This window comes from Peromyscus eremicus, chromosome 12 (genome assembly GCF_949786415.1).
Source record: "Peromyscus eremicus chromosome 12, PerEre_H2_v1, whole genome shotgun sequence".
Lineage (NCBI taxonomy): Eukaryota > Metazoa > Chordata > Mammalia > Rodentia > Cricetidae > Peromyscus > Peromyscus eremicus.
This window is the reverse complement of record NC_081428.1, coordinates 72,143,487-72,281,845: the sequence shown is the minus strand read 5'-3', so window position 1 is coordinate 72,281,845 and position 138,359 is coordinate 72,143,487. Positions and strand designations below refer to the sequence as shown.

The following is a 138,359-nucleotide window of genomic DNA, read 5'->3' as shown; positions in this document are numbered from 1 at the left end:
GGCACTCAAGCAAGCAACAGCCGTGGCAGGCTGTGGCCTGAGCCCGCTCTACTACCGTGGCAGGCACTGCTTTGGTGGCAGGCCTGATGTGGTGGAGACAACCAAGGCACAGTCAGCAAGAATTCCATTTCATAGACCTAAGAATTAGAATTTCCAGTGTCTGTCCCAGGGATATCCCTGGTATCCCTGGTATCCCTGGAGCTGGGGCCTCTTCCAAGGCTGTAGTAGCTGTTAGGATTTCTGAAAAAGTAAGTGACAGCTGTCTCCAGGTCTCCAGACCATGCTTTCTCCTAATGTGCCCACAGAGGCTGTGAAGGCCCTCATCTAGGGTGATGCCCTGTGTAGCTACATGGAGACAGAGGGTATAGCTGCTCTAACCTATAGAGGCTGGGCTGGGCCTGGGTTTCTCATGCTGGTCTCCTGCACAGAGAGCCATCAAGAACCTGACCCACAGACCCATCTTACGTGTGTGCTGCCTCCTAGGGAGGTACCCAAACTCAAGTGGCCATGTCATGCTTAGCACCTTAGTACTAAGCACTGACCCTACCCAAACCTGAGAGTGAACCCAGCCTGACCTGACCCCCAGCTACCCTGACCTCCGAGGCATCTTCCATCTGTTCCTTTGTAATAGGGGTGGTCTCCTGTGGACATACATATGCTCACAAAGACAGTGTCACGCTGTGCACAAATACCATACACAGGTGCACATGAACATAGAATGTACATGTCTGCAGAGTGACACACACATTCCTGTACTTAGGCCTCACATCTGTGCACACTGCCCCTCTGCTCACTGCTTGGCCTCCTCAGTGCTGGAACAGTTTCTTGGTTGTCCCAGATTTCAGCTGTTGCATTGGCTGTGTCCTGGAACTATGCCACTAAATCATTGCACCTGTATACATTTCTGGGTTCTTTGAGTCTCCTTTCCAGAGTTGGTGCATCTAGATTGGGTCTAATCTCAGAACTAGAAAGTATGGGGAAATGCCTTCTGGGCCCCAGAGGCTCTGAGGCATGGGGTGCATGCTCACATAGCACCCAGGTGTGTGTGCACATGCCCAGCACAGGTTTCTGCCTACTAATGTGGGTATGTAGAACCCTTAGGTCCTTTGGGGTGGTAGGTGTGTGTGCTGGACAAAGGTCTGCAGGACTATGTGTCACAGATCACCCCAGGTGAGTGGGCCGGCCTTGGGGTGCCGTGGGCCGAAGTGAAGGTATCTCCCTCAGTGCCATTTTAGGGGAGAGGGTTTGCTGTCCCTTACCCTAGCTTTATGGGTGGTTCTATTGCTGCTGCTGTCCCTTCCAGCTCCACTCACCACCCCCGTGTGGCGTGCCCAGGGTCAGGGAGTGTCGTGGTGGTGGAAGTTACAAGACCTGGTTCTCACTTGTTCACCCCACTCCTGGTGGTGTGTTCTGGGCCACTGAGGCATCTGAAAGGCCCTGTGACGCTGCTGTTCATGGCTCACTGTTCTCCTTTTCCCACAGACCTTGGGACCGTGTGAGCAAAGCCTCCCTTGCAACCCATGTGCATCATCTTCTTTAAGTTTGATCCTCGTCCCGTTTCCAAAAATGCATACAGGTAATGAATGCCCTTGTTCTGCCTCTGCCGTGCTGCTGGGCCTGGGGTACATGGCTGCTCCTCGCCACTGGGGTGCCATGTATGCAAGAGACAAGGGCAGGCTGCTGGGTGTGTGGGCCAGCCTCTGAATAACTACGTCCTGGTCTCTGGAGGCAGGCCTGGTCTGGCTGTCCTGGACAGTGGCTGCTTAGCGTGGGGTGCTGGGAGGGCAGAGTGACGAGGTGCAGTTCTGTGGGTTGTGATTAGGGTCACCGCTGCAGAATTCGGGTGGTGGTGACAAGAGTTGGTTTGGGTGAGCGATCTGGATAGCAGCAGATTGAGGGAAGCATCTGTGGGTTTTTGGCTCTCACTCTCAAGAGTGAGGAACCTGGAGTACCAGCCAAGGACTTGGGAAACAGTGGGCAGGGAAGGGTGAACTGGGGGCCAGCCCGCCCTACTCTTCCCTACGTGTGAACTCAGGACAGTAGTAGCCCCTTCATTCCCCAGGACATGTCAGTGTTTATTCGTCCATGTAGAGAATATGGCAGAGAACTAACCCACAGCTAGAAATGGACTTCAGAACTCCCCTCTCATGAATTTGCCTGGAGCATTTTCAGACTTTTAAGATGCGTTATAGCAATGACCTGAGTGGTTTCAGCGAGGTTCTCATGCTGAGTCACTATTCACTATGCAGAATGGCAGAGACACCACTGTGCCTGTCACAGTGACTGAGTTTCCTCATTTCAGGAACAGCGATAGGAATGCTGGGACTTAGCATTTCTCTTCCTGCAGAGGACAGACAGCATAGTTGGATCAGGCTGAAGGAGGCAATTCTAGTGGCCCCTGGCAGAAGATCTAAGGGAGTCAGGGTCCAGTCTGCAGGTGGAATCCCGCAAGGGAAGTGATAGGAAGAACACCGAGGGGCTGGCTGGTGAGAAGTGAGCAGGAATATACAACAACAAACAGGAGAAACAGCCCTACTCCAGTGCCCAGAGCAGAGCCCTGGGTGTCCACAGTGGGGGTGCTGGGAGGTGGCCTGCTGCTCTGCTAGAGGACACCACCCACTTGCAGTTCACAACTGTCTGTAACGTGAATTCCAAGGAACACAGTGCCCTCTTCTGGCCTGCACAGAGACACCAGGTACTCCAGTGATGCACAGATATATGTAGGCAGAACACCATAGACACACAATCTTTAAAATTAAAAAGCTGGGTGGCAGTGGCACACGCCTTTAATCCCAGCACTCGGGAGGCAGAGGCAGACGGATCTCTGTGTGTTTGAAGCCAGCCTGGTCTACAGAGTGAGTTCCAGGACAGCCAAGGCTACTCAGAGAAACCCTGTCTTGAAAAAATAAAAAAGAAAGTAAGCAGTAAAGTATGGATCTGAGCCTTCGCGTACTAAGTTGAGAAGTGGTTCAGCCCACTCCTCTGCTCTCCTCAGCCCTTATATTCATGTGAGCTCCCTTGCACCAGCAAAAGCAAAATTGTGTTTCCATCTGGGGTGACCCAGCCCAACAAACAGTTCCTTAGTCTTGAGTGACGTGTGAATCCCAGGGTTGGCCAGAGCCCACTTGATAGTTTGTTCATTGAAGACCACCTGCAGGTAAAATTAAAATGGGAAGAAAGAAGGATAAGAAATCGGCAAGTTTACATCACGTACAGGTAGGTAGTAAAGACCCGTGAGAGCCGAGTGTGCAGCACACACCTGGAATCCCAGTCACACAGTGGGGCTCGGGCAGGACAACTCAGACCGGCAGCAAGAGGTAGCACCACCACTATCCCCTTTCCTGGGGTCACCATGTATTCACTGGCTTCCTCTCCACCATGCTCAGATGTTAACAGATCCATATGGGCAGAAATCTCTGTCCAGCTTTAGGGGGCTGGAGTTTAGCTGTTCCTCTCCCTGCAGGGAATACTCAGAGCGTGTGCCTGCGGCAAGCTCCACCCACCTCATCCTTCCAGCAATCCTGGCCTCTGAGGGCAATCTCTGGGACTTACCAATCACCACCTGGGGCCTCACTGAAAATCACCTTCACATCCAATTAGTCTGAGACCCTGGGGACCAACCTTTATTCATTCAGTTGGAAACCAGATGTGGTTCACATCTTTTAATCACAGCACTTGGGGATGCAAGCAGGAAGTCCAAGGCCAACCTGGACAACATGAAATTCTGAAAGAAAGAAAAGATTGATCACAAAGCCAGACTTGGTCCCCAGGGCTTACTATGACTGCCACAGATGGCTTTTGAAGTGGAGAAGTCTCCTTAGGTTTGAATGAGAATGTAGTGGTTGGAATGAGAATGGTTCCCATAGGCTAATGTGTTTGAATAATTGGTCCCCAGTTGGTGGAACACTTTGGGAAGGATTAGGAGGTGTGGCTTTGTTGGAGGAGGTGTGTCACTGGGGGGATGAGATTTGAGGTCTCAAAATACTTGGGGCCATTCCCAGCATTCCCAGTGACTCACTCTCTGTCTCCAGCTTGTGGATTAAGATATGAGCTGGGGGGGATCGGAGGATGGAGAGGTAGTTCAGTGGTTAAGAGCACTGGCTGTTCTTTCAAAGGACCTGGGTTCAATTCTCAGCACCCACATGGCAGCTCACAACTGTCTGTAATTCCAAAATCTGACACCCTCACTGAGAGGACACCTGGGCAGTGCTTTAGATTTCTGCCATGATCACGAAAGACACAATCCCCAAAGAGCAGTATAGACATCCCTGAGGTCTAAAAGAAGTGAACATACATGCAGACATACATGCAGGCAAAACACCAATGCACATAAAATAATTTTTAAAATTTAAAAAAAAAGAAGGTGTGAGCTCTCGCTGTCCCTGCCACCGTGCCTTTGCTTGGCCATCATGGACTCTGACCCTCTGAAACTGTAAGCCCCAAATTAAACACTTTCTTTTATAAGCTGCCTTGGTCATGGTGTTTTTAGCACAGCAACAGAAAAGTCGACAGCTGTCGACAACCACAGGATGTTATAGTTCCTGTGTTTAAAATTCTAACCCCAGCCAGGTGTAGCAGTTCAGGCCTTTAATCCCAGCACTCCAGAGAGAGGTGGATCTCGGAATTCCAGGACAGCTATTTATCACAGCTATAGACTGAGACTCTGTCTCAAATACCAAAAAGTAAAAAATAGAAATCCTAACGGGCAGTACATCAGAATACAACTCTCTTTAGAGATAGACCTTCAAAGAAATGATTGAGGTCAAATGAAGCCACGTGAGAGGGCCTGAATCAGCACGCTGGGTGTCCTGAGAAGAGATTAGAATACAGACCTACAGAAGAATGCCGGTGTGAACAGAGATGGAAGACAGGCCCCTGGTGGAAACCGTCCCTGCCGATGCTGTGATCCTGGACTCCCAGCCTGCAGAGCTACAAGATGCCAGCCTGTGGTGATCGACTATGGCAGAGGGGAAGCCGGTGCTCCGAGATCAGTCAGCATGACGGCTTTCCCGGGGGACATCGTCCTGTATGTGGATGCTCACCTCTCCAAGGAAGACGCTTCGCTGCCAGCTTACAGCACACTGGTCTGTGTTTCTTATGGAGGTGAAGAGGCCTAGCAGATCTCACTAAATCAGCCCTGAGCAAGTGAATGAACACGAACCGTATTTTCCCAGCTTGGTGGATGAAGTTTGCTTCTGGTAGCTCCAGGGATGTCCAGTGACGGTGACAGGCTGCAGCTGTCACCTCCGTTACAGCCATAGCTTCTGACTTGTTCACTGAGAGGATGCCTGGGCAGTGCTTTAGATTTCTGCCATGATCCCAAAAGACAAAAGTCCCCATAGAGCAGTATAAACGTCCCTAAAAGTCTGAAATCTCCCAGGTCAGAATCATAAAATACAGTACTGGAGCCAGGCAGTGGTGGCGCACACCTTTAATCCCAGCACTTGGGAGGCAGAGCCAGGCAGATATCTGTGAGTTTGGGGCCAGCCTGGTCTACAAAGCGAGATCCAGGACAGGTACCAAAACTATACAGAGAAACCCTGTCTTGAAAAACAAAAAAACAAAAACAAAATACTGGAAAAGATTCTTGAAATTCTTGGGGTTTGATGTATAGATAGCTCAGTGGTAGAGAGTTGTCTAAATAAAATGCAATCAAGCAATTATTGGAGCTAAGGGTTGAACTCGGGCCCTGACTTCAACCTAGCAAAATGCCTCCTGAAGGACTAGGTCAAAAGTGAAGCAAATAAATGCCTATTACTCTGGCTGGTAATTGTGTGTATCTCAAGACCTATAACTGATCACATGAAATACTCTTACAGACAACCTAACAGCTTTGACAAGATTGACCAATAACCACAGTAAGTCAGTGTACCCTGTCCACTCACCCAAAGAGCCATGAGCTGGAGAAACTTGCATTTTTTTTTTTATAAATGGAAATGCAGTAAAAGCATGCCCTTCCATTAACTGGGGAAATGTCAGTGTTTCACTCCCATGCACAAAGCTGAAAATGATGCATTCTAATTAAAAACGTTCTTCTTGAGCATGTGGTGTGCATGCATGTATGTGGGTGCATGTCTGTGTTGAGGTACGCATGTGCACATGTGTGCATGTGTTTGTGCACATGCATGTGGAGGCCAGAGTTTCATGTTACAAGTCTTCAGACACTCTACCTTATGCATCAAGACAAAGCCTCTCAGTTGAATCCAGAGCTTGCCCATGTGGGTAGCCTAGCTAGTCAGCTTGCTCCACGGCTGGAGTTAAAGACACCCAACATTCACATGGGTGCTAGAAACTTGAGCTCAGAGCACAGATGAACCTTCGTGGGTACTGCAGTCCCTCCAAGTGTTAGCTGAGGAAGTTGTCTCTTCTCTCACCTAGGACTTGATGTGGTTGCTCATCTCTCTAGCACATCCCTGAATTACAAAGTCCCCACAAACTATCGGCAGTTCGACCTGCGATAAAAATAACCCAGCAGTCAGTGTTCTTCAGTAATTAGGCAAACACATTTCTTGCTTAAAAATAGGCAGTTGAGGTACTGGAGAGATGGCTCAGCAGTTAAGGTTTGATTCCCAGCACCCACATGGCAATTCACAGCCACCTGTAACTCCAGTTTCAGGGAATCCAGTTCCTTTTCTGGCCTCCATGGACTGCCTGTGGGTAACGCATAGACATACATGCAGGCAAAACACTCATACACAAGAATAATAAAAGGAAAAAGGTTCAAGGAAAAAGACTTTTCTTTTGGTTTTTTGAGATAGGGTTTCTCTGTGTAGACCATGCTGGCCCTGAACTCGAGAGCAACCTGCTTCTGCCTTCTGAGTGCTGGATTAAAGGAGTGTGCCACTACAACCTGGATATATAATTTTGAAAATCTTTTGTTGTTGTTACTTTATTTCTTTTTATTTTATGTGCATTTGTCTTTTGCCTGCATGTATGTCTATGTGAGGGTGTTGGAACCCCTGGAACTGGAGTTACAGACAGTTTTGAGCTGCCATGTGGGTGCTGGGAATTGAACCAGGGTCCTCTGGAGGAGCGGCCAGTGCTCTTAACCACTGAGACATCTCTCTAGTCCCAAGAAAAAATATTTTTAAAAAATAAGTAGTTGGACATCTTCCGACAGAAGGTTCTGCTTAGTCAGCTTTTTCTTTTCCTTTTTATTTATTTGTTTCACATTGCCTTTATTCGAATTATGTAAGAATCAGTTCCTGGGGCCAGCAGTCCCTGCCTGGCTCTGGGCACAGAGCTTACTAAGAGCACAGACCACCAGTAGGAGCTATTAGGTAGAAGTTTCTGTCCCATCTGCCAACTTTATTAGCATGGCACTTTCGGGTCCTGCTTGCTCCCTCTGTGTCTGGCTGGCAGCTCCAGATTCCGCCCCTTTTCATCCCAACATTTTCCTAGTCTGGCTCTCCTGCCTAACCTTATCCTGTTCAGCTATTGGCCACTCAGCTTTATTAAACCAATCACAGTGGCATATATTCACACAGTGTAAAGGAATATTCCACAGGATTTCCCTCCTTTTGTCTAAATAAAAAAGGAAGGTTTTAACTTTAACATAGTAAAATTATATACAACTAAAACAGTTATCAAGTAAGTATTACAGTTACAATATCTAGTCCATTTGTATTTGGCAAAATTAGAGAAAACACTCCATTTTCTATCCTATCTTGGTGAGTCTAAAGTTTTATATCTAATTTACCTTTTATCATAATTAAGGAAAACTATAATTATAACTATCTAGTCTTCAACTCCATCAGAGACCCCAGAAGGGTGAAATGTTACCTAATGACAGGGACATCAGGCCGCCTCGGTTCCTCTGTTCCTTTGCAGCGTTAGGGCATCCAACTCTGGCCTACAGGTCTAGCATATCTGACAGACTTTCCTGTGAAGCAGGGAATTTTGAAGGACTATCCTACCCTGTCTTGGCAAAGTTCTGCAGTCTCCTTTCTTATATCCTGCTGGTCCAGTTTGGACAGTGACTGTCAGCAATTGAGGCAAGGGCAGTTTTTTTGCCCACAATGCTAGCTTTTGCCATAAAGAAAGCAAACTCCATATGGAGTTTCTTCGATGTCCATCATGTTCTCTGGAGTACATTGGTGCTGCCAGAAGCAGACATGTCTTACTGTCCAGAAAAGTCTAAGTTATCAAAACATTTTAAATGTCATATTCTGTAGGTCTTTGAAGTGTTTAAAGATTGCCTATCTATCTAAAATATATCTCTGTATATCTAGAAAACCTAACTAACATGACTATAAGTCTAATAGTTATGGGTGACTGTTAGCCTTTTATTATCCTAAATAGCTTTTAAGGACTAAAACTTCACATTGTATAGGTACAAGCTGTATAGGTAACACCTTAAGCAAAAATAGAAACAGATGTATAAGGACAATAACCTCAAATTTATAACAATATACAAAAAAATCTCAAACAGCTGCGTGGTGGTGGCACATGCCTTTAATCCTAGCACTCGGGAGGCAGAGCCAGGCAGATCTCTGTGAGTTCAAGGCCAGCCTGGTCTACAGAGTAAGATCCAGTACAGGCACCAAAACTACACAGGGAAATCCTGTCTCGAAAAACAAAACAAAACAAAAAATAAATAAATAAATAAATAAAATATCTTAAACAGAAATAGAAACACATATGCAGTGTAACAAGAATGCCCTCAACATACAAAAATCCATACCAATGTAAATTATTTAAGAGTAGTAGTTGCTGTTTTAGTTTGAAACTTTTTTATCTTATCATTTTTATATCATATCCTCCTTTTTTTCCTTTAGAAAGAGATCTTTGAATTTAACTCTTTTGTTTAGCTTTTTTTTTTTTTTACTATCACTAATAACAACTTGTAACCAACCCCCCTTAAATGATAATAAACATCCATAACCCATTTTTTGAGAATGTGGGCATAGTTCTCTAGACTACTTCCTGTTGGTTGGGGGTACTGGTAATCTTTGAGGGAATTTGGGAAAATTTAGGATAATTGTTAAGTCTTGGCTGTAGTATTCTGTGAGGCTGGATCACTCAGTCAGCAATCTGGAAGCTGCTCTGGATACTAGATCACCTGGACCATCCGTGTCTGGTCCCCCTGCTCTGAAAATACATAAGCTTCTAAAGGTAACATATGTATCTACAATAACACAAGTATAGACTGTACATCGTATATAAATCAGCCAAGGATGATTTTTTGTTATGTGTTTGAGCAGGTAAAATATACATTATGTATCTTGTAGTTCTTCTAGGTTTCTTTATGTCTGTAGTCAGGATTTCAGGGGGGGGGGTCTTCCTTGATCAAACCTGATTTGTTTGTTTGTTTTTTCTCTGTGTAGCTTTGGAGCCTGTCCTGGAACTCGCTCTGTAGCCCAGGCTGACCTCAGACTCACAGAGATCTGCCTGCCTCTGCCTCCCAAGTGCTGGGATTAAAGGTGTGTGCTACCACTGCCTGGCAAGACTTTATTATTTTAAAACTATGTTTCCTTTTTATGATGTCTATACCTTCTCTTTTCTCTCCAAGCCTATGTATATTTTTAAACAAACTATAACCCACTTAGAGACTTTTTTTTTTTCTCTAAATCTGGCCTTCACTGAGCATCTATAACCTTTTCTGTCTGCATGAGCAAAATTTAAACTGCTGTGTAACTTAGATCATGGCGTGCTGGTGGCTGGTTCCTCCCCCTCAGTTCCCAGAGGTATGTTTACCGCCAGCTCTGGGAGCCATGTTTACTGCCCCAACTCTGGGGAGTTTGGGGTCCACATGGCCACTGAGTATCGTACCACCCATTGCTCATAAACCCCATTTAAATGTTTGGTAGCAGGGCCTCTGAAAAGAGCCTCCCTTGGTTTTTGCTGCTAGCACTGAGCCAAGAAGCTTCTCTTAAAGGAACCACACCTCTGATCACCGCCAGCAAACAGAGTCCATTGGAGAAAGGGCAGTTACCAAGAAGCTGTGTTTGATTCCGTTTTTGTGTGTTTAGAATTCTTTCCCAAGCTCACTCAGGTTTTATGTGGATGTAGTTGTGCCATGTTGGAACACCATTTGTAGACTGAAGTTTCTGTCCCATCCATCAGCTCCCGAATAACTGACAGGGAAACTTAATATTACTTATAAATGCTCTGCCAATAGCTCAGGCTTGTTACTAACTGGCATTTACACTTTAAGTTAACCCATAGGCCTTATGGTGGTACCTTTATTAGCATGACACATGTGGTGGTACCTTTATTAGCATGGCACATTCATGTCCCGCTCCCTCTGCGTCTGGCTGGCAACTCCAGACTCCACCCCTTTTCATCCCTGCATTCTCCTAGTCTGGCTCTCCTGCCTAACCTTAACCTGTTCAGCTATTGGCTAGTCAGCTTCTTTATTAAACCAATCACAGTGACGTATATTCACACAGTGTAAAGGAATATTCCACAGCAGGGGCTTCCTGGCTCCACTGTCCCCAATTCATTGTCAGGGGCAGGACCAGGTGGAAGCTGACCCTCCCTCTGGAAGAATGGGGGCTCCCGGCCAGTTCCTGTGTCATCACTGAAGCTCATGCCTCAGGAGCTATGATTTTTTTTCCTCTTAGCCACTGTGTGGCCTTGGGAATGCTGGCATTGCTGCCAAGGTGGGAGACAGCTCTTCCCCAGAAGGGGCAGAACAGAGATGGGAGACACGGGCTCATTGGAACTTGCCTGTTGAAGGTGCAGAGAATTGTTCTGTGGGTGTCTGCGTCGTATTTAGGGTTCTATTGCTGTGAAGAGACACCATGGCAAAAAGAAAGCACTCAACCGGGCTGGCTTACATTTCAGTTTAGTCCATCATCATCCTGGTGGGAAGCATGGCGGCATGCAGGCAGAGATGGTGTACTACTGGAGAATTCTACATCCCAATCTGTAGGCAGCAGGAAGAGAGAGCCACTGGGCATGACTTTAGCATCTGAAACTTCAAAGCCCACCCCCAGTGACACACTTCCTCCAACAAGGCCACACCTCCTAATAGTGCCCCTTCTGTGAGCCTGTGGGGCCATTTTCCTTCAAACCACCACAGTCTGTCTCAAGGACAGTGACTACCTCTCCCTACCCTAGGTGACTGTGCCGTAAGTGAGAATTAGGGGCAGCGGACTAGGGCAGTCTGGAAGTGGTGAGGCTTCCACAGGAGACCCAGAGGGCTCAAGGGCCATTTCCACTCTCCTTCCAAAAACAAGATGTAGCTGCTGATGTCCAGTGTGTCCTCAAGCTCCTCTTGATGGAAGCACACGTTTCCAGGTCTGCTTGAGTGTCTGCGGTGGGCGGGGCAGATAGGTGGAAGGAAGAAAATGACCTGTCCTCTGACTTGGCCTCTGTGTGTGCCTGGTAATCCCTGAGGAATCCTTATGGGCCTGACCCTTTTTGAGTATGGCATGGAATGAGACTATCCCACAAGACCTGGTAGATCTGTCTCCTCAAGCTGAGCCATGAAAACCTGTCAGTGGCTATCAGGCAGAGGCCAGAGGTACAGCTGCAAGCCTCCACGCTGCCTCTATAGCAGCCTGAGAGATGTCCACTCAGGTACTGTAGTAAAGTGTGGTTGTGATTTTTTTTTTAAATGGAGGTCTCATTGTATAACCCTGGCTGGCCTAGAGCTCATAGAGATCTGCCTCTGCCTGTCTAGTGCTGGGACTAAAGTTGTGTACCATCATGGCCAGCTTGACTTCACAGGAAAAAATCTCAGGGTGAGTCAACATGAAGCAGAGTTAGAGTTTATTGAGAAGAGATTTTTAACATAGATTTGGACACAGAGGTTAGTAGAGACACTTGAGTATCAAGACACTACCAGGGCAAAGGTATGGGCTTCCCCAGACAAGCCTCAGTGTCTGCAGTATATGATTCCGTTGCCTTCTGAAGGTCCATCTCAAAGGTGTAGGATACTGTGCCTTCTGAAGGTAGGTCTCAAAGGTGTGTGTGTGATTCTGTACCTCCTGAAGGCACGTCTCAAAGGTATGTATGATTCTGTACCTCCTGAAGGGACATCTCAAAGGGTTGTAAGGACTTCAAGGATAGAGTGGCCCCTAAGGGGCGCTGGATGAGAGTAGCTGATAAGATAAAGGTCACATGGGTAACAGAAGATGCTTTTACTGTGAACAGATTTCAGTCTTGTTTGAGATTCTCAGCAAACTTCAGACTTATATCTGGGAAAGGTAACAAGGCCATGCTCAAGGACATAAATGATCAGGGCTTACACATGGCTCATTGCTATTTTAACACTTATTTGGAAAAAAAAATCTATGTATTAAAAGAGTATTGTCTCATTTTAATGTCTCTTTTTTAAAACATTTATTTTTATTTAAATTATTTATATTTTTATGGATATTTGCACGTAAGTACAGGTGCCCACAGATAACAGAGATGTGGGATCCCCTGGAGCTGGAGTTACAAGCGATTGTGAGCTTCCTGATGTGGGTTCTGAGAATCAAACTCCAGTCCTCTGGAAGAGCAGTCTGTTCTTAACCACTAAACCAGCTCATGTGCCTGCCCTGTGTAGGCAGTCCTAACGGCAGATGTTAATTGTACTAGAGTTCTCCACTCTGAGTGAGCTACTTCAACCCTTTCCGTTCTCATGTCTCCTTAGTTTCCTTCCTGTCCTGCCTCACGCTTACACCTCTTCCTCATGCCTGTCTCCTGAGCAGGGGCTCTGCCACAGTTTCCCAGGGGCTGCCTAGAGCGCCTGTGGATATATGGCAAGGAATGAGCTGTTCTTATTCATGTTGCTGCTGCTGAAAACTTACTGTTAGACCAGAGAGGCTGGAGGTGCAGCTCCATGGGGAGCACGTGCATTTCAATCCCCAGGACATGGCTTCCCTTGATTTCCTCTCCCAGGCTCATCTTGGCAGCCAACAGAGATGAATTCTACCACAGACCATCCAAGCTGGCAGACTTCTGGGGGAACAACAATGAGATCCTCAGTGGTAAGTGTTTCTTCACACCTGGTGGGCAGCTATCTGCTGTGCTCCCCGAGTTTGACGAGGCGGCACCCACGACTAAGGCTAGTAATGATGCTGCTTCCACATGCAGATGCTGAATGCCTAAGTAGGCATGAGTGACTTTGGGGATTCAGCCAGCCCTAGAATCAGGCATCCTTTAGAACCGACTGCCCAGTATGTCCCATGTGTCTTCACATGCTGTGGGGTCCTGGAAGAAATGGTCAGCCTGTGAGAGGGACCCCATTGCTTGGTCTTTGAGCATTGCCATTGTGTGTGTGTATCTATGTGTGTTTTCATATGTGTTCATGTTCCTACCTGCACCCCTTGCCCCACAGCAAAGGCTTGTACTGGGTATTTTTGGTATTCGTAGAAATCAGTAAGCTTTTTCTAAATGCAGGCCAATTGTCAGGAAATAGTTTGATCTTTGCTTTAAGGCCTGTTAGGTGGGGGAGGAGCCAGCCCCATTTGAGCTAAGTATTTTTGACTCCTGAACCCAGAACCCCAGGAGTTAGTGGGTTTTCCAGTCTGACTTCTGGGAGCAGACAGCACTGGCTGCCCTCGGTGAGCACTGTTCAGTTCCTTCTGTTTGGTTCTTCCGTCCTGTCACACACAGTCAGTTAATCTCTGGGGACAGCTCTGGCCTCTGCTCGTTTGTTCTATGAACTCTGGCCACCTTAGTCTCCCTGGACCTTTAGCTCTGTCCTCAAGATCTTTGTCTGTCTGTGTGTATGTGTACATGTGTACACTCTCACAGTCCGCCATGTGGATTATGGGGGTCAGACATCAGGCTTGGCCTTTACCACTGATCCTTCCTGCCAGCCCGTCTGGCTTTTTGTTTGTTCTTTTATGGTGCTGGGGATCGTCCCTGGAGTCCTGTACATGCTAGACAGGCAAATGTTCTACCACTGAGCCATATCCCTGGCCTGTTTTTTGTTTTGTTTTGCTTTTGATGGGAGGGGACAGGGTCTTGCTGTGTGTTTCTGACTGGCCTGAAGCTTGCTGCCTCTGCCTTCTCACAGCAGGGATTACAGGTGTGCACTACCACACCTGCTCAAATCCTTCTTAAAGCCCATGTTTTCATAGGTTTTATTTTTTGGTGGTTTTATGTGGGACAGTAAATCTGTTCTCTGTTGCTCGGCCACACAGTGAAAGCTCATTTGTTTTCCAGTGGTTGATTTGTAGGTTTCTTTATGCATTCTGGATATGAGCCTTTCATTGGGTAAATGGGCTGCCAACTGACTTCCTTAATATCTTTTGGTAAGCAGAACACTTCGTTTTTATTGAATGTATTTTTTATGGCTTGTTCTTCTTTGTCTTGTTCAGGAAACCTGCTCCTCCCCCAAGCCATAGCATTTTTTTTAAAGATAGATAGATAGATAGATAGATAGATAGATAGATAGATAGATTGATTATGTATACAATATTCCTCCTGCATGTTGCCTGCAGGCCAGAAGAGGGCACCAGATCTCATTATGGATGGTTGTGAGCCACCATGTGGTTGCTAGGAATTGAACTCAGGACCTCTGGAATAGCAGCCATTGCTCTTAACCTCTGAGCCACCTCACCAGCCCCACCATAGCATTTTTAAGTTGGCAGTCTGACTCTTGTCTCAAATTAGTTTTTATTGTGTGTATGTATGAGTTCATGTCTATGTGTGTGCACGTGTGTGCATGGGGCCAGAGGACAACTTCAGGAACACAGGCCACCTCCTTTCAAACAAAGTCTCATTGGCGTGAAGCTCACTCATTAGTCTAGACTGGCCCATCACAGTCTCCCATGATAAACCTTTCTCTGCTTATACCACCTCATCCTGGATCTCATAGGGTTCTGGAAATCAAACAGGTCATCGTACCTGCAAGGCAAGCACGTTAATAACTGTCCCCAGCTCTGAAATCAATCTTTGTGCCTGATATGAGGTAAGGACTGAGATTTCTCCTCCTCATGATTACAGTATTGTTTATTGAAATCAGTTGTGCGTACATGTTGGGTCTGCGCTGGCCTCTGTGGCACACTGATGTGTGTGTCTGGGAGCCAGGACCAGTCTCTGTTACTGTTATTTTGAGCTGAGCACAGTAGTCACACTTTTGAGCCCAACAGTTCAGGGCTCTAAGTGTTTTCAATACTGTTTTAAATGCTATATTTAAATTTTCATTTTCTAAGCCAGGCATGGTGATGTTGCCAGCCCTCTAATTCCAAAACTTTGGGATCTGAGGCAGGAGTGTCACCCTGAGCTCCCAGTCAAGGCCTTCTAGGCTGTATTGTGAGACTTCGACTTAACAAAAACAAAGTAGGGCCAGGGAGGCGGCTCGGTTGGTAGAGTTGCTGAGCGAGCGTGGCCTGGACCAAGCACAGGTGGTAGGTGCTGTAATCTCAGCACGAAGGTTGAGGCAGGAATCAGATGTTCAAGGCTAGCCTCAGCTACATAGTGAATTCAAAGCCAGCCTGAGCTACATTACACCTTGACTCGGAACATAATAAATAAGTGAACAAGTAAATGTTCTTTCTCTAGTTCTCTTTTTTTTTTTTTTTTTTTTTTTTTTTTTTTTTTTTTTTTTTTTTTTGTCTTTTTTTTTTTTTTTCCGGAGCTGAGGACTGAACCCAGGGCCTTGCGCTTGCTAGGCAAGCGCTTTACCACCGAGCTAAACCCCCAGCCAACCCCCCCTTCTCTAGTTATCTAGCCCACTTATGTGCTGGTTCTAGTGGGTTGCCTTGGGTTTGTTTGGGCTTTTCTATGTGTGTGAGTCTGCTCCCCACCACAGAGTTTTGTTTTCTTTCCTGCATTTACATTTTATATTTCTTTTTCTGTTATAATTGATTTTTGTTCAAACAAATGACATTTTAGGGTTAGGGAGATGCCTCGTCAGGTAAAAGTACTCACAGGAGGATCTGAGTTCAAATCCTAGCACCCACCAGCATGGCCTGTGTGCCTACAACCTAGGGCTGTAGAGGGCAGAAACAGGACCTCTGAGGCTTGCTGGTCCCCAGCCTAGTTCCAGACTTAGTGAGAGATGCTGTTATAAGGGTTAAGGTGGAGAGTGGTAGAGCAAACATCTGTTGTCTTCCTGTAGCCCCCACTTGGGCACAGGTACATGTACCAGGACACACAGGTGTGCAAATAACACATTTAGATTCCACATACACACTCTTATAAACATACTTTCTCATAGGACAGCTTAATAACTCATTTTACTTGACTTTGAGTGCAGTGACCTAATAGTCTGGCCAGAACACTTCTGTTGTCTGGGGTCTCTCTCTCACATACTCACACCTGGGCCATACGTCCCAGCTCCTCTCCTATGGCTCACAGGGCCTGTACAACCTAGTGTGGGACCTGGTGGCAGCAGCATCAACCCTATGAGGAGCTGTATGTCCCGGCAGAGCTATGGAGCATGCCTCCTGAGGACTGGGCAGAGAGGACCAAGGGGACTCGTCACGGGAAGTTGGCTGGTGGTAATGCTGTCATCTGCTCTAGGGCTCGACATGGAGGAAGGCAAGGCAGGAGGAACATGGCTTGGCATCAGCACACGTGGGAAGCTGGGGGCGCTCACCAACTACCTGCAGCCCCGGCAAGAGCCGGACGCCCGTGGTAGAGGTATGGGATCTGTGGGGTTGGGTGGGGCCTGGGAAGGCAAGCCTGGCAGGGCAGTGGAGGTGGGCAGATCTCACTGGTGCTGGGAGGAAGGCAGGCACCCTGCCAGGGCTTCTGCTTGTGAGCCCGACGCCCTTCATGTGCCCTTCACACGGCAGTGACAGGAAGAAGGGCTACAGAAGAGAAATGGCAAGCGTTGCCAATGTGATTATGCCAGGAAGTGTCCGCCAGGCTTATGACTCCCTGCCCTGCGTCATTGTCCCCAGGCTGTTGAGTTTCACCTTTCTTTTATTTTTTAGAGATTATTTATTTGTGTATTTTATATATATGAGTGCTCTGTCTGCATGTATGCCCGCGTGCCAGAAGAGGACATTGGATCCCATTATAGACGGTTATAAGATGCCATGTGGGTGCTGGGATTGAACTCAGGCTCTTAACCGCGGAGCCTTCTCTCCAGTTATGAGTTTCTTCTTTCTTTCTTTCTTTCTTTCTTTCTTACTTTCTTTCTTTCTTTCTTTCTTTCTTTTTTTGTTTTTTGAGACAGGGTTTCTTCGTGTTATTTTGGTGCTTGTCCTGGATCTCGCTCTGTAGACCAGGCTGGCCTTGAACTCAGAGAGATCTGCCTGCCTCTGCCTCCTGAGTGCTGGGATTAAAGGCGTGCGCCACCACCACCTGGCTGACCCCTCTTCTTATGTCCTCCCTGAGGCCCACTTCAGTCTTCCCCAGGACGGGACTCATACCTACTGCCTTAACTATTGATGTGTGTGCCCTGCGTACAGGTGAACTCGTGACTCACTTTCTGACCAGTGACATGGACAGCCTGTCCTACCTGAAGAAAGTCTCTACGGAGGGCCACCTGTACAACGGCTTTAACCTCATAGCAGCTGACCTGAGGTGGGTCTGCCTTGGAAGCCAGGTCTTCAGCACTTCTGTGTCCAGCTCCCTGCCCCAGTCAACTTGGTGGCCTTTCCCAGGACATCACTTGAGGGGTGCTTGGCAAGCCCTGCCTGTCAGGGCTTCTTGAGACAGTGTGAGGTTGCTGGCTCCCTGCAGTGACAGAATTGCAGTTGGGCGCGGGCAGTGGCCTCTTGCTTGGGGTGGCTCTGGCTGGGCAGCCATCCCCTCCTGTGGGGATGCTTCATAACAGCTGGCATCAGTCTTGACTGGGTACTGGAGCTCGCAGGTGCTTCTCATATTGGAGATGTGGCTGTCGGAACACATTTGATAGGCTTGGCCTTTCAGTGAGTTAAATATCCTTACCTCCTTTTATCCCTGATGTCAGTGAATGCGATTAGCTGGGGGTTTCCTCCTGAGGGAAGTTGCTGTCATCCTATACCCAGATGTCTGTCCTGAGCTCCCACAGGGGTAGGTCCATCGGTGAGCCCTAGGCCTAGCATGTCTTGAACATCCATTGTGTATGGTGTGTCCTGTGTCGTTCCAGGACTACATGGATAGGTTGACTCGATGTGGAAGCTGAGTGAGGTGCAATGGTCAGGAAGAAGGACTGGAGTGGGAGCTGGAAGAGCATGCTGCCATCCTCCTTTCTCACTTTGGGGGCTCCTGGGGACCATAAACCTATGCTTGCTCTCCTCTCCATGGAGCTATGTGTGCATTTTCAGTAATAGTTCATGTGTGTCTGATCCAGCCCCAAGAGACCAGAGCCATGGCTCTGATGCGGGCAGGAATGGTTGCTCAGTAGCTGTGTCAAACGGGTGGAAACAAGGCTGCTCTTCTCTGGGCCGATACACAGTGGCTTCTGCTCTTCTCTGGGCCGATACACAGTCGCTTATGCTATTCTCTGGGCCAATACATAGTGGCTTCAGCTGCTCTTCTCTGGGCCGATACACAGTACCTTCCACTGTTCCCTAGCCAGATACACAGTATCTTCCACTGTTCCCTAGCCAGATACACAGTGGCTTCTGCAGTTGGGCCTCTGGAGATCTGAGCAGCCTTCCTTGCTATAGACCCTTCAAGGTCAGAGTTCAGCTAAAGAGCATTCCCACAAGTCAGGCTGCTGATGACCGCTGAGGCTGCAGGGTAGCAGTTGGGTACTGATGAACCAAGGTCTAAGCTGGGCGTGGTGCTGCACACCTTTACTCCAGCACTTGGGACCCAGAGACAGGCAGGTCTGGGGGGCGTTGTTCAAGGCTAGTTGTTCTACATAAAGAGTTGAAGACCAGCTAGGACTCTAGTGAGGCCTTGTCTCAAAACAAGCAACCAAGACCTGAGGCTGGAGAGGTGGCTCAGGGGGTAAGAGTGCATACAGTGTTTGCAGAGGACTGGAGTTCAGTTCCCAGCATCTGTGTCAAATGGCTCCTGCAACTCTAGCTCCAGGGGCCCTCTGTCTCTGGCCTCCACAGGTACCCATACACATACGATCAAAAATAACAGTGAATCTTTTTTTTCTATTATCAGATTGATACAGTATAAATTCTTATCCTAATAGTGAAGTGTTTCATTGAGGCTTGCCCAGTAATTGAGTAAAACCAAAACTTATTATAAGCCACAGTCATCCTAGGGTCCCCCCTGCTATATAGCCTCCCTGGTTCTGTGGGTTGCAGTCTGATTGTCCTTTGCTTTATATCTAGTATCCACTTATGAGTGAGCACATACCGTGTTTGTCCTTCTGAGTCTGGGTTACCTCACTCAGGATGATATTTTCTAGTTCCATCCATTTGCCTGCAAATTTCATGATATCATTGTTTTTCTCTGCTGAGTAGTACTCCATTGTGTATATGTACCACATTTTCTTAATCCATTCTTCAGTTGATGGGCATCTAGGTTGTTTCCAGGTTCTGGCTATTATGAATAATGCTGCTATGAACATAGTTGAGCACGTATCTTTGTGGTGTGATCCAGCATTCCTTGGGTATATGCCCAAGAGTGGTATGGCTGGGTCTTGAGGTAGATCGATTCCCAATTTTCTGAGAAACCGCCATACTGATTTCCACACTGGTTGTACAAGTTTGCATTCCCACCAACAGTGGAGGAGTGTTCCCCTTGCTCCACATCCTCTCCAACATAGACTGTCATTAGTGTTTTTGATCTTAGCCATTCTGACAGGTGTAAGGTGGTCTCTAGGAGTCGTTTTGATTTGCATTTCTCTGATGATTAAGGATGTTGAGCATTTCTTTAAATGTCTTTCAGCCATTTGTGATTCTTCTTTTGAGACTTCTCTGTCTAGCTCTTTAGCCCATTTTTTAATTGGATTGTTCAGTATTTTGATGTCTAGTTTCTTGAGTTCTTTATATACTTTGGAGATCAGCCCTCTGTCAGATGTGGGGTTGGTAAAGGTCTTTTCCCATTCTGTAGGCTGTCTTTTTGTCTTATTGACCATGTCTTTTGTCCTACAAAAGCTTCTCAGTTTCAAGAGGTCCCATTTATTGCTGTGCTCAGTGTTTCTGCTGCTGGTGTTATATTTAAGAAGTGATCTCCTGTGCCAATGCATTCAAGAGTACTTCCTACTTTCTCTTCTATTAAGTTTAGTGTAACTGGATTTATGTTGAAGTCTTTGATCTACTTGGACTTGAGTTTTGTGCATGGTGACGGATATGGATCTATCTGTAATCTTTTACATATTGACATCCAATTATGCCAGCACCATTTGTTGAGGATACTTTGTTTTTTCCATTGTATAGTTTGGGCTTCTTTGTCAAATATCAGGTGTTCATATGTGCATGGATTAATGTCAGGGTCTTCAATTCAATTCCATTGGTCTGTGTATCGGTTTTTATACCAGTACCAAGCTATTAACAGTGAATCTTAGAGAGAGAGAGAGAGAGAGAGAGAGAGAGAGAGAGAGAGAGAGAGAGAGAGAGAGAGAGAGAGAGAGAGAGAGAAAATGAAACCAAGGCCTAGATTAGAGAGAGATTTGACTTGGTCATAGACACCTGGACACCCCACACACTTGGACACCCTGACAGGGGTGTTCATTTCCATGGGTCCTTACGCAAAAAAAAATCAGAGAGAAAAAATTTCCCACAAACAAAATGATCAAAATTTATTAGCTAAACATCTTTAAAAGTTGCAAGGACTAGAGTGAGGAGGAATGTGAAAGGGATGAGAACCTGGACTGGGGGCTGCTGGGTATGGGGGCAAGTCATGCCTGGTGTCCATGTGGAACAAGAGGAATCAGCTCAGTAACCAAAGCCACCCTGTCTGTGTTTGTCCATTTGGAAGGTATTTCAGTCACTTCTGAGTTACAGCTGAGTGGAGGAACTAGGGCATCTTCAGCAGTTACAGCCTTGTGAATAGTTGTGAAATGCTAAAGTCGGAGAAAACAGTCTTTGCCACTTTGTTCAGAAGCACTTAGAGATTACCCGTGTGGTGGCAGCTGTGACCCACTGGAAGTGGTGGGGGTGGGATGCAGTTATCACACCATGTCCATGTCCGTGCCAGGAAACATTCAGAGAAGCAGGAGGAACTTGTACATTCTGTTTCCTCCTTGCTAGTTGCAGTGGTGAACCAGGAGTGTACCTATGAGAATAGACAGGGCCTGGTGTCTCTGGCTCAGTTTTCCAGGCCCTAAGCTGGGCGAAAGTGGGCCATTGTCCTTGTGCTGGTCACTAGCCTGGGCTAGAGGCAGGGCCATGAGACCACTGGGAAATGCTGGGAATGGGTGCTTGTGGCTCCCATTAACTTTCTCTGGCTTTTGGTTTCCATTCACAGCACAACAAAAGGAGATGTCGTTTGCTACTATGGAAACCGGGGGGAGCCTGAGCCTGTTGTCCTGACACCAGGTGAGCCTGCTTTGGTGTCCAGACAGGGTGGGGGCTGCTCCTGTGTGGGAACACCATGTGCTTCTCAGAGTCCAGGCTGTTGTTACTCTCCTGGTACTTGGCTTTTTGTGTGTCTTATCTAGTCTGTACAGGACTGGGGCCTGCACCTGCCCACATCTGCATATATGCTCCCATGGGCTTTTCCTGCACTGGGAGATGCTGACCTGCTCTGGACCTCTGCCCTAGCCCCCACAGCTCAGCTAGCAGCTCACAGGGGTCACCACCCAGGGTCTTCCCCAGGCCCCTTTGATGATACACGTACATATCACACACTTCAGCTCCTCTCATATGCATACCTCCTACACCTAGTGCCCATACTTGTCCCACGTCCCCTGGGTGCCCTTCTCTCACCACACCTATGCCCAGGCTGTAGCTTCTGCAACTGGGCCTGCTGTCCCTTTCTTCCTTGAGTGTTGTGATTTCTGGGAAGCCTCGTCTACCAGTTGCCTGCCTCCACTCTCAGCTGACTCTCTCTCTCCTCCCTTTCCTCTCCCCCTCGCGTGTACACACACACACACACACACACACACACACACACACACACACACACGGCCCTATATGCCACTCTGAAAGAAGGGAAGTCTGTATCTTGTCCCAGGTCTGGTGCCAAGACTGAGCAGGACCCGTGGGAAACAGCACAGATGGGTGCAGCCCAGCCCAGGGCGAACTCAGCTGGGGCCAGCTGTTTTCTCCCTCATTCACAGCCTGTGAGCAACCCTTGCTGGTAACGTCTTGGGTCTGTGGGCCTTGGACACTGACTCTGGTCCCTACAACTAGCCACTGGAGAGAGTCAGTGTCCTCAGCAGCACCCATATCCCACCTCTGTGTGACACTTTTCACTCATAATACAGCTTCTGCGCCCCCAAATCATGGAGTCTTTCTTAGGCAGCTGGCCTGGGTTTCCAAATGAGGTTGTAGGACACATGTCACCCCTTCCCACTGAGGACCATTGGTAGGCCCAAAATGTTGTGTTCCGGGTGGAGCCCAAGGGAAGTGGGGAGCAGCCCCCAGGATAGCTGAGTAGCCCTGTCCTGCCTGTGCTATTAGCTCCATGGATAATGGTGGGGTTTGTAGTCCTGGCCTGCTTCATAACAGAACTCATACACCCATTAGTTCACACTAAGGCTGGCTTCAGCTTTTCGTGACTTTCTGGGGCTGTTTGAGCCCCAGGTGGGCCAGAAAGCTCCAGAGCTCCCCCGATTTGCTGGGGTATGTCCAGGCCAGGATGCCGTGGGCTGGTGAGATCCTAGAGCTGAACCTAGAGTGTGGCTTCTAGTCACTCCACTAGTCTCCTGCACGTTCCTCACCCAGGGCTCTCGGCCAGCTGTGGACACTCCAGCTGTGCCGCCCTAGCTGTCCTTGGTGGCGTGGTCCTCCCCTTCCCGTACAAGCCCAGGACAGGTCCAGTTGCACTCCCAAGAACCAGTTGATGCCTTGAAGTCCTGAGTTTAGGCAGAGTCAAGTGAGTTCATCTCCTGCCAGGTCTTGCATTCTGTTTGCCTCAGAGCCCCTTCATTTCAGCTTCTTGGGGTCTGCAGATCCACTGAACTCTGCCTCATACCAGCCCAGCAGCCCAAAGGCCTCTGGGAGAGCAGCTGGGGGCAAGGGCATGAGTCCTACTGTTCTCAGAGCTGAAAACTCCCGACTGCAGCTTACTTTCTGCTGGGTCTTTATGGAAATTCTTTCCATCTACATCATGATTTATCCCTGAGTGCCCTACTCCATCTGTGTCCCCTTCTCCTAGTGTTGAGAACTGGATCCGGGCCCTCCCACCTACTGAACACACTCTTAGTAAAACCTCAGCCCTCCACTTTTAAGCAGGAGAATTGCCCTGAGTTCAAATCCAGTTATGACTACATAATGAGTGCCAAGCCAGCCTGTGCTGCAGAGTGGGGCCCTGTCCCCAAAAGCCAAACCTTCATCAAGATGAGTCTCACATGCTGTCATTTAAAGTCTATCACACAGCCAGCTGTGGTGGCAAAAGCCTATAATCCCAGCACTAGAGAGGTAAAGGCAAAAAGATAGTAATTTCAAGGCCAGCTGATATGCAGAGTAAGTTCAAAGCCAGCCAGGACTCCATGACAGGTGGAAGGAAGGTGTTTCATGGAAGCTATGAGTAGTGCACATCTGTAATCCAGTACCTGGGAAGCTGAGGCAGAAGGATCATAGTTTGAGGTCAGTCTGGACTCCATTTACAATCAGATGTGAAGCCGGGTGGTGGTGGCACACATCTTTAATCCCAGCACTTGGGAGGCAGAGGCAGGCAGATCTGAGTTCAAGAATAACTTGATCTATACAGTGAGTTTCGGGCCAGCAAGGGTTACATAGTAAGATTCTATCTTAATAAACCAAGTAAATTAATAAAGTAAACAAATGATGAGCTGGGCATGGTATGTACACCTTTAATACCAGCACTTAGGAGGCAGAGGCTGGCAGATCTCTATGAGTTCAAAGCCAGCCTGGTAAACATAGGAAGCTCCAGGTAATTCCAAAATTTTTTTATCGTCCACCAAAAAACCCCAGACCCATCTGCAACCACTCCTACTTACCTCCTATCTCTTGGGGGTTAAGCATTCTGAACATTTCACCATGTGGTGGAGGAAGCTGGCTTCTAATCTGACTCACTTATCCTGATGTTTTCAATACCTTTACCCCTGAGCCTCTCACTGGCCCATCACATCTCTCTCCACTTAGAGCCTTTTGAGGGACTTCCACGTGGTTTGCCAAAGCGTTTGCACATTTTACATTTCTGCCAGCGGTTTATGAAAGTTCCTGTTTTCCTGAACGCTCACCAAGACTTGTTGTTCTCTTTCTTTAGGGGGAGAGAGTTCTAGGGATGGAACCCAGGCCCTTAAGCATGCTGAGCACATTCTGTGCCACTGAGCTATATCCCCAGCCCTCTGTCTCCCCCTCCCCAGCTTGAGGTGCTGGTGAATCAAGCCCAAGGCCACTGGCATACCTGCAAAGCTCTCTGTCTCTGACATTATTACCTGCCACCTCTTTTCTTTCTTTTAGGCAGGGGCGAGGGGTTAGGGGTGTGGTGGGGACTCATGATCCCAGGCTAGCCAGACTACAGCTCAGTATATATCCAAGGATGGCATTAAACTCCTGGTCTTCCCACTGCCACCGACTGAACCTTGGGATACATGTGTGGTCTATCCAGCCAGGCGGTGGTGGCGCACGCCTTTAATCCCAGCACTCGGGAGGCAGAGCCAGGCGGATCTCTGTGAGTTCGAGGCCAGCCTGGTCTACAGAGTGAGTCCCAGGAAAGGCGCAAAGCTACACAGAGAAACCCTGTCTCAAAAAACAAAAAAAAAAAACAAAAAAAAAAAAAACAGGAAACATGTGTGGTCTATCCATTTAAAATTTTTGTTCTTTCTACATAATCTACAAATCTCATCATATATCTAACTCACAAAAACCCTTTCCCATTTTCTGTTTTATTGAACTTCTTTGGCACTTTTTTTTTGAAATGCATAACTTTAAATTTACATGAAGTGTCATTTATCTTGCTATTGCTTATGCTTTTATTGTCTTACCTAATAAATCATTGCTTAATCTAAGATCATGAAGCTTTTTCTTTTTTAAATGTATTTACTTTGTGTGTGTGTGTGTATATGTGTGTGTGCCCACATGTTCACTTTGGGACACAGTCTTACTCTAACCAAGGCTGGCCTGAACCTTGCTATGTAGGCTGGCCTCAAACTTGCCACAATCCTGCCTCAGCCTCCTGAGTTCTAGAATTATAGATACATGCCACCACGCTTGATCCTAAAGCTGCTCTGTTTTTTTGTTTGTTTGTTTGTTTGTTTGTTTGTTTGTTTTTTTGGTTTGGTTTTTGGAGACGTGAGTCTCATGTAAACAAATTTGCCTCAAACATGTATTTGGTATGTGTGTGTGTGTGTGTGTGTGTGTGTGTGTGTGTGTGTGTGTGTGTATGTGTACCTGCCTGCATGGCCATTCCTCGGCTCACACGTGGAGGTCGGAGGACAAGTCAGCAGCTGTAGTTCTCTGCTTCCATCACATAGATCCCAAGCTTGAACTCAGGTCCTCAGGCTTGATGGCAGGTGCCTTTACCCATGGAGCCATCTTGCTGGTCTTGAGTTATTTTTGCATAGGATGTGAGGTCAGGTCCAACTCCAATCTTTGTGACTACCCAGTCACCCAGCACCATTATAGAATGGTCTTCAAGCTACTTCAGAAAGAGGAATCAGTGACACTAGAGCTGACAGCTTGGCCTTGGAGGCTCCAACAGAGCCAGAGTGATCTTCCAGGGCCTCAGCGGGACCCAGTCAGATTCAGCTTCCACTGGTGGCTTGTCAGGATGCTTGACTGTAAGCCATCTCCCCCAGACACCTGGGGCCTCCACATGGCGGGGCTGACCTTCTTCCTGCAGGAACCTATGGGCTAAGCAATGCCCTGCTGGAGACGCCCTGGAGGAAGCTGTGCTTCGGCAAACAACTCTTCATGGAAGTGGTGGAGCAGAGCGAGGCCCTCCCTAAGGACGCCCTTGTCTCCCATCTCCTAGATGTACTCAACAATGAGGAGGCGTAAGTGAGCAAGTCCCCCTGGGGCAGCCACACGGGTCTAGGGCAGGAAGGAAGGCAGAATTTGCTACCTAGAAGGCCTGTGAAGATGAGCAGGGTGGCTTCCCAGCTGCAGGAGAGCCTGCCTGAACTGTTATCCTCTGCTTCCTTAAGACTCAAACCTATTCCTCTTGGGATGCAGTCTGGGTTTCCAGTGGGGCCCTGGATAATGAGAGACGGTGAAGCTAGGGGCCCATGCTCTGGAGGACTTGGTGTTCTCTGAGGTCTGATCTCCCTCTACACAAAGAGGGCTAGTGTGATATTCTAGAAGGTTCTAGCTACTCAGCAAACCTTAGGGAGAAGAGCCAGAGAAGCCAGAAGCTAGTCAGCAGGCCTAGAGCTTGACACTGTTTGCTACGTCCTGCCTCCAGTCACCTTGGAGCTAAGCATTAGGTGTACACACATCTGTCCCTGGAAGGAACGGACCCCCACACACTCTCTTCTGTGCCCATGGACCTCTTCATGGAGCACCCTTAGACTCTGGGCACTTGGGCTTCTGCCATCCCAGCCAAAAGTCCTGGCATTTGTTCCTTCACAGACTCATGCATCTTCCCATTCTCCTGTAAGCTTGGCCACTTTCTGCCCAGAACCATAGCATCAGTCTCCAGCCTCAGCATCAGCTGCTCTTTTGTGGGGCAGTGCTGGGTTTCGCTCAGCCATGTGTCCACACGGTCCTCAATCATTTGAGGCGGCCAGTTGTGGCTCTGGCTGTTCTTAGCGGTAACTATAGCCATGGTGCACACTGTGCTGGCTGGCGAGTCTCAGGGCTTAAGGAGGCTCTTGTCTATGGACTGATGCCCACAGGGTACTGCTGAGAGACAGTGGAGTGCATGTGCCATCTCGATGCCTCGGCTTAGTGATGGAGTCATAAGTGATACAGTGGGATGCTGACAAAGTGGAAGCAGCCAAGTAGGAAAGTTATAAACAAGCCTTTTAAGGCCAAGGCCTCCCCGGGAACCTCAGGCTGCCAGCGTGGCAAACAGGGCTCAACACAGGGTCTAACACAGGCCGTAAGGGGACTAACAGCCTCTCTGGCCCTCTGTCCTTCTAGACAGCTGCCAGACCCAGCCATTGAGGACCAGGGCCAGGAGTATGTACAGCCAATACTGAGCAAGTATGCAGCTGTGTGTGTGCGCTGCGCCACCTACGGCACCAGGTGATCAGGGTTGGACTGCTGGGCATATCCCCTTCCCATTGGGTGGCCCCCCAACACAGCTGGCCGGGGACAGGCACCTCCCGGTTGAGTGCGTTTCAGAATCTGTCTTCTCCAGATTTCACTGCAGGTTGAGCAGGTCCTATAGTTTATGTGCCCATGGGGTCAGGTGGGTCAGAGCTCTGGCCTCCTGAAGCTGTCATTGGGTCCTAGGTGGGACTCCTGCCTACCGCACCTGTTCAAAGGAGCCAGAGAGGCATTTGGAATGTTCCTGCTGGCAGATGCTGGCGGACAGCTGCCCTGGCACTGATTCTCCAAAGCCTGTGCTCGACATGCTGGAGTGGCAGCTCTGGGCTGGTCTTTCCTATGTGTACCCACCCTACGTGAAGGGCAGGAGCTCACACATGAGAAGCCACCATAGGGTGGGACTAAAAGAAAGTGAGCTGGATGACTTAGCCTGGGCCAGTGGAGGAGGAAGGACACAAGAAGGATTTTTCTAGATAAACAGGTCATGTGCTCCAAGTAGTTGAGAGCCTAACCTCTTGGAGAGCCAAATATGGCCTGGTGTCTGGGAACCTGGTGTACTGGCAGTGGGGTGGTGGGGAGTCAGCTCTACAACCCTGTGAGGGATGTAGTGAATTGGTTCTTGCTATGAAAAAAGGTCAGGCCAAGCTGGGGTGTTTTAGAGCAGAGGTAACAGGACTCACCCATTATGAGGCTGGCCAGGGAGCCCAGATGCCCCTCATGAGCCCCTCATGTCCTCAAAGTTGAGGCTGTTATTTAACTGACTTGAAGGCAAAGCTGAGCAGCTAGCTCAGGCCCTAGGTGTGATGGGCCTACCCTTGGTGCCTCAGGTCTGGTCCTAGCTGTGGCTCTGAAAGGTGGAGCTGGGACTAAAGGATGCTTTCTTTCAGAACCAACACCATCATCCTTGTGGATGCAGATGGCCATGTGACCTTCACAGAACGAAGCATGCTGGACAAAGACACCTCTCGCTGGGAGACTAACACCCATGAGTTCACACTACAGAGTTAGCCCCCACTGCTAGGATGCTGTGCCTCAAGGGCCAGCATAGACAGGAACCTTCCATGGCCACGCTGCATGAATCAGCCAGCATCCCTAGGACCAGGACCATCTGATCTGTGTGTTACCCATATTTGACCTCATACTCAGCTCAGGGTTTGTCTTTGTGCCAGTGGGGAATGACAGAGTTGAACACTAGGTCTGAGTCAGGCCTAGGTGTGTCATAACATGTGACTGCACCTCATGCTCAATCCCACTGCCACCACCATGTACACACACATGTGTGTCTGACTGAGTAGCAGAGGTGTACCTCTCGCTTGACATGTTTGGCCATGGTCTCTTCCCTGAACAAACAGCAGAAGCAGCTTTTATAGCAACTGGCCTTGCCTTTCCTGAATGCAGAGCACAACTGTGCTCCAGTTCCTGGTAGATAGACATGCTCCTGCAGGAGCACTGGTCGTTAGAAACTGAATCAGGCACAAGAAAAACCCACATCGACAGAAAATGGAGACAGTTGGAGATCCTGTAGTTCTGAATGTGTTAGGGGATCCCATGTGTGCTCTGTGGTTCTGCATGCATGAAGATCCTGTGTGCATTGGTCACTTCCATTGTGTGGACCCTGGGATCCCTTAGACCCCTGCTTGCCCAGCAGGCATTGTGGGTTCTACAGGACCATCTCAGCAAGTGGCTCAGTCGGCCCCTGCATCTCCCATCTCCCTCTTCACTAGCTGGACTTCATAGGAACGTGAACGTGAGCTGTTGATAATAAAATTTTGAGGTTGTGATGGGTATGGGTGTTTCAGAGTTCTTCCTTCGTGTGGTGGCGACAGTCAGAACTGGAACTGTCATGGTGGGTGAGATCTTTCTTCTTTGTACATAACCCCTGGAGCACTGATGGATGCCAGTCTGCCTTTTGGCAGAGGCCAGGGTGTGAGAGAGAACCTGTTTGTGACTACAGGGTGAACTGCCATCACCAAAGATTCATCGGGAGTCCCTAGGATCCTTTTTGGTTCATAAGCATGATGATTAGGTATCCATGCCTTTGGGAGATGTGTGACTCCCACAAACCTGGGTATGAAATTGGAACATTACCCATCTGACAGTGAGGGGGGAAAGGAGTCCCTGGAAGAAGAGGTAGCCTGTGGGTCTTGGGGCCAGAGTATGATGGCAATGGATGAGTTAGAGGTCCAGGGGATGTTCTTAGCCCTGGGCCTTGGGAGCCAGGCTCCTCCACCCTGCCAGCAAGAAGCCACAGCTCAGGCTCCCTTGTACATCTGCAGCCACCTTTGTCTTAGCATTTCAGAATAATGAGCTAAGCGTGGATCTGATCTGGGTGTCCCAGACTGCATGGGATGCGCTGCTGGTCCATCTAGTGAAGAGTCAGCCTGGCTTCACTTTTCCATCCTCTAGCACCCTCCTCTGGGGTCCACGAGAAATAATGCTTGGTTGACACCAAGGCTGAAATGAGTGTCAAAGCACATCACCCAGGCCTGGGAAGAAGCAGGTGCTGAGGATCACATTGGCGGGGTCTCCACAGGGTGCTGTAGATCCTGCCACCTGTGTTCTATCCAGTTTCCACTCATGGAGAACCCCTCAGATGTCCACCCTTGTCCTGCCATAGAGCCCTCTGCCCCAAGTCTGGCTGAAGCTTCTCAGTGGCCTCCTATGGAAGGAACAGCCAGCCCCAAAGTGTAGCTTCTCTTACAGCCTAAGTTATGCCCTCCCATAAGGAAATCCTCGTCCAGTCCCTCAGAGCTTGTACAACCATGCAGACATCAGCCTCCAAAGCCCTGAAAGGTGTCTGCTGTCCTGGTGAGTATCTGGCTCACTGACAGCGCTTGCCTAGCAGCTGTCCTCAGCACCGCCTCCCCAGAAAGAAACAAGCCAAGTGTAGTGATGTATGCCTATGATCCCAGCACTCCAGAGACCAAGGCTGGGAAACTAGAAAGTTTGAGGCCAGCCTGGGATACCTAGTGAGACCCTGACACATAAAACTAAAGCCCTAGTCAGACCAAACCGCAAATATTCTGAAGAAGGTGCTCATTACCACCGTGTTTGCTGTGGCAGCATGGGAAGAAGAGCTTTACCTGTGAGGACCTGGCTTAGCACCAGCTGTATGGTCCCTTAGTACCACACAGGTGAGGGAGCAGACATGAGACCAGGACAGACAAGGCGCTGCCTCCAGGGGCGCTGCAAGCCCTCCACCCTTCCATGCAGGTCTTATATGCCTGGCACCCCTCCTGCCTTCACCTCAGTGGCCCCAGGTCCCTCCCACAGACATAGTTCATGAACTAGGACCATTATATCTACTGCCCCTAAGCCTGAAGAGCTCTTCCCTCAAGTATCCAAACCATAGTCTTTTTTTGTGCTAGTACATGTACACATGCACATAGGAAAGTCAGAGGCAACTTAGGGCATCATTCCTCAGATACTATCTACCCTCCTTTCCTCTCTCCCTCCCTCCCTCTGTCTCTCTCTGTCTCTCTCTGTCTCTCTCTGTCTCTCTCTCTCTCTGTCTCTCTCTGTCTCTCTGTCTCTCTCTGTCTCTCTCTGTCTCTCTCTCTCTCTCTCTCTCTCTCTCTCTCTCTCTCTCTCTCTCTCTCTCTCTCTCCCTCCCTCCCTCACTGGCCTGTAACTTGCCAAGTAAGCTAGGCTTGTTGGCCAGTGAACTCCAGGAATTGGCCCCTCTGCTTGTGGAATCACAAACACATGCCACTCCACCCAGCCCTTTTCACAAGGGTTCTGAGAACTAAGCTCAGGTCCTGCAAATTAAGTGAAACCCCCTTTGACTGACCATGCCTTGGGAAGACACCTGTTTAAAGTTGAAATCTTGGACCAATGAGATTCTTGGAGGGGAAAAGTCCTTGCTGACAACTATAGTTCAGTCCCTGGAACTCACAGTAGGAAGAATCCACTCCTGAGTTCTCTGTCACATGCATTCGGTGGCACACATGTCTTGCACTCAAACACATCACATACACACATTAAAGTTGGCCTGGTGTGGTAGCACAGGCTTTTAATAATAGCACCCCTGGAGCAATGGAAGGATCTTTCTACTAGCACTTGGAGGAGACCCGATTTGGTGTTGGTGTGGGCCCGGGGATCTGTTTATGTCTTTCCTCAGGACAATGAGATTCCTCTTTGGATTCCTGAGCACTGAACGCGCCCTGTGGCTGCTACTGAAGCCCAACATGACAGAGACCTAATGGGCCTTCATGAAAAACTCTACCCTTCTGATGCCAATGGGGATTGAGAGCCCAATATGGCCAGCTTTGGCAAGCATTAACGTAAGCCTAGGAACTGTAGCCATGAGATTGGATTCTCCAGAAGAGCTGCCAGCCTAAGTCGTGCTGGGATCAAGAAAAATGGGCCTTGGCGGTTTGTGTTCCTGGAGTTGTATCCATGCCAGTGGATGCCCACACGCTCCAGAAGAGAATTTGACATTGCTGCTGTCATTGTTGCTGTTATAGCAGTGGCAGCCACTGCTGCTACTGTTTCTGGGATTACCATTTCATAATTGGTTACTACAGCTAGCACAGTGGAGACCCTGGCAGCAAAAGTAGCTACCACAGTTAGTTAATTTTTCATTCTATTGGGCATGATAAATTTAACTCAGTAGTTATACACATTTAGATTGGCTTTGAAAATTATAAATTTATAAACTCAAGTTCCATTTGCTTTTGGGATACCATCTTACAAGGACTCCAATTTGCAGTAAGGCTCGTTAAGGAAGGGAATGGCTCAGTTGCCTTTAGCCTACTGGCTATGGGTGGGTTAGGACTTCTGTTGGTCTTTTCTGTGTCGAACACACAGATTGCAAGCCCAGTGCCACTTTGAGATCTTTGGCAGCAGTTAACTCTGCAGCTTACACACAATTGAGCCTGTATGATAGTGGGGGGTGGCGCTCACCAACCTAAGACAGAGCGCCTGTGTGGCCTGGGCAGGCATCTCCATGACAGGGAAGGTGACCTGCTGACGTCCCATGCAACCTAAGTCAGAAGCTCATTTTTTAGTAAAAGGGGGACCTGTAGGGTTCTGGCCCCCCGTTTTGGGTAACTGTTGCCTTGCTTGCTGACCTTGATCTTGATATCCTCCCTATGCTAATTCCCTGCCAGGTTCCACCCTCCTGAATGCTTAAGGGAAATTCCTTGTCTGTATATCCTGCATATTGGGCGTTAACAGCTTAGATGCAAGATTGTAAAACATAGGTAGCGAACTTCTGCCCTCCAGGGTTCTCCCATTGTGCTGTAAGCCTGTATTTAAGACCTCTTCCCTCCTTCAATAAACAGCATTCGGCATTTAAAAAAAAAAAAGAATACACAAATATAAAATAATAATAATAATAATAGCACTCACTCAGAAGGCAGAAACAGTAGAACCTCTGTGAGTTCAAGGTCAGCCTGGTCTACATAGCAAGTTCCAGGACAGCCAGGGCTACAAGGAGAAACTCTGTCTCTAAGGAAAAAAGAAAGTTTGAGCCTTTTAAACATGAAGACTTGGCTCAGGAAAAGGTCTGAGTGAGCAACAGCCATAACAAAGATATGATTAACAAAAGGACATTAGCAGCTTTACTAAAACCAAGATTGCCTTTTTATTAGCTAGGATGTCCTAGACAATTTTTAAAATGTATAAATTTAAATGCATTGAAGAAATAAAAAAAGTGAGAGTTTGTAGAAACCTTGTCAGAGGAGGGTTTTTTTGTTTTGTTTTGTTTTTTGTTTGTTTGTTTCTTTCTTTGAAACAGGGTCTCACTCTGTAGACCAGGCTGGACAGGGTCTCACTATGTAGACTAGGCTGGCCTTGAACTCACAGAGCTTGGCCTGTTCAGCTTCCCCAGTATTGTTATTAAAAGTGCGGGTGACCATGCCTGGCTTGTCGGGAGTTTCAAACTCAGTTACTTAGGGTACTCATTTATCAGTGAGGTCAAAGGTGAGCATGACTCACTCTTAAAGCCATGTGGATGTGTTGTCAGAAGCGTCTGACACAAGTCAGAGGTAAGAGACGCATAGATAAAATTTTAATCTCAAGTTTTGTAACATAGGAGGTACTTAGAAATACAGCGTAGGGTCCTTTTCCTCCAGAGTGAAGTGAGTCTTTGATGAGTTGTCTTTTTTCCAATCAATGAAATATATTGCTTTTAGTTTTTGTTCATTTTGTTCTTTGTTTCTTGAGCACTCACTGTGGGAAGGTTCTGTAACCAACTCTGAATTTTTAGTCACCATGTTCAAAAGTCTCTTGTGGGCGTTGGAGAGATGGATCTGGAGTCAAGAATACTTGTTGCTCTTGCAGAGGACCTGGGTTTAGTTCCCAGCACCCAATGCACAGAAAATAAGTCTTTTAAAAATTAAGAGGTTATGCCGGGCAGTGGTGGTGCACGCCTTTAATCCCAGCACTCAGGAGGCAGAGGCAGGTGGATCTCTGTGAGTTCAAGGCCAGCATGGTCTACAGAGCGAGATCCAGGAAAGGTGCAAAGCTACACAGAGAAACCCTGCCTCGAAAAACCAAAAAAAAAAAAAAAAAAAATTAAGAGGTTGTAGTGGGAATTCTCTCCACCAATGCCCTTGGGCTATCTGTCCTGATAGAGGCAGTGACCTCTTAATATAACACCAGTAGCACAGACACTGAAAGCAATAATTAATAAATGAGACCTCTTGAAACTGAAAAGCTTTTGTAGGACAAAAGACATGGTCAATAAGACAAAAAGACAGCCTACAGAATGGGAAAAGACCTTTACCAACCCCACATCTGACAGAAGGCTGATCTCCAAAGTATATAAAGAACTCAAGAAACTAGACATCAAAATACTGAACAATCCAATTAAAAAATGGGCTAAAGAGCTAGACAGAGAAGTCTCAAAAGAAGAATCACAAATGGCTGAAAGACATTTAAAGAAATGCTCAACATCCTTAATCATCAGAGAAATGCAAATCAAAACGACTCTGAGAGACTACCTTACACCTGTCAGAATGGCTAAGATCAAAAACACTAATGACAGTCAATGTTGGAGAGGATGTGGAGCAAGGGGAACACTCCTCCACTGTTGGTGGGAATGCAAACTTGTACAACCAGTGTGGAAATCAGTATGGCGGTTTCTCAGAAAATTGGGAATCGATCTACCTCAAGACCCAGCCATACCACTCTTGGGCATATACCCAAGGAATGCTGGATCACACCACAAAGATACGTGCTCAACTATGTTCACAGCAGCATTATTCATAATAGCCAGAACCTGGAAACAACCTAGATGCCCATCAACTGAAGAATGGATTAAGAAAATGTGGTACATATACACAATGGAGTACTACTCAGCAGAGAAAAACAATGATATCATGAAATTTGCAGGCAAATGGATGGAACTAGAAAATATCATTCTGAGTGAGGTAACCCAGACTCAGAAGGACAAACATGGTATGTGCTCACTCATAAGTGGATACTAGATATAAAGCAAAGAACAATCAGACTGCAACCCACAGATCCAGGGAGGCTACTTAGCAGGGAGGACCCTAGGATGACTATGGCTTATAATAAGTTTTGGTTTTACCCAATCACTGGGCAAGCTTTAGTGAAACATTTCACTATTAGGATAAGAATTTGTACTGAAGCCGGGCGGTGGTGGCGCACGCCTTTAATCCCAGCACTCGGGAGGCAGAGGCAGGTGGATCTTTGTGAGTTCGAGGCCAGCCTGGTCTACAGAGCGAGATCCAGGAAAAGGCGCAAAGCTACACAGAGAAACCCTGTCTCAAAAAAAAAATAAAAAATAAAAAAATAAAGAATGTGTACTATGTCAAGCTGATGAAAGAAAACGCTGGCCGTACTTTCAAGAGGGGAGGCTAAAATCTTTTTTGTTGTTTTTTTTTGGGGGGGGGGTTGGTTTTTTTTTTTTTTTTGGTTTTTCGAGACAAGGTTTCTCTGTGTAGCTTTGCGCCTTTCCTGGGACTCACTTGGTAGCCCAGGCTGGCCTCGAACTCACAGAGATCTGCCTGGCTCTGCCTCCCGAGTGCTGGGATTAAAGGCGTGCGCCACCACCGCCCGGCTCTAAAATCTTTTTAGAATATGGATTAGCTGATGTCTACCGTAAATCAAACAGTGAAGGGGAAGATGAATAGGAATCTCACTTACACAACTTAAGTAATACATAGCTCTCTGAACATATGAAGATGAGTTTCTTCTGTATCTAAGAATCTAATCAATATTTATATGTATAATTCAGCTATTACTTGGCTTAAAAGGGCTTATTGGGAAATGTTATCATTTATACTATTTTTTTTAAGATTTATTTATTTATTATGTATACAGTATTCTGCCTACACACCAGAAGAGGGCACCAGATCTCATTACAGATGGCTGTGAGCCACCATGTGGTTGCTGGGAATTGAACTCAGGACCTCGGGAAGAGCTGCCAGTGCTCTTAACCTCTGAGCCATCTCTCCAGCCCATTTATACTATTTTCTACAGAGAAAATATTTTCCAGTTTGAAATAACCCTGAACTTTTAAATTATAACCTGTTTTTATGTTAAAAAAATAAAAATAGCCGGGTGGTGATGGCACACGCCTTTAGTCCCAGCACTGGGGAGGCAGAGGCAGGCGGATCTTTGTGAGTTTGAGGCCAGCCTGGTCTACAGAGCGAGTTACAGGAAAGGCGCAAAGCTACACAGAGAAACTCTGTCTTAAAAAAATAAATAAATAAATAAAATAAAAATTAAGAGGTTGTTGTGGGAATTTGCTCCGCCCATGCCCTTGGGCTATCTGTCCTGATAGAGGCAGTGACCTCTTAAAAGGGATCGGGGAGAGGGCCAAAAGCTCTCTCTTGGATGTGGAAGGTTTCCTGGCCCATGGTTCAGAGACCTGGTCTGGAGCTTTCCCCATCTTTCCCTGGGAGACAAAGAGGCAACTGTGTTGCTTCATTTTGTATCAGTGAGTCTGTTTTCCCCATAGAACCCCTTAATAAATTGATACATATATAGAGATCATTGAGGCTCTCCATACAAGAGGTAGGCCAGGTGTAGTAGTGTACGCCTTTAATCCCAGCACTCAGAAAGCAGAGACAGGTGGATCTGTCAGTTTGAGGTCAGCCTGGTTCCAGGACTGCCAAAGTTATGTAGAGAGACCCTGTCTCAAAAAAATAAAATTAATTAAGAGGTAAGTGGTAATTTTAGAACTAATGGGAGTGTCTGGTTAAGGACAGTTTTATATGTATGGGTGTTTGGCCTAAATGCCTGTGCACCACATGGGTGCTTGGTGCCCAGGGAGTTCAGAAGAGGGAATTGGATCCTTTGGAACTGGAGTTACAGACACTTGTGACCTGCCATGTGGATGCGAGAGAGTAACCAGTTCTCTTAACTGCTGAGCCAGCCTTCCAGCCTTCCAGCCTTCAGTTTTGACAATTAGTACCGTTTGTTTAACTGTTGGTATAGAGAATAGGCACAATGAAAACTTAGTACAATAGACCAAACTTTATAAGTAGATTTAAATAGTCACTGAAATAAGTTTTATGGTGACTATGTAATTTAGTAGAAATGCCACAAATAGGAATAATTCTTTTTAATGGAATTTTTCCCAGTACTACTAAGTCGGTGGCTGCCTAATATGTGATGTCTTCAGTCCAGTGAGAAAACATTTAGATGGAATCTAACCAACTAGTTGCTTTTAAAAAGATTTATTTTATTTTCTTACTGTGTGACTGCTTGTATTGTGTGATGCCTGAGTTACTTGCTGGGTCCCTGGAATTAGTCACGGGTGTTTGTGAGCTGCCAGATATGAGTATAGCTAGAGGTGGAAACCAGTTTTCTGGAAAAGCAGTGTGCCCTCTTAGCCACAGAGCCATCTCTCCAGTCACTTTACAAACCATTTTTCACCATTTTAACATCCCTGTTGTCTTCACCTCTTAGATTTTCTATTTTGGAAAAATCCTTTACTTTAGGATAGAATCTTGTTTTACCATAGGAAAGTCTTTCTTCAGCATCATGCGACAACGCAACATATAAATATAAATGCATCCTACTATAATAATATAACTATTATTATAGTAGAATCCAAATATATTTATGACAATGCAATAATTTCAGATAACCTGTGTATATGATGTTAAACTACAAGGTTGTTGTCTGTTGCCTGTCATAGGCAGAGTTGACATCTGCTTGGATTTTTTTTTTAAGACAGACATGGTGGCACATACCTTTAATCCCAGCACTCAGGAAGCAGAGGCAGGTGGATCTCTGTGAGTTTGAGGCCGGCCTGGTCTACAGAGCAAGATCCAGTACAGGCACCAAAACTACACAGAGAAACCCTGTCTAAAAAAAGATGGAAGTCCCCAGCCTATAACAGTCTCAAACTTGTTTCATAGTCCAAAGTCTCTTCTGAGACACATGGCAATCTCTGAACTGTATCCCCTGTAAAAATCAAAATCAAAAAGCAGATCACATACTTCCAACATATGATGGCACAGGACATACACTACCATTTCAAAATGCAGGAAAGGGAGCATAGTGAGGAGATACTGAACCAAAGCAAGCCTGAAAACCAACTGGGCAAACTCCAAACCCTGCATCTTTCAAACCACCACAAGCAGTAAAAAAAATAAAAATAAAAAATTTAAAAAATTAACCCTTAACAGCCCTTAACATTTGGAAGTCTAATTTTGCTTTTTAAGTTCCTGTTCTCTCCCCTCTCCCTTCTCCCATCTCTCTCTCTCTCTCTGGTTTTTTGAGACAAGCTTTCTTTGTGTAGTCTTGGCTGCCCTGGAACTCGCTTTGTAGACCAGGCTGGCCTGTCTCTGGAATGCTGAGATTAAAGGTGTGTGCCACGCCCAGATGCTTTTAGTTCTCTTAAGCACAGAGATTTTAAACTTTTAAACATAAAGTTAGCCATCACATTTCCCTGTTGAGTTAAATCTTAAGTCAAATCCTTGACTCTGTGGTGGGTACCTGTTCATATTGGGACTTACTTACCATCATCAGTCCTAAGTGGGAATTTATGTACCTGCTTAAGGCATTAATGATGCAGGGGCCAACCATAATCAGCTGGAGCAGGAGAGCTAAGGGCCCTGTGATGGCTGACAGTAGTGTTACTAGCCTGGAAGAACCTGAGAAAGAAAATGGGAGCTGCTGTGGGATGTTCTGTATGTTAAATGTGTTGCTCTGATTGGTTAATAAATAAAACACTGATTGGCCAGTAGCCAGGCAGGAAGTATAGGTGGGACAAGGAGAGAGGAGAATTCTGGGAAGTGGAAGGCTGAGTCAGAGAGACGCTGCCAGCCATTGCCATGACAAGCAAGATGTAAAGTACCGGTAAGCCACGAGTCATGTGGCAACTTATAGATTAATAGAAATGGGTTAATTTAAGATATAAGAACTAGATAGCAAGACACCTGCCACGGCCATACAGTTTATAAGTAATATAAGTCTCTGTGTGTTTGCTTGGTTGGGTTTGAGCAGCTGCGGGACTGGCGGGTGAGAGAGATTTGTCCTGACCGTGTGGGCCAGGCAAGACTGGAGAAAACTCCAGCTACAGGGAGCCACTTATTTCCTCCTGGTAACGCTATTCCCTCTCTGTGAGATGCTTTCAAAGTCTGGCCAAATTATCCCTGATAATTCCTGAGTAGTTGCATAGAAGCAGCAAGTTTCCTCAAGGCCATACAGTAACCTCCTTGTTCTGCAAAAAGCAGATCAAGTGCCCTACAATGTTGTAAGACTACGTCAGCTAATGAGTCAACCTGTTCTCCTAATTTTGCAATAGACTCTTCTAATGCAAATAAATCCAGAGTTATTTGACACCCTAAGTTTTTGTAGTTGACATACGACCATTGCCGTGGCCGTTGCCCTAAGAGCAGCTCCAGCTGTTCCCAGTCCTAAATTTGCTAGGGGGGTGATGAGGAGAGGAACTGCACATTTCTCTGCCCCAGAGGGCTAGAAAGGTTTGCGAATACAAGTGTCTCTCTCCCTGCTGGACTGTCATAAACAAACATCTAGGGACATAGGGATGCTAAGATCCAAAATTTGGGGGCTGGATGCATATGCCAAGGAGCTAAGCAGGGATGCAGTCCATCATCACATACAGACTGAACAGTTTCAGCCAAGAGGAAAGTGAGGGAATGTCCACCTGACAAAGTGGTGATCAAGAGCTGTGAGACATTTATGGCAGGTTTTGCATTTGCTCTTACAGGGAATCTAGACATATATCCCATGAAAGAGCAGAAGGGAACATAGTCACACAAAGTAACATTATTAGTCTGTAACCCACGCCAGTCTTATCTTTAGTGGATCTTCTCAGGCCTCGGTGACGGTCCATTTTTCTGCAGACAGGTTATCACCCCCAGTGATATACTTGACCTGGAGTGATATATCCAGATACCAACACCATCTACTTTGACAGAAGTAGGAATGGTCAGGATGACAAGGTGTGGTCCCTTCCATTGTGTTCCCAGTTCCCTTTAGACCTAATATTCCAGCCTTTTGTTGAGGACAAGGGGCAATTTACTGTCTTCTGTAACTGCTTCTCAGGTGAAATTAGGACATTGTTGTCAGGGCCCAGGAAGGCTGGAATGCTAGTCAAAGGCCAGGGTTTCTCTGTGTAGCACTGGCTGTCCTGGATCTCTCTCTGTAGACCAGGCTGGCCTCAAACTCACAGAGATCTGCCTGGCTCTGCCTCCCGAGTGCTGGGATTAAAAGTGTGCACCACCATCTCCTGGCATTCAAAGTTTTATTATTTTCTTAAAACTTACATAAACCTCAAATCTTTTTCTTCTTTTCTCTTCTTTTCTTTCTTTCTTTCTTTTTTTTTTTTTTTTTTTTTTTTTTTTTTTTGAGACTAGGTTTCTCTGTGTATCCTTGACTGTCCTGCATCTCGCAGGCTGGCCTCAAACTCACAGAGATCTGCCTGCCTCTGCCTCCTGAGTGCTGGAATTAAAGGTGTGCATCACCAACCAGCAATCAAACACCACTGCTGCAACCTGCCTCCTTAGCTCCCTCAAGGAACGTTCCTGAGATCTTCTGCCATGAATGACTTCTAGGTCCCCCTGCCCCACTTTGCCCCTTGTCAGCTTGAAGTAGCCTCAAGAATTCAGCACTTGGACTGGAGAGATGGCTCAGAGGTTAAGAGCACTGGCTGTTCTTCCAGAGGTCCTAAGTTCAATTCCCAGCAACCACATGGTGGCTCACAACCATCAATAATGAGATCTGGTGCCCTCTTCTGGCCTGCAGGCATATTGTATACATAATAAATAAATCTTAAAAAAAAAAAATAAAAATTCAGCACTTTTATTCTCCCCACTTGCTCCCATAACTCACCTCTTTTTATAATAATCAAAACGGAGGAATGTTAATATTCTGACCGGCCCCTTGGCGCCACCCTGCATCCTGATGTAAAGCCTCTTTTTATTTTTTTTAAAGATTTATTTATTTATTATGTATACAGCATGTATGACTGCAGGCCAGAAGAGCGCACCAGATCTCATTACAGGTGGTTGTGAGCCACCATGTGGTTGCTGGGAATTGAACTCAGGACCTCTGGAAGAGCAGCCAGTGCTCTTAACCTCTGAGCCGTCTCTCCAGCCCGTAAAGCCTCTTTTTAAAGAAAAACTCCGCCCCTTCCTCTCTCTCTCTCTCTTTCACTTTTCCTTCCATGAGGTGTGCACCCCTTGAATCCCCCCCTTTCCTATCTTTCTCTTCATCTCTCTATTATAATAAACTCTCCACATGGATATAGCATCTGGGTTGTGAATTACTGGCTGCCGCCATGCCCGCATGGTGTCCATCTGCCCAACCCAGCAAGCCAGCATGGTTCCCTGCATGATTGGGATACCCTGGCCCGGCCATCCAGGGGTGTTAGGATTCTGCCACTCCAGCTATACGACCACACATGCACAGTTCAGTAGCTAAGTAAGGGATCTGGGATCTTACATCTTACGTCATCAGTGCACTGTGTGATATTGCAAATGCGTACAGCACAGTCCCGCAATCAGCGCATGTGTGGTGTAGCTCTGTAAGCCCACCTGCGCATGTGCAGGGGCATCCTTAAAAAGCTGGACACAGACTCCACCCTCCTCTTCTGCTTACCCCCACCCCCACCCCCGCCCCACTCCACCACCCCCAGCCCCACTCTCTCTCCTGCACGTTTCTCTGCCCCAGGCCTGGCCACACTCTCTTCTGTCCCTCACCCCCTAGCTTTCTCCTAATAAAACTCTGATACTGGGTTTTGTCATGCCTCTGACATTTCCTCACATGGTAACTAGCGCCACTTTTTATTTAAGACTAACATTGGTGCTGTGACGAAACAGGTTCTCCCAGTGCTGTGAGTCTGGGGCTCTGCATCCACGACCCTGTACTGAGGTTTACTGGACCTGCAACTGCCCACTCAGCTTTTTTTTCATTTGCCCAGCCGCCAGGACTGCTCCGCACAACACACTGGCTAACCAGATTGGTGACTTTTCCCTTTCTGATCCTTCGTCATTTCCTGAGATATATTTCTCATGATGGACCCCTGGGTGTCCTCTGGCTGCATATCACAACACATTCTCTCGACGAAGTATGAATGCGGTCTGGACTCCTGGGGTGTCCTCCAGTATGTACACCCCCCAGCTCTTGCCCCTCCCGTGATGACAGGTGGGATAACTTGTGCTGTTAATTTATGCCGGTTCACAGATTGCCTGCTCTTGGGGATGCTTGAGATGGGAGCCTGGGATCTTGTTTGTTATTTTAATTTTTTATTTTTTTCTCTCGGCTGCAGCCATGGGACATAGGGGCTTCCTTCTCGTGGTTCCACTCCTCCTCTGAGAAATTCCTTCAATATCCCCAGATACCAGTAAATTTGGCCACGTAATGGCTGCTTGAACCCTAATATTTCACCGGAATTATCTAACTTCTGCCAGCGAACTGGCAAATGAAGAGAGTTACCTTATTCCCACGCTTTTACCTAAGCTCTGAACCCTCCCTTTCTGAGTCTTTCTCTCCTGTTCACGTGCATTCCTGAACCTGAGGAATCTCTGACTCCAAAGAACCTCGGCTCTGTTCTCCGGTACCGGACAGGCTGCTAAGCATGGACAGGTCTGGAAGCAGGCTAGGATGCATGCAAATAAGTTTATGATCAGGACCCACGTTGGGATCATAATAATCCGGATGGCTCTCTAGCCAGAGATCAGTTTACAACCTGCCTCCTGGCGGGTCTTCCTAAAGCTGTCTTCAAACCATCAAACTATCAAAAAACAAAACAACAACAACAAAAAAACTAATTCAAGACATGGAATAAAATCCATCTCTTGTCTCTCAGAGCTTCCCAACATCAGGGCTAAGCTTAAGCATCTGGACAAGGCTCCTGACCCCACAGGCGCAAGTCTCAGCTGTGGCATTTAAGATGTGCTATGGGAGAGATGAGAAAGCCCATGAACAGAATTGCCAAGTGCTGCCACACACTATCTAAGCAGCAGATGCATAAGGGCTTCCAGGTCCCTGTTTTAGAAGACCACGTGGGCTAGTACGTGCCCTGCCGGGCCATCACTTGAGCCTTATTCAAAGTGCCACCTAGAGAGATAACTGGTCAGCTGACCCGTGTACCTCGTGGCATGGGGACATCAAACAAAGACCTCCAGCAGACCTCCTAGGCTTGGCCATGGGCTCACAGGGAACCCAGGATGCAGCATGGGGCGATTCATTTCCTTCCTGTTGGACACTGAGCTACTTAATCAATCCTGAGGGAGTTTTGGGATCCCACCTCTCCTCATTTCCCTATTGTTGGGGTAGAGGGATAGCCTTATCCACCTCACCAGACGTAATTGTGCTTTCAGGGGTACCTAATGGGAGGAGATTTTCCAGCTAAGGTAGGAGCTTTCATTTCATTTGCTCCCTCCACGTGCCTCACTCCAGACCGGTCAGCAGTGCTTCTCATGTGCAGTGACACAGACAGGGCCCTGCTCTCTCTGTTCCAGAGGACACCAGGATCCACTGCCTTGTCATCAATTCCAGAAGAATGTGGCCTCACTCCATAAGCTTTTCTCTTCCTGATTCCCTCTTCTAACTAACTAACTAACTAACTAACTACTCAGCTAATTGTTACAGGATCATCTGGAGTCCAAGGATCATCAGCTATATCCAGGCAGTAAGGAAAAGGAACAGTAACAATCAAAAGGTATTTATACCCCCCAGACCAAAAAAGGTCTGGGCTCTGTAAAAACAGACTTTAATATAACAATCTATTACTGTTAAATGCTCTCAACAGTTGATCATCTATGTCTCCTGGATGCTAAACTAATAAAGGAAACAGATGACTTAAAATAATCTGTCTCTATCTTGAATGTAATTCATGCCACTGAACTGTGAACTTAAAAATGGTTACAATTGCAAATATTATGTTCATTTAAAAAAATAAGGTAGAGGCCGGGCGGTGGTGGCACACGCCTTTAATCCCAGCACTCGGGAGGCAGAGCCAGGCAGATCTCTGTGAGTTCGAGGCCAGCCTGGGCTACCAAGTGAGTTCCAGGAGAGGCGCAAAGCTACACAGAGAAACCCTGTCTCGAAAAACCAAAAAAAAAAAAAAAAAAAAAAAAAAAGTAAAAAAATAAGGTGGAATGTAATCACCACACATTATATGTGTGTATGAAATTGAAGACAGTGATGTTCTAAAATAGAAAGTAGTGATGGTGTCGTGGGCCTATGAGGATGCTGGACTAAAGTCTATCAAATTTTGCAAACAGGCAAATTGTATACTATGTGCATTATTTGTCAATAAAGATTTTATAAAACATAAAAATAATTTGTCTCTGATAAAGCTTATCTCAGGTAAAAATTAAAAACACGTTCTAAATCTCTCTCTCTCTCTCTCTCTCTCTCTCTCTCTCTCTCTCTCTCTCTCTCTCTCTCTCTCTCTAACACTAACCAATATAGGCAGAGTACTAAACACTACAATAGTCACCAGCCCAAGACTTTAATTTTCTCATGGCTGCTTCTCAATATGTTCAACTTTTTTTCTAAGCTCCAGAAACCAGCTTCAATCCATCTGGACAGGTCGGATCTGCTTCAGTCTCCCAGACACAAGCAGCCAGAGTCCCAAGCCCAGAGGGATGATGGACAGGTCCAAGGCAGCAAGACAGCCCACCATCCCAGGATGCCTGTCTACCTCAGAAGCCCCCTTTCCTACCCCCCAAGAGTGAACCGATGCCCACCAAGTCAGCTGGAAGCAGTTTTTCCCAGGAGAAAGGATGCCCCTATTCCTTCCTGTTCACCTGCTTTTTTATGATAGGCAAAAAGTCTAGAATGTTAGGATTCTGCCGCTCCTCCAGCTGCATGACCGCACATGCACAGTTCAGTAGCTAAGTAAGGGGTCTTATGTCTTACATCATCAGTGCGCTGCATGATTGTGCAAATGTGCACAGTGTGGTCATGCAATCAGTGCATGCATGGTGTAGCTCCGTAAGCCCACCTGCACATGTGCAGTGGAATCCTTAAAAAGCCAGACACAGACTCCTCCCTCCTCTTATGCTCTCCCCCAGGCCCCCACTCTCTCTCCTGCACATGTCTCTGCCCCAGGTCTGGCCATGCTCTCTTCTGTCCCCCCCTTCTTCCTAATAAAACTCTGATATTGGGTTTTGTCGTGCCTCTGACCTTTCCTCGCACGGTAACCAGCGCTGCTTATTATTTAAAACCAAGGAGGGCTGGAGAGATGGCTCAGAGGTTAAGAGCACTGACTGCTCTTCCAGAGGTCCTGAGTTCAAGTCCCAGCAACCACAAGGTGGCTCACAACCATCTGTAATGAGATCTGGTGCCCTCTTCTGGCCTGCAGGCATACATTCAGGCAGAACACTGTATACATAATAAATAAAAGTTCAAAGTCAATTTGGGTTACAGGAGACCTTGTCTTCAAAATAAAAAACAAAAACTGTTTAAAAAAACAACAACAAAGTGTTCCACACATGCATAATTCATAACAATGACTACAAGCATAGTTCTGAGCATGTCAAAGAATTTGATCATTTATAGGGTGACTGACTATTAACCTGTCCTAATTATAGCCTTAAAAATTATAATTCTTGGGGCTGGAGAGATGGCTCAGAGGTTAAGAGCACTGGCTGGCTGTTCTCCAGAGGTCCTGAGTTCAATTTCTAGCAACCACATGGTGGCTCCCAGCCATCTGTAATGAGATCTGGCGCCCTCTTCTGGTGTGCAGACATATGTGCAGGCAGAACACTGTATACATAATAAATAAATAAATCTTTTTTAAAAAAAAAGAATTTAAAAAAAATTATAATTCTTAATTGAAGCTCTTTTAATACCAAATCATAATGCAGCCCATAGAGAGACCATGAGTTTTAATTTTTTATCCTTTTATAATGTATCATTATAGAATATCAGTTTCTTATATGACTCAGTTTATCCAAATAGCTGAAGCTGAACAAAGTTACCAAAGACAAAGAGACCAGATAATACATTTTCAAGTCAGTTTCTAAATAGGAATATCTCAGTTTTTGGTGCTCAGAGCCATGGCCCTAACTCCTTAACGTCTCATTCCCTTCCCCATAATTTTAATTTTTTTAAAATCCCTTTTCATCCTAGTTCACCTTGTTCTACAGTGTCTGTTATTCTTGTGGATTTTTTTGTTGTTTGTTTGTTTTGTTTTTGTTTTTTTCGAGGCAGGGTTTCTCTGTGTAGCTTTGTGCCTTTCCTGGAACTCGCTTTGGAGACCAGGCTGGCCTCGAACTCACAGAGATCCGCCTGGCTCTGCCTCCCGAGTGCTGGAATTAAAGGTGTGCGCCACCACCGCCCAGTGGTTTTTTGTTTTCTTTTTAGTTTTTTCGAGACAGGCTTTCTCTGTATTACAGCCTTGGCTGTCCTGGAACTCACAGAGATCTGCCTGCCTCTGCCTCCCATGCTGGAATTGAAGATGTGTGCCACCACTGCCTGCCATGTTCTGCCTCAGCTGGGTTCAGGTCCTGAGATGGGGAAGGGGTAGCGTGAGGAAGGAGGTGTCTGACCACTGGGTAAGTTTCACACAAGCCCTGAGCCCCAAACAGCTCGAGCCATTTTTATTTATACTTCAAAACAAGCATGTTTTTCCCACCCTCCAGGATTAGCCTCCAGAAAAAAACATGGTTTTTTTTTTTCTCCCAACTTTTATATCAAAACAACTTTTAAACAAAAAACAATCCTCAGCATTTTGTTAACTTAGCTATATAGTAAGCCAGGCAAACCCTGTCCTTTCGAAACTGAAAGGTGGTAAACACAGGCACATATTCTCAAGAGCAACATCATTCAAAACTTAACTGTTGTGGTCTGAGGCTCCGAATCAACGTAAGCAGACACAAGAAGTTACCACAGACTTGACACAGGGAAGTACAAGGAGCAGGGAAGTGGGGGGCTGGTTGATCTGGATGGCCGAACAGACTCCGGAGCTCAGCTGACCCGAAAGCCAGCTGAAACAAGTATTTAAGCACAAAAATCACAAACATTGGTTGCCAAGTTACAGTTAGAGTTTTCACCAATCAGGATTTAGAGATTAGGGGCTTCCTTGAATGATCCATCACTGTCAACCAATATACAATGCAAGCCTTTCAGTCCAACCAATCAGATTCATTTGTTCCTTCAGTTGTTAGGAACAGCTATGGTGTTTCTAGAGAACTAAAGATGCATAATGGCTAGTTCTGTGGTTTAAGGGTGAGGTGGGTCAGCCATTGGAAGGTTTCCAGCTCCCCTACGGCCTGGGAACCTGAACTTTGATTCACCCTACAGGTAAACCAGAGTCTGAAGTCAAATGGCAGTACTTAAGGTGTTTTTTGCCTGTTCCCGACACTGTTCCCTTGTCCAACCAAAGGGTCCTGCACACCCAGCCTCTCGGCAAGGGCAAACTTCGATAAGTTACTAATGTCCCCTGAGCAGCTTTCCTCTGTGTGCCCATTAATCTTTTATTGCCTCTGATCCTGTCAGCACTGAATCAAGTAACAGCTGCTATTTCCAGATAAGAAACCTGAAAAGCATCAGTTCCCAAAGTATTTTAGGGAAAATACTGGAGAAAAAAAACAGGGTTTCTAGGAATGATCACATCTGTCCCGTGTGCAACTGATAAAGTGAAACTAAAAACCGCCAAGAGAATCGTTCCTATTCTGAGAGAGACAGAGCTTGCAGGCTGCACAGTCCCAGCAGTGCTCTGCACTGTTCCGAGGTCCAAGACAACATCTCCACCTGACCCCTTGAACAAGCTGCATATGCTGATCCAACAACTGCCGGGCAGTGGTTGTGTGGTTACCTTACCTGGTTTTGTGTTTGTTTGTTTGTTGTTTTTGTTTTCAGAGCTGAATACTGAACCCAGGGCCTTGTGCTTGCTAGGTAAGTAAGTGTTCTATGACTCAACTAAACCCCCAACCCCTTAAATACTTTTCCCCCTTTGGTTTTTTGAGACAGAATTCTCTGTTTAATAACCCTAGCAGTCCCGGAACTCTGTAGACCAGGCTGTCCTTTAACTCACAGAGATCTGCCTGCCTCTGCCTCCCCAGTGCTAGGACTAAAGACATACACCACCTCCGCCCGGCTCTTCTGGACTCTTATGTTGATCTCAGTTATCCTTCCCAGGCCCTTCAAGATGTCACATGTAGTCAATCTATATAAATGATCTTTATGGAAGAGGTCATGTGGACTTTACAAAGGTTTTCAATGTATTCACTCCTTAAGCTTTATTGTGGCACATGGATTGAGTGAATTATTACCAAGAAACTATTTTTCAAATTGCACTGTACTTAAATATGTAAAAAATAAACTGCCTGGAGTCAGATTCTAGAAGTTTGAACCAACACTGGCTACTGAGTCCTGTCCTTGCCTCCTGAAGATCGACACTCAGCTGGCCTTGGTGTTTGCAGGGCCTACAAGCGATTGCCTATCTGTCTGCCCTCTTTCTTGCTGTTCCCCTGCTACGACCTCCTGTGGGCAGGGGAATAAAAGGTTATTCTAAGTCTGAAGTCAGGTCTTGCTAAAATGAGACATTTATGAGTTAACTAGAAAATTTAGGACTCACAGGCCAGGCATGGTGGCAAATGTCTTCCATTCCAGTGACTGGGAGGCAGAGGCAAGTTATCTATGTGAGTTCAGGGCCAGCCTGGTCTACAGTGAGGTCTAGGTAAGCCAAGGCTACATAGTGAGACCCTGACTAAAGAGGGGGCTGGAGAGCACTTGATGCACTTGGAGAGGACATAAATTTTGTTCCCAGCATCCATATCATGGGAGCTCTCAGCCACCTGTAACTCCAGATCCAGGGAATTTGTTGCCCTCTTCTGGACTATGTGGACACCTGCACACACTCATGTGTATACACACAGACACCCACATAAAAGTAAAATAAATGTCTTTTTAAAAATGGTAGCGAGCTGGGTGGTGGTGGCGCACGCCTTTAATCCCAGCACTCGGGAGGCAGAGGCAGGCAGATCTCTGTGAGTTCAAGGCCAGCCTGGGCTACAAAGTGAGTTCCAGGAAAGGCACAAAGCTACACAGAGAAACCCTGTCTCGAAAACAAAACAAAACAAACAAACAAAAAAAATGGTGGTGCATGGGCTGGAAAGAGAGCTCAGTGGCTAAGAGCACTGGCTGCTTTTCCAGAGGCTCCAGGTTCAGTTCCCAGCACTCACATAGCAGCTCACAACTAACTGTCTGTACCTCCTGCTCCAGGGGGATCCAACATCCTCACACAGACATACATGCAAGGCAAAACACCAATGTACATAAGATACAAACAAACAAACAAATAAAATAAAAATGGTACTGAAGCTGGAAGCTGGGCAGTGGTGGCAAATGCCTTTAATCCTAGAACTTGAGACATAGAGGTAGGCAGATCTCTGAGTTTGAAGCCAGCCTGGTATAAAGAGTGAGTTTCAGGACAGCCAGGACTGTTTCACAGAGAAACCTTGTCTCAAAAAAACAAAACAAAAAAAAAAAAAAAAAAAAAAGAGTTTGGGGGAGCCAGGTGTGGCCTGGCCATACAGATAGTGCAGAGGTCACCAGATTATTGACCACCTCTGCTCCCATTTGTAAAATACATGTGACATCTCCCATAAAGATGGGTTCTATTAGCTGGAGCAGTGGTGGCGTGATGAGGGAATGTCTTTCTGTAAGCTGCAATTTTGTGTTGCTCTGATTGGTTGATTAATAAAGCCATTTGGCCTATGGCAAGATAGCTTAGAGGCAGGCGAGAAATTCAAAGGGAGAGACAGGAAGAAAGGAGGAGACTCCAGCCAGCCACCAAGGAGCAACATGTAATGGGATGCAGGTAAAGCCACAGAACATGTGGCGATACATAGATTAATAGTTATGGACTAATTTAAGATATAAGAGCTAGCAAAAAGCTTGAGCCATGGCCATGCAGTTATAATTAATATAAGCCTCTGTGTGTTTACTTGGGTCTGAGCGTCTGCTGACTGGGTGGGACACAGAAAAACTTTCATCTACAGTGGTGCACACCTTTAATCCCAGCCCTCGGTAGGCAGAGGCAGGAGGATCTCTGTGAGTTCGAGGCCAACCTGGTCTACAGAGCAAGATCCAGGACAGGCACTAAAACTACACAGAGAAACCCTGTCTAAAAAAAGATGGGTTTTATTGACTGGGAAGTAATGCTCATGATAAGGGTGTCTGGGAAAGATGACTGAGATAAACAGAAGAGTTTGGGGGAGCAGGTGTGGTTTTACAGATAGTACAAAGGTCAGGCTATTAAGCACATCTATTCCCAGCCTTCTGGACAGAAAACAGGTGCCTCTTCCTTTGTTGTTGTTTTGGTTGTTAGAGACAGAGTTTCTCTGTTTAGTCCTGGCTGTCCTGGAACTCTCTTTGTAGACCAGGTTGGCCTTGAACTCTGAGGTCTGCCTGCCTCTGCCTCCCCAGTGCCGGGGGATTAAAGGTGTGCGCCACCACTGCTGGGCAACCCTGCATGTTTAACATTCCTGGTTAAACTATTCCTAAGAATAGTGCTTATCTGTGAGCACAAGGACCTCCATGCCCTCTATAATAACCCATATACATGAATGCCATACTTTCAAGTTCAAAAATCATCCTAAAAACATTTATATTCACATATACACACAGTCATTTTAAATTGGGCATGTCAAGAATAGTAATTTTATCACACCATAAGTTAAAAATATAAAAATAAAGCCATTAGAGGTTGTTAGTCAGTGATTTTTTTTTCAGGAATTTTTGGGGAGCAGACTAAGCTTTTCCCTGTGATGTTTTAGACAGAAAATAACACAAAAACAATTATATTAAAAGTTATCACCAGTACACTTAACACAATTACATTAAATCGGAGTGTATTCTTAGCAGAAATAAAAGAGAAATTTTCTCTCTCTTAAATAAAACAAAAGGTGACCACATAGGCTGGAGAGATGGCTCAGTGGTTAAGAGCACTAGCTGCTCTTGAAAGGGACTCGGGTTTGGTCCCCAGAGCCCACTTGGTGGCTCACAACCATCTGTATTTCCAGTCCCTGGGGATCTGCCACCCTCTTCTGACTGCCTTCTGTGTACAAACATACATTCAGGCAAAACACCCTTACATGTAAAATAAGTAAATCTCTCTTTTAAAAACAGTCAGCAAAGCCGGGCGGTGGTGGCGCATGCCTTTAATCCCAGCACTCGGGAGGCAGAGCCAGGTGGATCTCTGTGAGTTCGAGGCCAGCCTGGGCTACCAAGTGAGTTCCAGGAAAAGGCGCAAAGCTACACAGAGAAACCCTGTTTCAAAAAACCAAAAAAAAAAAAATAAATAAATAAATAAATAAATAAATAAATAAATAAAATAAAAAATAAAAACAGTCAGCAGCCCAGGTGGTGGTGATGCACACCTTTAATCCCAGCAATTGGGAAGCAGAGGCAGGTGGATCTCTGTGAGTTGAAGGCCAGCCTGGTCTACAAAGTGAGTTCCAGGACAGCCAGGGCTATTACACAGAGAAACTATGTCTCAAAAAACCAAAAAAGGGGAGTGTGTCAGTAGGTGAATCTTGCTAATAGATTTAGGTTAAAATCTTCTCCTGTTTTTAAGAGCTAGTCAGCATAGAGAGCTGCCCTCAAGAATGGATTCCTAGAGTCAAGTCAGAAAGCTGAGTTGTAGGTTACAGGGAGGTCCGAGGCTGTCGGCAAGCCCCAAGGCCTTCACATAACTGAGAGAACCCCATAACCAACGGTTTTAGCCCACAGAGCACAGACTAAAATTCCTCTCCTCTGAAACCTTGAGCCAGGCCCCCATCGAATCACATTCAGCACCTCTGTCTTCCATGCTCCTACTGGTATGGCCCATTAAGCAGTGCTTAAAACATTCCACTGCTTTCCTAACCCAAAGTACCCAAGTACAAATTCCTCCAAACAAAAACATGGTCCAGCCTATCACAGCAATACCCTGGTCCCTGCTACCAACTTCTGTCTTAGTGAGTTTCTATTCCTGTGAAGAGACACCATGACCATAGCAACCCTTATAAAGAAAAACACTTAATTGAGGTGGCTTGCTTATAATTCAATGGTTTAGTCCATTATTGTTATGGTGGGACATGGCGGTGTATAGGCAGACATGGTACTGGAGAAGTAGCTAAGAGTCTTACATCTTCCAAGACACTGGGCAGTATCCTGAGCATATATGAGACCTCAAAACCTACCTCCACAGTGACACACTTCCTCCAGTGAAACCATACCTACTCCAAAAAGGCCTCCTAATAGTGCCACCCTCTTCAGGGGCCATTTTCTTTCAAACCACCACAGACACAATCTCTAAAATTTTCTTATTAATATATGACCTTGAATACCTTGATTCTGAGAGTTTGAAAAACTCTCATATTAACTTCTTGTAATTTAGCAACTTTTTTAATTTTTTTTTTAAATTTATTTATTTATTATGTATACAGTGTTCTGTCTGCACATATCTCTGCAGGCCAGAAGAGGGTGCCAGATCTCATTACAGATGGTTGTGAGCCACCATGTGGTTGCTGGGAATTGAACTCAGGACCTTGGAAGAACAAACAGTGCTCTTAACCTCTGAGCCATCTCTCCAGCCTTAATTTTTCTTTCCCTTTTAATTTTTATATTTATTTATTTATTTATTTGTTTGTTTGTTTGTTTATTTTTTCCGGAGCTGAGGACCGAACCCAGGGCCTTGTTCTTGCTAGGCAAGTGCTCTACCACTGAGCTAAATCCCCAACGCCTTCCCATTTAATTTTTAAAGTTTTGTTTGTTTTTTGTTTTTTGTTTTCAGACAAGGTCTCACTATATAGCCTCGGCTGGCCTCAGACTCACTGAGATCTACCCATCTCTGCCCCTGGAGTGCTGGGATTAAAGATGTGTGCCATCATGCTCATCTTATTTCTTCTCTTAAATACATTTAAATTCTCCTTAAAGCAGACTGCTCACTTATTATATTTAGTTCTATTGCTTGGACTTTTAGATTAGCATGCAGAAAACAAAATCAGTTATACTGAATGATCCCCACTGAGGGAAATGTGAAACCAAGATAGCTTTAGATAGATTCTTCATATTTACAAATGCTTGCAATTCCCATTACCTTAAGTGTCAAACATAAAGCCAGATGTAGGGGTTAGGGAGATGGCTTAGCTCATGTTGTTCTTACAAAGGGCAAAGATTCTGTTCCCAGCATCCACATGGTACTTTTCAACCTCTGTAACTCCAGTTCCAGGGGATTCAATACCCTCTTCTGACTTCTGTGGGCATCCAGTAGTACACATACATATTTGTAGGCAAACAGTCATATACATAAATCTAAAGCCTAAAGATAACAAAACCAACTGGAGTACCAAATGGCAGCTTTTCTCCAAACATTTCCTCTTCCTTGGACCCACTTCCCACTCCTAAAATCTAAAGCTTCTCCATGCTAGTTGGGGGATGTGTCTCCAGGAGATGTAGGTCTGACTTCAGAGTGGCACATTCCGCATCCATTCCCAGGCTTGCTCCTTCCATTGTGTATTGGGTTTTCTCTTAGGGTTTGCAGACACGCACCCAAGCCTCTGCTGGTCGTCAGGTCCAAAGGAAACTCGGGACAAATGGCTACCTGTGGTGCCTGTCAGCAAACCAAAGCTCCTCACAGCTCTCTTCACCCTGCCCCCACCCTTAACCTTTACAGCCCACGGGCTTCACTTCCCTTACCCCAGCTTCTGATTCCTAGAAAAATCTGCCCTTTAATCGAAGCACTCTCTCTGTGAGTTCAAGCCAGCTTGGTGTACAGAGGTCCTGGACAACCAAGGCTACACAAAGAAACCCTGTCTCAAAAAAACAAAAACAAAACAAAAATCTGCCATTCCAGCCATGCATCCTTTGCCCTCTCCTCTCTTGACTCTCTCCTGGCCCCCTCTCTTCTGGCTCCCCCTCTCTTCTAGCCCCCTCTCTCCTGGCTCCCTCTCTCCTGACCCCCTCTCAACTGGCTCCCTCTCTCCTGCCCCCCTCTCTCCTAGCTCCCTCTCTCAGGCCCCCTCTCTCGTGCCCCCTCCCCCCCACCCTCACTCTAAAAACCATTCTTAGTCTACTATTTTCTCTCTCTGCTCTGGACTCTTCCAGAAGCCTCTGGCTGTCCTCTCTCTCATATCCAAAATAAAGACTTTCTCCTCAACCGTACCTGGGTGCAGTCATGTCCTCATTTCATTCAGTAGTCAACCTGTGTCTTCCCTGCTAGGACAGTAAATGTCCTTCTAACCCAGGAATGGGGTACACCTTGGGGATTTCCTATGAGGTGACTACTCATCATGAGGTGAGGTGTTCCTCTTGGTACTTTCTCTGCCCTGGTAGGCTGGTGGAAAGAAGTGCCATTGTCATCGTTATGATCAGATGCACATAGAACCCCTAAGCTAAAGGCAACACAGTTGCACTAAGGGACCATCACTGAAAAACTCAGAATGCTGTATTGGTGGAGTGCAGGAGGAAAAGGTTGAACACTAGCAAATTAATAAATGTGCCGAAAACAAAAGGCTCCGAGACAACACCACAAAGACGGGATCCAAGCCACCAGCTCAGAAGGAGCAAACCAACGGACCACTGACTAAGCCAAAGGAAGTCTGACCCCGCTGAGAGCTCACCAATATCCACCTAAGGAAGCAACCAGGACTGTCAGGCACAGGAGCCCATGCTGGTACCTAACATCTCTGGTGAAATATAGGTCATTCTTGAAGGTCCCACATTTGAGTGCTAAAATGGTTGACATACATACACACAAAAACAACAAACCAAAAAACCTACAGCTTTTCCCTGAAAGGGAATAAGAGGTAATTTATTAGCTGGTTGTGAGGGCACACACCTTTAATCCGAGCACTCAGGAGGCAGAGGCAGGTGGATCTCTGAGTTTTGAGGCCAGAATGGTGTACAGAGTGAGTTCCAAGATAGCTAGGGCTACACAGTGAAACACTGTCTTGAACAATCAAAAGAAACAAAGAAAACTCCACTTTAATACTACTTTCTTACCTGTGGTCTAATTATCTTTTTGTATACTGTGAAGATGTGTCACTCTCATTGGTTTAATAAAAAGCTGAATGGCCAATAGCTAGGCAGAATTTTCAGGGCAGAGGGAAAGCTGGGAAGAAGAAGGGCAGAGTTGTGAAGAGATGCCATGAGGCACAGGATGGGTGGTATGCAGGTGAGATAGACAAGCCTCAGGGCAGCACATAGATTATAGAAATGGGTTAATTTAAGTTATAAGAGCTAAAATCAAGCCTAAGCTATCTGCTGAACTTTCTTTTCTTTTCTTTTCTTTTTTTTGGTTTTTCAAGACAGGGTTTCTCTGTGTACCTTTGCGCCTTTCCTGGAACTCGCTTTGGAGACCAGGCTGGCCTCGAACTCACAGAGATCCGCCTGACTCTGCCTCCCAAGTGCTGAGATTAAAGGCATGCGCCACCACTGCCCGGCTGAACTTTCTTAATAAGAAGTCTCTGTGTGGTTATTTGGGAGCTGGCAGGCGGAACAGAAAAATCCAATTTATGTTCTTTGTTCTGTAACTAATAAAATATCATGTAACCACTTCTACAGTGGAGCACACCTTTCAGAGCAACCTGGTCCTATGCTACCATCAGTCATATTTGGGTCAAGAATAAATATTCTCGACAGGAAGAGGGAGTGCATGCCTTTAATCCTAGCACTCTGGAGGCAGAAGCAGGCAGATCTCTGAGTTCAAGGCCAGCCTGGTCTATGGAGTGAGTTCCAGGACAGCCAGAGCTGTTACACAGAGAAATCCTCTCTTGAAAAAAAAAAAAAACCAAAATATGAATATATGATGCTATGCCTTTTAGGGTGGATCTTCAACATCAATTAACCCTGTCAAGATTATCTCGGATACACATGGCCAGGAGCTAACCTAACCTAGATAATTCCTCACAGGTGTGCCAGAGGCTTCTTAGGTGATTCTAGCACAGTGGTTCTCAACCTTTCTAACACTGCAGCCCTTTAATACAGTTCCTCATGTTGTGGTGACCCCTAACCATGAAGTTATTTTCATTGCTACTTTGTAACTATAATTTTGCTACTGTTATGAATCGTAATGTAAAGCTCTGATATGAGACCCCTGTGAAAGGATCGTTGAACCCCCAAAGGAGTCTCGATTCACAGGTTAGGAACACTGTTCTGACTTTTCAAGTTGATAAGCATTATGGACCATCATAGATGGGTTCTTGCTAAACTGTCCTTTGCTAAAACTGGAATTTACAAGAATGCAAATGAACCTAGATAAGGATCATATTCAGCCAAATGGAGGCTCTTTGGGTTGAATGACCCTTTCTCCGAGGTTGCTATCAGGTTTCTAATCACCAGACTTCATCTGATGTTGTGGATTATTATTATTATTTAATTAATTATTTATTTATTTAGTTTTTCGAGACAGAGTTTCTCTGTGTAGCTTTGCACCTTTCCTGGAACTCCCTCTGGCCTCGAACTCACAGAGATCCGCCTGCCTCTGCCTCCCAAGTGCTGGGATTAAAGGCATGCGCCACCACTGCCCAGCCAGAATATTATTTTAACTAGGCAAAGATGTGACATTTGTTTTTGCTGCAGACTATTACTTTAACTATGTAAAGGTATGTTATTTTTGTTTATGCTGCATTTGTTTAATTATGTAAAGATGTGTTACATTTGTTTCACTTTGCCTGCCTAAGGCACCTGATTGGTCTAATAAAGAGCTGAATAGCCAATAGCTGGGCAGGAGAAAGGGTAGGTGGGGCTGGCGGGCAGAGAATAAATAGGAGAAATCTAGGTTAAAGAAGAAAGAGGAAGAACAAGAGAAGGAGGAGGAGAGAATGAGGGACAGGCCTGGGGCAGAAGCTAGGCAGCTGCCAGCCAGCAGACACAGAGACAGCAAGAAAGTAAGAAAAGGCAAAAAGCCCAGAGGCAAAATGTAGATAAAGAATAGCAGGTTAATTTAAGTTGAAAGAGCTAGCCAGAAAAGAACTAAGCTAAGGCAGAGCATTCAAAACTAAGTCTCCATGTCATGATTTGGGAGCTGGTTGGTTGCCCAAAAGAAAAATTTGGTACAATTTGAATTTTATCAAATGTCTCACTCTGTTCCTTTTGTGAGCTAGGATCCCATTTCCAGTCTGCTGATCTCACTGAATGGTCTCGATTTTTAGTTTATGTGATCTTTCTTCATTCAGGCTTTAGCTTTTGGGCCAGAAATATCTACAAGTGAAACTGTGTGCTTTTCAGGAGGCCCTCAATATATACAATGACTAGTGCTTTTCTCTTCATTTCTGTTGTGGTATAATAATGTTTGTTTTGATACGGGGTGGGGGTGTGTATCTCACTACGGTCTTGGATAGCCTGGCACTCAGTTTATAGACCAGGCTGGTCTTAAACTTGGTGGGGTATTTCTGCCTTTGTCTCTTCTTCCTTGACCATTCAACTGTGTCTCAGGGGCACTTACTCCTCATTTGTGGGCAAGTATGATCCTATGAGAGGTAGTCCAATACACCTTTTTTTTTTTTTAAATAACATTTTTTACATTTGTTATACTGGGGGCAGGGGGCAAGCGTGTCAGGGCACTCATGTGGAGGTCAAAGGACAACTTGTGAGAGTCTGTTCACTTCTTCCATGTAAGGGTTTAGGGGCTCAGACTCAGGTTGTCACGCCTGTCAGGAAGTGCCTTTACCTGCTGAGCCATCTTGCTGGCCTCAATGTACCTACTGAGAGGGTAAATTTGGACTTGCAGGTTGAGGGGTGATAAAAAAAAGAAATAAAAAGGAAGGACATGACTGCTCCTAGGATGGTGAGGGAGAGAGTTTATTATAGATAAAAGGGAGAGCACAGCCAAAGGCAGAGACAGCAACATCTGGGAGATTCCAGAGTGGACATGACCAGACTGAGCTAGGCCATGTGGGGAGAGGGGAACCAGGTGCAGTAACCAGGAGGCCAAAGGTACAAAAGGCAGGTAACTACAATGTCTGGATTACATAGGGAAGAGCCTCTAGGGGAAAGACAGCCCAGATCCTGGACTGGAGAGTTCAGGGTAGAGGGTGGGGTATGTCAGCCATACCCTGTAACAGGTAGGGACTGAGGGATGCTGGAAGAACCTGACAGCCAGGTCTGCTTTGATATGTTATACAGGCACTTCAGCCATTTGTCCAGGGTTTGAGACTTAACAGGGGAGGTCTCTACGACCTCCATTGCCAGCAGAGTGATAAAATGGTAGTTCAGTTCAAACTTCAGGAGTCTGGTGAAAACTTTTTTGGTGATTGTAGGGTAAAAAGGGTCAAGGAAAAACACCCTGCCCCTGATTGACCCCAAGACCAGGGACAATAACATGAAACTAATCCATGAGCTTGCAGCAGAATCAGGCCACAAAAACCCACCAATCCCAAGCCACCTTGGAAGCCTCCCCCGCCCCCCAATAAACCCTATGTAATCTCTGTACCCTGTTCAGTTTGCTGCTGCTTTTCACCCTAGAGGCAGCCACCCTCCCGGGTTCTTCTTTCCAATAAATCACCAGTGACGTTTGTTATGCAGTGTGACAATTTCGCTGGAGCAGAGACCTGCTCTAAACAACTTTCACCAGAGTGGAGCAGAACTGTAACATTTTTGCTGGGGAAACTTTCCCCTAGTGGAGCAGACACTTTGCTGGACCTAAGCCGAGTTGTTAACACTTCTCTGGAACAGGGCTAAACAGGGCTGTAACAACTTCGCTGGGGAAACCCTCCCCTTGATGGAGCAGAGTCATGTCCTTGCATTGGGGAAACCTTTCCCTGGAGCAGAGCTCTAGGCTATGCTCACAGGGACTTTGCGACATTCCTTGGCTCCTGACTTCCAGGATCCCTTTCCATCCGAGCTCCAACACTTACAGTGATAACTCAATCCTGTGTGCACAATACAGCATACATAAATCTCTTCGAGGAACAAAGTAAGATAATAAAGATTGGAAGTGGCTACATCTAAACTCTTTGTAACATACAGGTGACACCTTCCATAAGGACAAGTTCTGTAGATTGAGTGAGAAAAACAATGTCTTAACAGTCTGGGGGAGGGGCCCGTGTGGTCTCTGCTGTATAGCACAAAGGTCACCAGGCTAGAATGCACATCTGCTCCCAGCTCTGAGCAGATAACAGCCCTTCACTTGAAGGAACAACACACTGCTAATTTCAGGTGCCTCTAGTGCCTATCTGAAAACAAGAACCTCCATGCCTTCTACAGCTCGTGGCTTTTTGTTGTTTTTTGTTTTGGTTTTTTGGTTTCTCTATGTAGCTTTGGAGCCTTTCTTGGAACTCACTCTGTAGCCCAGGCTTGCGTCTGCCTCCCGAGTGCTGGGATTAAAGCCTGAGCCACCACCGCTTGGCTACTGGTGGCCTTTTATAAAGTGTTGTCTTCCCAGGTTTTTTCCATTGTAAAGCTACTGTGTACCATTTGCAATTGCTAAGAATCTTGGGCAGAAACTTCACAACTGTGTAAAAAATACACACACAGTCTCCCAAACAGGAATACAGTTCAGTGCTTTTACAATAACTCAGTGTGGGTTAGACCCTGGATTCCGTCTCTAAAACCGAAAGCAACTTGTCACTTCTTAGCACCCACGATTTTCATGTCCAGCAGCAATTACTCAAATGTTTGCCCAACAGAAGACAGTGTTCTGTCATTTTTTCTATATTTATTGACGGGAATGAGAACCTAGAGGTGAGCTGTCCTTTCCTCCATGTATATTCTTTTCAAGGTTCTGGATTGTATTATTATAATTTAGCCCCACCTTAACCCCTGGCCCATAGCAATGGAGTACTGGCTTGACAGTATGGATTTGGAGTGCTCATGAACGGACCTGGCTAACTCTACTTTGTTTCTGAGTCCACCTACTTCATTTCCGTCCTAAAGTTTTCCTAAGTCTTACATACTGCTACCTCGGTGTCGGAGCAGACCTGACGCACATCTTCGGGTAAGGCTCAAAACCATCCTTGGCACTGACCCAGCTCTGCAAGGCCGATCTACGGGCTCACGCCGAACTAAAAGGACCACTCTTTCGGAATGGCTTCTGTCTCTCTTCCCTTTGACACCGAGGATACTAGGACGCACAGCGAACAGATTTATAGTTGTTAGACCTTTGTCCTTCCCGGTGTGGTGACGCTGCAAGTGAAACTCCTCTCCTGCCCTCAGCATCGCGTGGCTTTCTGGGGACGACCCAGAAGACGCAAAAGCGACTGTTGAGCTCAGCAGAGGCCGACTCACACACACACACATGCCCCCAGCGTTCCTCGCACTCCCGCGCTCTCCGGCTCCCGGCAGCCCCCGCGCGCCACTCTCCCGGCACTCCCCGCGGCCGCCGCCCTGCGCGCGCCCAGCCCCGCCCGGGCCCGCGGCCGTCGGTTCCTCCAGACTGGCGGCTGGTCCCGCCCCCGCGCCCGCCATCGCGCCTCGCGATTGGGCCGCGCGCGCCTCGCGCCGCCGATTGGCGGCCTCCTCAGCCCGCTCCCGGCTCCCCCAATGCGCGGCGGCCGTGCGTCGCGATTGGCCGCGCTCCGGCAAGGCCCGCCCTCCGCTCGCCCGCGCGGCAGCGGGTCTCAAGAGTCGAGAGCTTGCGAGGGCCTTCGCGGGTTGCGGCGGCGCCGGGGCGGTGAGGGTCGGCCGGCTGTGGTCGGGCTGCGGGCGGCTCGGGCAGGTCGCGGGCGCCACAGGTAGGTGCGGGGCGCGAGGGGCGCCCCGCGGGCGGCGGGCGCTATGGCCTGGAGAGGCTGCGCTCTTCCCTTCCTCCCCCCCCTTCCCGGGCGAGGCCGCAGGCCGGGGCTCGGGGCGGGGCGCGGCGCGCGAGGCGGGCTGGGCCACGCGGAGTCGCGGCCTTTGTGCAGCGGCGGCCGGGCTCGGAGCCCAGGCGTCGTGGACGTAGGGTGCTGTCGGCCTGGTAACGAAGCCCCTCGGCCGGTGGGCCGGAAGCCATCGCCTGGCCTTCTGGCGGGAGACGTGTGGGCAGGGACACCTCTCGTCCTGAACTCTGCCTGTTTTGGCGGTTTGGAAAAGCCGAGAAACCGTCCATGTCTCCACCAAATTGCTCGTGGATGAGGTGTCATGTAGCTTGTCAGGATGTGGTTTTACAGTAACAATGAGCGTGGTAGAATAAATGGGAAGTGGCAACCTGTTGACAGCGATACCTGTCAATAGTATCATCCAATGGACTTGGGTTGCTACCTGGTAGGAATTTGACTTGCCATCTTGCATGCTTGCATGTACCTGGTTGCTGGATGCACAGATGTCCTATGTAGGGTTGTTGACTTATGGAAGCCAATCACTAGGACGGGCCCACCATCTGCTGGCCCAAACTGGACTCCCTGTCTTGAAAGTGGCTCAGTCCCCACTGTAAGCCACTACTAACCAAAGGGAGTGAATGGCTAGTGAGTGTGGCCTGTAAGTTCAAAATACGAGAATTTGCAGGGTGACAAAGGAATTGATGAGGTCATACTGCCTTTGGGTTGGGCAGGAGGCTGCAGCTGTAGCGTTGGTCACCACAGCTGTATCTCCACACCAGTCCAGCAAGTAGGAGTTGTCCAGATGTGTTGGGTAAGCCCCATGTAACCAGTGTAAGGGTCCAGGGTAGCCAGCTGAGGGCCCGCTGCTTGCTCACAGTCCAATTGGCAAAGCAAGGTCTGCATCCACAGGTTCAGTCAGCTGAAGAACAGTGAGGCTGAAGGGCTACCCTTTGACATCCATGTGGCCAGGGGACAGGCACTTCTCAGTGCTTGTTGCAGGTTTACCTTGTAGGAAGTAGGATTTTGACTGGTGTGCCCAGTTTTGGCCTTCTGCCGTCATCATTCCCCTCCCATGTGATCTCTTCTAGTTTTCACGTCAACTTTCCTTGACATCTTCCAAGTCTCCATCTCCAGCGCTGGCCTCCTTTCTGATCCATAAGCTCCTGCTTCTAGCTGTTCTTTTCAGCTTTGATGTGGATTGCTTTGACACCAAGTAGTCTGACCCAAGCCGAGCTCCTGTTACAGTCCATGCCAGAACAACCCTTATGCCTGTCTAAAGTCACCTTGGTGCCTCTCTCAGGCCTTCATGCGTTTCTCAGCAAGCCTTGCCACCTGTTTCCAACAGCAAACCTTTTCCCAGAAACTGGAACTTAAAGTCCTGGTCCGAGCTACCTGGTGAGCCTTTTAATTCTTCCCCCTTTATAATTGGATCCCCACTCTCACCCTCTTAGTAGCTTTTCTGGACACGAGGAATTCTTTAAATTGCATGATGTTATAAAACTGGGGTATTACAGACTCAGGCCTGCTTGTTTGGGTGGCAAAGCAACTGTATCACTTCCTAGCTTTGTGACCTTGAGCACGTTGTTTAACCTTTCTGTCACAGTGCTGGGTGAGCTCATGAAGTCCTTAGAGCAAGGCCTGTGTGAGGGTTGGCTGCCATTGCTACCCTTCTGTGCAGTATCCTGTTTCTCACAATAAGATAGATTAAAAAAACAAAAAAAAAAACCCGAAGACTTCCCCTCACATAGCACCCTAGCTTGGCCACACCATGTCTCTGCCCCAGGGCCTTTGCTTTTCCTCTAGGTGTCCTCTACAGTGACCTCCTTTTACCCTTGCTTCCACCTGCCTCTGTCTGTTTCATCTTTAGGTGGGTCCTGGCTGTAGAGCCTAGTGTAGTCTTTTAGAAGCTGCTTCCTGCTTCCCAGGTTTTTTCCCCCTTTGTTTCAGCTAGAATATTTGTCAACATGTGACATCATAGATAATTTTCTTGTTATTATCCATCTTCCCCACTGATATGTAAGCTCTGTGGGGCAAGTGTTTTGTCTGCCTTGTGCTTAACACTTATAAATGATGTGTGCCTTATAGAAGGCATTTAGCAAATAGTTGATTAACAAATTGAGTAAGCTTACAGAGGGAAAATTCAGAAACCTATCTAGGATTGTCCACTGCTGAGCCCAAGAGCTAAACAATTTTCCTGCTCCTGCAAGATGTGTACTCATGGGCCTCAGGGTATACCTGTGCTATGTATCTCTTTAAAGCCCTGTCCCCTTTAACACTTACTAATGTCTTCATTTATTGTTTTCATTTTGTAGTTCTACCCTGGCTCCTTAGCTCATAACATGTAGCATGCTTCCCCTTCCTGTACCACTCTTTGTCTCTAACCCCTGCCTACTTGGGTCTTCTTCCCATTAGTATGTTCTATCTGAGAAAGCACAGATTTTGACTTCCTGTGGTCTCTGAACACCTACCAGGCCCTTTCCTGTTCTTATTCGAGTCTGTTAGAACTAAGCGGGCTGACCTGTCTGTCCTCTGCAGTGGTCCTTGGTTGCCAGGAAACTAGCTTTGTCCCTTTGGTCTCCTTTCTGGTTCCTTAATGATTGCTGCTTTTCTCAGTCATTCCTAAGCACCTTTGATGGGAACACCTTTAGAGAGGTAGTTTGTTAACTTCCCATTGAATTAAAAACTGTGAGGCTATCGTAGGTTATAGGAAACAAAATGATAGCATAGTTTGACTTGTCAGCTATGTCCAGGCCATGGGGTCCTTGTCTTCATTAGTGGTAGCACCTCTCAAAGAGTAGATTGTAAGTGGATATTTAAATGGTTAATTTAACCTACACAAGCCTCTGGCTTTTAGGTTGTACCTTCAACAAGGCATAACCACTCCACTTAGTCCCTTTACTGTAAGCTGCTTGTATAGATGATGTCTTCTGTCTCTTGTCTTCTCTGGGGTCTTAAGAATATGAGTAGGTGCAACCAAGCTGTCTCCCATGGGCATGGTCGTGTGTGTATATCTGCACCTGCACCAGTGTGCATGGCATGTGCATGTTTCTGTGCATGATGTGGGAGTGTGCATGTATGCGTGTGTTTCTGCCGATAGCCTTTCTTTGTGTGGACCTCTGGGTTTTGTGGCTAGCTCTGATCTGCCTTCTCTGTTGTGTTGTCCCTCTTTTTACACATCCTCTATAGCAGAGCTTCCTGGGAGTATATCCTTCCCTCTCTGCTAGTTCCCTCTTGTGGTTTTGGTGCTTTCCTCCCAGTTCATGTGGTCGTCTCAACCAGACTTCTTCAGGGCTCCAGAGTTGTGTGGCCTGAGTACTTGTGAGACAGGGCTGCCTGCAGCATCCCTCTGTTCTTCTCTCTAGCCTCGGTACCAGTGTGTCTGCAGAGAAGCCTTTTTCTTCACCTCCTTTTTTCTCCTTTCTACCCTATAGGGTCTGCAAGCGTAGACAATTCCTGTGACACTTTCTTATTGTTTCCAGAGCTGCTTCTACATCTTTGTTTTGGAGAACTGCCCCAACACCTGGTGCAATCACCTATACCTGGTATAGCTGTGAGTCTTCTCTATAAGGAGAGTCGATTCCCTCTTGATAGCTCACTATCCTCAGCCTGGGGCTAGGCTCCTGGTACCACCCAGGACCCTTTCTGCCTTGACTCTAGCTTTCTGTGTTGCCCTGCCTACCCCCCAACATTAGCAGGCTCCCTTCCCAACAGACACCCTCCCTCTACTGGGAATGGATCTATGCTGCCACTCCTGGTGACCTCAGCACGCTGCATCACTGTCCTGTCCACGTGCCACATTGTGGGCCCAGGAGAGGGGGTCCCTGGGTAGCAGAGTGCCTGGCCATATCTCTGAGGTCCCTAGTGCCACAGAGTTGAGCTGAGGGTCTCGCTCACCCTCTGACTGACCCAGCCCTTGAAGGTGAGTGGATTGATAGCCTGAAGGAGGCCATGCACTCTGTGTTCCTGAAATGGTGACCTCCTGCTGCATGCTTGCTTATCTACTAGGCTGAGTTATGGCAGTGCGAAGGGAAAGTTTAGCTGCTTTTTATTTTAGTCTTAATCCTTTTTGAGCTCTAAGACTATTTTTGTGCCTGTGAAATAGGGATTAAAGTGAATAGTTGATAATTTAGGGTTCAAAATTTAGATTCTGAGGAAAACTAGTGAAGTTTTTTTTCCTTCTGATATCTAAAAGGCTTTCTTAAAGGCAGTTATCTTAGCCCTTTACTTCATCATAGATAACATTTGACTCTTAACTTGGTACCAGAGAAGTGGAAGGTTTCTGTCGTTTTGTGACAATATTTTTAAATTTCTTTGCAGGTGGAAGAGGAAAGGTGCCAGCTACTTTGGCATGAAGATAGAGTCACTTAGACGTCATTCTTTTAAGCTGAGTGCATTGTGATTTCCAATAATTGAGGCAGTGGTTCTAAAAGCTGTCTACATTAATGAAAAGAGCAATGTGGCCAGCTTGACTAAGCCGCCAGTGTGTGCAGCGCGGGCAGGACGCCACCGGGTTTCGACGGACTTGTGCATGTTAGCAGTATAGATTTATGTAAGGTGGTTTAAAACTCTGGTGTTTTAAAGTAGTCTTAACTGCTCATAATATGGAGACATATGAGAGTCCCTCTCCTCTCCCGCGTGAGCCCGCAGGAGAAGCGATGATGGAGAACCGAGCTTGCCCCTTCCAAGTGCTGCCCCATGAACAGTCTCCACCACCTCCCCTGCAAACGTCCAGTGATGCAGAGGTAATGGACGTTGGCTCTGGTGGTGATGGACAGTCCGAACCTCCTGCCGAGGACCCATTCAACTTCTACGGAGCTTCTCTTCTCTCCAAAGGATCCTTCTCTAAGGGCCGCCTCCTCATAGACCCGAACTGTAGTGGCCACAGCCCGCGCACTGCCCGGCACGCACCCGCAGTCCGGAAGTTCTCCCCTGACCTTAAGTTGCTTAAGGATGTAAAGATTAGTGTGAGCTTTACTGAGAGCTGTAGGAGTAAGGACAGGAAGGTGCTGTACACAGGAGTAGAACGCAGCACTCGTGCCGAATGTAGCCTGCTCCTTAGTCCTGTCAGCGGGGACGTGCATGCTTGTCCCTTTGGCGGGAGTGTTGGTAATGGGATAGGCCTAGGGGGTGAGAGTGCAGATAAGAAGGAGGAGGAAAATGAGCTGGATCAGGAAAAGAGAGTGGAGTATGCAGTGCTCGATGAGTTAGAAGATTTTACTGACAATTTGGAGCTAGATGAAGAAGGAACAGGCGGGTTCACGGCTAAAGCAATCGTTCAAAGAGACAGAGTGGATGAAGAGGCCTTGAATTTCTCCTATGAGGTATGTTGATGACCTGTTCTCTGGAGGGCTCTGAGCAAAACCCAAAGAGGTTTGGAAGTGGCATTGTCTTTTGAAATCGGGGAAATCAAAGCAAAATCCTATGTGAGGTCAAATAACATTAATGTGGAGAAGAGAAGGATGTAAGGACTTTACATTTCTAAAGTTTCTAGTGGAAAGTTTGGCTAACATTGAGCCGTATTTTTTTCCAACCTGAGTCAGCAGGTGCTGCTGAAAAGCCTCTTTGGCTGGGTGTGCTCCTGGACCAGGGGTGTTGGTTTCACTTGTCATTTCATCCTGTTTGTTTTTCAGATGATGAAATGCCATCAGGGCATACCCAGTCCCCATTGAGGGTCTCTCTGTGTATTCCCTCACACATGCAAAACTTGTCCTTGGTACAGAAGCATGGAGGGCTGTAGTATCTGAACACCTTGTTTTGCAGGATGACTTTGACAATGATGTGGATGCTTTGCTAGAAGAAGGTCTTTGTGCTCCCAAGAAGAGGCGAATGGAGGAAAAATACGGCGGAGACAGTGATCATCCGTCTGATGGAGAGACAAGTGTGCAGCCAATGATGACCAAGATTAAAACAGTGCTCAAGAGTGAGTGAGATGGTCACAAATCCTGATGCTTCAAGGCCCCAGAAGGGTTTTCTTCCCAAGAATAGTCTGGGTAGAGACACAGGTTTAAGTATAGAATAGTCATGGGAGGGGAAAAGAAAACAAATCGGACACAAGTATTCGCTCAGACCCACAACTCAGATTCAGATCTTGGTAAATTCCATGGAATCCACAGAGAGGCTATAAAGGATCCTTGAATGGGGTGCATTAGTGTGTGCTATGTTAAAAGACCAATAATAGCCTACAGATACAGAGGCCAAGGTCAGAGGTAGGTTTTGGTGAGTTGGGAGGTTATAATTGGCATCCAAGTTTGGTTCTGTTGCAGGTAAGTCAGGAAAGCACCAGAATGAGGCTAATGTTGGTTTCTGGGCTGCAGCATGGCACGTGGCACTGTGGGCCAGGGCGGGAGCTCTGGGAATAGAAGTAGAAGTATTTGGGAGATGTCCAGAGTGGCACTTATACCTGCTTCTGGTTGACACCGGGAGAGCAGCCAGTCAACACCCACAATTGTGTTATCAGGCTCTGTTGTCTGTACAGGGAAATGTAAGACAAGTTACATGAGCTTCTGTGTGAATTTGGCTTAGTGGCACCTATTATTCTGGGTCAGTTGGGGGAGTGGAGAAGGTTAAAAGGTGAGTGGGACTCAGGCACATACATGAGACCCCTGAAGAGAAGGTGGAGAGTTCCCCTTGAGCTACTGAGGAGATGAGATGGTCTGCAAGGCTAGGTACCAGATACTGCTGCACATGTTGGTGGTAGCTGATACCAATTTCGGACCATCGGACCAGGTGAACTTTGGGCTACAGTTTCTGAGAAGGGTGGGTCAGGTGGTCTTCACCTTGGTGTTCCTGGAAGGTTGGCTTTGTGCTCTTCTCATGGTTCCAGGAGTCTCACTTTGAGCTTCCCACAAGGCAGCAGTAGCCCTGGTTTGTTTTAAAAATCAAGGGCCTGGAGAGATGGCTCAGCGGTTAAGAGCTCTGGTTGCTCTTCCAGAGGACCTGGGTTCAATTCCCAGCACCCACATGGCAGCTCACAACTGTCTGTAGTTCCCGTTCCAGGGGATCCGACACCATCACACAGACATGCAAAACTCCAGTGCATATAAAAAAATAAAAATAAAAAATATTGGGCTGGAGAGATGGCTCAGAGGTTAAGAGCACTCACTGGCTGCTCTTCCAGAAGTCCTGAGTTCAATTCCCAGCAACCACATGGTGGCTCACAACCATCTATAATGAGATCTGGTGCCCTCTTCTGGCTTGCAGGCGTACGTGCAAGCAGAATACTGTATATATAATAAATAAATAAATTAAAAAAAAAATAAAAAAAAAAAAATAAAAAATATTTTAAAAAATCATGTCTAGTTTTCAGGTTTTGTTTATGTGTATTTTCTTTAGTTTCTAGGTATCAGATTGCGCCTAATACCTGTAAGAACATTTTAGTTAAGTCTTTATATTAGTTTTGTCATGGAAGAGAGGCAAGTTGAAAACAAATCTGGTACTTTTCTTAAAACTGCCAGCAAAGTAAAGAAAGGATTGGAAGCAGTATCTTAAGCAACATATTTCGTGGGGTTTTGTTTTGTTTTGGTTTATGAGACAGGATCTCTGTAACTGTAGTTGTCCTGGAACTCACTATGTAGGCTGGTCTCTAACTCCCAGAGATCCACTTGCCTTTGCCTCCCAAGTGCTAAGATTAGAGGCATGCACTACCATGCCCAGTTGTTTATATAAAGACTTATTTATTTTGATCTTGTGTGTGTGAGTGTTTGTCTGCATGTATGTATGTGCATGATAGAGACCAAAATAGGGTATCAGATCCCTTGGAGCTGTGAGTTGCAGATGGTGTGAGCTACCATGTGAGTGCTGGGCACCAAACTTGGATCCTCTGCAAAAGCAGCAAGTGCTCTTAACTGCTGAGCCATCTCTTCAGCTTGTTTTATTGTTTTAAGATGGTGCTGTGGAATCGAACCCAGGGCTAGTAAGGTAGTTGGCACATTTGCAGATTATTAGCAAAGTTTACTCACTCCTCAGGTACCTGTTACCATGGCTTGAGCAGATCGGAGAAATCCAATATCCAGTGTTCTCAAAGTGTGGAGGCAAAAGCTAGGGTGGGATCTATTTGGGGCTTCTTGTACGTTGACCATGTAGAAGTTCTCACCTTGCTCCACATACTATCCTAGGGGTGCAGTTGGGCCCATCAGTCAGGTAGAAACTTGGCAAGACTGGTAAGAAAACACATTCAAGAGACATTGTGTAGCAATCTTGTGTTTATAAAGGGATTGCAGGATGTTTTTGTGTTCTGTGCAGGTCGTGGCCGTCCACCTACAGAGCCTCTGCCTGACGGATGGATCATGACTTTTCATAATTCTGGAGTCCCTGTATACCTACACAGAGAGTCTCGAGTGGTCACCTGGTCCAGACCCTACTTCTTGGGAACAGGAAGCATACGGGTAGGGGAGTCATCAGTCAGGTTTTTAGGCTTGTCCGTTCTCAGTACTTATCTCCATGTGTTGAAGTGCAGTCAGACAGATGCAAAGTTGTCCTGATAACCCCTGTTTTGCAATTTCACTATCTACAGAAACATGATCCTCCTCTAAGCAGTATCCCCTGTCTGCATTATAAGAAAATGAAGGACAATGAGGAACGGGAGCAAAACTGTGATCTCATGCCCAGTGGGGAGGTGTCACCTGTCAAGCCCCTGGGTCGATCTGCAGAGTTGGATTTCCCTTTGGAAGAACCTGACTCCATGGGTGGAGACTCAGGGTCCCTGGATGAGAAGGACCCACTAGGGGCTGAGGCAGCCCCTGGAGCCCTGGGACAAGTGAAGGCTAAAGTTGAGGTGTGCAAAGATGAATCAGTTGGTAAGTGTTCTGAAGAGCTTTCTTCCCTCCTTGTTACCTGAGTTTTCACTCCTACCATATGCTGTGTGTCCTAGTTCCTGGTTGTATCTGAGAAGGGGACCTTTGCATGTATAGCTCACGTGGCAGACAGATCTCTCCCCTGCTTTTAAGAGCAGGCCTGAGTGTAGCAGCCTGAGCTCTGCAGGGCCTGACTGCCAAAAGCTTCACAGAGATGATTATGGCAATGCCAACTAGTCTTTCAATATGACCCCTGAAGTCTTGCTCTTTCAGTACAACGTGATCCTGTGACATTGTTTATCTGATGAACATAGAATTAGCCCACAGTCATAAACTCAGCACCAAGGAACTGCCATTCTTCTGTGGTTAGTCTCCTCACTTTTCTTTTTTGCTTTTGATGCAGGGTTCTGCTTTTTGCCTTTCAAGAACTGAGCAATGCATTTGTCTTTGGTTATATGCTTGTATTTCTTACTTTGTCTTGTGCCTATAGTTAGTTCTGTCCCTTAGATCCCGGGTGGTATCAGAAGTCTTTCAACCCACCTGCTAACTTCCAAAGAGGACTTGCAGCTTTTGGGGTTAAGTTTGTGTGTATGCGGCACAGCTGCACAGCTGGGTGTGGGGTGCCTGTGGTCTGGGAACAACACATCAGTGTAGAAGCCTAGAGGAGGTAGAGAGCCACCTGGATGTGGTTTGTTGTGAGTTTGAAGGGCCAGAGGCAAAAGTGAGATTGTCAGAGAGGTGGTAGACACCTGCTGTTGGCAGTCAGGTACTTGCTATTTTTGTGTTTCCCAGCACAATACTCATTTTGCCTTAAGGAGAAAAGCCTGAAGACTAGTGGTTTGTTGTTGTTGTTGTTGTTTTTGTTTGTTTGTTTTTTTGTTTTTCGAGACAGCTTTGCGCCTTTCCTGGATCTTGCTCTGTAGACCAGGCTGGCCTTGAACTCACAGAGATCTGCCTGGCTCTGCCTCCTGAGTGCTGGGATTAAAGGCGTGTGCCACCACCACCCGGCGTTTTATTTTTCTATCTTTTTTTTAAAGATTTATTTATTTAGTACACAGAAGAGGGCACCAGATCTCATTACAGATGGTTGTGAGCCACCATGTGGGTGCTGGGAATTGAACTCAGGACCTCTGGAAGAGCAGTCGGTGCTCTTAACCTCTGAGCCATCTCTCCAGCCCCTGTTTTGTTTTTTTTTTTAATGTTTTTTTTGTTTGTTTGCTTTGTTTTTATTTTAAACCCCACCCCTACCACTATATCATTTTCGTATTGTTTTTCTTAGTCCAGATAAAGTAATGATATGCACAGTATTCTATCCATAAGGGACTTCTCAGAATGATTTGAAGTAGGTGTGAAAGGACCTAATTTTTTTTTTTTTTTTCCTTGCTTTTGAAAGGGATGGGGAAAGGGAAATGGGTATCATGTGTCTTGGACTTGTTTAATGGGGATTGTCATTATACACAGGGCTGAGAAAAACATGATTCTTGTGTTGGAAATCTGATGTGGTTCACTGGTATATATCTTGGACAGATCTGGAGGAATTTCGTACTTACCTGGAGAAGCGTTTTGACTTTGAGCAAGTAACTGTGAAAAAATTCAGGACTTGGGCTGAGCGGCGCCAGTTCAACCGTGAGATGAAGCGGAAGCAGGCAGAGTCAGAGAGGCCCATCCTGCCAGCCAACCAGAAGCTCATCACTTTATCTGTGCAAGACGCACCTACAAAGAAAGGTGAGCTTCGCTTGGACCGTCAGCATCAGCAGATAGAGCATGTTATTGTAATTTCATTGTGCTTCGTCTATGTTTATGAGTTGTACTTACCCCAAAAGCTGCCTGTTTTCTGTCATGCAGAGGCTGCCATGTTCATAGTGGTAAGCCCCTAAGGAGTGACTGAGTAATGTGGATGGGCCAGGTTCCTGAGTGTTACCTGAGATAGTTCTTTTTGTCACAGAATTCGTCATCAATCCCAATGGGAAGTCTGAGGTCTGCATCCTGCACGAATACATGCAGCGTGTCCTCAAGGTCCGCCCTGTTTATAATTTCTTTGAATGTGGTAAGTTCAAACCGATTTCAGTCCTTGAAGAGTCTCACACATCGTTTTGCTTGTGGCTGGAGGTGGGAATGAGTACATTGGCCCTGCTGGGTTGGATAGACGTGCAAGGCAAGGACAAAGAGAAGTGTGGTGCAGATAGGTGTCTTATTTTCACCCTTGTCTGAGAGGGAATGGCTCAGCTTTTCCTTTTGAGTTTAGTTTGTCCTATTCCCCCCCCCCCCCCTATTTTTCTTGTCTTCTCTGCTCTTCCTTAGTAGCTCCTGACTTGTCAAGAACAGTTTGTGATACAGGTCTTTCTGTTGTGCATTGAGTTCTTTCCTCACCTTCCTGTCCTGTGTCTGCCACTCCCACACCCCACAATGAAGGAGCCTTGATCTCACCACACTTCCTTGACAGCTCTGTCCTCTGTGATTTCCTCTATATAGATTGTGAATGCTAGTGTGGTTTCCCTTGGGATCTGAGACTGGGGATCACTCATTTTTTGGGGGGTGCTGTTTCTCAGATGTCCTTGGTCCTATGCTTTGCCATTCTTGGCAGTCCTGTTTGTCTTTCAGAGACCACATCCCTACCTTGTCCCTGTATTGGGAAGCTCTGCCTTCAGCTCCTGTTTCCCCTTTGGGTCATTTCCCATAGTACCCCATGCTCTTCAGTCTTCCCATCTGTGTCCTTTGCTGCCTGTCTTCACATCTCCCAACCTTGTCTGCACATCCCAAACAAGCACAGACATGCTTTATTCGGGGGTATCTTGTCAGGACTGACAGACTTGGAGTATGCATGCTTTTCATGTCTTGACAAGTGTGTTTTAAAACCAGTAATTTTAATTTTAAGAGAATCCAAGTGAGCCTTTTGGTGCCTCGGTGACCATTGATGGTGTGACTTACGGATCTGGAACTGCAAGCAGCAAAAAACTTGCGAAGAATAAAGCTGGTAATGTGGTTTGCTTGGTATATCAGTTACTTTTCCTGTTGCTGTGATAGGTCCCCTTACAAAAGCAGCTTAAGAAAGAAAGGGTTACAGATTATCATGGTGGGAAAGGCGTGGTGCAGGAGTTTGAGGGTGCTACCAGCATGGCATCTGCAGTCAGGAGCTGACAGTGATGAATGCCAGTGCTTAGCTTCTTTCCCCTTTTGGTTCAGCCCATGACATGGTGCCACTCAACATTAAGGTAGATTTTCCCACCTCAGTTAACCATGTCTAGATATTCGTTCACAAGTATGCCCTAGAGGCTAACTTAATTTAGGTATTGATCACAGGCATGTCCAGAAGCTGGTAATCAGTATTAACTAGCACATCTATTTTTTAATCTTCTTTCTAAAAAAGATGTGTGTGTGTGTGTGTGTGTGTGTGTGTGTGTGTGTGTGTGTGTGTGTTTCTTTCTGCATGTGAACTACTTGTGTGCTGGTGCCCTCAGTGGCCAGAAGAGGGCATTGGTTTCTCTGGAACTGGAGTTAAAGGAAGTTGTGAGTCACCTGATATGGGTGCTGAGAACCAAACCCAGAGCAGCAAGTGCCCTAACTTACTGAGCCATTTTTGCTTCCCTCTACCTGGATTTAAAACATAATAGTAGTGTTACATGCCTGTAATTCTAGTACTTGAGAAGCTGCTTCAGGACCATTGTGAGTTTCAGGCTAGCCTTGGCTGTCAAGCAAGACTGTCTGGAAATTAAGGGCTGGGGATGTAACTCAGCTTTGAGATAAAATATAATAATTATATGCTTATTGTAAATGATTTAAGCTAAGAAAGTAAAAAGACAATCATGAGTTAGAAAGGTGGCTTAGTAGTTAAGAGTATGTACTGTTCTCTTAGTGGAACCAAGTTTGTTTCCTGTCTTAGTTACTTTTCTTCTGCTGACAAAGCACCATGCCAAGGCAACTCTAGAATAAAGCATTTAATTGGAGCTTGTGGTTTCAGAAGGTGAGTTCATGACCATTGTGGGAACGTGGAGGCAGGTAGAGCAGGCATGGTCCTGGAGCAGTAGCTGAGAATTTATATCTGAGAGCTAACTAGGAATAGTGTGGGCTTTGAAGCCTCAAACCCCATCCCCACGCTACACATCCTTCAGCAAGGCCATGCCTCCTAATCCTTCCCAAACAGTTCCACCATCTAGGGACCAAGCATTCAAAAATCAGTAAACTGTGGGGGCCATTCTTATTCCAATCACCGCAATTCCCAGAACCTGCATGGGACAGTTACAAATACCTGTAAGTCCAGCTCCAGGGAAATCTAATGCCTCTGGTTTCTGCATATACATATACACATAATTAAAATAAGATTATAGCGGGCTGCGTGCTAACACCTTTCATCCCAACATTCGGGAGGCAGAGACAGTCATTATCTCTGAGTTTGAAGCTGGTGTGGTCTACAGAGTTCTAGGATAGCCAAGGTTATGTCTCAAAACAGATTTTTTTTTTTTTGTATGTTTATTTTTCAAAACAGGATTTCTCTGTGTAGCCTGGCTGTCCTCAAACTTGCTCTGTAGACCAGGCTGGCCTTGGACTCACAAAGATCCACCTGCTTCTGTCTCCCAAGTACGAGCATTAAAGGCATAAGTCACCCCTATTCCCCATCTTCAGTTCAGATTTTTATTTATTTACTTATTTTTTTAAGATTTATTTATTATGCATACAGTGTTCTACTGGGGCCATGTGGGGTATGTGCAAGTTTGTTTTGTTATTTTTGATTTTTGATTTTTTGAGACAGGGTTTCACTGATTGTTGGGATTAAAGCATGAACCACCACACCTGGCATGCAAGTTTGTTTTTAAACAGCAAAATGTGGGCATGCTAAGAGAAAAAAAGACAGATTGTCACCTTATCACCATTTTGAGGGTTTTTGATATTTATATAGACTATTTCTTGGATTAGACAGTTGTTGCACACCATGTTCATTCAAAGAATACTGGTGTTTTAAAAGACCCACTGCACCATATCTTTGCCTTCTGCCTCCGTGCAGGAATAGACAGCATTTTTGTACCAAGCCATTGTGCTCAGCGTTGGGGTTGTTTGGGCTTTTCTGAGCAGTGGATGCATTGCAGACTAGTGTTAGGTATACTTCTGGCCCTGGCACATACAGGGCAATTCTTGAACTTTATCCTACGGGCATGTTGTCTTCCAGAACTGGTCTCTATACAGAACAGGGGTCATGTCAGTTTTCTCAGTCTTACTGGGTCCTGGGGGCAGGGGGAGGATTTTCTACTTGTAAGAATCAGAGAGTGTTCCTCTGTGCTACTTTGTTTTTGTGGCCAATGCTGAGGACAGTAAGAAGTCTTCCTGCATCACATTACTGCCTGTCCTCTGTTCAGCTGCCCTTAGCTTGCATATTCTGCCTGTCTCCAGGAATGCCTGATACCTATTTTGTTAACTTTCTCCTTATGCAGAGCTAGGGATTGAGCCAGGTCTTGACATGCTAGGTAAAGTGCTCTACCACTGAGCTAGGCTCTAGCTCCTGCTATCCATTTTAGAAAGATTCAGCCTAAAAAGACTTTTCAGCTCAACAAATTGTTGAGACTTTGAGCAGATAACTTTGGAGATAGGGCCTGGAAGAGGAATGAAAACATCCTCAGGCTTGTCCTAAGCTGTTCTTTTTACAAGGTCACCTGTCTCTGTGCTGGGCTTTGTTTCTCTGCCTATTCCGACTACACTTTGTAGACATCTGCACTGCTTGATCTTTATTATGTGCTTATTTTGCTGGGATGTCTTACCAACAGTGCATTGCTGGACCAGACTGAGCCATTATTGTAACAGGTATGGCCTGTTGATGTGGGTGTCACCCTCATTCTGCCTTATACATGCTTCTTCCAGAGTTCCTCAGAATTGCCCGTCTACCTGTTCATAGTAGCTGCTATCCATGTGTTGTGGTCTGGATGTCTGTAGCAGTCTGCTGTCAGGCCGCCTTGGGTCCAGGTTCTCCAAGCCATTTTTATATATACTACAATTTGATTAAAACATAGATGCGACTTCCTCCCTTGGTAAAATTGGTGTATGAAACTTCTACCATCTCACTGTCCCTTCTTCAGGATGCGCATATTCTTTATCCCCTCCCAGTCTACCTTTTAAAGTGCTGTTGCTGCTCTGGCTACGAGTGTGGGAGCCAGCATGTAGCTCACTGCTGGCTGGGCAGCATGCCTGGTTTCCCTTTGGTCTCACGCCCTTACCTCAGACTTTTTCTTTTTGTAGCCCGAGCCACACTGGAAATTCTCATCCCTGACTTTGTTAAACAGACCTCTGAGGAGAAGCCCAAAGACAGTGAGGAACTGGAGGTGAGTGTGGTGATCTTGTTCTGCTGGGAGCTGCAACTGCCATACAGCCACTGACCCCACTGCCTCAACCAGGGGTGTGTGTGCACTGCGTCAAGGGTGTAGTCATCAGCCTGTAAGAGGAACTTGCTTGTCTTTGTGAAGGCAGAGGGGAAGAAAGTCTTGAAGAGTTTTATCCTTTAGTTGAGTATGTATTAACAAATAGATCTTTGATGGAAATGAACCTAGCAGAGTATGTCAGATTGAGATTGTTGTTGTTAGAGCTGTCTGAAACCCTGTCCTGTGTAAATCTTTGACGATAAATATGGTTCTGTGGCTATTCACAGGAAAGGAGTTTCATCTTGATTTTAAATTGATTTCTTTACTTGTCGTTTTAATTTTCTTGAGGTCACTGGTCATTTTAAAACCAGACTTTTAAGTTCTTTGGCCTTTGAACCCTTTTGTTATTGGATTCATCTATGATAGAGTCCTGAATATTTTCAGAAATTGTGTTGCGTTGGCTTTTCAGAGTTCTTGTGTTTCTACATTATGTCTTGCTTATCTGTCAGGATAGGTATTGCTTTTCAGGTGTTTAAATTTTTATTTAAATGAGAGGCAGGAGCAAGCAGATCTCTATGAGTTTGATGCCAGCCTGGTCTACATAATTAGTTCCAGGCCAGCCAGTGACTACATTAGACCCTGTTTCAAAACACCAAAAAATTTTTTATTTAAATGGAATTTAAAATTTTATGGGGGTCATTGGTGGACTCTTATTAGGTTTCTTAGAGTCATGTTCCCCATTTGCACTAAGAGAGAGCAGGCAACAGTAATTAAAAACAACTCAAATTTTGTATTGCATTTTTTTAATTATTTATTTTGTGTGGTTGTGTGGGGGGGGTACATGCGAGTGTGGAGGTGAAAGAACAACTCTAGGAAGTATGTTCTTTCCTCCTACCGTGTGCATTCCAGGACTGAAACTCAGGCACTCCAGCTTATGTGGCAAATGCTTTTGCCATTGAGCCATCTAGTAGCCCTTAACTACATTCAGCTATGAGGAAGGTAAGAAAAAGAGAAAATAAATATTGGGGTAAAGGTATAGAAAAGCCATGGCTTGGTTGTGCTGTAGTAGTGCATGCCTGTAGTCCTCACACCTGGTAAATAGAGGCAGGAGGACCAGGGCAAAGACAGCCTCAGGTCTGTAGTTATTCAAAGTCAGCTTGAGCTACATGAGACCCTGTCTCAGCTCCCCACCCCCGAAAGGAAAAAGGAAAAGAAGTGATCCCAAAGGAGCACATAGAAAAGAAAGAAAGACAGTAGAGCCAGAAGGAAGGAAAAGGAAGGGATCCAAGAGAACAGGACAAGAGAAAGGATGGATTCTTTTTCTCCAGGCCTGTTTTCATAGATGAGTGAGGGCTCAAGTCAGAGAAGAAGGGCTTTTCTTGGGCTGCATTGTTGGTGAAATCCTGTTTGTAGGCCTGCCTGGTTATGCAGGAAGTGCAAGAGCCTCTCTCAAACTGCTCCTCTTAGCCTAGCTAAAGGACATTTGCTCCACCTGCACCAAAGACCCTCTCTGCCTTTGGGTTTGTGGCAGGTAGTTCTTTTGTGTATTTGTGTGCATGTGCTTCAGGGGTGTGTGTGTGTGTATATGTACCAAAGACTGGGGTAGCTTGATATACTTACTGGTAATTTTAATTTGTCCTAAAGGTTTCTGAAACTCTTTTTACTTATTTTTGTTCCCCAGACTAGTTGATCTTGATAGACCTATCTTTGTGTTTGCTAATTTGAATCTACTAGGAGACACCTCTAGTGTTCATAATCTCCACCCTGTCCTTCCTCTTACGTTAGGAATAGGATCTAGGGCCTTAGACATGCCAGATAAGAACTCTGTCCCTGAGCCATATCTCCATCCTCCCCCCACTCCAACCCCTGTGTGTATGTATGTCTGTCTTTTTTGAGACAGTGTCTCACTCTGTAGCCTGGCTGGTCTGGAATTCTCTATGTAGGTCAGGTTGACCTCAGACTCCCAGAGATCCACCTTCCTCTGCCTTCCAGTGCTGAGATTAAAAGGCCTATGCCATCAGCAGTTAAGAACACATACTATTCTTGCAAAGGACCTGAGTTTGGTTCCTAGCACCCACATTGGGTCAATACTTTCAGCCTTTCTGGGCGCATTGACTCATAATGTACATATATATACACAAACGTAATTCAAAATAATAAAAATAAAAATAAAAATGGAAGCTGAAGAGATGGTTGAATACTTGCTCCCCTTGCAGAGGACCTGGATTCAGTTCTCTGCCTCCCAACCCCCCATGTGCCCAGTTCCAGATCTGATGCTCTCTTCTAGCCTCCACGGTCACTGTACATATGTGGTATACAGACATATGTACAGCTAAAACATCCATACATATAGAGAAAATGTTTTTGAAAAGGAATATTAAAAATTCAGAAGGGAACTCAAGGACAATTTTTTGGCATTACAGAGAAAAGAATGGGGCATACAAGCTAGAGGTCTCATCAGCTGCCAGGAGGAGGGAGATGGATAAAGGACAGAGACAGTGAGAACAAGTGAAGACAAGGCATGCCAGGACAAAGGAATCTGGTGCCATGGGCCTTCGTTCTGTGTAGGGTTTGTGTCTATGTGTGTGTGTTTGTGTGTGTGTGTGTGTGTCTGTCTGTCTGTCTATCCTCAATTGCTTCTCTACATTTTTTTGTTTATTTTTTTGACACAGGGTTTTTCTGTGTAGCTTTTGGAGTCTGTCCTGGAACTCAATTTGTAGACCAGGCTGGCCTCAAATTCGCAGAGATTCACCTGCCTCTGCCTCTTGAGTGCTGGGATTAAAGGCGTGTACCACTACTGCTCGGCCTTCTCTGTTTTTTTGGAGTGAGGTCTCACTATGTACCTGTTTTGGTTCTTTAACTCACTATGTATTGATTCAGTATATATGAAAGATAGGATAATGAATGACTAATTGTATCTGTTGCTATCCTTGTTACTTCCTAGTTCTTTTAATTTATTGGTTTATGTGTGTACATCTTTGTGTGTGCGTGAATATGCGGACTTATTCTCATGTTGTGTGTGGATGCACATGTGTAGGCCAGAGGACAAATTCATGGAGTTGGTGCCCTCCTAACTTTACTTTGGTTCTAGGGATGGAACTCAGATCACTAGGTTTATGTGATAAGCACCTTTACTACTGAGCCATCTTGCTGGCTCTTCCTTTGAGCCACTTTAAAATCCTGTTACTGGTTCATCTTTAACCTCGCATTTTGTTACAAACAGCTGTAGATCTTTGTCACAGAAACACCTGTGCTGGCTTATTTATAATCTTAAAAATAGCCAGCTCTTTTTTTTTTTTTTTTTTTTTAGTGTTTCGAGACAGGGTTTCTCTGTGTAGCTTTGCGCCTTTCCTGGGACTCACTTGGTAGCCCAGGCTGGCCTCGAACTCACAGAGATCCGCCTGGCTCTGCCTCCCAAGTGCTGGGATTAAAGGTGTGCGCCACCACCGCCCGGCAGCTCTTAAAAATGATTTATAGGCAGCTTGGAGAATTTTCCCCAGCATCGTGGTACTTAAAACTGGTCTCATTTCAAAGAAAAAAAGCAAAATATTTTTTACAATCTTTTATTTACTTTTTTGTTTTGTTTTTGTTTTTTCAAGACAGGGTTTCCCTGTGTAGCCCTGGCTATCCTATAACTCACTCTGTAGACCAGGCTGGCCTCAAACTCACAGAGATTCATCTGCCTTTGCCTCCTTAGTGCTGGGATTAAAGGCATGCATCACCACCACTCGGCATTTTTATTTTATTTTTTAAAGATGGATTTTATTTGTATGTGTGTCTGTATGTCTGCCATGTGAGTGCAGGTGCCCAGGGAGGCCAGAAGAGGGCATCAGATCCCCTGGAGCTGGAGTCACAGGCAGCTCTCAGCTGCCCAACATGGATGCTGGGAAATAAATTCGGGTCCTCTGGAAGAGCTGTAAGCACTCCTAACTGCTGAACCATCTCTCTAGTCCCTCATTTATTTATTTATATATTTATTGTGTGGGTATGTACATGCCACTGCACACATGTGGAGTTCAGAGGATTCCATATGGATTCCAAGGAATGAACTCAGGTTGTTAGACTTGGCAGTAAGTACCCTTACCCACTGAGCTGCCTCAAACCTCCCCCTTTATTATTGATCATTGCCATATTTGCCTCAGAGGAAGCTGGCATGGTACCTGGGAAGGAGATGGTTGCAGAATGACCTTTTATTCCCTTTCTTCCTGTTTAGTAATCCCCTGTTACCCTTAACTCACTGACTGATTCATTGATTGATTAAATTTATTTTGTGATGCCCGGGATTGAACCCATGGCTTTGCTAGGGATGTACTTTGCCCTCTTAACTGCTGAGCTATCTCTCCAGTCCCAATTTTTATTATATTTACTTATGCATATGTGTCTGTGTAAGTGTGTATCGTGTGTGTTGGGGGGGAGTTGCCCACAGAGGCTAGAAGAGGGTGTTGGATCCCCTTGGAGCTTTAGTTACAGGCAGTTGTGAGCTGCCTAACATGGGTTCTGGAGCTGAATTTGGGTCCTCTGCAAGAGCAGTAAGTACCCTTAACTGCTAAGCCATCTCTCCAGCCTCTAGGCATGATTTATTTAATTTTGTGCTGTATGTTTTCTGTGTAGATCACAGGTCATCCTTGAATGTCATTCCTCAGATACTGATCATCTTTTTGAGATAGGATCTCTTAAAGCCTGGCCTGGAACTTACCAATTAGACTAGGATGGCCAGCCAGTAAGCCCTAGAGACTTGCTTGTCCTCATCTCCCTGGTGCTCAGATTGCCTGGCTTTTTTTTTTTTTTTTTAATGACAGTTGTGAGGTTCAAATACGTCTTCATGCTTGCACAGCTAGTGCTTTACCAACTGAGCTATCTCCAACAGCCCAAGTCTGTGCTTTTTGTTATGGGTAGTTTGGAGTCTTTGGTAAGTCCACCTTCTTTCCCCCATATAGGACCATCTATACTTAACAGTCTGTGTGTCTCACTTTTTGTTGAGAAGTAGACATTTAAAATGTTTGGCAACTATGGAAATGGGACACTCATATACCTCACTATACACATACAGCACCACAACCAAGATTAGTTATTGATGTTAATATTTGTTTACTGGTTCTACTATAACAAAGAATTAAAGGCTGGACAGATTAAACCACAGAAATTTAGTTGCCTTAGTTCTAGAAGTCAGAAATCTAAAATAGTGTCAGGCTTGTTAGTTTCTTCTAGACATTAAGCAGAGGCCTACTGGGTTCTAGAATGACTATCTTCATGTTTGTGCTTTTCCTTGAAGATATGTTTTTCTCTGAATTTTTTTCTGTTTATAAGGAATGAGTCCTCGAGTAGGGCCCACTCACCCCATGTAGTCACATCCTGAGGTACTAAGGGTTAAGACTTCAACTTGTAACTTTTGGAGCCGACACAGTTTATAGTTCAACTTTTAGTAATCTCTTTCCCAGATAACAATTGCAAAGTATTATCTGCATTCTTGAGTATTACCTTTCTGTATTTTTATGTAACATGTCTACTAAGTCGGTTCATTTAGATTAGCTGATCATTGAACAGAGATTTTCCTGTACTAGTAGGTCTCTCAGCCTTTGCCTTTGTTAGTAGTTGGAAGTTTTTATCATGCAGATCCTGCTCACATTTTATATTTCTTAGATTGTCCCACTGTGGTGAGTAAACATTGGGTTTTAGTTCATTGCTAGCATGTAGATACAACTTACTGTTTGTGTATTGACTAGATCTTGCTGCTTTTCTAAATTCATGTATTAGTTTTTATACTTTTACTGTAGATTTTTGGGGTCATCTTTTGTGGATGCTTAATAAGGAATGCCCCCCATAAGCTCAATTTAGTCCCTAGTTGGTAGTTTTGTTTGGAGAGGTTTAGGAGGTGCAGCCTTGCTGGAGGTGGTACATACCTGGGTGTGAGCATTTAGAGGGTATAGCCTGGTCCTACTTCCAGTCTGCTCTTTCTGCCCCATGCTTGTGTTTGAGATGGGATCCAGGTCTCCTGTCAGGGTGGACGACGCTTACCTGTGGAATTGTAAGCCCCAATAAAATCTTTATTCTCTAAGTTGCTTTGGTCATTATGTTTTAACACAGCAACAGAAGAGTAACTAATTCATGTGTGTATAGGATTGTGTTACCTATAGTCTCTTATCTTGCCAGTCTGGATGTCTTAACCTAATTGCCCTTGGCTGTTGAATAGAAATGGTAGATATGTTTGTTCCTCATCTTATACCCAGTGTGGTGTTGTCTGTGGGGTTCACATAGATAATCCTTATTGGGTTGAGAAAGGTCTCCTCTGCCTCTGTTGCATTTCTTTTCTTTCTTTCTTTCTTTCTTTTTCTTTTCTGTTCTTTTCTTTCTTTTTTTTTTTTTTTTTTGTTCCATTTTTGGAGACAAGGTTTCTCTGTGCAGTCCTGGCTGTCCTGGAACTCCCTCTGTAGAGCAAGCTGGCCTCGAACTCAGAGATTCCCCCTACTTCTGTCTCCCTGGGATTAAAGTTATGCGCCACTGCTGGCTGGCTGGCTGGCTGCCTCCCTCTTGAGCATTTTTAACATGAAAAGCTATTAGATTTCTGCCAGATGCCTTTTTGGTACCATGTCTATGATCTTATTTATGGTATGACATCTTTATTTGTTAATATAGTTAATTATATTGATTCTTTTAAAGGATGCATTTCTGAAATAGAGTCCTGCTTGGCATGGTATATATTCCTTTCTGTATACTACTGGTTCCCATTTATTAAGTGTGTGTGTGTGTGTGTGTGTGTGTGTGTGTGTGTGTGTGTGTGTCTGTGTGTGGTATTTATTTTATTTCATGTTTGTGTGAGCACATGTGCCATAACACACATGGAAGTCAGAGGACAACTTTGTTCTTTCCTTCTACCTTTGTGTGGGTTCTAGGGATTGAATTCAGATTTTCAGGCTTGTATAGCAAGGGCGTTATCCGTTAAGCCATCTTGCCTGCCCTTTGTTTGTTTTTGTGTTTTTTGTTTGTTTGAGACAGGGACTCACTGTTATACTAGCTGGCCTAGAACCTGCTATTGCAGACCAGGCTGGCCTCAAACTCACTATGTAGACCAGGGCTGGCCTTGAACTCACAGAGGTCTACCAGCCTATGAGTGCTAGGATTAAATGGTGTTCCACCAAGCTCAGTGTGTTATTTGTTTGTGACAGGGTCTTGGTACATAGCCCAGTCTGGTATGGAACTTAGAATTTTCCTGCCTTATATTCCTGAATGCTGGGCATATAGGCACACACCACCATGCATATTAGCTAATACTCTTCAAAATTTTTCCAGCTGTGTTTTTGAGGGTTGCTATTGTGTAGGTTTTGTTTTGTTTGGTTTTGTACTTTCTCCTCTTGTTTTAATATGGTACTGGTAGCATCATTAACTAAGCTATGAAGTATCATCCTTAAGTTTGTGTAGAATTGGTATTATTTTCTCCTTAAATGTGGAGTGGTCATTCATTACCAGTGAAGTCATCTGGACCTGATGTTTTCTTAGTGGGATAATCTGTAGCCACATATTTGTCTGTCTTGAGTGGATGTTGCTGAAGGCTGCTTTGGAAGTCTGATTTTCAAGATGCTGTTCCTCAGTAGATTGTAGATTTTCATGGGCTTTCCACAAGCAGTTTGTGTTTCATTGTCATCTGTGGGCACTGAGCACTTGAGTCTCCCAGGAATACCAGTGATTATCTGTAGGTCACTTTGCCATTTGATTACACTGCAGAGACACTCCACAGAGATGCTTACTGTGGGCTTTGCTCAGAGTCTTGTACCTGACACAGACATCTTTGTGTTTCTGAGTGCGTGTTCTTCAGTGGGTATGCTGGTCAGGTTTTTCTAGGAGGAGTTTGGGGTTGGAGATAAACTGACTTCTGCCTGCTGAGCCCTGATATCCAGGTATCCACTGCTGGGTAGAGCAGGGTCATATAGGCTGATGTTGCCTTACTGGCCCTTGTGGTTAGTTCCAGGGCCTAACTCCTGGGAGGGTGAATGGCTTCCCTATGTTTGAGGGCAGAGGCATCTTTTGATGCCTGTTTGAAGACAATAGCCAAACCATGACAGTTGGAATTCATGCTTACCAATCTTGGCTGGACTCTCCATATCCTAATTTCCTCCACACTGTTGTCACCAGAACAGTGCAAACACAGAGGAGAACCATTCATGTGCCATTCTAAGAGAACTTGACTTAGGTGTTTCATGTGACCCAGGGTCTGGGCTCTGGGGCTTTATAGACTGTAGTTGGTTGTTTTTTTACTCTGGCCTTTGGGGGCCCCACCACTCAGCTCTCGAATAAATACACATGGAGACAGACTTATTACTACTCATAAATGCCCGACCTTAGCTTGGCTTATTTCTAGTCAGTGTTTTTCTTAAATTGTCCTGACTACCTCTTGCCTCTGGGCTTTTATCTTTGTCCTATGTATCTTTCTTTACTTGTTACTTTGTGACTTGCTGTGTAGCTGGGTGACTGGCCCCTAGAGTCCTCCTCCTTCCCTCACTCCTAGATCTCTCTTTTTTCTTCTCCTTGTTCTCTTGCTCTTTCTTCTCTTCCTCCCAGATTTCTCCTTCTATTTATTCTCTGCCTGCTAGCCCTTCCTATCCTTTCTCCTGCCTTTGCTATTGGCCGTTCAGCTCTTCATTAGACCGTCCGGTGTTTTAGACAGGCAAAGTAATACAGCTTGACAGAGTTAAATGCAACATAAAAGACTATAACACAACTTTACATCATCAAAATGTTTCACAGCATAAACAAATGTAATACACCTTAAAATGATATTCCACAACAGTAGATGGCTACCTAGCAGGCTGGTGAGAGACTTTCTGCTCCCAGCAGAGATCCTCTGGCCAGGGAGTGGGCTTTATTTGTTTCAAGCTCTTTGTTCCTATTTGCTTGTTAACTGAAAAATTTATCTTTGCTCTAAGTCTCCTGGGGAGTCTGGTCTAGGTTGTATTATGTTCCTGAATAGGATCCATTGAACGACTAATTTTCAGTACCTCAGAATGTGGCCTTTGGAGACTAGGTTGCTGCAGTTATTTTTTATTGACTTGTGGTTGAATAATTGTGACTGGTTTTCCAGAGGTGAGAAACAAAGAGACTAAGTAAAGATTGTCTTGGTGTTGCCATAAGCCACCTGGGCTACTAGAAGCTGGATTTTCCCATGTAGTCTCTGCAGAGGGAATACAGCTTTGCTGACTACCCTGAATTTTACTTCTTGCTTTTAGAATTGTGAGAGAACACACTATTATTGCTTAAAGTCACCCAGTTCGTGTACAGATGTGTGTTGCTTAGGTGATTTACTTATGTAAACTCTATAGAGGGTACCTGCACAAACTAGGATGACTAATGTTGCTAGGTGATAAAATCCTATGGGACTACCCTTGAGTATGTGATCCACCATCAACAGGTAGATTTATCAGTGCATGACTGTACTCTATTTCTGCAGTCTGTCACAGAGATGGTCTGTGCTATAGTGTGAGCTGAGTTGTATATGGCCTCTCCTATTCACTGAGTATAGTGTCAGTCAGAGATCAAGGCTGGAGAGGTTCTGTTAGCTACTAATTCTGAGCCTTTGTCCTTTGTCCCTTGCATTTCATGGCTGCTTTAACTACCCCTAGCCTACCTGAGTCTTGCTGTGCAAAATTTCTCTCCCTATGTGCCTTAGTTACTTTTCTATTGCTCTGACAAAACACTATGACCAAGGCAACTTATAGAAGAGTTTATTGGGGCTTACAGTTTCAGAGGGTTTTGTTCATGACCATCATGGTGAGAAGCATGGTGGCAGGCAGGCAGGCAGGCTTGGCGCTCAAGAAGTAGCCAAGAGCTCACATCTCATCCACAAGCAGGAGGCTAGGTGAGGGGGTGAATCTAACTAGGAATGGTATGGGCTTTTGAAAGCCCAAAGCCCACCCACAGTGACACACCTTCTCCAACAAGGCCACACCTCCTAATCCTTCCCAAACAGTTTTACCAGCTAACAGGGATATCTGGGGTATGACATGCTCTAGTGAGGTGACAGAAAAAGATGTTCAATGCGTGAGGGAAGCCCACAGTGTGGCCCCACTCCCAAGAGGTATGGGTTTGCTCAGGATTCACAAGCATGTGCTTTGTGTTTTAGTATTTTAACCACATCAGTATTGAGGATTCACGAGTCTACGAGCTGACCAGCAAGGCCGGGCTGTTGTCTCCGTATCAGATCCTCCATGAGTGCCTTAAAAGGTAGGGTAGGGAGCACCTTACTCAAGAATCAGGTCATGGGAGCTCCTGGAGCATCTCAGAGTTTCACTTGGCTTTTGTCCCAAGATAGAGTCATTATCTGTTTGCCTGGATATACAGGAGCCCCTTGGCTCTGGCTGATAGGCAAGCCCTGGGTAACTGAAATGTGTATAGAATGTGTGGAGAATCTCCCTTAGTCAGCCGAACATCTAGGGAGGGGTTCGGGTTTTCTTTGGAAAGTTATAAATGGACTTTGTCATTTGGTACCCCTCCCCAGAAGTCACCATGTCCAAGCATCATCCACTGATACCTTCTTGTCATCTTTGTTTTCTCCTAAAAGAAACCATGGAATGGGTGACACATCCATCAAGTTTGAAGTGGTTCCTGGGAAAAACCAGAAGAGTGAATATGTCATGGCATGCGGCAAACACACAGTGCGCGGGTGGTGTAAGGACCTGTCTCCTCCCCTGCTTCCCTCATAGACTGGCATGTTTTCAGAGGACTGCTGGGGTATGGCCAGTAGTTTCTGACATGAGGGTGTGTGGCCTAGTCTACTACTGCTGTGACAGTCATCTGAAGCCCCAGCTTTGTGTGTGAGCCACCACCCTTTCATCTGAAGCTAGATTTGTGGTCATCCTGCTTGCATTCTTCCTCCTGTTCCACTGTTTCTTCTCTTACCTCTAACCATCCAGTCTGGTAGGGTGAAGGGCTGGCTTCCCGAGGAGCAGGCTGAGGTGCCTCCTGATGGCTGTCTGTCCATCTGCACACCTGTCTTCTGGTCTGTAGGCACCATCTCACTCTGCTTTTACATCTGACATAGCTGCTTAGGAAAAGCCAACAGAAAGCCCAGAGTTCCAGCGTCTTAGGAAGGAAACTGGGCAGGAGAATCAATCGTGAGGTGTGAGTTCAGTACTAGCTTGAACGACATAGTGAGACCTTATTCCTAAAAACAACAACAACAATAATAATAATAATATAATAAAACCATAAATTTAGTAAAGCAGTGGGTAACCACTATAAGGAAAAATTAGTTTTATATATATTGGGGGATGATACATAGAGGACCCTGGGAAATTACAGACCCACACTTAGACCTGGATGGTCCAGTTACCTATGGGTGTTGCTGCACCCTACAAACTCTAGTCCCCATAGAGGTCGGCTGCTGAGAAGGCTGAGCGAGTGAGCAGTCCACCGAACTTTCAGCCTGGAGAGCTCTCCTGGCTTGGTATCCTTCATATGGAGGCTCCACCCAGGCACCTGCCTACCCTCAGGAGCCGCAGACTTTAGGAGGTCTGTGTGTTGCACGAAAGTGGGGTGGAGTGGGCCGGTGGAGAGGAGGAAGCTTCATTGTCTTGGCTGATAACTTTCCTACTTGTCCTCGCCTGGATCTCCTGAAAGCTGCTCGGCAGAGTGGTACCTGGGTCCAGGTCTCAGGACTGTGAGTCACAGTATCTAGCACAGTGGCAAAGCACTGTCTACTCTCCTATGGAATTCCCTACATGGCTCCCTAGGTGCCAGGGAAAGGTTCTCCTGTCTGGATATTTATGACTTCTCTCCACCTTTGTTTTTTCCTCTCACAGGTAAGAATAAACGAGTTGGGAAACAATTAGCCTCTCAGAAAATCCTTCAGCTGCTGCACCCACATGTCAAGAACTGGGGGTCCTTACTGCGCATGTATGGCCGTGAGAGCAGCAAAATGGTGAAGCAGGTAACCAGACTGTCAGGTGGTCCGGCAACTGCTCTGCTTCCCTTTTTCTTGCTTTGGAGCTCCTGTCTAGGGTTTGCTGTCACGGTCAAGCTTTTGATTAAGCCTGTCTCTTCTGTGTTGTGCCAATGATTGTGCAGACTGAGGGTGGGGACACCCAAGCTACACCTTCTTGAATCTGCCAAGTATTTAACTATTAGGGGCACACATAGAGCACTGTTGCTGGAGAATTTTTTTCCAGCTCCCGCCATCAAGTCCCGCCAGTCCCAGAGCCCACTTATAAAATAAACATACAAACTCTTATATTATTTAAACTGCTTGGCCATTATCTCAGGCCTGTCATTGTCTAGCTCTTATTCTTATATTTAGCCCATTTCTATTAATCTTTATTTTGTCACATGGCTCATGGCTTACTGGTACCTTACATCTTCCTTGTCCTGGCGGCGGCTCCAGGCAGTTTCCCTCTCTCCGCCTTCCATTTCCCAGAATTCTTCTCCTTGTCCCGCCTATATTTCCTGCCTAGCCAATGGCCAATCAGTAATTTATTTACTGACCAATCAGCAACATATTTGACATACAGACCATCCCACAGCAGAGCACCAGGCCTGCCATACACCAGACAGTAGGTGCAGGCAGTGAACACCACCTGGTGCTGAATTGTGTGAAGGCTTGGGGGCTGTTCTTTGGCAGTTCCCAAGACAGTGTGTCCTTGTTTAGTTGAAGCTCTCAGTGGCTTACAGAATATGAATACTGCCTGTTTTGTTTCTGTGGCTTTTACCCAGTTCTCAAAATTTAAATCAATCTCTAAACCTAATGAGTATGGGGGAGTACTGGGAAGTGATTGTTGGCTATTTCTTTTTTGAAGTACTAAGGATGGAACCCAGAGCCTTGTACATCTAGACAAATGCTCTACTACTGAGCTACATCCCCAGTATTTTTACTTTTTCCCTTAATATATGTAGAAACTACCTGGATCATTAGGATCCCATCATTTAGAGGAGTTTAGGTGGTGACTCTGAAGACTGCTGTGGACCCTGAGCCAATAAATAGTCTGGAGCAGTGTAGCACCCCTTTGGGTTTCATCAGACTGAGGCCTGGCACTGTCCTTGTTCTGGGCTGGCAAGGCAGGGGTCCAGGAGCCACATGGAGAATATAAACAGTGTAAGGCTCCTTCTCCTTTTCCTGCGTCCTTTCCCTCCTTACTGCTGCGGATTGTATGTGGGGCTTTGTGCAAGCTCAGCAAAGGCTATACCACTGAGCTGTATCCCCAGCCTTAATAGAAGCATTTTCTGAGTTGAAATGTAGGTGCAGTATTTGCTGTACATAGTCCTGGGCTGAGACAGAGGGAACATTTTTGCAACCATAGGCAGAGGCTTCCTTTACCTGGAGGGTGAATGGCCCTTGAGCTCTGGCACGCCAGTGAGCATCCTTGCCTGTGGCCTCCAAGGCAAGAAAGGACCAAAGAGAAGGGCTGTTTGGCTGTTGTGTCTCAGTTGGCTTCAGCCATGCTCTTGCCACTGTCTTGGGGTTCCTAACAGTGACTGCTTGACTGTCATACATACTCAGCTAGTAAACACAGAGGTGTAATCATGGAGGAAGGGACAGAGTTTCTGGGAAAGGCCAGGGAGCCCAGGGCTGTTCTTATACCCTGTATCTGTCGGCAGCCAAGGCCTCATTACAGGTGGGCCACTGGTGTGCACTTCCGTGCCCCACCAGGACCTTACGCTCCTGTTTTGGGTGGTCATGAGCATACTGCTGCTTGGCAGTTCTGAGAGCAGGCTTTGGGTCCCTAGGAGACCTCTGACAAGAGTGTGATAGAGCTACAGCAGTATGCCAAGAAGAACAGGCCCAACCTTCACATCCTGAGCAAGCTGCAAGAGGAGATGAAGAGGCTGGCTGCAGAGCGGGTGATTATCTCCCTTTCTCACCTCTCCCCCAGGCCACCTACCTCCCTACCCCCCAAACTCACCATCTAATCCTGCAGTCCCCTGTACTGCCCATACCACAATTACTAAATCATCAGGATTGCTGGGTCAGCTTCTTTCTTGTAGCTCAATCTTAGGAGCCCATTTCTGATCCCTGACTCTGGAGATGTTTGATCTTCCTTCCAGATAAGGTTGGCCTTTAAGTTCTAGCATCTATGGCACTTTCCTAAAACATCGAGTTAGAGAGCAGACAGGCCAGCCTTTTAGTGGCTAAAGGTTCCAATTTGGAGTCAGGTATTTCGAGGGCAAGGATTGTGCACTGGCCTTGTGCTTGATAACTCAAAGATCATAGAACGGTTAAGCCTGGGTAGAACTTGGTCTTGATGAAGCTTCCTAAAACTGCCGTAGGTGAAGTGGGCTCTGTTACTGACATAGTTTCCTGGTCTGAGGAAACATCTTATAGCCACTCACACCCCTAGACTTTCTGAGTTGGGAGCCATTCCAGCGCTGGTGACTTTGTCCCAGGTGTAAACACAAACTCTGAGGACCAAGTGTCTATTGCATTTGCCTCAGGTGGGGGTGGGCCTTGTCTGCTGGAGTAAGCAGAACTTGCTAGCTTGACTCTTTGGGAGATTAGTTGTGGGGATTAAGGCAACAGGCTCAAGACACACAGTTCTATTTGTGGGCGAAATTTACTGGGCTGCCGGGCAAGCAAGGCTAGGATGACACTTACCCTGGAGGGGTGGATCCCAGCTTGTTGCAAATTCTTCCATTCTGGGTGTCTCTAGATTGCTAGGGAAGCTGCAGCACATGGGAGTCTACCCTGGCATTCTGAGGAGACCCTTCTGGCCTGGCCCAACCCAGCCCGCTCCCTGTACCTTCCCTCCTAGGCAGGTATCACAAGGCTTCCACCCTTTCACCCTTGTGAATCTCATTGCTGGGCCCACCTCTAGCATCATTGACCTCTGTTCTTCCAGGAGGAGACTCGGAAGAAGCCCAAGATGTCAATTGTTGCATCTGCCCAGCCTGGAGGTGAGCCCTTGTGCACAGTGGATGTATGAGGTAGGCGGCATGGGCCAACAGTGCTACCCAGGAGACCATCAGCCACACATCATCACTGCAGCACCAGGCCTCCAACCTAAGTTCCTTTCCTATGGCAGTGTCGGCTCTACTCTGGCACACGGGGACAGCTGTGACAACACAGCACACATGCAAAGAAGCAGTTCTTCTGGAAGCTGCTCTGTGTGACTTGACATATTAAGGATCAGCTATAAGTAACTACACAAGTGGAAGCTGATAGACAGCTGTAGATCCTGCTTGTACGTATCTGCTGCGGACTGTTTTTATGAAGGTTTTCATGAATTTTAGTACACTATATGCACTGACAAGAAGTGATGCTTGGTTGATAGATGAGATGACCAGGATTTATAGCTTCCGCTGGCCTATGATGCCTTTGCTCATAGTTCCTTCTTATGGAGCCACTGAGACCTGGTCAGAAGGTGCAGGTATCCTGTCCTGTAGTATTACCTGCTTTGTGTGTTTCCCATTTTCCTCTGAAAAAGTTATAATAGAAAGGATTATTTCAGGCTATTTTGGCTTAAAATAAAACAAAATTTTAGCAACGGAACTACTTTTCAGAGATTGCATAGTGAAGATACTGAACTGTCAAGATACTGAGTGTTAATCTGGTTGCAGTCTACTTCTTTTGATGATGTCTTAATGCCCTAACAGCTGTCTTCTGGATACCCAAGCTCCCACCTTCAATAAACTCTAGCAACACTTTTCTACAAAGATTTTTGCACAATCAAGTCCATCTGTTGATCAGTTTTTAAAGCTTTTATGATGTTTTAGAATTTGGAAAGAAACTTTTACAGTGAGAGTGGAAGACAGATTTAGAGTCTTGCATTTCAACAGATGGACTTGTGTAAATAGGAAACAGGGCCTTCGGTGTAGCCCATCACTGACCAAGAGCTGGCACTGCACATGACAAGTAGTTATGGCTTTTCTGGATCTCAAGGGTGGCTGCTGTCTACATACACCAAGCCTGGTGTCAGGTTTAGTCTTTGCCCACCCATGCTCACAGGCTAACCGTGGAGAAGGGTATTGAGTAGAGGTATATTGAGAGCGCAAGTCTTGATCAAGAGTTAGCCTACCCCAATACCTGTTCAGAGGGGCTGCAGTCTTATGTTCTCAATGTGTCTTTCACCTATACCTGAAGTTACATGGATGGCATGTGTTGTCAGAAAGACAAAATGGCAGCTATGGGCATCCCAACACTATATTCCTCTCCCCTGATCCCCTGTGTGATAGCAGTTAACTTCTGTGTTAATCTTGGCAAGAAGAACTCTCCAAATCAAGTTGCTAGAATTGGACACTTGATTCCTTCTTTCTTGCCTCCCATTCACAGTTGTGATCAGCCTTTTGACTGACCCCAGATTTGCCATTGGGAAAGCCTTAAACACATGGTAATGTGATCTCTCTATAGCTGCACTGGCCCAGGCAATGTCAATAACAGGTGCTGCCACACACAGGTGGGTGAGTTTTAAATGCATAGCCATGTTATAATGCTGCGAGCCTGTGTGGATGCTGGCCATGGTTGTAGGGTGCACCCTGATGGTCTGAACACATAAAACTGTCCAAAAGGGAACGGCTGGTTTCTTTCTTCTGATTAGAATGCTGGATGTTTGTGGATCTTCAACTGGCCAGGACAGTCCTGGTGTCAGTTGTGTTTTTAAGTGCCATGGTGCACAGTTAACCCCATGTGAACTCAGCATAGATGGTGTGTTCAGTAGTTGCTACCTGCAGGGGCCATCCTCAGTGCTCACTCCTTTGGAATATATGATTGATGTTTGGTCCTAAAACCCACATTCCATTAAGCACACAGTGAAGCTGTGCACAGTGGCAGACATCTTTAATCCCAAACATGGAAGCACAGGGTGCTGGCACCACAGGCCTGCAACACTGGGGAAGTTGAATACGAAAGATCTTGAGTTCAAGAAGGTCAGCTGAAGACTGAGTCTCTAGTCCTTCCTGCCTCTTTCTGAAAGGATTGGCCAGGTCTCCGCCTGAGGACTTGACAGACTGAGGTACTCTGCTACCCTACTCTTCTGTACCTTAGTGGGTGGCTAGGGTAGCAAAGTAGGAATGACTCAAAGCTCTGGCTGTCACCACAAAAGCATCAGCAAATCAGCAATTGTTTATTCTGGAGTCTGGCTGGCCCATGACAGGACACAGGTGTTCGTAGTACCAGCTAGGCCAGTCTCATGCCCACCACTGTTTGCCTGCCACCCCCTGCTTAGTAGGGAGCTGTAAGGAGCTTTCAGCTTTTGTTCTGGACTTCTGCAGTTCCCAAGACGTAGGATGAGAGGGAAGTCTCTGTTTCCTTTGGAGTGGCATCAGGAGGATTTCTTGGGGTTTGAGAGTCTTGATGCCCCAGGGCTCCTATGCCGTTAGGGTGTTGTTCCATCCTCTCAAACAGGATGAGCATCTCGCAGTGTGGAGTCTGTGGGAATAGGTCCACGGCCACAGCCTTGACTGGACGGAATGGGATGCCTTTTACTCTGTTAGATGGGGCCCTGCAGAGGCTGTGGTGGGAAGGAGGTACCAATATTAGCACCAGAGGTTCCTATAGGTGGCAGATAGGTGTGTCATCATCTCCCCATCCCCCCCCAAAAACCCCACTTACTCCACAAAGTTGCCCATGGCTGCCCGGGGATTGCAGGAAACATACAGGAGTCGCTTGATGTTCTCAGCTCTACGAATGGCCAGAATCACCTTGGAATCTGACAAAGGCACAGAGGGGCTAGTCTCTCCTAGTGGTGGACTACCCAATATAGCTTTTTTTTCTTCTTGGTGCTACCTCCCCAAATGGAAGCCACTCACGTAGGCCAGCCCGTGGTGGGTCTAGGACAGCTACAAGTTGCTGGGAGGACAGTCTGCTCACCAAGCCTGGCACAAGATCCTCAGCCCTGCCGCAGTGGAATTCAACGTTGCTCAACTCTAGAGATAGTGTCATAATTGTCACTGGACTCTGGGCCAGGCACTGGGAGGGCCTAACAGGCTTAGAGAGCACACAGCACCCCCTCCCAAAGCTTCTCTGTTTCCAGCCAGAAGCCTCAGTGCCCCCACTCCCCAGAAGGCCCCCAAAACCTCAATACAGGTTATAGATACAGTAACTGAAGTACATGGCAGAAGTCCTGCTGTGGCAGATCACCTGCTTGCTGTGTGATGCAAAGGTTCTCACCATTGGTAAGGGCGTTCACACGGGCATCCTCCACAGCCTCCTGGCACAGCTCAATCCCAACCACTCTCTTCACCTTCTGAAACAGACAAGCCCCACTGCCCTGGCTGCTCAGGAAAGAGAGACAGCACACCTGGGTTATAGCCTTCACACTCACGATCATCAGTCAGTAGGGAGATGCCCTACTTACCCGGGCCAGGGCCAGGCCTATGGTGCCAGTGCCACAGCATACATCCAGCACGGTACTGCCCCCATCCAGCTGAGCCCATTCCTGGATGACTGTGTAGAGCACTTCAGCTGCAGGTGTGTTTACCTGGAGGTTAGTTAGCCATAGTGTACTCCAGTGTAGGCTAGCACCCCACACTGCCTGGATCCCCATCTACATCAGTGACCTCATCCACTCTCCTGACTTTTAAAAACTAAATCCTTACAACAGATACCCTCATGAATGGGGAGCTTTTTTTTTTTTTTTTTTTTGGTTTTTCGAGACAGGGTTTTTCTGTGTAGCTTTGCGCCTTTCCTGGAACTCACTTGGTAGCCCAGGCTGGCCTCGAACTCACAGAGATCCACTTGGCTCTGCCTCCCGAGTGCTGGGATTAAAGGCGTGTGCCACCACTGCCCGGCGAATGGGGAGCTTTTTCCCCTGACTTCACAACTCCCTCCCTAGGCCAACTGAGAGTGACCGTGTATCTTAAACTACCCAAACCTTGGGATCTTCCCCCATCAGGGAGAGAGGCTCAAGGGCTAAGAGACTGCTACCATAGTGTCCTGTTCTCGGTTGGGCAGGAGGCAATAAGTCAACATGTATCATTGGGTTAACCACAAATCAATCAGTGGCAAATTACCCCTTTCTTATCCCAGGGCCCCCACTATCCGGATGTTCTCTATAATCTCTTCAAGCCTAGGTACTATTCTCCCTTTCCACCACATCTGGCATCACACTCAGCTTCCCTGTCTCTGTTCATAAGGGGCACACTACCTGGAAGAATGCGTGAGGGGAGATACGGAAGGTCAGCCCCAGCAGGTCCTCCTGGATGCACTGGTCACCAGCCATATGCTCCAGGGGCAGGCCTTCCTGGCTGGGAGTCTTCCTACATGAGAAGCAGATGATCAGTGTCACTGGCCTATTTGGAGACCCTTCCTGTCCCACCTGGGCTCCTCACCTCTGTCCCTCTTCCACAAAGTAGAGGCAGGTCACCCCACTGGCCTTGCCTGGCCCTTCTATGAAGTGGTGCACCAGGGAGGCCTTCAGCCCTGCCAACTCCTCCGAGCTCAGTTTCTGCAGTAGAGGATGCAAAAAGCCCATGAGGCTAAGCAAAAACCAGTAAGACCTCCCCCAACAAGACCACTGCCTGAGACCTGGGGGTGGAAGTAGGCAATAGCCATGGCCTGGCCTCTGCGGCTGGTACGAACAGTCAGCTGCTTCCAGTGGCCTGTATATGTCTCAGGGTCATATGCCGAGTATGGGGTGGACCTGAGGAAGCCACAAATGTCTCTGAGTACCTAGTGTGTGTGCCTGTCTGTCCCAGCACCCTGCCCCTCCCCCCACTGCCAGGGCAAGGACACAGCCCCAGGACGGGTCCCCACCGAATGAATTCCTGGAAGGCCTTCACCACCTGCTTCGTGGCCTCTGGAATGTGCACAGTGTCAAAGGGGGCTGCCACAGCACAGGTGCCACCCTTGTACTTGCCGAGCCTGCAGCCAACAGTGTTGTCTTCTCCATCCACCCCAGCTCCGACCAGAAACTCACACTTATTGCGGTATTCAGTCTGCAGGAGAGAAGGTGGCAAAGAGGCAGCCAGGTCCCAACCTTGATTGCCAGCACCAGAAGAAACCGATAGGAGTGGCAGGCGAAGCAAGGTTTCACTGCTGGCTTATCAGACCCCGGGAAGAAGTGAAAGGCAAGAAATGGCAAGGAGGATAAGGACAGACCATAGAGAGCAGGATGATGGGCTGGCCCAGCGTTAAAGTAGATGCCCAGTGTGTGAGGCCAACCTCCCCTTCCCCACACAGAGAATGGGATTTCGTAGTCAGCCTGACCTGCTGGGGTGATGGCCTGACCCCCTCCAGTGGGCAACAAGCCTTATTATGCTGTTGTCTCTGTGTGAGCAGCCAGGGTAGCAAGGCGCGGTTGGTGCTCCCAATTTCCCTGTAGGATGAAGCACATCACGGCTGGACTGACACTGTTCCCCATCCACACTGGGCAGCTCCCTTGAGACCTCACTATCACACTGGTATCATAGGGGCACTACTAACCAGCTCCCTGACCACTTAGACCAGTGGTTCTCAACCTTCCTAATGCTGTGACCCTTTAATACAGCTCCTCATGTTTGCGCTGACCCCAACCATAAAATTACTTTGGTGTTACTTCCTAATTTTGCTACTGTTACGAATTGTAAGTATGTTTTCCAGTGGCTTTAGGTGATCTCTTAGAAGAGTGGTTTGGACCCCCCCCCCCCCAGGTTAAGAACACTTAGACCCTGTGTGTGTCCTAATAGAGTACAGGGCTGGTGAAGCAGGCCAAGTTTGCAAAACCCGGCTTCTATGGTACGGAGGTCAGCGCCACACTCACTTGGCCAGTTTTTGCAGCACCCGTTCACATTCCAGCCGTTTCTGCTCCAGCTGCTCAGAGTAGGGTACTGTCCAAAGAGGGGTCACCACGTCGGCAATCTGCGTAGCTGTTGGCTCACTACCACCTTCCTGCCGCCTCTTTCTAGCCATGGGGTCAGCCTTGGGTCGGGCCAGGCGCACGCTGAGTGGGCGGCCCTTCCAGAGAGCACCGTGCAGCACTCGCAAGGCCTTGTCTCGTTCAGCAGCGCTGCGAAATGTTACAAAGGCACACGGTGGTTGTCCAAAGAGTTTGATTTTGTGGGATTGTAGGCCAAAACGGCCCAAAAAGCGCCGGACGTCACTGAAACTGGCATGGCGAGGCACATTTTGCAGCTCCAGTTTAAAGATCTCTGAGGTGAACAGGTCATCCCTTATGTAGCTGTAGAGCCCAGGCTGAGTTCCAGGCCCGGCAGCTGGTCCAGGCCCGCCTTCTTGACATTCTGGGGCTGCGGGGCTGTATACCGCACTGGCATCCGGGCCGCAGTCCTCCATGTGCTCCCCAACCTGTGTGGGGATAGGCAGGGCCCGGCTGAAGGCTGTACCTGGGATGACGACCGCCTCGGGCTTGCTCCCCAAACCACTGCCAGACCCCCGCTGGCGCGCACTCCACCCAGCCCCGCCCAAGCCCGCTCCCAACCCCACCCCATCCACGTCTGCTGCACGTCTCTCCCTTTGCTTTACTTCCGTGTCCAGCTTCTCACTCATCGCCTGGCTCGTCTGTCGCCCGACCAGGGTGCGCACGAGGCCACCACTTAGGTCTCTCTCACACACGAAGTGCTCCGAGATACAGGTGCGACGCCTCTTCGCCTTCCGCAGGAGAGGGACTCAAAACCCGGTGCTCAGAGCCGGCACTGGAGACTGGCAGTGCACCCCGCGCTCCCCAGGAGCCAGCGAGGGCAGCGCGTCTCAGGCGCCTGACTCTAGCGGCCAGTGCACACTCGCCGAGCCTGGTTGCTCCAAGGGCTTGGCTTCCGATGACGTCACCGCCACGCGCCGAGTCCTGACCGATCCTTGCACCAGCCGCTGACACTGACGTCAGAGGCACTCCGGGCTTGCAGACGGAAGTGCGCGCGTGGGCCGCCGGGAGAGCGCGCTCCCCAGGCTGAGGCGCGGCCGGGCATGCGCCGCGGGCGTTTTGGCGGGAAGCGCGGGGCGGGCCGGACAATGAATGTCCGCCGTCAGAGCCAATAAAGCTGCAGTGGTTTTGAATCACGGCGCGTTTCCCGCCGCCGGGGTCAGGGGTCAGGGTTCGGGTCGGGGGGCGGAGGGAAGAGCGGACGGGCGGGAGACGCCGGCGCCAGACGCGAAGGAAAAGGAGCTGCGACCAGTCGCCCAGAGGCCGCCGAGCCAGCGACGCCTGAGCCCGTCGAGCCGCCGTCGCCGCGCCCCCATGGCGGCCGCCAAGGTACGGCGAGGCCCGGGTGGGGCCGGGCAGGCCGGCAGGCGAGGGCCGCTATGGGCGGCCACGTGGGCGGCCCGCGCCTCGGCCGCCAACCCTCGCTGGCCTGCGGGTTCGGGGCCTGTCGAGGCGCCCGGGCCTGGGGGGCTCGAGGCCTCGGGGTTCCGGGAGTGGCAGCTGCTGGCCAGGACTCGGGTCTCGGGGGCGGCGGGGCGGCGCGTGACCTTGTGGCGTGCAGAAGAGCAGCCATCACCGCACCGGGCTCCCGGCTTTACCTGGGGATCCGGCCGTGGCCGGTTCCCTTCCTCGTGGCCCCCTGTGATGTCCCCACTAGCATCGGGAAGCCCTTCTTCTGTTCCCCACAGAGCCCTTCATTCATTTGGTCCTGACGCCGGGAACCGCCATCGGTGGCGGAAGCTCGCATTCAGCGCGGGGAATAGATAGTAGACGCGGGACTCGGGGCGGGGGCGGCTTTGTTGGTGGCTCGCGTGTCGGCCGCCGCGGAGCCGCAGTGCTGGGAAACCGAAGGGCTTCTGGTTCTTTATCCTGTGGAGTTTGGTGGTGTGAGTCTGGGTTTTTTCTCTGTATTATCAGAGCACGTGATCTTGTCAGATTTAAACCTGCATGCCCTTGTAATCCTTCAAGTTGGGTCAGAATCTTAGGGCTTATTTGTCAGACTTTTCTTAGCTTCTTTCAGCTTAGATTTCCAAGCTTGTGTAAAATTTCTGGAGGAATTGTAAATTCGTGTAAAGGCCAATGGTCCTGTAGTTTATTTTCCCAGTTTACAAGTGCTTGGAGAATCGCCAGTACAAATGTTAAGGTTGCTCTTTTGAGTTCATCACGTTCTTTGCATGTCGGGTATAATTTCCATTTTACAGAGGAGGAAAGGAGTTTCTCAGGCTGCTTTGCCAAGGACTCTGGTGTGTGTGGGACTGACTGATGTTTGAATGTGCAGGGAGGGGGATGTTAAAACCCGTTGTCTGGTTGCGGGCTATCTTGTGATTTTTGTGATGCTGGTTGTAGCACACCGGTGATGTGAAAGACTGGAGACTTAATTTCCAATTTAGGGGAGGCCTGTCTTCCTTTTCCAGGCGCCATTTGTGATTAGTGATGCCCGCTGTGGGCCGGGCTCACCAGCCAGCGGCGTCACTTCTCCCCTCTCTGCACAGGACAGTCATGAGGACCATGATACCTCCACAGAGAATGCAGACGAATCCAACCATGACCCCCAGTTCGAGCCGATAGTTTCTCTTCCTGAGCAAGAAATTAAAACACTGGAGGAAGATGAAGAGGAACTTTTTAAGATGTAAGTCCGCTGAGGTGTTCCTGGAAGTATCTTTAGATGGGCTGACCGAGACAGAAAGAGAAATGGCCTGATAATATAAACGGGTCTCCGCAGGGCATTTCTTTTAAAACTTGCAAAACCCAACAACCACAGTGGGACCATGGTCTCTGCTTTCTGGAGGAGCCAGCCAAGCTAGGAACTCTGTGTTGGGTGTTTTTTCTCTTGTGCTGGGGTATAAGCCCTAGTGATACTTTATGACATTAGCCTCTTTGTGATTTCTACCTGGAACTTTGCAGAAGAGTCCTAGGTTGGCTGGGCACATTATCATACCTGTGAATGTCATGGCTTGGCCCCCATTTGATAAAAGCTGTTTGAAGAAAGGACCTGGAGTTGTACGGTGACTAGCCTTACATTGAAAATTTAACCATTCATCTACCAAACCTTTTCCTGCTGCCCTTGCTTCCTTGTGACCAGTCATTTAAAGGGTGTCCCCATCATTAGTCTGTCACCTGGGGGTCCCCCAGCTGATCTTGCACCTTGCCTCCACGAATCAGCAATTACAGTAGGCTGTGGTGGCGCACACCTTTAATCCCAGCACTTGGGAGGCGGAGGCAGATAGATTTCTGTGAGTTTTAGGCCAGCCTGGTCTACAGAGCAAGTTCCAGGACAGCCAGGGCTACATAGTGAGACCTTTTCTTGGGGGTGGTGGCTTCTTCCTTTGTTGAGCAGGGAATCTTAACTTCTTTCTTCCCTTTTCTTTCTTTCTGCTTTGTTTTCTGTTGCCTTAGCTGGGTATCCCTAAAGAACAGGTTTGTTTAGATATTTGTGTTTTTTTTGTTTTTGTTTTGTTTTTTGTTTTTTTAATTTTTATATGTGTATGGGTGTTTTGCCTACATGGATGTCTCTACACAATGTGCAGCCTGGTGCCCAAGGAGGCCAGAAGAAAGCAGCGGATCCCTGGGGACTAGAGTTACAGACAGTTTTGAGTTGCCATGTGGTCCTCTGGAAGAACAGCCAGTGCTCTTAACTGCTGAGCCATCTCTCCAGCCTCCAGCTCATGGTTTTGCAGGTTAGGAAGTCTGAGATCTGAGAGCATAGTGCTAGCACTTGGTATGGGCCTCAGTTACATCTTAATGTAGCAGTGTATCATGTAGTAAAATCAAGGAACTTGCTAACTTCAGTCTTTTACATATCCACTAGTGCCATTGTTCAGTCCCGTCCTCGGTCCTCGGTCCTCATGAGTCCATCTAACCCTCTTTACCTTCTAAAGGACACTTCTGAATACTATTAATGTGAATTTGGAAATTGAGTTAATGCCTAAACTATAAGGACACATTCAAACCATAGTAGACAAATTCAGCTACGTACAGCCTATGTATTCCTGGTTCTGTGTCTTCCACAAAATGCCAGTGGAAGTAGCTTAGTTATCAAAATTGCTTTTTAAAAATTACTGTGTATTTGCCACTTGGAACCTTCAATGAGGAACTGTAGCAGTACTTGAGTAACTTTGGTTTTGCTGTTGTCTTGTTTTACTGGCCTGGTGATTGAACACGTGCCAGGCATGTACTATCTCCAGCCAGTCCCGTCCCCCCCCCCCCCCCAAGTTATACACACTTGGTCTTGAACTTGCCATTCACCTGCTTTAGCTTCCTTAGTATCTGGGATTACAGGCCTGTTCCGTCAGGCCAAGATGGCTGAGCACAAGCTATCTTGTATCTGGCTTCATATCACTGCAGAGACTGGCTTGTTGTTGCCTGTACTCAGAATTGCTGGACACTGGGTTCGGGTGCATCCTAGCAAAGGTGTTGCTGTCCCTTTCAGGTGTGCCTAAGATGTGGGGGAGGGAGGCCTGCTCAAGGGAAGCCATAAGCACACCTTTGTACCCAGAAGGTGGTGGGCCAGAGCTCTGTCCCGCAAGGGTGGCATCCTCTTAAGTTATGAGGTATTTGGTTTTGTCTATGCGGTGCTGAAAGGACTCCTGATTTCCTGTGCAGGGTCCTTGGTATAGTCCTGGAGACCAACATCTTGTACCTTACATCAGGGCCTTTGGGTTCTCTCTTAAGGAATTGGGTGACGATGTGTGGCTTGACAGGGTTTGGAGGAGAACAGAGGCTTTGGCGGAGAAGGAGAGGCAGACGAGGGCTGCAAATGAAGGGTGTTGGCCCAGCTTGAGGGACAAGAACACTGGACTCCTGGCTGGTGCTAGGTGCTTGAACCCTGGTGACTGAAAGGTTCCTCCTGACAGGAAGCTAGTGCTGGGCCTGTGGAGTAGGATATCCCTAAGACTTTGTGTAGTTAAAGGGCACTCATGTGTTGTGACTGGGTCACCCAGCTCACCAGAGCTTCTTTACCCACTCTGGGCCATGTGTACCCTTAGACGCCTCTGGGGAAAATGCTTCTGCTATGAACATCTTTCTGGTTGTGAAGTAAAAGCAGCATGGGATTTGTCAGGCTCCCCTGGGTGGTATTTTGACTAGTAATTCTTGGCGCCCAAAGGCCTTAGAAAAAGATATTTGAGCTGGGGGGTGGTGGCGGCGGCGGCAGCAGCGCACGCCTTTAATCTCAGCACTCAGGAGGCAGAGGCAGGCAGATCTTTGTGAGTTTGAGGCCAGCCTGGGCTACAGAGTGGGTTCCAGGAAAGGCGCAAAGCTACACAGAAAAAAACCCTGTCTCGGAAAAAAAAAAAAAAAAAAAGAAGAAGAAGAAGAAAGAAAGGACAGAAAGAAAAAGGTATTTGGTGAGGGCCCAGTGTCCAACAGTACCCCATGTTCAGTGCCCAGATAACACACATTCTTTGGGGGCAGTTGGTCCAGGTGTGAATTCCCTCTCTGTCTGACTGTTTCCTTACTGGCTTTTCTTACAGGCGAGCAAAGCTATTCCGGTTTGCTTCAGAGAATGACCTCCCAGAATGGAAGGAGCGAGGCACTGGTGACGTCAAGCTCCTGAAGCATAAGGAAAAAGGGACCATCCGCCTTCTCATGAGGAGGGACAAGACTCTGAAAATATGCGCCAACCACTATAGTAGGTGGTCTTTCAGGGCTGTCCACCCTAGAACTCCTAGGAGCTGGTTATCAGGGGAGAGAGGGATATATTTGTCATGCTTATTGAGTTTAAAATAAGTTTCTTTCAAACAAGCCTCTGAACTATGACAGTGAAGCTTACAGAACGCTGCAGGCTGTGGGCAAGCTAGGTCTAGGTCGGATGTAGAGCTCCAGGATGGACTCTGTCGGATGGTGATGCAGTGGGTGCACGTTTATGTTATCTGGGCCGGGGTCTGGTGCCAATGCTGTGTTTTCACTGATACGCTGGACCCTCAGTTGTTGGTTGTGATGATACAGGAAGGGAAGGAGGAGGGCTCTTGGCCAGGTCTCAGCAAGCTATCCCTCTCCGGTTTGTCTCTGACGCTGTTTAGATCCATCTTGGGATGCTCTTGATCCTGGTAGATCTAGTGCAAAAATTCTTATTTTCTAAACTTAAATGTATTGCCCTCACATGAGTCTGCATGCGGAGGACAAAGAACAGCATCGTGGGATCTGTTCTTCCTTAGCACCTTCTCATGGGTTCCGAGTCGGTCTCTGGGCTTGTGCTTTACCTCCCTTCATTGGTGTTGCCCGTGTGCCGTGGCTGTAGCAGTTGAGGGACAACTTGTAGGAACTGGCTCTCTCCTTTCACCTTGTGGGATCTGGGGATGAAACTAGTCAGGCTGTGGGCAAGTGCCTTTACTGAGACAGCTTACAGAGCCTGAACCTGCATTTCTAGCCACTTAGGATCTTTTGTCCTGGGTACATAGGCCGACTATAGGTAAGAGCAGGGGAGGGGAGGGGTGTGTGTAGGGCTTGATAGGTAGTTTTGCTGAGGAAGGAACATGAGAAAGACTTGGCCCTCCCTGCCTCACAGTTGCCTCAGTCTCTTCTCAATCCCAGTTTGGAGCATTCCCTTGGGGGTCTCAAGCTGCTCCAAAAGCCTGGCTAGGTTCCTGACTGGTCTCTACAAGTGGTTGGAGCTCTTTGTCTCGTGCACCTCACAGGCCCTTGATGGTTGTGAGTCATGGTCGGGCATTGTCTTAGTTATAACTGTTCTATTGCTGTGAGGGGACACTGTGACCAAGGCAACTCTAAAGAAGACATTTAATTGGGGCTTGCTTGCATTTTCAGAGGGTTAGTCCATTATCGTGGCAGGAAGCAGACAGGATGTCACTGGAGCAGTAGCTGAGAGCTTTATATCCTGATCTGCAGGCAGAGAGAGAGAGAGAGAAAGAGGGAGGGAGACACTGGGCTTGGTATCAGTTTCTGAAACCTCAGGGCCCACACCCAGTGACACTTTCCTCCAACTAGGCCACACCTCCTAATCCTTCCAAACAGTTCAACTGTGGACCAAGCATTCAAATCTATGAGCCTCTGAGCCATTCTCATTCAGACCACCGCAGGCAGCAAGTGAGGTGTAGGGAAGTGAGGGTGTGGGTGGTGTGCAGAGTTCCTGGGGCCACCGTGGGCTGCTGTGGCTCAGATCCCTGAACTCCAGCTTTGGCTGTCATGTGGGAGTGCTCAGATTGTTTCGAGGACCTCCCTAGAATCCTGGAGATGCTGACAGGGCTACAGGGACCAATGGCTGGGTATAGACCCAATGAGGAATATTCCAGATGAGCAGGCTTTCGGTGGGGGACAGCTACCTGTCAGTGCTGTCATCTTTTCCCTCGGCTCCCCTGGGCTGTGGGACCTGAGGGATTCAGAATAAACATGCTTGTTAGGAGCCATGGCTTGTGTTCCATGACATAGTAGCGCCTGTCATGGGATTCCATTGTTCACTACTTGTATCTTACCCCTCAGATAGATCTTCCCCGACTATAGAGGGCTGAGTAGCTGCACTGTGTGATAACCCTGCTTTCAGGCTCCTTCACCTCTGTGTTCCCACCTTTCAGTCATCCAGGTTCATGCTGGTGTGGGCATGTGATTGAAGGCTTATGTTGAACGCCCTTAGGAAAGTTTGAGCCTGAGTGGCTACCCTTAAAACAGCAGGAGGCAGAGCCTGTGCTTCAGGCTCCTGAGCTTGTTCCCACATAAGGATTATCCTGAGTTTAAGCAGATGTGGTTTGCAGTAGTGCGTAGAGTTGTGTAGGCCTGTGTTAAAATTCTTTCCCGGGGCAGACATAAGCAATGTCTGCACTTCTCCCAAGGACCCAATGACAGATCAAGGTGTGATGCCGCCAAATTTTACTCTGGGGAACCAATGAATTTATTGGGCTTTCTTAAAGGTCAAAGGTGAGGTGTTATTTACAGGGTTGTGGGTGCTCCTCACCCCATCAGGCTGTACCTGAAAAGCCTTGACCTAGCAAGGATGATGGCTTCCGCATAGGTGGAGCCCCTCTTCCTAGTCTTTCCCAACCTAATTAGCCCCTCCTGGAGGAGGGCAGGTGCAGTTAGGACAGAGCTGAACACAACTAGTGGTAGGGAGTAGCTGGTTACTGGGGTGAGGGTCTCTGACCCTCTCCACCCTTGAGGGGATATAAACATCAAGCCCAGCTGGGATCATCTGCAAGCGGGCACAGTTGAACTCCCCAATATGGTGGTTGCTTGGCTCAGAGGGTAATCAGGTACAGTAGCTTGGATCTCAGATCCCAGATTCCATGTTGGCTAAAGTGGGTCCCTCACTTGGTGAGTAGGTTGCTCTGGGTGAGGGCTGGGTGGTTTGTCCGAGGGTCCTGCTGTCCTCACAGGTTTTTCTCCTCTAGTCACACCGATGATGGAGCTGAAGCCGAATGCTGGCAGTGACCGCGCCTGGGTCTGGAATACCCATGCCGACTTTGCTGATGAGTGCCCCAAGCCTGAGCTGCTCGCCATCCGCTTCCTAAATGCTGAGAGTAAGCAGAACTTGCCCAACTGTGGGTCAGCTGCCTTTTTGGGGAAATTGACATTGACCCAAAGCATGCAGAGCCTGCTGTGTGAAATTCTAGGGGTCTATATAAACAGTTGTTGAATCCAGTTGACTCCTGTCAGGTGTGTGGAAGAGACACACCCTGGAGTTTCCTCCTGCTGCTGCTTCTGCTTGGTTTCTGGTTCCTCAAGACTGGGGCACTGTGTCCCTTACTGAAACTTAGGCATCTGTTCCAGCAAAGACTGCAGAAATCTGCAAGCCCTGGCTGATATCTCTTCCGTGGGGGAGTCTTTCTAGTGTGAATTGCCACAAAGTTGTGCCCTGATGATCTTGGAGAGTCAGCAGGTACCATGGCCAATGCCCTAGTGGCTGGTGCTCCTGTGAAAGTGAGCTTGCCCTTGGTCTGGAGTACAATGTATATCTGGTATCCCTTCCAACAGGAGTGGAGCCTGTAGCAAGAAGGTCCTTGGCGCTAGGTTGTCTGAATTGTTGATAGATAGCCTAGCACTAGTCCCTCAGGAGGGACCAGTAACCAGTCAGTGTAGGTGTTAGTTGGTCAGAAGCTGCCATTAGGGCCGGGCATGGTGCGCACACCTTTGATTCCAGCACCTGGGAGGCAGAGGCAGGCGGATCTCTTGAGTTCCAGGACGGACAGCCAGGGCTACGTAGGGAGAGCCTGTATAAAAAAAGAATGAAAAATTGCCATTGGGGACCACGAGTTGGCTCTTCAGAACTTCAGGATGTAGCCACTCTACTCTTGAGAACTCTCGCTCAGTCCCTTCTCTTTCTACAGATGCACAGAAGTTCAAAACAAAGTTTGAAGAATGCAGGAAAGAGATTGAAGAGAAAGAGAAGAAAGGTGACATGGTGCCCTGGGGTGGTAGGGTGGGTGGGGGGCTTCTTTGCAGATCCACTCTGCACCTGGCTGCAGCTCCAGTCTGGTGCTTTTTCTGTCTGCCAAAGAAACATTCCCGGGTGCTGTGGCTGCCTCTGCCTACCGGAGGTCATGCAGCTGCCTGGGGACACTAATTCCTTGGAGGCTTTGACCTCATGTTGGCCTCATAGCGTTTGTGCTCAGTTTCAGGTACAGACCTGAGTTAGAGCTCTCTGGAACCCACCTGGGGTGAAAGGGCTTTTAAGATATTTCTCACTTTCTCTCAAAGAATTCTGGGTCCTGTTCCTCTGGGGCAGATGAGGCCTGTGCAGTAAGTGACCATGCATCACTGAGCAGCTCGGCGGGTACCCCAGCAGCAGCTTGCTGGGACCTTTTGGGCCCATCTGGGAAGAGTGCTGGGTGATGCTTAAGGAGCAGGTGGAGCCTGCACTGGGTGAGTGCTGAGAGCAGCCCAGTCTCACAGCCAGATCCCCCTGTTGTCTTACTGCCTTTGCCTGTTTTTGCAGGACCAGGCAAAAATGAAAATGCTGAAAAGGTGGCCGAGAAGCTGGAAGCCCTTTCTGTGAAGGAGGCCAGAGATGAGGCTGAAGACAAATCTGAGGAGAAGCAATGAGTCACTCTCTGTCCTTTTCCTTTCTTTTTCTTTTTAAAAAATTTCCCTGCCCTTTAAGGTTTGTTTTTATTCTGTTTTGTTTTTACAAGGGACTTTATAAAGAACTGAATTCCAACCTTCAGGTTGTTTTTTTTTTTTTTTTTTTTTTTTAATTTTTTTTTTTTAAATTTTTTTTCTCAAGTTTTGACACCATCGAACATGACTTCAGAAATCCATTCCCCAGTCATGAAAATGTACTGTGCTAACTTTCTTTTCCATAGTGGAAACACTTATTTATAGTCATCAAAAATAGTGAATAAAAAATGCCTTTGAAAACCTGGACCAGCTGGCAAGGCTGTGTGGGGGTTGGGGGCTGTGCCTGGAGCCCTCCTTGGCCACCCGTGTACCTGAGTGCATTGCAGGTGTGTGCAGCCTGGTGTCTTAGAGAATCGAGTGATGTGTGCTGCTGTGGCGCTTAGGGAACAGTGGATACTACGGCATGGTTTGTCCAAGCTGGTCCTGGAGGCCCCTAGGTGTGTAGGATGGCAGCCGAAAGGCCCAGTGGGGCTGAGGCTGGCATTCAGAGCCAAGGTGTGCTGTTCCCTTGCAGCTGGAACTATTACTTTGTGCCCTTATGTAGGTTGGATGTGTGTGTGTGTGTGTGTTTGAGGGACATGAAGGAAGACCACTAGAGTACTTTCACCTAGGTGAAGGGAGGTAGTAGGTAGCCAAACAGATCTGGCTATTAAGAACTGCTTTTGGTTGGCTGTGGTTAATAAGGCAGCCCTTCCCTCGGTGGAGGGAAAGACCACCTTGGAGGTGCATATTCATTCTAGTACTATGTCACGGTATAGCTGTGACTATAGCCCCTCGACCCTCCTGATGGAAACCATTAGATGCCCCAACACATCTTCAAGTTAACACTTGAAGGGTTTGGACCTGGGCTTGAAATCTAAATTCAGCACTGTCAGGATTATGGGACTAGACTAAAGCTTGCCGTGTGTCGGGTGGGGCTGAAGAAATGGCTCATCAATTTGATGAACACTTGCTCTTGTAGAGGATCTGAGTTCAGTTCTAAGCACCCACACCAGGCTGCTCACAGACTCTAGGGAGTCAGACACCCTCTTTCCCTGCTCAGGTAGTGCATGCAGGTGAAATATACATATAGACAGACATAAGGAAGCCCTGATGTGATACACTATGGGCCTCAGGAGCTGCACCAGCCCTGTCTTTCACAGGGTAGGAGCCATGGGGGGCTTGATCCCACAATAACAGGAAGTGGTCACTTGGTAGTCTGTCTGTCTGGTCTTCACTTGTCAATGTGTTTCTTGTCACTGGCCCTGTTGTCTGACCTTGTCACAGGGTGTGCTCACAGCTTTCCAAAGTTTTCGTTGTGACATTTCTGTATAGGCATATTGTACTTTATCCATGTCCATACTACTATGCTCCCTGCAAAAGTACCTGTTCATCCTCTAGCTGGTCTTTAAAAGCCAGCAGAAGACTACTGGCTGTCTCTTGGCATTCTCCATCCCAGGAAGAGCTCTGCACACATAGTGGGCCTGATGAACTGCATCTGTGACATGGACCATGGGTGGCCTTCAGTGTACTTCATAGAAGGGCCACTTGATCTTCAAGGGAAGCCCTGGGCCTCGGCATTCATTTCAGCATAGTGCAAAGTGACTTTTGCCTTGAGTTGTAGTAATAGGCAAACGAGCCTTTTGGGTGGGAGAAATGCTGGAAGTTCCTTCCCATTACAAGTGTTTGGCATTTTTTCCCATGTATCTCTGGCACTGGAGGAGGATGGCTGTGGTGGCCCCCATACACGGCATAGTCTCAAGTCAAACCAGAAGGGTTCCATACTGCAGATACAGAAAGGCCCCTCCAAAGTGGCTAGGGGACACTGCTGTCCTGTGCTCAGGCTTTATTCTGGTGTACTTTCAAGGAAGTTGCTTGTTCACACTTGTAGAAGGTGTAGCAGAAAGGAACATTGGTCCACGTCTGAGTGTGCCCTATTGACAATGGCCTGGAGGATATCAATGGGTTGTTGAAGACACCCAGCCTGGCATCGTGTCCTGAGGCAATGGTAGGCAAAGGCAGTGCTAAGTGGAGTGAGGTCTTGTCAGATGTTAGGACTGTAAGAAACACAGGTGTACAGTAGCACCCTCCTGTCCATAGGGGACATTCCAAGATCTCTGTGTATTGTTTGTCACCGTGCAAACACCTGTGTGCAGTTATATAAGGTAGGTATAGTGGGAGATGAAGCCAGATACTGTGATAAGATTAAGATAGTCTAAATAGCTTACTGTGGGTCTTAGCAACCCCAGCACAGCTCTCTTCTAACTATGTAGAACACTTTGGCATCACTACTTTTGGAACACAAGAAGGCTACAATACGCTGGGCGGTGGTGGTGCACACCTTAAATCCCAGCCAGGCAGATCTCTGAGTTTGAGGCCAGCCTGGCCTACAGAGCGAAATCCAGGACAGGCACCAAAACTACACAGAGAAACCGTGTCTCAAAAAAAAAAAAAAAAAAAAAAAAAAAAAAAAAAAAAAGAAAAAGAAAAAAAGAAGGCTATAACAGGAAGTGGGTAAGCCGAGGGAATTTACATCCAAGGCAGGGAAGAGCAGAATGGTGCAGTTATTAAATTGGTTAGTTGGTTTGAGAGTCTCATAGCCCAGGCTGGTCTGAAACTGGCTGTGTAGCTGAGGATAACTTTGAATCCTGTGTCCACCTCCTAAATGCTGGAACTAGGTACATAAGTCCTGTTTATATGGTGCTGGGTTTTGTTAGGCAGGCATCCTACCAACTGAGCTACATCCTGACCCTTTTGTTGTTATGTAGCTTGGCTAGCCTGGAATTTACTGTGTAGACCAGGTTTGCCTCAAACTTGAGATCCACCTACCTCAGCCTCCCCAGTTCTGGGATTAAAGGCGTGCACCACCATGCCCAGTTTGTTTGGTTTTTGAGATGGGTTTCACTGTGTATAGATAGCCAAGGCTGGCCAGACTTGAACTCCAAAGCAATCTTCCTGCTTCGGTCTTCCAAGGGCTGGTATTCCATAAGCCACCCACCACACCCACACAGGACACAAATCTTGAGTTAGGCAGTGGGTAGCTGAAAGTGTGGGAAGAGCCATTGTGTGCTGCTTTATTCCTCCCTCAGGGTCCTGCCACGGGCTGACTGCCACTTTCCACTCTTGTCTCCCTTTTCCTGTCCTAGGCGGTGGGTTCCATGATACTCTGGTAAAGGAGAGCTGCCTTGGCCTCACAGTGCCCACATTCCCTCCGGCCCTATTCAGGAAGAAAGGTGTGCCACCACAATCCTGGGCTGTGGCCTCAGCAGCTGGGTCTGCCCCACAGGACACCTCTGCCTGGGATTCTACATTAGCCAAAAGGATCTCACTAGCTGTTTTCCTACACGGCTGTGGCATGGAGCAGTGTGACTGTCTTGGTACCCTACATCTGAGTAGACTCATACCTAGATCCAGAGGGACTGGGGGCGGGGGGTGGGGGTGGGGTGGGGTGGGGGTGGGCTGTGGATGGGGGAGCCTCCTCAGAGGGCCGTGGAGGTTCTGAACTTCCTGTTATGGGTTGCAGGACAAGGGCAAAGTCCAAGCTATAGGTGGGGTGAATTTATCTGAATTGTGTGCCAAGTGTGGAGGGCCAGAAGGAGGGGGTCCACTGTTTGCCACTGTGCCCTGAGGCCCTTTCACTGCCTATCTTACCAATGCTGGAAGAATTCTTGGTGACTCCCGTGACTTCTGGCATCAAATGCACATCAGAACAGAAAACTGAGAGAAAACACATCACTGTTTATGCTGTTGGAATGCTGTTTCTACATTAAGGGATCCAGCTCTGCTGTAGGCCTCCAGACCAATGAGTCCCAGGCCTATGGCAGAGTTGCAGGAAGGGGGTGGTTTCGGGACTCTGGGTTCTGGCGGTACAGAAGCAGAGAGCAGCGGCCAAGGGAAGAGGGCCCCTAGCATCTCCATCTGGGGAGGGGTGGGAGACAGAGGCGGGCCTTCATCCTGGAGAACCGCCAGCCGGCATCCTGCCCAGGCCCTGAACAGGCTTCAGAGTAGATACTGCTCCCTTGTGTTGGAGTGACCAGAGCAGGCAGTGGAGTTTGACCACGTCCCTACTCAAAACACACTCAGGCTGACCTGCCAAGGGAAGCTAATGCAGATGCCTGGCCTGCCTGCTCACAACTGCAGCATGCTTGGAAGGCCGGTCCACCTTAAACAACAACGCTGCCCTGGCGCTGGCAGGTGGGATTTCCCGCAGGTGGGGAGCATGCGCATCCTCTATTGAAGGCCTGGGCAGGGTACCGGGGCTTCCTTTAGGGCACCAGTCTCCTAAAGGCATTTCTCGGTCTCCTACTTACACTTGGCCTCAGTCAAGCCTGCGGCCTGAGTCAGGACGCAGAGGAACTCCGTGGCCCAACTCTAATATCTGGAGGGCTGCGAGTTGGGTAAGGTTTTGATAACCCTGATGCCCCTACCTTGTCAGAGCAGTCTTCCCCCACACCCTAGTGACTGCCAGGGGACCTTCAGCCTGCCCCGGGACTGTGCTTGGGGAGCACATGGGCCCAAGAGGGATCTCAGGCTAGGGCCTGCGGCCGCAAGCAAAAAAATCCAGGCTTCCCACGGTCCTGCAAGTACAGAAGTCGCGGCGCGTGCGTGGAGCGGCGGGCTGGCCCGCAAGCGGAGTCGGCCGCCCGGCGCCCCGCCCTCGGCCCGCCCCCTCCGCGGCCCCGCCGCCGAGTCCACCTTAAGGGGCGCGCTGACATCAGCGCGCCGCCGCCGCCCGTGGGGTGGGATTTCCTTCGCTGCCGCTGCCGCGGATCCTGCGCCGCGTCCAGCCCGCGCGCCCGACCCCGGCCCGACCCGGCCGGCCCCGCCCGCCCGGCCCCGGGGAGGGATGCGGCGGCGCGGCGCCCAGGATGCCCCGCAGCCCCGGGACGCGCCTCAAACCCGCCAAGTACATCCCGGTGGCCACGGCCGCTGCGCTGTTGGTTGGCTCCAGCACCCTCTTCTTCGTATTCACGTGAGTCGGCGCCGGGTCCAGCGCCTGGTGGCAGCGGGGGTTGGGGAGGGGGGGCCGAGTGGGTGCACGTGCCCCACGGGGGTGGCGGCGGGCTGGGCGGATCTGCAGGGGGCGGCGAGGGCAAGGGGCGAGGGGCTGCGTCCCGGGAGCGCGGACAGGTGAATGCCTGGCCCCTCCGAGCGTTCTAGCAGGCCCTGGGTGTGGCTGCAGCCCTTTCCTTCCCGCGGTGCCTTGGAGGGGGACGCGTGTCACCCAGAGTCACCAGCCCTCCCCGCAGGCAGAGTGGGAGCTGGGAGCCCCCTTGACACGGCCAGCTTGTAAAGCCAAGTTATTCCTGCGATTCCCGCGTAGGTGTGGCCTGCCCCACAGCCGCGGCTGGCCACTCCGGCCTGGATCGTCTGCCCTCTCTGAGCACAATACTGTTAGAGGTTCCAGGCCAGGCTGCACCCAGGCTCCTACACTTCTAGTCATGAGCGACAAAAAGACTTAAGAGGCAGGGCCACCAGTTGTGGGGAGGGAGCATTCTTGCTAGCCTGGCATCCACTGCCTCCAGCCTCTTGACTTAGGCAGGCTCACAGGTCACGGGGTCCTAGTGGTCGTTCTTGAGGATCCCTGACCACTCGTTTCTTTCTACAATCCCTAAGCCTGTGTGTACAGGTGACCAGAGGGATGGCCGTTTGTTTCCAGGTGGGACAGTCCCAGATGTGAGCCTGGGGTGGACCTGAGCCACCCTTTCCATTTCAGCAGCATTTGTGGGAGTCTGCATTCTGTGCCTGTTGGGGGAGGAGAGTCCTTACCTGGAGGCTGGGGTTGGGTGGGCGCCACCGGCTGCGAAGAGCAAGTTTAAAAAAGGCCTGTGTGGACGGGCTTATTTCTGGCACCAGAGAGCCTGTGTATTCTTGTCACTCAGATGTCGGGGACTGTGGGACAGGAAGGGGTGGTGGCAGGTGGGCTTGGGGAACTAAGACTAGAGAAAACACGTCTTGGAAAATTCAGTTCTCCGGAGGTCAGAGTGGGGTTCTGTCTCAGTGGGGTATCTCAGGTACAGTGTCTTTTTAACATAACTTTAAAATTAAGACCTGGAATATGGGAATAAAAGTTTGAAGTGACATTAAAATCCTCTGCCCCCTGCTCTCCTCTCCTTGGAGGACTCCTGTAGTTTCAGAAAGGGTCCTTCTGTGGTGGTTCCTGGGAACTTGACCCAGCCTACCATTCTCCTGGGCAGAGCTTCCCCTGCTGTTCTTGAAGCTGGAGTTCTGGGCCCATACCTGTTGGTGCCCTTGAGGTGTGGGACTCCCTTTAGGAGACAGCACCTCACCCTGTGGGTAGCCCACTCTGACTTAAGCTGGCCTTGCAGTCGGGAGAATGTGGTGTGACTTGGGCACTGCTCGGTCTATGTGCAACTCATCTGCCCTTGGGTGAGTCGCTGAGGTGTGGGCATGGCTGGCTCGGACCTTCTTCGCCCCACTTTGGCTCTGCTGTGGGGACTCCAGGTGGCTCTGTTCTCAGAAGAAGCTCTGCTAGACAGCTGTGCTGATTTGGGGTATGCCATGGTCCAGGCAGGTCTGGTAGCCATACTGGGTTAGGTGTCTTTTTCAGGATAGGATTGGTATTCTCTCAGTGCCTCTCTCCTGCCCTGTCTCTGCCCCAGCCCACTGACACCCCAGACACTAAGAAAAGGGAGTAGTTTACCCTTGGGGCCTATAGAGGGTCCTGGGGCTTTACCTGGAGGTGAGTGACCCTCCTGTCTCCTCTTTGCACAACTGAGTGTGAACTTCTTCTCTCAGGGCACAACTTACTTGTGTGGGTCAGCCGAGAAGGGAGACCTGAGGAGTAAAGGACCAAGGACTCCCTCCCACTCCAGCTCACCAAGAGGGGAGTCCCCACCAGTGTGCAGCCTCTTCCTAGAATAGGCTAGGGATAGGCAGGGCGTGAAACGGGACTGATCTCTGGAGGTAAGGTGGGAGGCTGAGGTGACTTCTAAGCCCCTTTCCCGGGAAGCCTCCTGGGCTCCTGCTGGGGTGTGTCTCTCTCTATGGTACAATACCAAGTTGGGTTTGGTTCTGGGGTGGGTCCAAAGGCTTGCTCCAGGCCAGACTGCCTCCAGATCCACTTTTCCAAAGGACATGGATAATGCATGCCCGAGGGTGAGGCTTGCTATCAGGCGGCCAACCCTGGAGCTGTTAGACCATTTGGACACCTGGGGAGGTAGAGCTGGTTCTCAGGTGGGCCTGAGCCCTCTGCATGGTTAGAGGCCTGGTCTAGGACAGCAGACAGTCCAGGTCTGGGTCCCTGGCAGCCTTGGGGGACCTAGTATGCTCCAGTATGACTGGAGCATCATGGGAGGGGCCCTAGGTGTGAAAACTCTATGAACTCGATGCCAGGGTGTCCTGCTTGTGGCGGAAACCACTGCGTTCTTCTGAACCAGTTTTCTCTGTCTGTTCAGATGTCTAGGGATTGGACAGGTGGGCGCAGCTGCTTCCTACTCTAAAGCACCTGGGATGTCCAGGGTGAGTGGCTGTTGTTGTGGGTCCTGGATGTCCCACAGGCCAATGATGCTCTCAGATACAGTGTTAATGAAGAACTTGATTCAAGGAAAATGTCTTGAGTAAAAATTTTCCATTCCACATTTAGCTTTGGCAGATATTCTGTCCCTGAAGTCACCCCCTTACTGGGCGGTGTCTCTCTGCTGGCCTAGGGCGGGGCTCTGGACCTCCACCTGGGTGGGGCACATAGTGATGGCTTGTGTTTTTGCCTGAGTTACTGCTGCTCAGAGGGGATCTCAGACCTAGAGTTCTTGGTGCCCTGGAGCTAGGAACACGCACAGACACACACATACACACACACACACACACACACACACACACACACACACACAAACACCCACACCCACACAGGCACCCCAGAGAGAGAGACACACACATACAGATACCCCACACGCAGACACTCACACACAGATACCCTCCACACAAACACATATAAGTGCACATAGACACACACACACACACACACACACACACACACACACACCAGTCCCTAGCAGGAAAGGGTCTCTAGGGCTGTAGCAGGCAGAGCTGTGCTACTCGCTGGAAGCCAAATGTCCCACATCTGCAGGCAGGGCCTCTAGGCTGCCTGACTTTTTCTGACCCTCCTGCAAGTTCAGGACTCAAAGTGGTGCCTGCAGGGGTCTGTGGGCTGTCTCCAGCTGGGACCTCTTGGAGCCAGCCAGGGTGGGGCTGGCCTGGGGTGTCTGGTAGGCCCGGGCTGGAGTAGGATGGATTCGACAGGCAAGCAAGTACTTAGTGCTCTTGTGTGCCACATCCTTTGGGAAGGCTGGGGTGTCCCTGAGTATTCTCCTGTGTCTTTGTGTGCTCATACATCCTTTCAGTCTTCGGTGGTCCTTGTGCTCATGCTTGCCCTGTCCTTGGAGGCAGTAGGAAAGGAAAGCCCAGAGAGGCAGAGAGCTTGCCTGAGTCCCCCCGGGGTGGTGGGCAGCTGACCTAGGTTAGACAAGCCTGAGCGGGGAGGAGGAGGGGTATTCCACGTGGATGTGTTCATGTGTGCCCGTGCGGCAGTCTCTGGGCATGAGCACATGTGTGGGTATGTCTGTGTGGTGTGTGTGCCTACCGTAAGTGTCTGCATGCAAGTTGTCCTGCCTGTACCTGTATCTACAGCTGTTCGTTGTTCATACATGTGGAATGGTGGTCTGTGCTTTCATACATTTGTGAGCTGCAAATTCGTGCTTCTGTGTGCACATACATATCTCTGTGTATGTGCCTTAGAGCATGCTTGTGTTCACATGTTTTCGTGTCCATGTTTCTGCATGTGCCAGTATGTACTGTGTTCCTCCCTACAACCCCCGTCCCTGCTCAGCACACAGGCTTTCTGAGTCTGGACCCTATCCAGACCCTGGTGAGGAGACCGCTAGGCCTTTTTTCCTTAAGAGGGGCTACCTAGGCCAGAGGGCCTCCAGCAGCACCTAGAGAGGACAGATGCTTGGTCCTGGACCCGGGTCAAGCTTTTGGGGCCTAGAAACGATGCAAGGACGGTGACGTAGTGACTTTCCCACTCAGTGCATCAGGCCCGCGGACACCTTCTGACACCCACTGGCCCGCTGTGTTTATACAGGCGGTGCTCACGCTGGCCGGAGGCTACCCAGCACGTGGCTCAAGAGCTGCCCCTTTCCTCCCCAGGCATCTCACTCAGGGCAACCGTCTGGTCCATCTGGGCTGCTAAAGAGCTTGAGGCTCAGAGGGCAACACAGACTACAGGCGGCCGCGCTGGTGGGGAACACTCTTAAGCCCCGGGAGCTAGGCCCTTTCTATTTCATAGGAAGTGCATCCCCGAGGCTAGCCCACGAGAAAGCCAGGAGTCAGCCTGGCCCCAATACCTGTGGTCTTCAGCTTCTTGTTTTTAAAGAGGGAGACGTCATGGCTGGGAACACCAAGGGCTCCGTGCGGGACAAGGTCTTGTAAGGACCGAACCCGTGCCTGGTCTCCCCATGTACACCTCCACTTGCTGCTTCTTCCACACCTGTGTCAGTCTGTCCTTTACAGCCGCCCTGGGACCCCTCACCACGTCCGCAGGTGCCACTAGGATTTCATGCTATACTTCTGGTTTTCTAACATGGGGTCCGGATTTTTACTTTGTATCAGTGTGGAACCAGCCCCTCCCATCATCCATGGCAGGGAGCTGGAGAGGACTCTGCCCTAGCAGGCCTGACGGCTTCTCTCAGGGGTGTCTCCCCTGTCTCCTGAGCCCTTCACTGCTGAGCTGGCCATACCTTAGGGTGCCACCATTGCTTTGCTGAACAGCATGGATTGGAGGTCACAGACGTATTTTAGTGCCATCTGCATTCCGGTCGGGGATGGGAAATACGGAGTGTGCCGTGTGTGAGGGGTAAACTTTCCAGGCTGACAGGTTGGGTGTGATCTCCTGCTGGACACGCTGTGGCCTGTGTTGTCATGCTGTATGTCCATGCTGGCCCTGGGAGGAAGATGGGGTGTCATGGCTGGTGGACCCATAGAGGGTGCTGCCGTGGGAAGCAGGAGCTTTAAATAGCCTCTTGCTTCCCACTAAAAATAGTTCTGCTGCCATGGAGGTGGTTGCTGGGGCGGCGGGCCTGGCTCCTGGCCAAGGCAGGCGTGGGCGCACAGCGTGGACTGTGCACTCGGGTGGTGGGTAACTACAGCCCCTGTAGACGGCCACCATCACTCTGTCTTGTGGTGAGGGCAACCATGAGGGAATCCCCACTGGCCTGGCTCCACAGAGGACCAAACACAGGCAAGAGAGTAAAGCCCTGTGTGTCCCCTACCACCGTCTCAGCAGCCAGTGACTCCAAAGAAAACTCTGGGAGCCTGAGGCCAGAGGAGCTTCTTGAACCCAGCGGGTGGCCTTCAGTAGCCACTGCAGGGTCAGGACGGGGGCTTAAGACCTGGCATGTCACTGTGGAGAGGATTCTGGTCAAGCCCCATCAGGACCGAGGCTGGTGTGTTTGAGGGAGATGTGCAAAGCCACTGCAGAAACGCTACAGAGAGAAGCCTTCTGGAAGGCTTCCTGGAAGAGGCGGCAGCATTGGCTTTGAGTGCTGTGGGATGGTGAGAGATGGGAAGAGTAGGGGCATGAGCTTCTCCAGGGTTTGTAGGTCTCCTGTGATGCCACCAGGCGAACAAGGTGGCAAACCCAAAAGAAGGGGCTGCCAGAAAAGGAGGCTGTCCCACAGGCACTGGCTTGAGGCAGGGCTGCGGCTCTCCACACCTCAGAAAGCGCCCCTGCCGAGGAGCCAGACACAGCTCCTGCGCGGCCTAACTCAAGCTGCTGGGTAGCTTGCTGACCTCTGAGTTCCCAGTTCCTGTCTGGGTCTCTTAGGAGTATGGCAGCCTGGGCAAGTTGTATTGGGGTTGGCTTAGCTCTGTGGCCACCCCAATGTTGTGGCCCTAGGCTGATGGTCCCCTCCAAGGTATGTCCTCAGCTGTGAATTGTGTTCCAGACGTGGCTCTGGGGGTTGCCAGGGTCAGAGCTAGCCCAGGGAGCTTACACTGGGCATGGTGGAGACAGCCGAGGAGGGGAAGGAGGAGCGACGGGCTAAGATCTGCCTGTGTGACTGCCGGCGGCCTGGTGGGCCCAGATGCGCACATGTGGCTGCGTCTTACAACCCTGACCTTTCCTCCCTCAGGCCCCCAGACCCAGCTCTCTGCCCATTGTCCATTGCAGGTGCCCATGGTTGACAAGAGCTGTGTCTCCAGCTATTCCTGTCTACAATGGCATCCTCTTCCTCTTTGTCCTGGCCAACTTCAGTATGGCCACCTTCATGGACCCTGGAGTCTTCCCCCGAGGTAGGGCCCTGTGGAGGGCAGCTCGTCTGCTTCTTTTCACTAGGGTGTGAGTGGATGACTTGGGATTCCCAGTAGGTGGGCTGGGCAGAGATTAGAGAGGTCCTCTCCTGCTAGGAAACTCACCCTCCTGTACTCTTGCCACCCTCCTGGGCTCCTGATGTTCAGCGGACGAGGACGAGGACAAGGAGGATGACTTCCGGGCCCCACTGTACAAGAACGTGGATGTGCGTGGCATCCAGGTCCGCATGAAGTGGTGTGCAACATGCCACTTCTACCGCCCACCCCGCTGCTCACACTGCAGTGTCTGTGACAACTGTGTGGAGGTGACCACCCCTGCCCCTCCCCCCCACCAGGCCCTGTGCCCAGTCCCTACCCTTCGTGCCTTCTGACACACTGCCCCTGCCAGGACTTTGACCACCACTGCCCCTGGGTCAACAACTGCATTGGACGTCGTAACTACCGCTACTTCTTCCTGTTCCTGCTGTCGCTGAGTGCGCACATGGTGGGTGTGGTGGCCTTCGGCCTGGTCTACGTGCTCAACCACTCAGAGGGGCTGGGAGCTGCCCACACCACCATCACGTATCCTTGATCCTCACATGGTCCAGCCCGAGGCAGCGTGTCCTGGGGGGTCAGTGGGTGCCTGACTCTTCCGGCAGAAGAGTCACTGTGCTTAGGCAGGAGGGGACCACAGGACTGTGTCACTGCAGTGGGGGTGGGCTCCCCTTGCTCTTGCCTCCGCTGTTGGCCTTAACGGTCCAGCATGGCTGTCATGTGCGTGGCCGGCCTTTTCTTCATTCCTGTCATCGGCCTCACTGGCTTCCACGTGGTACTGGTCACGCGGGGCCGCACCACCAATGAGCAGGTGCAGACCCTGTGGGCTGGGCCTCAGGAACCCTCACGTGAGGTTACTTAGGCAGCCGTGGGAGGAGGGGCGCAGGGTGTGGGGCCATGGCTACCCTTGTACACCTGCCACCCGTGAGCATTGCAGCCACCAACAACTCGAGGCCTGGAAATGCTTTAACTCCCTGCAAGGGCGGGCAAAGGTAACCTGGGTGTAGGGCACCGCTGGGCCCACCGTGCCCACACTGCTGCCCACGAAGACTACTTTTAAGGACCCCACCTACCTTTGCCTGTCTCCCTGCCTGTCCTGGGTGGCCAGGCTGGCTGAGGGGTCCCATGTCCACAGGTGACTGGGAAGTTCCGCGGGGGTGTGAATCCCTTCACCCGAGGCTGCTATGGGAACGTGGAGCACGTGTTATGCAGTCCCCTGGCGCCCCGGTGAGGCCCGGCCTGGGCAGGGGGACAAGGAGGCCTGTTCTGGGTGTGGGGTGGGCAGCCTCAGACCCTCAGCCTGGTTCCTTTCTGCACTGGCCAGGTGGGGTTGGCCTCGCCTTGTCTGTCCTGGCCTGCTTGTCTGGCCACTGACCTCTTTGCCCTGGTACAGGTATGTGGTGGAGTCCCCTAGGATGCCACTCTCAGTGAGCCTAAAGCCACCCTTCCTGAGGCCTGAGCTCCTGGATCGAGCTGTGCCCCTCAAGGTCAAACTTAGCGACAATGGGCTGAAATCTGGCCGCAGCAAGGTGGGGGTCTGGACTGGAACAGTAAGGAGGCTGAGAGTGGGGCTGTGGGGTGTATGGGTGGGGACAGGAAGAAGAGGTAGAGAAACTGGGCAAGTTTTGTGCATGTGTCTAGAGCCAGAGGAAGATACTATTAAAAAAACCTAAACTTCAAGCTGGGCGTGGTGGCGCACGCCTTTAATCCCAGCACTGGGGAGGCAGAAGCAGGTGGATCCCTGTGAGTTTGAGGACATCTTGGTCTACAGAGAAAAACCCTGTCTTAAAAAAAACCAGCTGGGCAGTGGTGGTACACGCCTTTAATCCCAGCACTCAGGAGGCAGAGCCAGGTGGATCTCTGTGAGTTCAAGGCCAGCCTGGTCTACAGAGCGAAATCCAGGATAGGCACCAAAATTACACAGAGAAACCCTGTCTTAAAAAACCGGAAAAAAAAGAAAAAGGAAAAAAACAAAGCAAAAGCACACTTCACCCACCACTGCTCCCTCTTCGCTAGTCCAAGGGCAGTCTAGACCAGCTGGATGAGAAGCCCCTGGACCTTGGACCTCCACTGCCCCCCAAGATAGAAGCTGGCACCTTTGGAAGAGATCTGAAGACCCCAAGACCTGGCAGTGCTGGTGAGGTGGAGGGCAGCTGAGGAAAGGGACGTGGACTGACCCTTGTGTGACTCCCCCGTGACGGTGATCCCTCTTCCCAGAGAGTGCCCTATCAGGACCGAGGACCAGCCCCCCAACACCCGCCATGTATAAGTTCCGGCCAGCTTTCTCCACTGGTCCCAAGACGCCCTTCTGTGGACCCAGTGAGCAGGTAAGTCCAGGCTCTGCCTCTGAGAAGGGCCCAACTCTGGAGACAGCCCTACCTCTGGGAGGAACCTGCCCCTGGGAAAGGCCTGTCCTCGGATAGAGCCTTATTTGGTCATGGTGTCCTGTCCCTGTTCCTCTTGTGCTCCTGACAAGGCCGTCCTTGTCAGAGTTGTCCTGTGCACGCTGGCAGGACTCCATCCTGTGGGCGTGCTGAGCTGGGGTCCTTTGGAGGGGAGCATGTGTGATCGTCCTGGCCTGGCATGTCTTTTTCTCCATTGGCTTTGCCCTTAGAGCAGGTGGGCAGCTTCGCCCTCTGGTAGTTAGGATGTCTGGAATTCCACCATTAGTCATTCTGTAAGACCCACGGGAAGCCCTCAGAAGAATTGAAGGTTTGTTTGAGAAAGCACATTTATTTTCCTGAGTTAAGTACTTCTTTGTCTACCACTGTGGAACAGTCAGCAGCATGGAGCAGCCTGTGGTGTTCCCAAGGCTGCCATCCCTCCTAGAGGTTGCCTACGGGACTAGTTCCACACATCTAGACCAGCTCTACCCTGGGGGCCTCCTTGTCTGGTCCATTGGGTGAGATTGTGAGCCTGGGCCCCTATGGGTGAGGGTCCGTTCTAGGGGCAGTGTGGTAGCCTTGTTGCCCAGCAGGAGGGTTGTGTAGGTTGGAACAATGGGTTTCAGATGCCCATCCTGTGCCACCACCTTCCTGTGACTGATCTGTGCCCCACAAAGGAATCCATAAGGCTGCCTGAGTATACCAGGACAGTATTACTCTTTCAGGCTTTGGAATTTGAGGGGCCTGAGTATACCAGGACAATATTACTCTTTCAGGCTTTGGAATTTGAGGGGCCTGAGTATACCAGGACAATATTACTCTTTCAGGCTTTGGAATTGGCTCAGCCCTAGTCACAGAGACTAAAGCAGCCCTCTACTTGTGGCTGCTCTAGGTTAGAGAGACCCAAGACCATGGACCTGTGTGTCTGAAGAAACCAGCTCTGTCTGGCCTTCCACTACAGAGTCCCACCCTTGGTTGCCTTAGAAAGGGTCTATGTAGCCTGTCTTAGTGATTGTGGGTAGAGGCAAGCCCCACACCACCTCTCCTTGGGAGACAAACTCTAGGGATGTGGTACTGAGTCTTCTGTTCCAACTTCCGTCCATAGTAGGTGGGTGTGGGGCGGGAACCTTCGTTCAGCAGATTGTATTAGTTGCCCTTGCTTCCTTGGCTGGCGTATTCAACCACAGCCTCAGAGTTCTTGGTGCTATAGGGTCAGGTAAGGGGCGAGGGTGGGCAGTGGTGAGAGCCCCCTGTCCTCCTACAGGTCCCAGGCCCTGACTCCCTTACTCTGGCAGATGACAGCACCCACAGTCTAGACTTTGTGTCCGAGCCCAGCCTGGATCTCCCAGACCACGGGCCCGGCGGTCTGCATCCTCCTCCCTATCCCCCTTCTCCACCCCTCAGTGCCACGGATGCCTTCTCAGGTGCCTTACGCTCCCTGAGTCTCAAGGCTGCCAGCCGGCGGGGTGGGGACCACATGACCCTACAGCCACTGCATTCTGAAGGTGGGCCCCCGACACCTCACCGTGGTCTCTTTGCCCCTCACGCACTGCCCAACCGCAACGGCAGCCTGTCCTATGACAGCCTGCTTAACCCTGGCTCACCCAGTGGCCACGCATGCCCCACACACCCCTCTGTTGGCATGGCCAGCTACCATTCACCCTACCTGCACCCTGGGCCATCGGATCCACCACGGCCCCCACCCCGCAGCTTCAGCCCCGTGCTGGGTCCCCGGCCTAGGGAACCCTCTCCTGTGCGCTATGACAACCTGTCTCGGACCATCATGGCCTCTATCCAGGAGCGCAAGGACAGGGAAGAGCGTGAACGGCTGCTGCGCTCCCAGACTGACTCACTCTTTGGCGATTCTGGTGTCTATGACACACCCAGCTCCTACAGCCTGCAACAGGCCAGTGTGTTAACAGAAGGTCCCCGTGGCTCTGTGCTGCGCTATGGCTCCAGGGATGACCTCGTGGCTGGGCCTGGCTTCGGTGGTGCCCGAAATCCTGCCCTGCAGACATCATTGTCCTCACTGTCGAGCTCCATGAGTCGGGCACCGCGGACATCTTCTTCCTCCCTGCAGGCTGACCAAGCCAACAACAATGCCCCAGGACCCCGGCCTGGCAGTGGTTCACACAGGTCACCCGCCCGTCAGGGCCTGCCTTCCCCACCAGGCACTCCCCGATCTCCCTCTTACACGGGCTCCAAGGCTGTTGCCTTCATCCATACGGACCTCCCGGACCGGCCACCCTCACTGGCTATGCAGAGGTGGGTGCCCAGAAGTGTAGATGGGTTTGTCTGTGCAGGGCCCCTGATGACCTGGTTCTCCCAGCTCAACCTGGAGACCCAACGGTTGTCTACAGGGACAGTGTAAGGTGGGTGGGTTTTACCTTGCCTTCAAGGCCCCTAGTTACCCTGTTGTGGAAGGTCTGGCTCTGGGTACATGATGCATGTGGGAACAGACACAGTTGCATGCTGAGCCAGCACAGACTTGGCCCAGGGCCCTCCCTGGAGCCAGCCACACATGGATCTGTGGACTCCTACCTTCCCAGGCACATGGTCCTCCCCTGGCCTTGACATGTGCTCAGCATGCTAAGACTAGGGGGTATTGCCTCACCACACCTGATACGCACTTGAGCTTGAAGCCCCAGAAAGCAAGGGGCCTCCATGCTTAAAAATGGGGAAGGGCAGGTGGGACCCAGGCACCTGAGCATTGGTTTCATTGTTTTGGTCTCTGGTGAGTCCTGAGAGGAGACCCTGTTTGGGCTATGTGGCTACAAAGGACCCATAGGGTATCTCTACCTATGCAGGAGCTCCTTGGTTTTCTCAGGAGTGGTGAGATGGGGAGACCAGCTACAGTGCCCTCAGGGGAACACTAGTCAGCTCTGGACAGGTCATAGGGGCAGTGCTGCCCCTCATCTTCCTGAGAGTGGGGAAAGAGTTGGGGGCCCACTACTGGGCTTCTCAACTTCAAGCCCAGTGGACAGGTTAGGGCCCAGAGACTCAGGCTGGCTGCTCTTTGGCTGATTCAACTGGGAGAGATCAAGGTACCCATGAGGATGACAGCAGTCCTAGCAATATCTGTCTGTGCTGTGACAGCACAACCCTCTGAGGGAGAGGACTGCCAGGGTCCACATCTGCGTTGTCCTGCTGCCCACTGTCCTGTGTTCACTGTCTGTGCATGTTTTGATGCAGGGATCACCCTCAGATGAAGACCCCCCCAAGTAAGCTTAACGGGCAGTCCCCGGGCGTGGCCCGTCTGGGGCCTTCTGCCAGCCCCATGGGGCCCAACGCCAGCCCTGCCCGGCACACGCTGGTTAAGAAGGTATCCGGCGTGGGTGGGACTACGTACGAAATCTCGGTGTAAGAACTGAGCACCACTCATCTGCTGTGATTCCACGGGGACCAGGACCCCCACAGTAGCTCCCCCACCCCCATCAACTTCTCTGCCCCAGGGAGAGGAGGCTACCCAAGCCTGGTGTGGACACATCAACAGGAAAGAAAGCCCTGCCTCCACAAGCTTGTGCTCCGGCCTCTGCCTGTTCATCAACTTATCTACTCACGGGGCAGATGGATCCAAGGCTGTGGGCTGTGATGGGGACCTGGACCGCCTCCTCCATCAGCCAGTCTCGGCCCTGCACCCTATTGCCCTCATTCCCCAAGGCCAGTCCCCAACAGTCCCACGGGCCCACTCTTTCCTTTCTGGATGGGTTGCTCTAGCCCTGTGCTCCCAGCTGCTCCTAATACATGGCCTTTCACTGACCTAGCTGGTAGCTTGTTGCTTGGCAAGGCCTATGCTTTGCAGGGAGTGTAACCCTGGCCTACTCTGGGTTGGGATGGATGGATGGACAGATAATCCAGCTGTAGCAGGGGTCCCAGCTCCCTGTGTTCCTGTCTTGCCTGGCTGGTGGGTTTATGTCCATGTCTGTATGCTGTGCTGCCGTACCTCGTCTGACGTCCTAGCGCTCGGCTGCCACTGTTCTTTCATCAAAGCCTTAACTTCTGCTTTATGCTCTTGTGGGAGGTGATGGGAGGATGGTAGGCCAGAGCAGGGAGGGGACCAGATGCTGCCCCAGGGACTAGTGGGGCCTGGAGCCCCCCTCACTCACTCTCAGGCCTACCCTACCAAACTGGAGAGTCCTCACCCCAAAGCATACAGAGTTCCCAGCACTGGCTTGGCCAGTGCCGCTGGAAAGTATATCAGGGAGGGTCAGTTCTCCCCCTGGCACCAGGGACCCGAGTAAGCACATGGCAGCGTCCGCTTGCATTGTCTGTTTTACGTTTTTATATTTACATCTATATATCTATAATTTTATTAAAAAAAGGAAAAATCATTTTGATCCTTTCCTGGGGCAAAGGCTACGGCTGTGGATTCAGGGGAGGGTGTGTCAGGAAAGGGGTTGGCCAGCTGGCACAGGGTGGCACATTCCTCTTGGACATTTCTGATGACATGCCAAGTCAGACCAGTTGGTAATGGGCCTTCGGCTGGTGAGTCTGTGTCATGTTGGACAGCAGGGTTTGTGGTGACAGGCTAGGACCACAGCTGCCTCCTGGGACTCCGAGGCAGGTACCCTGGAGGGGGCACCTGAGGCCAACACCTGGCTGAGAGCCCTACAGAAGTTACTGTACTTTCTAGAAATCACTCTTCTGTGCTATGTGCCAAGGGAGGGATTACAGAGTGCCAGGAAGCCACATTTTTCCGAGCTAGGGCTCAGAGCAGGGCTGGAGAGGGCTGGGCTAGGTCCAGTATCTTGGGGAGGGATTTCCAGGGATTCTGAGGGGAGGTGTCCAGAGCCTAGGGCCCCATAGCTGTACCCTAGCTGACCTCCACCTTTCTGCTTCTCTCTCATGGACGTCGGCCCACAGGGGGCGAATTGGCACCTGTAGTCGTGGATGGGGGTGGCGTGGTCCGCCTAGGGGGACTCCTGGCCTGCACCTCTGCCACCTTGGCCTTCCCGAGGATCACCCGCCGCTGCGGGCCCCCTGGAGCGTGGCCGCTGGGGCGCCCCCCCGTGGGACCATTTGCCGGCTACACTCTGCTGCATCCAGCCTTTTCCCCAGCCTCTCAGGTCCCTAGCAGGACACCAGTAGGTGGCTGTAGGGCCATGAACAACCTGCTGGGGATGCAGAAGACCAGGCTGCTGTAGAGCTTAGAGTGGGGCTGGATGTGGCCCAGGATCCCTGTCCGTTCCCTGTCAACCAGCCACATCTTGACTGATCAGTCTGCCAGGGCCCATGACCCTGTGTCCAGGTGACCTCAGGAAGTCCCCCCATCTGCTGCAGGGGTCCAGTGCCCCACTGGGGGTGGCCCCAGAGCTACTGGGAACCAGCATGACATTCACCCCAGCCTCCCTATCCCTTCCAAGCACTTTCAGCCACTCCTCTGGGGAGCCCAGGCCTCTGTGGGTTGGGCTGGGGTGGGGGTCTCAGGTCATTGCAGGCTACTGCATCCCTCCACTCCACCCCAAGCACATGAACAGATGCCTTAAAGTCCTGGAGCTGCCAGCCAGCCTGATGGACCACAGACTTGGCCCATCCACCTCTGCCTCTTGCCTGTCCTGACCCCACCTGGGCCTTCTGTATTCAGGGGTGACGCTCTGGGAACACCCCAGCCTGCAGGCCTGGTTGCCTCTAGAAGGGCAGAACCCCTGCCCACTCCCTCTTTTGCACAGGGACCCTGTCCTGGGGTCCACTCTGGGCAGCAGCTCTGTGTCTCCCATTTGGGGACACAGAGTCCACAAAACTCTCTTCTGTTCTACAAGATTTCCTCCCTCAACTACCCTAATAAATTTTTTTTGTGTTTACCTCTGTGGCACTATCCAGCAATGTGAATCCCCTTACTTTAGCCTTGAACAGTGCCAGGGGCTGAACTGACAGGGACCCTGGGGTGAGGGGTTGATAGCCCTGGCAGGGTTGACAAGATTGAGTGGGTCAGCAGATTCAGGGCTCTGACTTCTGAGGGCCTCAGGAGGGCCTCATCCAGAAGGTGAGCCCCAAGGACTCCTGGAAATGCCAGCTGTAGCTTTTAGGGAAGACCATCCTGACACCCCTCATGCTCCAGGGGGCCTTTATGGAGGAAAACCTTTGAGGGCAGACAGGAGCCAAGACTGGGGTCTGAGGCAGGGGCCCCAACACCACACCCCAACTACCAGACCAACAGAGTGCCTCAGAGAGTTCCCCAACCTCCCCCCCCTGCAAAGCCCCAGTTTCCATGGAAACAAGCTTACATGCAAAGTGTGTCATGACTGTATGTCCAGCTGCAGGCCCAGCCCTCAGGACAAGCCCCTCCTCCACCCTTCTCTGCCGCTCCGGGTAGGGACTGTGCAGCAGGGCTGTAGGCAGGCAGGAACCAGTTAAAGCCACTGGGCCCCGGGGGCACACCTGGCCGCCTCCTTCTGGGGCCTCTGTGCCTTTGGCCTAGAAAGGCAGGAAGTCGTCCACCTCGAGGCGCAAGAAGGGGCCCAGTAGGGCCCTGAGCTTCCAGACGGCGGCTCGGCTCAGCAGGGGTGGCACCAGCCCCTCGAAGGGTGCAGGGTCCACCACGTACACGTAGGCCGCTGTGCAGGCCAGCAGAGCACCCAGCAGCAGCCTCAAGGCCAGCAGCCTGCAGGCGGTGGCAGTTAAGGGGTAGGGAATGCCCATGGGGATGATCCTGGGGGACTGGGCTCTGCCCAGAAAGTGACCTACCAGAGCTGGCTCTTCAGGCCCTCGGGACATCCCAGCTGTGGCCTGTCTTTCTGTTGGGGAGGGGGCTGGGTCAGAGCCTGTTCTCAGTACCTTGGGGGCCTTGGGGAAGGGCAGGACCCTAGCCCTGAGGGGCCCACAATATATACGGACTCCATTGTGGGTCAACCAGCTGGGCTCCTTCCCCTCTCCCTTCCCAAGGATAGTCTCTTGCAAACACTGGGCTCTAGCCCCGAGACCTGGTCCCTGTGGTCCACTTCTCAGAATCTCCCTAGCAGTACCCTGGGTGGGGACTCTGGAATCAGAAGGGAGCGGGGAGGACTTACCTCCATGCATGACATCTGCTGCTGCTTCCTAGCCTGAGTGCGGCAATGGGCCCTCTCCCTGGGGGAATCACACTGTGAGGACCATGCAGCCCTCACCCCCACCCTGGCACCACCTCTTCTGTGGGACTGAAGATGCGAGAAGGGTCCACCCCATCCCGACCTGGTTCAGCCCGGGTTCCCCGCATCACCCCAGAATCTCCAGCTGAATGTCTTCCATCTGATCTAGCACACCCCGGATATCCTTCTTGAGGTTCTAGGAGGCAGGGGAAGTGAAGCTGGTCCTCTGCCCCTTCATTGTGCCATACCCATTGCCTTTCATGGCCGTCATCCCTACCATGGCCCTTTGATGACCTACCAGGAGCCCGGTGGCCTGGTTGTTCAGAGCCATGTGTACCTCAGCCACACCGTCCCACACCTGGGGGCAGGGAATGGGGGGCCTGCATCACACTCAAGGATACAGCAGGGGCTCCCTCCCACCGCCAGCCAAGCAGGCACCTCAGTAATGGCCATCTTCTTCCTCTCAAAGGACAGTCGGATCTGTTGCAGCTCACTCTGGGTGGGGAGGGGCAGTGTGGGCACAGGGACCTGCTTCCTGCTCCCCAGGCCAAGCCCCTCTTCCCCGGGGCCCACCTGGGGCCCACCTGGGACTGCCGCACAAAGGACTCTTGCCCCCCGCAGAGCTCCTGCCGTGATGGCGGCGGCAGCTGCACAGGTGCCCTGTCTTCCAGGGGCCGGGTGCAGGCAGACTCAGGGGACGGTGGGAAAGCCCCCAGGTCATGCCCATGGCTGTGGACAGCTCGAGGCGCTGCTGCAGGGGTCCAGGGCTGCGCACTCCCTCTTACCCAGGCCAGGGCTGTGCAGCTTGAGTGCTCGGCACACAGAGGCAGGAACTGCTGCCCTGGCCCCAGGAGGGCCCCCAGCTGCTCCCGAAGGTCCTGGTTTTGTCTTTTCTGGGGTCAAGGGACACAAAGAGGGGGTGGGGTGTCACCTGTCCTGGTTGCTTCTTAGGCAGGAAGCTGAGGCAGGTGAGCTTGGGCAGGAGCTCTGAGGAGCAGCGAGTGCCCATTGGCCCACGGGATGCACTCACCAGGCTGTAGTTCTCCTGCTCCAGCTGTAGAAAGGATTGCTCTGCAGATCCCAGTGTTCCCCCACTCTGGAGCTTCGTGGGAGCTGACCTGGCTGAGGCTGCGGCCCCTCCTCCGGGAGGCATGGTTGGACATGGGCAGGGCCTGGGTCCTGAGGTGGGGGATGCTGCCTGCCTAGGTGGCACCTGTTCATGCCCTGGATGCAGGGGCCAGCCCCACTCTGCCTCGGCCTCCACTTCTTGTCTGGACCCTGCCGGCTCTCGAGCTCTCTGCCTCGGCATCTCTGCTTCTTCATTTGACACAAACATTCCAGGTGCCTCTCCTCCCACTCTGGGTCCCCCACCCCCTGTCCCTGGAGCAGGGAAAGGTCTGGAAGACTCTAATGACTGAGTGGACTGATGGGGGACCAGACAGGGCCACCTTACATATCCCTGACAGGGCTGATCCAGGCATCCTCCGTGACTGCTTGAAACTGGGGCTGGAGGACACTGGGGATGAGAGTGTCCGCAGGGCCCCAGGGGGTTTGGCCCCTCCATTCCTCCCTGTGACCCCTTTCTGACCCCAGGTCCAGGCTCTGGCCTGGCTGACCTGCCACTCTCTTTGAGGGCACTTTAGATGTCACCCTGGCTCACAAATCTACCCAGGGTGACAGTCACAAAGGCCTGGGTACAGCCAGGGAGGTCACAATGGGCTGGGGCAGAAGCAAGGCTAGTGGTCCATTCCTGTCTCAGTCCTGTTCTCACTGTCTCCAAAGCCCCTGCAACTACGTGTTCCCTCTGTGTGTGGAGGAATGTTCATGGTGCCTGTTCAATCTCAGAAGGCTGACTCTAGGGAAAACTGCCCTGGGAGAGATCAAGTGTGACAACAATGACCACCCAAGTGCGTGTCCCTGTCAGGATCCGGCTGACTAAAGGTGGATGGGTAAGACCATCAAGACCCCACCCCTTTGATTATGCCCTCAGGTCCAGTCAGGTTGCCAATGACCTGCTTCTGAGCCCAGGTTAAATCATGCTCATGTCTGTTTAAGAGTGGGAACAGCTAGCATGACACCACGTGAGTCTAGCGGCGTCTTACCCTGCCTGAGGTCAGGCTGGAAAGCCGGTCTGAAGATGTGCTCTGCTCGACGGCCCTCGCTGACCCCAGGGGCCCCGACGTTCCATGCTGACAGATGTCTTGCTGCTCACAGTCCTGGGTGCTTGGTGGCCAAGTTGCATGTTTTGTTTATTGGCAGTGCTGGGGATGCAGTCTAGGGTCTTGTGCGTACAGGGTGACCATTCCATCCCTGAGCTTCTCCAGCCTAGCTCTTCTGGTTTTGCTTTTTTTTTTTCCCCCCTGAAACAGGGTTTCTCTGTGTAGCTTTGGAGCCTGTCCTGAAACTCCCACTGTAGACCATGCTAGCCTCAAACTCAGCAATCCACCTGCCTCTGCCTCCTGAGTGCTGGGATTAAAGGCATGCACCACCACCGCCTAACTGTTTTTTCATTTTTACTAGTTAATATATTTTTTTTGTATGGATCATGTGTATCTCTGTGTGTATGTGTATATGCGCGTGTGTGCATGCCCTTGGGGGCCAGAAGACAGCACTGGATCCCATGAAACTCAAGGTACAGGTGATTGTTAGCCACCTGCTGTGGGTACTGTGAACTGAAGTCAGGTCCTCTGCAAGAGCAGGAACTGCTTTTAACTGCTGAGCCATCTCTGCTCCCCCATGGATGGTCCGTCTTGGGGTGTAATATTTCATCGATTTAAGTCTCTTCTGTTCCCCACTTTGTTGGAACTCCCAGCAGGTGTTGGGTCCCTCCTGTGTGTCTTTAATATTTGTATGTCAATTCCTTCAAGTCTTAACTCTCCCTTACTTTAAAACAAATATTTATTTTTTGTGTACATGCACGTGTGTGATTTATTTATTGGTATTTTGTGTGTATGTGTGTTTTGCCTGCTTGCATGTTCATCGTGTGCATGCCTTGTGTCCATGAAGTATTTTTGTTGTTGTTTTGTTTCAAAGTCTCTCACTGGGGCCTGGAGCAGTCTGATTAGACCAGGCTAGACCAAGCTACCTGGCCAGTCAGATCTGGCCTGATCTGCCCATCTCAGCCCCACTGCACTGGGATTACAGTGTGAGCCACCACACCTGGCCTTTTCCAGGGCTCCTCGGGGTCCGACTCAGGTCCTCAGGCCTCAGTGACAAGCTCCTTACTCACTGAGCTTTAGCCCTTCTCTCTCACTTTATACGCAGTCTTGTGCCGTTTAACGGTGGGGTGCGTTCTGAGGAACTTGCCAGTAAATGATTTGGCGTTCTAAAGTATACACGTGTAAGCCTAGACGGTGCCATTTCCTACACACCTGGGCCATGTGGAAGCTGGGTGTGAAGAACCCATAGCTCCTTGCGTTGTTTGGAATGGAGCTGTGTGAGGCTGAGGAGAGCACAGAACGGGACAACTGAGCACTAGATGTCAGAGACTCACGAGAACTCAGCTGTGTTTTACAGCCAGTCCTTTAACAAGCAAACACCACACACTCTAAAATAACCAACGTCTCGCGGTACCTGCATAAGGGAGTATCATAGCTGTTTATTGCTGTTTTGCAGTGCTGGGCACGGCACCTCGTGGGTACTGCACTCGATGCCACTGGCAGAGCCGTGGGCATGTTCTTTCCATTGCCACTCCAACCATGAGGGCCACGTTATGTCTCGGTGCCTACGGCATAATTAACTGATAGGAGTTTTTCAATACCACCAAAAGTTTTTAGCAGTGATGGGGATGGAACCCAGGCCTTTGCACACGATAGGCAAGCAGCTACGGTTGAGCACACTCTCGGTCCTCAGTATTATGCATTCTTATGGGACCACATGTGGCCTGTCATTGACTGAAGTGTTAGTAGCACACCATGGTCCATTAAAAAGCTTTGAATTTCAGTGGTCGTGTTTTTAATTCCTGAGGTGTTACTGCTAACCCCTGCATGCAGCTTCTTTTTTCAGAGTATCCTGTTCTCTCTTCAGAAGAGAGTGGTTTGGGGCAAGAACAAGATCTTTTGCGGCCTACATTTTCTTTTTCTCCTTTATGGTTCTTTGGTTCTGTTTTCCTTTATGTTTGGTCTCTGTTTATGAGGGAGTTGAGAAAGCTAATAGGTGCCTTTTCTGTTAAACTACAGGGGTGGTCCAGATCTAAGAAGGGTGAGCGTCTTGCCTCACATCTCCCTGCTCCAGCTCTGATGTCTGGAATGAAGACCTACAGAGTGCCTAGAAAGTTCTGTTGGCAGTTGCCATAATCAGTACTGGAGCACAAGCTTGCCCCCAGCCAGTGCTCTGATTCTGTTTTCAGTTCGCTGCTGTCCCTTTACAGATAGTCCCTCTCCTGCTGTCTTGCAGACCTGGAATGAATACCCAGCAGAAGCCACTGAGACCAGTGGCAGAGGAAGTGGTGTATACTACAATTACAGCTCAGGCTGGGCCCGGCCGGCCACACTAGCGGGAGCTCTGCATTTTCCCAGGATGGGACATATACATATACATATACACCCATAGCAACAGGCAGAGACTGGCAATAGTGTAATGGGAAGGGCCTGGAGTTGCCTCAGTGTGTCCTAAACTACTCAGCAGCTGCCTACTCGGTTCCCTGGAGGGTGTGCTAGGTCTTCCAAGCCCTCTGCCTGTCCACTCCTCCCTGGGGTCTCATGGTTACCAGGATATGCTAGGAAGGCCCTTGGATGGTATTTGGTGTGAGGTGGCTGTGGGTAGGGGTGAAGGGCAGCACCAGCAAAGGCCCTGATTAGCTGACATTGTGGTGGCTTCACCCTGTATTCTGTGTCTCCAGCCTGGTAAGTTCCCAGTAGATGCTTAGGGTCCTTAGGGACTCCTGTCCTGTATGACTAGAGCAGTCTCACACAGAGGCTGTAGGCTAGGGTCCTCAGGTCGCAACTCCAGATGCTCAGGTTGGGCTACAGCTGCTGAGCAGTCGTGAGGAAGGACTCAGGGCACTTTAGATGCTCTTCTGCACTCCTATCTGAGACCCTAGGGTGCCTACCTTAACCTGGAACCCCACATTCTCTGATCACCTTACCTTTGCTTGAGCTGTGCCCTATCTGGAAGGCTGGCTTCTCTCAGAGCCAGCCCTGAAGACACCTTCTCTGTCTCCATGGTCCTTGTATGGTCTTGAGCTCCAGAGTGTTCTGGGAGGTGGGGGTGTCCAGAAGGAGAGAAGAATCCTGAGTCTGCAGCATGGCTGGTTCCTGCTTAGAGCGTCAGCTGTGCTAACGCGTTAAACAACCTGCGAACTGGTGTGTTGGGTTGGGGTGAGGGTCTGTGTGGAGCCCTGGCTCCAGGCAGAAGAGCTGAGTCTGCACTGGGTAGAGGTCCTGGAGAGGTGCAGAGACTCACGGCCACACAGAAAGTGTGGGAAACTAGAGTGTGTTGTTAGGAACTAGAGTGGCCCTGGCCCCTGTTGCTAGGCAGCACACTTCCCTGGACACCAGTTGCCATGGCAGCCGCTTCCTGCCCATGTTGCCATGACACCCGGATGGCCTTGAGGAGCCTGGAGTGGTGGTAAGGGGCTAGCTACTCAGACATACTCACCCTCCCTGGCTGGTGGTGCCCAGGGGATGCTGGAGAAAGAAGTGGGGGGGGGGGAGAGTTTGTGCTGTCCACAGCTTCTTGCCTGCAGCTGGCCTGGGATGAAGACAGGAACCACATGGTCTGATTTTTACGGCAGTCAATGTCCCACGTTCATTTCAGGGCCTGAGTAAACTCAGAGTCACAGAACCAGCCGCACCCATGAGGGGTTCCCATCTCTTGGACTTTTTTGTTTGTTTTTTGGTTTTTTTCAAGACAGGGTTTCTCTGTGTAGCCCTGGCTGTCCTAGAACTCCCTCTATAGACCAGGCTGACCTTGAGCTCTACCTGTCTCTGCCTCCCAAGTCCTGGGATTAAAGGTGTGCACCACCATGCCTGGCCCATCTCTGTGCTTTTAACCCTGGCTTCTGGCCCAGACCCACCCTCTCCACTTGCAGCCTCGGAGCATCTGTGTAGGACTAGAGGATCCTAGCAGACCCTGATGAATGGACCTGGGGTTTTTGGACATTCCTGGAGAGGCCTTGGGATTGCCTTCTCTCACTTGGGACTCAGGTCCCTTTTACCTCCTTCCCAGGACCTAGGGTGTGGCCTAGGCATGAATTCTCCTTCGGTCTATTAGAGATGCAGAGGGACACTTGGCTGTGGCTCTGAGTCATGGCCTCAGATCTCCCAGGTGTCCTTAGACTCATAGCCAGAGGGGCAGATGAGGGATGAAGTGGCCTAAGTGACAGAGTCATCCCAGGGCCAGAAGGTAGGGGCTGTTAGGCCTCTGTTCCTGGTAAGGTAGACACGTGCTTCTCAGAGCTGTGTGACCTCCTCTGCCCTCCCCAGTCTGCAGTGGGCAGGGTACAGAGCAAGCTGGGAGCTGGGTCCCGGATGATGGTGAGGGCCTTAGAACTAGGCATGCAGGTTCACACTTGTGTGTATCAGGATTGTGTGAGGCTAATGCAGGAGGATTGCCAGGAGTGTGAGGCCAACGTAGGATACACAGTGAGACTCTCTCTATGTCTTATCCCCCCAAAAGAAGGCACTAGGTGGGCTGGATCCTTGAGGTCCTTCTGGGGATCCCCATTTCAGAGGCTAAAGCTCTTGGAGGGAGGGTACACCCGTGGGGTGCCCAGTCCCCAGTGTGGCTTTTGTGCTGTCAAGATGTGTTTAGTGACAGGCCATTTGTCTCTCTCCTCCGTGGTCACTCTCTGGACACTACTGTTCATGTTTTTAAAGAATGATAAAGACAACCCTCCTGTGGATAACACAGTCCCAGCAGATTACCATCATTCCAGGATGTTGAGACCTCATGCTGGGAGGTGACATGCTGGCCACCATGTTCTTGTGCTCCAGGAGGTTGCTGGGTATGAGCCAAACATGCCGTCCCTTCCCAGGCTGGGGACCTCTCTCCTTACCTAGGAGTCCCACCTAGAAAGGGTCAGATGCCTTCTCTTGTCACTTCTAGAAGGACAGTGGTGTCCAGAATGTCAGCATGAATGGACTGCCTGGTGGTCAGTACACCTTAGTCAGTTACCAAGTTCACCTTACTGGGACTGGATATGGGTTCTCGTCTCTCTTGTTCTGTCTTAACTGGCCCTCTTCCTGGTGGGTGCCGGCCTGTCAGTGCGGGCAACAGTGCCAGGCTCCCAAGGCCTGTTTCTGCATCTGGACACCAGGACTCTTAGGTTAAAGCGGACGTCGGGCAAATGAGAGGTCACCTCAAGCTGCCAAAAGCTGGCCCCTGGCCCTCCCACGCTGGCGGCCGGCAGAGCGAGAGTAGAGTGCAGTTCTTATGTTTGCCACCAGAGGGCACCTCAACCCTGCAGACCAGGCACGGGTGCCTGGGGCCCAGTGCCCAGGGCAGAAGTAGAAGAGTGAATCCACCCAGGCTGAAACTTCTTTCAGGGAAGGGCAGAGCATGGGCAAAGCTTCCACCCCGGCTTGAGTCTGTGGTTTCCATGACGGTAGCCATGTGGTCACAACTCTCGCCGGTTTGAGGGTATTCCTTTCCCCACTGCTTCCTTTGAAGTAAATTATCCTAGACGTTCTCAGCACTTGTGCAGGGGTTCCGCCATCTCTCCCGTGGGCAGCTCTGGATCGGCTTTCCTCTGCTACAGGGCAGTTAGAGCTGGGATAAGGAGTCTCGCAGCTATGTGAGCAGGGAAGCTCAGGGTGGTCCCAGATCTTGGACATCTTGGCTGAGAATGGCCAGGGGCTCCAAGCTGTTCTCCCTGAGGAGCAGCATGAATTTCTAGGAGGGTGGCGGCCACCCCAGGGGATGGGCACCCAAAGCTGCTACTCTGCGGTTGGTCTGGGGCGGAGAACCCGGAGCCTGGAGTGAGCACAGTGTCTGAGGCTGCCTCTGACGGCCTCGGGAGTGGGGGGGTGGGGGGGGCGACGGACACACACCCCTTCACTTGTATGCTGGGGACAGGACTTTGGGAATCCGATGTAGAGCTCAGAGCCTACTCTGCCATTTTCCTGGCCTTCATCAGGACTTTTAGCTGTGGCCCTCTCAGCCCAAGTGACTTGGCTTGGCTGGTGCCTTCAGGCTCTGGGCAGGGCTCCACCTCAATCCACAGAGCCCTCCTGGCATGGGGCTCCAGAGTACAAGTCAGAAGCGGAGCTGGTGAGCCCAGTTTTGTCTCATCCATAGACTCTAGCACGTGTGTACCCCGTGAAGTGGTTCTGTAGTAGCCCCTTGCTCCAGCATGGTTCCCGTGGCTGGAAGTAGACAGGCTGTACACTGCTGTCTGACCACGAGACTCCTTCAGAGCCTCCAGGTAAGCCTTTGGGTGACTGAGTTTTTTCAGGATGAGGGAGGACTGAGAAGGAAGGGAGGGTGATGGAGAGGGGGGCACATTGGCTGGTGTGGTGCCTCCAGCCCCTCAGAGTGGTGACTCCCCATTTCACTTCCCATGTTCCACCAAAGACCACCTGCCCACTGTAGAGGAGGAAGTCCTGCCTTGCTAGCCAGAGTTCCAGCTCCTGGTGACTCTAACCTTAGACCCTGAGTCTGTCTAGATGGTCAAGATGGGACACTGCTTTTTGGTCTACCCTTCCTCTCATGCAGAGAGCAGATCTTCAGTCCATGCGCTGGCCCTCCCCCACTCTGGTCTCTTCAGGGGCTTCTCTCTATGCCCCGCTGTTTAAAGCTGGTTCTGCTGAACACCGACGGCAAGTACATAAAACGTATCCCTGAGTCCTGGGGCCTGCAGTCTCCCCTCCCTCAGCCAGCAAGAGCCATGGGAATTTACCTCCCAGCACAGTGCCCACCACGGCTGCAAGCCCTCGGAGGATCCTGCAAACTTTTCTTCCATCCGCCACACACCCACTTCCTCCCTCTCACACACAGCCCAGTCCTCCTGGCCACTCCTGCATGGGAGCACCCTCAGCAGACCCTTGCTTGTCTGACTTTGAAATGTCTGTGGACCAGGTGGGCCCTGGGCCTTTAACCAAAGATGAATTCTGGTCTCACTATGCTGTGTGTCCCACCTTCAGGGCTCCCCTTTTCTGCTCCCGTTCCTCACGGCTCTCGCACACCCTGCTCACTGCCCTCCCCCCCAGTCTACTGCCTCCCTACCTGCTGTCCTGTCTCTGCCTGGATCCTCAGCCTCACTTCCTCCAGCTCCTTGGATCGTACCCCCTAGCAAGCTGCTGGGCTAGAGGCTTCAACCTTGTGTTTTAGAGGGAGCGTGGGCTAAAAGGTAGCCTACCCGCTCAGCCTCACCCAGTCAGCCATCGGAGAAGCCAGCTACCCCACCACACACCCACCCTATGACTGGTGGCTGTGTAGCCACTCAGGCTAGCCAGAAGCTGCAGCGTCTTCTCACTGAAGCCCACATCAGTGATAAAGGGCAGTATCCATCCCTCGTTCATGTTCCAGAAGCTGCTTGCAATACAAGAGGGATGTTTAATTTATCTCAGGAACTAGGCGCGAGTTATAAAAATGGTAATTTCTTGGAGATTCAATTACGTGTTTTCATTGTTACCCCAGTAATCAAGGAAACGATTTCTAATGATAGGCCGGAAGATAGTACCGATCTTGGAGGGAGGATGGGGCAGGCAGGTGATGAGGGACCAGAAGGACAATGTCTATAAGCAAGTGGGACCACATTTCCCCGTGTATGGCAGTCCCTGCAGCCATCCGGGTTCTCGGTCTCCCCACCTGCTAGTGAGCCCACCTCTGGAGAACTTCAATCATCTATCTTTGGGGCCTCTGCAGGAGAATCAGGGGCTCCTCGGGGAGGGTCTTGGACCTGTTTTTTTTCCCCAAGTGATGTCTCAGCTCTAAATAACATGGCCAGGATTAACATTGCTGGCAGCCAACAGTACCAGGTGATTGGAAAAGGGGTTTTATGGCCCCTTGGGTAAAATTGAACTTGCATCTGATGTGTGTTTCCAAGATGGGATTTTCCTCCCTGGCAAATGAGGCACGTTCCCACTAATTACAACAGCCGCTCCAGGCCACTCATCACACACGGTAGGCAAGCACTCATTGAGGCTGGGCCTATGCCGCCTGGGGGTCAAGCCTGGGTCATCCATAGGAGGTGTCCGTGCAGCCAGAAGAGGAGAATGGATGCACAGGGAGAGATGAGATGAGGCTAGCCTAACCGAGCACACCAAGGAAGACACATTTGAGGCCCAAGCTAATGGTGCTGCTTGATCTCATTGGGAACCAAAGGCACATCACCCAGCTGGATCCAGGGTAGAGCCCTGGACATGTGCAGCAGGACCTGGAGTCTTAGGCTGACGGTGGACTGTGTACAGCTCCTTCTGGGCACCCCTACCTGGCCTCCAGGCTGCTCTAACTCCAGCTCCCTCAAGCCATTGCCAGATCGGGCCCAGCAGGAGCAGACCCTGCCTTCATCCCTCTTTCAGGGCTTTTGACTTCGGCTGTCATCCTACCACAGGGCATGGGGACACAAAGCCACCTCCAGGTAAGCAGGGAGAGGCCCTTGGGTTTGGATCAGGGTCTGGGGAAGGAAGACAGGTCTGTCCTTCTACATAGAGACACAGGGACACAGGCACTCTCACTGACCCTCCCTTCCCACCAACCCGGGGCAGATGCTGTCACCATCCACTTCACAGGCTCGGAAGGGTTTATCTGGGGTCATAGTGCAGATGAGCAAGAGTGAGTTGCTATGGGCATCGTTGAGGGCACATGCCTTGTCATTAAAGGATGTAAGGGGAACGCACTCTAGGGGTGCTGGGCAAAGCCACTCCACACTGCTGCTTCTGCCAGGCCCTGCAAAAGGTGTGTGTGTGTGTGTGTGTGTGTGTGTGTGTGTGTGTGTGAGTTTTGTGTGTGTTTTGTGTGTATGGTGTGTTGTGTGTATGTGTGTGTGTCTCTGTGTGTGTTTTGTGTGTGTATGTGTGTGGTGTGTGTATATGTGTCTGTGTGTGTGTGTGAGTTGTGTGTGTGTATGTGTGTGTGTTGTGTGTATGTGTGTGTATTGTGTGTGTTGTGTGTCTGTGTGTGTGAGTGTGTGTGTGTGACTGTGTGTGTGGTGTGTGTGTGTGGTATGTGTATGTGTGTGTCTGTGTGTGTGTGTGTGTGTGTGTATGTGTGCATTGTGTGTATGTGTGTGAGTGTGTGGTGTGTATGTGTGTGTGTGTGTGTGTGTGTTTGTTTGTTTGTTTTGAGACACTGTTTCTCTATGTAGTCCTGGCTGTTCTGGAACTCCATTTGAAGACCAGGATGGTCTCAAACTCACAGAGATCCCCCTGCTTCTGCCTCCTGAGTGTTGAGATTAAAGGCATGCACCACCACTGCCCGGCTCCCTCCAAAGTTTTAATTACCAGTTTCCAGTGAACCCGAAAGGAGGGA

General features: G+C 49.1%; 6 protein-coding genes, 1 long non-coding RNA gene and 2 other non-coding genes across 19 annotated transcripts in view; 7 read left to right on the top strand and 2 right to left on the bottom strand.

Moving 5' to 3' along the window:
• Positions 1 to 28,849, top strand: part of Tango2 (transport and golgi organization 2 homolog) — a 51,218-nt gene extending 22,369 nt beyond the window's left edge. For all 3 annotated transcript variants that reach the window (XM_059277367.1, XM_059277366.1, XM_059277368.1), the window contains exons 2-9: positions 1,483 to 1,576; positions 12,835 to 12,923; positions 16,411 to 16,530; positions 17,307 to 17,421; positions 21,196 to 21,266; positions 25,702 to 25,855; positions 26,943 to 27,047; positions 27,959 to 28,849. In XM_059277367.1, coding sequence (XP_059133350.1) covers positions 1,521 to 1,576; positions 12,835 to 12,923; positions 16,411 to 16,530; positions 17,307 to 17,421; positions 21,196 to 21,266; positions 25,702 to 25,855; positions 26,943 to 27,047; positions 27,959 to 28,079 — 831 coding nt within the window. In that variant the 5' untranslated portion in view covers positions 1,483 to 1,520 and the 3' untranslated portion in view covers positions 28,080 to 28,849. The remainder of the gene's footprint in view (positions 1 to 1,482; positions 1,577 to 12,834; positions 12,924 to 16,410; positions 16,531 to 17,306; positions 17,422 to 21,195; positions 21,267 to 25,701; positions 25,856 to 26,942; positions 27,048 to 27,958) is intronic.
• Positions 28,850 to 29,066: 217 nt separating this feature from the next.
• On the top strand, positions 29,067 to 29,169 carry LOC131923031 (small nucleolar RNA U13). Its single transcript, XR_009382485.1, has one exon. It is a non-coding gene; the product is annotated as a small nucleolar RNA U13 (small nucleolar RNA).
• A 30,832-nt stretch (positions 29,170 to 60,001) lies between these two features.
• On the top strand, positions 60,002 to 90,801 carry Dgcr8 (DGCR8 microprocessor complex subunit). Of its 3 annotated transcripts, XM_059277501.1 has the most exons (15): positions 60,002 to 60,136; positions 61,291 to 61,597; positions 64,520 to 65,523; positions 65,963 to 66,122; positions 68,444 to 68,586; positions 68,715 to 68,997; positions 70,522 to 70,719; positions 70,940 to 71,041; positions 71,870 to 71,968; positions 75,217 to 75,299; positions 85,447 to 85,547; positions 85,885 to 85,991; positions 87,125 to 87,252; positions 89,043 to 89,156; positions 90,152 to 90,801. In XM_059277501.1, exons 3-15 carry the CDS (start codon positions 64,804 to 64,806, stop codon positions 90,233 to 90,235), a joined length of 2,322 nt encoding a protein of 773 aa, XP_059133484.1. In that variant the 5' UTR covers positions 60,002 to 60,136; positions 61,291 to 61,597; positions 64,520 to 64,803; the 3' UTR covers positions 90,236 to 90,801. The 3 variants fall into 3 exon arrangements, with proteins under 3 accessions (XP_059133484.1, XP_059133487.1, XP_059133486.1); XM_059277504.1 differs by lacking the exon at positions 61,291 to 61,597; XM_059277503.1 differs by lacking the exon at positions 60,002 to 60,136 and having other exon boundaries at positions 60,311 to 61,597.
• A 1,535-nt stretch (positions 90,802 to 92,336) lies between these two features.
• On the bottom strand, positions 92,337 to 97,488 carry Trmt2a (tRNA methyltransferase 2 homolog A). Of its 4 annotated transcripts, none has more exons than XM_059277496.1 (12): positions 96,667 to 97,488; positions 95,987 to 96,528; positions 95,455 to 95,563; positions 95,002 to 95,183; positions 94,774 to 94,888; positions 94,578 to 94,693; positions 94,394 to 94,505; positions 93,605 to 93,727; positions 93,388 to 93,493; positions 93,057 to 93,173; positions 92,860 to 92,956; positions 92,337 to 92,758 (listed from the first exon to the last, which is right to left on the bottom strand). In XM_059277496.1, the coding sequence occupies exons 1-12, from the start codon at positions 96,727 to 96,729 to the stop codon at positions 92,494 to 92,496; spliced, it is 1,947 nt and encodes a 648-aa protein (XP_059133479.1). In that variant the 5' UTR covers positions 96,730 to 97,488; the 3' UTR covers positions 92,337 to 92,493. The 4 variants fall into 4 exon arrangements, with proteins under 4 accessions (XP_059133479.1, XP_059133480.1, XP_059133481.1 ...); XM_059277497.1 differs by having other exon boundaries at positions 93,418 to 93,493; XM_059277498.1 differs by having other exon boundaries at positions 96,706 to 97,488.
• Positions 97,212 to 106,408, top strand: Ranbp1 (RAN binding protein 1). Its single transcript, XM_059277500.1, has 6 exons — positions 97,212 to 97,429; positions 98,593 to 98,729; positions 101,572 to 101,729; positions 104,437 to 104,565; positions 105,373 to 105,438; positions 105,981 to 106,408. Exons 1-6 carry the CDS (start codon positions 97,415 to 97,417, stop codon positions 106,085 to 106,087), a joined length of 612 nt encoding a protein of 203 aa, XP_059133483.1. The 5' UTR covers positions 97,212 to 97,414; the 3' UTR covers positions 106,088 to 106,408.
• On the top strand, positions 105,484 to 105,609 carry LOC131923030 (small nucleolar RNA SNORA77). The gene has a single exon (XR_009382484.1). It is a non-coding gene; the product is annotated as a small nucleolar RNA SNORA77 (small nucleolar RNA).
• A 4,569-nt stretch (positions 106,409 to 110,977) lies between the features above and the next one.
• Positions 110,978 to 125,684, top strand: Zdhhc8 (zinc finger DHHC-type palmitoyltransferase 8). Its single transcript, XM_059277803.1, has 11 exons — positions 110,978 to 111,113; positions 117,327 to 117,448; positions 117,614 to 117,771; positions 117,855 to 118,027; positions 118,208 to 118,310; positions 118,635 to 118,726; positions 118,893 to 119,028; positions 119,516 to 119,636; positions 119,717 to 119,826; positions 121,148 to 122,148; positions 123,076 to 125,684. Exons 1-11 carry the CDS (start codon positions 111,010 to 111,012, stop codon positions 123,245 to 123,247), a joined length of 2,292 nt encoding a protein of 763 aa, XP_059133786.1. The 5' UTR covers positions 110,978 to 111,009; the 3' UTR covers positions 123,248 to 125,684.
• A 589-nt stretch (positions 125,685 to 126,273) lies between these two features.
• Ccdc188 (coiled-coil domain containing 188) lies at positions 126,274 to 129,345 on the bottom strand. 3 transcript variants are annotated; one of them, XM_059277802.1, is made up of 9 exons: positions 127,978 to 129,100; positions 127,733 to 127,840; positions 127,532 to 127,651; positions 127,386 to 127,442; positions 127,246 to 127,305; positions 127,079 to 127,143; positions 126,891 to 126,948; positions 126,568 to 126,617; positions 126,274 to 126,484 (listed from the first exon to the last, which is right to left on the bottom strand). In XM_059277802.1, exons 1-9 carry the CDS (start codon positions 128,509 to 128,511, stop codon positions 126,298 to 126,300), a joined length of 1,239 nt encoding a protein of 412 aa, XP_059133785.1. In that variant the 5' UTR covers positions 128,512 to 129,100; the 3' UTR covers positions 126,274 to 126,297. The 3 variants fall into 3 exon arrangements, with proteins under 3 accessions (XP_059133785.1, XP_059133783.1, XP_059133784.1); XM_059277800.1 differs by lacking the exon at positions 127,532 to 127,651 and having other exon boundaries at positions 127,978 to 129,069; XM_059277801.1 differs by lacking the exons at positions 127,532 to 127,651; positions 127,733 to 127,840 and having other exon boundaries at positions 127,978 to 129,345.
• LOC131922938 (uncharacterized) lies at positions 128,604 to 137,942 on the top strand. Of its 2 annotated transcripts, XR_009382440.1 has the most exons (3): positions 128,627 to 128,896; positions 135,186 to 135,312; positions 137,411 to 137,942. It is a non-coding gene; the product is annotated as an uncharacterized LOC131922938 (long non-coding RNA). The 2 variants fall into 2 exon arrangements; XR_009382439.1 differs by lacking the exons at positions 135,186 to 135,312; positions 137,411 to 137,942 and adding an exon at positions 129,317 to 129,446 and having other exon boundaries at positions 128,604 to 128,896.
• Positions 137,943 to 138,359: the final 417 nt, after the last annotated feature.

Excerpts from the sequence above, each read along its gene's own strand:
- Ccdc188 (XM_059277802.1), bottom strand. The coding sequence starts at position 128,511 with ATGGAGGGGCCAAACCCCCTGGGGCCCTGCGGACACTCTCATCCCCAG. Across the intron at positions 127,841-127,977 it reads AGCAGGAGAACTACAGCCTG|AAAAGACAAAACCAGGACCT; the intron begins GTGAGTGCATCC and ends CCTTGACCCCAG. Across the intron at positions 126,485-126,567 it reads GGCCTGAAGAGCCAGCTCTG|GCTGCTGGCCTTGAGGCTGC; the intron begins GTAGGTCACTTT and ends CACCGCCTGCAG.
- Trmt2a (XM_059277496.1), bottom strand. The coding sequence starts at position 96,729 with ATGAGTGAGAAGCTGGACACGGAAGTAAAGCAAAGGGAGAGACGTGCA. Across the intron at positions 94,506-94,577 it reads TTTGTGGAAGAGGGACAGAG|GAAGACTCCCAGCCAGGAAG; the intron begins GTGAGGAGCCCA and ends CTTCTCATGTAG. Across the intron at positions 93,728-94,393 it reads CCCCTCACGCATTCTTCCAG|GTAAACACACCTGCAGCTGA; the intron begins GTAGTGTGCCCC and ends ACTAACCTCCAG.
- Dgcr8 (XM_059277504.1), top strand. The coding sequence starts at position 64,804 with ATGGAGACATATGAGAGTCCCTCTCCTCTCCCGCGTGAGCCCGCAGGA. Across the intron at positions 68,587-68,714 it reads TGGGAACAGGAAGCATACGG|AAACATGATCCTCCTCTAAG; the intron begins GTAGGGGAGTCA and ends CACTATCTACAG. Across the intron at positions 75,300-85,446 it reads AAGACAGTGAGGAACTGGAG|TATTTTAACCACATCAGTAT; the intron begins GTGAGTGTGGTG and ends TTTGTGTTTTAG.
- Zdhhc8 (XM_059277803.1), top strand. The coding sequence starts at position 111,010 with ATGCCCCGCAGCCCCGGGACGCGCCTCAAACCCGCCAAGTACATCCCG. Across the intron at positions 118,028-118,207 it reads GCTGCCCACACCACCATCAC|CATGGCTGTCATGTGCGTGG; the intron begins GTATCCTTGATC and ends TTAACGGTCCAG. Across the intron at positions 119,827-121,147 it reads TCTGTGGACCCAGTGAGCAG|GTCCCAGGCCCTGACTCCCT; the intron begins GTAAGTCCAGGC and ends GTCCTCCTACAG.
- Ranbp1 (XM_059277500.1), top strand. Across the intron at positions 101,730-104,436 it reads AATATGCGCCAACCACTATA|TCACACCGATGATGGAGCTG; the intron begins GTAGGTGGTCTT and ends TTTCTCCTCTAG. Across the intron at positions 104,566-105,372 it reads CCGCTTCCTAAATGCTGAGA|ATGCACAGAAGTTCAAAACA; the intron begins GTAAGCAGAACT and ends CTCTTTCTACAG.